General features: G+C 41.5%; 1 protein-coding gene across 10 annotated transcripts; it reads right to left on the bottom strand.

Moving 5' to 3' along the window:
- Positions 1-15,873: 15,873 nt before the first annotated feature.
- LOC309444520 (uncharacterized protein) lies at positions 15,874-123,870 on the bottom strand. 10 transcript variants are annotated; one of them, XR_014185063.1, is made up of 8 exons: positions 123,785-123,823; positions 89,723-89,806; positions 63,630-63,858; positions 35,527-35,552; positions 22,628-22,823; positions 20,425-20,494; positions 19,075-19,334; positions 15,874-16,001 (listed from the first exon to the last, which is right to left on the bottom strand). XR_014185063.1 is itself a non-coding variant. In XM_082062398.1 (6 exons), the coding sequence occupies exons 1-5, from the start codon at positions 123,816-123,818 to the stop codon at positions 22,648-22,650; spliced, it is 549 nt and encodes a 182-aa protein (XP_081918524.1). In that variant the 5' UTR covers positions 123,819-123,823; the 3' UTR covers positions 18,880-19,334; positions 22,628-22,647. The 10 variants fall into 10 exon arrangements, 5 of the variants coding, with proteins under 5 accessions (XP_081918524.1, XP_081918525.1, XP_081918526.1 ...); XR_014185064.1 differs by lacking the exon at positions 20,425-20,494; XR_014185065.1 differs by lacking the exons at positions 15,874-16,001; positions 20,425-20,494 and adding an exon at positions 17,377-17,860.
- Positions 123,871-132,976: the final 9,106 nt, after the last annotated feature.

Genomic DNA, 132,976 nt, shown 5'->3' with positions numbered 1-132,976 from the left:
TCCAGGGATGGTGACTACACCACTGACCTGGGCAGCCTGTTCCAATGCCTGACAACCCTTTCTGTCAATAGTTTTTTCCTAATCTCCAATCTAAACCTCCCCTGGTGCAACTTGAGGCCATTTCCTCTTGTCCTACCACTTGCTACTTGGGAGAAGAGACCAACACCCTCCATGCTACAACCTCCTTTCAGGTAGTTGTAGACAGCAAGGAGGTCTCAGCCTCCTTTTCTCCAGGCTGAACAGCCCCAGCTCCCTCAACCGCTCCTCTGCTACAACAAAACAAACAAAAAAGCTATACCAACCAAACAAAAAACCCACTCCCCCCCTCAACTTTTCTGAACAGTCAGTTGTGTGGGGTGAGAGAGATCAGGTGTGTGAGCAGGAGATAAATCTCAGTATGAAATGGTAGATTAGTAAGGGAACCTGAGATTTCTTATCAACACTTGTACGTTCTGCAGTGATGCCGGATTATGGTTGCATCCATAATTTTCTGATATTTCAAAGAGAGGAGGAAAGAGAGTATAAAATCTATCTCTCATTGGCATTTGGAGACTGCTTCACTTGTTCAGCTTTCATTTTTTAAAATCAGCACTGGCTTTTACTTGCAAAAAAACCCACAGAGTGGTCAAATGTGATTAAAACTAGAAAGCACATAAATTCAAATATATTACAGAAAGCTTCAAAGCTTTGTTAGTCCTGAATTGTGATATTTGAATTCAATCTTGGCAGTGCTTCCTTTGGGCTGCCAGGCTGGGCCTGTGTAGTTGAGCAGGAAATCCTGATAAGAAATTTCCATCTGACTCCCAGTCACAAGCAGGTACCACAATTTCTGTATATATCCTCATAAATCAGATTTCTGACACCCATTTTGACGTTGAGCACATAAACCAGGTGATAAAGCAATAAGAGTGAGGGTTTAGTGTTCAAAACTTTAATGAACTGGTTTGCTCCAAAAGACAATCTACGGAGAAAAGTTCCCGTATATGCAAGATGTAGGTCAAAGCTTGAAGAACTCTAAAGATTTATGCTCTAATAGACTCCACAAAAACATATAATGAAGGGCAAAACCTGATAGCAGTGGGAAAGGAGGAGGAAGAATTATCCACATCCAGGCGTCCTTATTACACAGGAAAGCTCGGTGGGTTAAAATGGCCACGACCGCTTCAAGGCAAAGTCATAATGCTGCATGGAAGTGTTTAATTTTCCTATAGGCAAGGCACCTTCATTTTCAGGCTACATAAATGAGTTGAAGCTGGTCTGAAAGTCAAGGCCCCAGCGAGAAAGTCTCTTTGTGACTATGGGAGCTACCCAGCTTTGTTTGGCCCCATCATGTTTAGGTCGTTCTCTGTTCATTTTCTCATTAACAGCCATCAACCCTTCCCAACAAAAGAAGACTGGGAAGAAATTTGCAGTTCTATGAATACAAATGTGCATCAAAGAATGAATATGTTTGAATCTTAGTGACCAAACCAATAGGGGAAAGCTGTTAATTAATATAATGGCACAGTACAGCCATAATCTCACCATTGTTGGTGTTATTTTCTATTTGCCATGTATTCTAATAACGTATTTGCTTTTTTGTTGGAAATTGGAGCCCTGTGTTTAATTGCATGGCCTTCTGTGTCACTCAGGGCTTTTTTTCTGAGCAGTTTCAGTTGATTTACAGTCCAGTAATGTACTTGAGTGATTACTTCTAAACACGTTACAGTGCACAGAGCTGTGGCAGTGCCGGGCTTTGCTTGCTGCCCTTTATGAGAGCTTTTCCTGTCCCGTCATCCGGCCCGCAGAGTGACCCAGCTCAGCAATTCCTGAGCCCCTTCTCCAGCAGCCACTGCTTTTTACAGCCTGTTTGGATGCAGCCACTGCACGCACCAGCCGCCCGATACCTTTGATGTGAAGGAGCGTGATGCCACCAACTCTTTCATCTTTGGGAGCTGAGTCTGATAATTTACAATGCCATGTGGTGTCTAACTGGCAGGGGGGCAGTGCAAGGGTTTTTCTTCTAACCACGAGGATTATTCCCAGTGAGCAGGAGCTCAGGATTCACAGCCTGAGCCCCATTGCACCCCATGTCTTCGTGCCACACCAGGGGCTTGCACGGAGATGGTGCCACTGTTTGTCTCGTGTGTCGGCACACCGACTAACAACCTGCCCCCACAGAAGCAGGGAGAATCGTTTTGCAGTAAAGGCAGTACAGGCTGTGGGATGTTTATTTAGAAAAGTGGAGATTGTAAAAAGGCTGCCACAGAATTTGATGTATTTTGGCAGTAAAAAATCCAAGGGAAATTTTTGGATTACATCTCCCATCGCTTGAATGGGATGGGGAGGTTATAGATAACAATCAGCTGTCTCATGGACCAGATTATACTGTCTGGTAAATCTGAAGACACTCCATTGATTATAGGAGAATTTTTTTTGTGATTTACTGGTTGTGGTGGAAGTAGAATCCAGCCCTGTAAATACACCTGCTTGTGAGGTGGAGCGATGGTGAAGAGACGAGGTAGGAGAAGAATCAAGGGTCATTGTAAATGACAATTAGACACCTCTCCCACAGCTCTGACAGCTGCACAGCAGCTCCGCTTTCAACCTGGAAACCCATTCATTTTTCAAAACAAAAATGCTCAGGCAAATAACTCAGGGGAAAGGAGCTCCATCTCATCAAAGATTGTACATTAAACGAGCAGATAAAAGGTTTTTCTTCCTAAAAAATGTGGTCCCTTCTCCCTCTAGTAATTACAGAAGTCAAATCAAAGTTGTCATTAACATTATTTAAGAAGTAATCTCTCTTGGAGCCACACAAGAGACAGCTGTGAACTAATTTCATGCCAATGGGATCTAATTTGAAGGAACTTGTGGGTTACTTTTTCTGTAACCTTTTTATTTATTCATATTCTTGCAGTGTTGTGATTTTAGCACAACATGGGTGTCTCAAACCTAACACCAGCCTAGCGCTGGCATGATTTTTTACGAGCCATCTTTGAATTCTGAAGCAGCTTTTTGCAGCTCTAAAAATACTTGAAGCCTTTTTTTTTTTTCTTTCTCCTGCAAATATCAAAATTCTTATAGTATGACAGGTGAGTCATTAATTTGCGTCTAACACCTCCACTATGTTTTAAGTAAGGATATTATGTATTTTTCTCTATGAATGAGGAGAAGAAAATGAGAAGCAGCGGTGCCGCAGGTCTGTTTGCAAACCTGAAAGGGAAGGCGTGAAGTGTGTGTACGACGGGGTGGGATCAGAAAGGCAGTTTTGTACCCTGTGCTCTGTACAGAAGTAGTGTGAAATTCTCCAAGGTTTTGAAGCGGAGGACTTGGGTTTTATCTCTCCAGCTCCCACCAGGCTCTGAGCCTTTAGTACACGCAGCATATTGACATCGGCTGAGGTGCTGGCACCGGTTTAGGCGGCAGATGATACACGCTGAGTGTTTTAAATCCCTGCCTGGTGTTCCTTGGTTGACCCCAAGTTTTCCTGCAGATGGGGAATGATATAGAAAGAATGAAGCAGAAGCTCAGCTCCTCTAATTTGGGTAACACAGATCCGTAAGCACGGTTCACATCGCTGATGCTTTCCTTTTAATAGCCTCACGCGGTTCACGATTTATGCAGCGCGAAAAGGTGCGCCTTAAAAATGGGCTTGTAGCAAAACAGAGTTACAAAATCTCCAGAACAATGCAGAGATGTCTTGGTCTGGAGAAAGTGCCCGTTGTGGGTTTGGGAGAAGACCATTTGTTCTGAGTGCTTCTGGCTGTCCTGGTGGCAGGGTGACCTTTATGTGAATAAATACAGTAATTCCTTTTTGATTACAGAAAGAAGCAGCTTCGTGATGGAAGCTCCCTATCTTCTGCCGTCACCTAAAGTGGCAGGGGGAACACACACCAGTCTGTCATTCTGCTGGCACACGGATAAGCCTAAAAATTTGATCCTGTGTTGCAGTGATTTGATATATCCCAGTGCCAGAAGTCAGAGCAGAGACAACGACTGAAGAACGGCGTGGAGCCTCCTTCTCTTTGCTTCCCTTTAAAAACTGAGGGGCTTTTAACTTTTTGGATTTGGTGGAGTCACAATTAAAAGAGAAAAGGAAAACATAGCCTTCCGTTTGTTAAGTATAAAAATGCAATCCAGCAGTGCTGCTGGTGCTTTGCCGTTTCCCAGGTCAATAAATGGCTCCCCTGACTTTAATAAACATTGATGCTGCAGGCTTGTTCTACAGTGATTGAACCTTTTTATGGTTTCAACCACTCACATCGCATGAAAGCTTGAAGGTTTTTTTTTTTCCTTTTCTTTTTCAGGAGGGCTGGTTCTGATTGATTAAATTGTCATTTTCTGAGTTAGTTGCTGAATTATAACTTGGCATTTTTAACTGTGTGATTTGTTTAAAGAGACAGCTTTTTGATATAGCAAACCAGCTGAGAATTTTTAAGCAGTAAAAGGAAATTTTATTCACTTTGTTCTCAGCCTTTCATCACTGCCTGACAAAAATGCTCCTGAAAACAATGTAGAGTCTATGATATGAGGAGAAGGTACTTAGATTCACACTCACTTCTTTTTTATTCCATCATGGAGCTGATCTGTGCAGTATTATATTGCTCTTGATTAGTAGTCAGACACCTTCTTGTTGTTAACATGTTTATCTTTCCAAGGAGAAGGGAAGGGAGAGGGAATTAGAGACATAAATGTGAGTCCTACCCAAGGTGATATTAAGAGCAAGTGGCAGAACTGTGCTCTGACCAACTGATTTACCCCTTAATACGCACAATGGATTATTTTGCACCATAATGACAGGCTCTGAACACCACTAAGTCAAATATCTGCAAGGTTTTTACCTAAATCCAGACTGGGCCTGTTTCAAGGGGGCAAAGACCTTGTAATTCTTTAGAAATTGAGAAAATCACATGCATGTGATGATGCATTCATTTTTTTATTTAGCCAGCCGCCACATTCCTACTCTGTGGATGGCTGCTTGATTTCAAGGTCTGATTTTTTTTTCTTTCCCTCTGTCCCCCCAATTTAAATTTATATTCAAGACAGTAAAGCTGAAGTGAATGAGACTCACATAAAAAAACATGTGTGTTCGAAATGTGTTTGGAAAGAAAGGCCAACAAAACTGTCTTGTAGCACATAATGGAGTGTCTTTTGCTTTTGATTTACAGCACCTGCAAGGGGAATGGAATAATCTAATGGCCTGAATATGGGAGATCTTACGTTGGTTCACTGCAGTGTTACCCCGGTCAGACTCTGAAACAGCGCTTAGCAGTGGAAGTCTCAGGGTATCAATATGAAATACTGAAGTCCAATTATACTTCTGCTTGTACACTTTTCCCTCTCTGCCCATTTCAGCTTCTGCTCTGAAATAATAACTTATTACAGAGCAAAGCTGAATTTCAGCAGTGAATTATATCCCTGGCCTCAAAATTTAATTGCATGATACTGCGACTAACCCACTATCCATCTTGGTCCCTTGAATTCTTTTTGCCTCGTTTCATCTGTTTCTATCCCATTCATTCAAGACCTTTAAAAAGTACAAAATCGGTGCCCAGGAAGAAGGCAAATGGTGAAATGATCTTTAAACTTCTTGCCCGCAGCCAGTTCATGAAGGTCTTTCACTAAAAAATGGGGTAGAGTTCGCCACATGGGGGTCAAGATGAATTGCTGCAGGATCTGGCTGGTTTCTTGTGGTGCTGGTTACTGAAAGAGGGATCAGGAGGACCCTTTGCAAGCACCAGTTTGGATATGATCCAGGCGGCCAGGTGCTTTCCAGGGTGTCCATTCCACCCCTTCCATAGCACCAAATGAGAGGTGATGGCTGGAAATGGAGCCAGGGTAGATGACAGATTAATACTCTTATTCAGCATGGCAAATCTGGTGTTCCTAGCACCTCTGTTTTAATCAGATGAAGATTTCACAGCAAGATGTTGATGCATGAGCAAACTTTTAATGACAAAAGCAAAAATGTAAGGTATTCTTCTGCAATTATCATAAATACAGTATGATAACATTTTTAGGAGAGTTGCTCATGTTCATTTCAAAATCATCTTGGGGCCATTTTATAGGGTGGGAAATAAGCTGTAACAGGAAAAAGAGTAAAATATTCATTAGAGCTGTAATGATTTATATCATAACATTATGAGGTAGCACACTTTACCTCAGTACAGTTCCTCAATGAATGTTTTTCTAATTTCCATAAGTAATTGACCTCTCATTAGCAACTCATTAGAAAAATTGAGGCGATGTGACAAACGCAAACCCACTGCGACAGAAACTCCGCATGTGAATAAATTATTGAAAACTCTAATGGATTAAAAACGAAGGACCACGAGAACCTTATTTTCTCTAACTGAAAAAGTGTTTCCTTCACATCTGTTCAGTGGAACACTTTTCTCTGAATATATAGAGCTGCACACTCAGCAGTCCTTAAATCTGTACTTTGACTCATGGCTGATTTTCAAACACATTGAACATTCACTATTTCTTCATGCAAATAACTGCACAGGAAAAAGAACTAGCCAAATAATTCAGACATATCTAAGACCCTGGTATGACAATAGACACCGAAGTTGGAGAAACAGTACAAATTTTGGAGTGTGGACTAAGTTTGTGGCTTCATTTTTGAAGGAACATCAACTGATGTTTCTTGTTGACTCCAGCCTAGATGTGGACACCTACCAGAAAAGGCAGAGTGCTGAATTCTTGTCCATGAGCAGGTGTTTCAGAAGGGAGGTGTCTGCTTTGTCCTTTTTGTAGCCACTGTTAACCAACACGTGAATGTTAACAAGCTCAAATAATAGATTTTGCACATATTGAAGTGCTAGATTTAATAACCCTATATATATCTATCTTTTTAAGGATCAATAAATCAATTTTTAGCTAGCTCTTCATCACTGCAATATTGTGAAAAGGGAGGCTCATATTTAACGTAAAGTTTAATGAGTCCTGGACAAATCCAGAACAAAAAAACTGTTGGTTTTTTTTTTTTTAATATGTTCCTTGGAGTCCCGATGCCTATTTGAAGCTTATTTGAAAGTAACTGGATTTATGGGTTCCAAGTTAGCGTTTCATTACAAAGTTACACGAGGATGAGAAACAAAAAAAAATCCCTGTCTGAAAATCTTGAACAGCATTGAATAGGTGAACTGATGAACCTCCCTGACCTTTTTCAACACTGACTTGGAAATCAAAGGCTATAAAAGGAGGATAAAAGTAGCAAGGTATTAACATAATAAGAACAGTGGGAAAAGCTACTGCCTTAGGGCTGCCCTGGGGAAAAGACCAGTGAGAATCTCACTCTTCCTTATTTGGGAAGTCTATCTGTTAGCTGGTTACCCTTCTCACAAATATATTTTTCTTTTTAATTTTCTTCCTGAATTCTCCTGTGACGGGCCATTGCATAGCACTGTTTTAATACAGGTAAATATCTGGGATTTATTTGCCGATTAAACTGTAGGAGAAAGGAAGCACATGAAGAATTTCCTATTATGGAAGAAAATTGTATTTTTAAAAGGTCGGTCATAAAAATCAGACTGCTTAGCTTTCTGTGACGTTTATAAAGAAAAGATTGAAAAGAAATGGTAGATAAATAGTGACGTTTCATGGTATATTGATTGCATCATGGCATGGGACTATACCAAGTGATTCGTTTTGTGACATCGTTCCTGTGTCTTCTGCATGGCTTCAGAAAACATGGTTACGTGGTTAAGCCCAGATAGTTTCAGTCCAAACTTAGAGTAGAATCTGTTCTCTAATGGCTTTGAGCACCAGAGAGCACCTCTTCCTGGAGCCATGACCGGACTGCGTTGCAGGGCTAGTTAGGAAACCAAACATGTTACAAAACCAGAAAGCTGAGACTAAATTACTCACACATCTGTCTTATGTTCGACATTTTTAGTGCCAGAATTAGGTTATGATTGGACTCACTGATCTTAGGGGTCTCTTCCAACCAAAATGATTCCATGATCTGCTCTAAGACTTTCAAGACTGCCGTAGAAATGAAGCTTTTGAAGCCCTGGACAGATGTTAGATTGGTATAAAGCATCGTATTCAAGTTTATTACCAAGTCTCTCTGTGTAGCTCTATAAGTTCTTTGTCAGAGCCCCCCCTTTCCCACACAGTTACACGTTCCTACTGCGCTGCCAGGATGACTCATGGGCAGAATTTCTTTAGGATTTAGGAATACATTTGGATTTTGGCCAGTTGTGGAAAATGTATGTACTTCCTCTTACACCCACACACGTACTCAATATATTTCTTTACATATGGGATCTGAATGCATTTATAACCCCTTGATAAGTGTTTTGTTTGTGTGGTTTTAAATCATTTATTCAGTTATTTTATGAGAGTGAAATACCTGATATATTGCAAGGTAGAGATAACACACCCCAAAAGAGGTAATTCTCCTCATATAGCTTGACTTCAAAGAAGTCATAGTGCTAGGCATAAAATTAATAATTTCACTGAATTAAAACCACCTCTCCTCCTTGCCCTCAAAATGGAAGGAAAAAAAAATCTCACTTGTGGCAAATTTGTATTTTTGGAAGACTTTAAGGGTACACACATAATGCCTGTGAGGGGGACCTAAGGTTACCCTAAAACCAGCCACGTCTTGCTTCTTTATACTGAAAGGTGCCAATGGGAAAAACAGAGCATTATGATTATGGGTCCAAACAGAATTTCCAAACCTGCAATATCAGATCAGTATCCTGTGGGGCCAGCAAAACTGGAGATATTCAGGAACCCGCCAAAATAGCCAGGAAGGGCATCCTTAATGACACCAGCAAAATAAAAGAGTTTTTTGTTGCAGCAGGCTTTAGGTGGTTGTATGCAAAATGGTCTAATATTACCCTAATCCCAGCTTGCCATGTGAAAAATGACCTTGTCAATTTGATACAGAAGTAAAATATTGAGAAGTGGAACATTTTGTCTAATAGGAGAGAGCTGACAAAGACAGACTGAATAATGCTTAATTGGATAAAACTGACTTGTTTGTGAATTCCAAACAAAATTAAAAATATTGCACTAAGATTTATAGGGTTTGTTTTCTGTCTGTGTTTGCCAGGCTTTGCTTGTGTCATCAATATTTCAGTTTAGCAGCAGCATTATTTTCTTTATTGATAAAAGCCAAAGGCTAAATATTGCAAGACATTTGGCAAGGCCAATATAAATGGGAGCTCTCAGTTGTGTGCGGTCCAGTTATTGATGTTTTTATTTGCAATCCTTATAAGGGCACATTCTGTTTTCCTTCTCGCTGCCGGAATGTGGAAATGAGGAAAGTGGGGAAATACACTTTGCTAACTGTAGGACACTTTTGACTGAACACACCTCTGTCCTGTGACCAGCCAAATATATTTGAGCGCAGTGGCAGGTGGGCTCAGCAACGTGGCTTTTTTGGTCTTTGCCCATCAATGACCCTTCTCCTATCCTGGTTGTGGGAATGGAGTGGAATAATCTTTGTTGAAGCAGCCTCAATGAACAAAATCTGATGTTGGAATAATCATCCTTTATTTCTCCAGCTGCTTAAAATAGCTCTCCGGTTCAAGTATATGAACCACAACCCCACCGAGTTCCTGCAATATGTATTATCATATCTATGCAGGGCAAGGCTTGTGCTTGAGGACACTATAGGGAAATTCTTTGAGAAAATTATTTTCTTAGAATTTTCAGCAGGCACGATAAGAAGTCTGAACTTTTATCTGTGTTATTTTTTTCTCCCGCTCTGCTTTATAAACAAACATGACACTTTATTCTACAAAGTGATTTCTTTCTGAGTTATAGAACCACAGAAAAAGCATATAAAACCCACAAACCTTATTATTTTTGGATTCTTGAAGCTCAAAATTGATTTAAGCCAAGTTCAGCCAGCAATATTTCCTCCCCGTCAGAGAAACTATATCCTGGGTTTCAGACTAAAGTAAATTTTTATAGGCATGTTGTAATTATAAACCCTTGAGAAACTGATTTTCTAACGGGGACATTGGCACAAAGCTTCGCTGTAGTTACTCAGCCGAGCGCTGATGCAAAAAGGCTGAAAATCCATTCTCCCGAGAAGGAGCTTATTAAAAGACTGCAGTAGTTTTAATGACATTTCTTGTGACATCAAAATTATTTCATTTGGAATCGTGGAGCATCTCTGCTTCTACATTTTTGAAGGTCCAAGGAGAAAATACTGCAGCAGCCCCACAGCTCTGAGCAGTGACTGAGGGAAGCAATCCAGAGAGATAAATCTGCACTGGTACTCGTACCCTCTCATGATGGGAGATGTAAATTAATCTCTATAATTAGAGCAGCATATAATAGTGATCACCAGGAAGGCAGGAGAAGTGTTTGGAAATTCCATGCAGGTTTTGCAAATGATCTGGGTTCAGCTTTTCCTCCTAAATTGATGAATAATAGCTGAGATGTCAGTGATAGCTGAACTCAAGATGAGGAGGTTTGGCTCACATCAGATGTGTTTGGTGACTTATGTTCTTAGTCAGTTCTGTAGAAATCCTGGATTGATTTTCTTGCAATATTTCAAGCCAAACTGATATTTATCAAGCAATGTCCATTTCTGATCAGACTGATCTTTGTACTATTTATCTCATGTCATTTGTACACATGAATTCAAATTAAATGATGCCAAGATGCTTGGCCTAGATATATCGCAACAGAAAAGATTAAGTTGTGCTCACTTGGTGGACCTTAAATTATACTCCTCAGCTCTACAGGTATGAAGATACTTTACAAAGGTGGATAAATAGCTTTATCATGAGTTTAGAGATGTTTAAAGACAACAGGTAGCCCCAAAGCACGTACTGGCTCACAGGCAGAGGTCTGAAGCACAGCCTTCCTCCCCTGTAATGTGTAGACTCATCCTACATCCACTGAAGCCAGCAGCAAAATTATCACCTACATCAAAGCAGAACATCCAGCCTCTGGCAGCCAGTTTACTTGGCTTTCTTTTGATTCCCCTGGGTTTATTCACAGGAGGAAGGGACCAAAAATCTTACATGATCTCAAATGAGATGTGGAAGACAAGTGGTGGCACCAGTATGAAGGCAAGGGAGGAGAATTTGGTAAAGCAGACAGACTGATGCATGTGAAATGGCACAGTGTGTATTACAGCCCCTGATTTTTTTAGGCATTTTTGGCATTGGTTATGAAATCAGTCAGACAGTGAAGTAGGAAATGGAGAACCACAGACAACTCAACCTCTCCTGCAGGGCACGTGGGTAGCCAAAAATAGCTGCACAATTGAAGAGTGGGGCCGGGGAAGTTTTCCAGAACCTCCAAGGAATTTTTGGCCCATTTTCTGAGAGAAAAATCATAATAGTCCCCCTTTCTCTGAGCCAGTTCACTCATACGTGCACAGCTAACACCTGGGACAGAACCCAGCTCCTCCTGAAATCAATGGCAAAGCTCCCACTGCCATCAGCACACGCAGGATTTGTCCCTTTGTGAGACGATCATATTTATATTCAATGCCCTGCAACTTAAAGTGAGGATTAGCAGAATTAAACTCTCCTAATTTGTATATCGCAGACTGCCAAACCGCAATTAACTTTTGTGTTTTTTGAATTAACAGGCAAAATTATTAACCACCCGTTCCTCATGCAATTATCATTTTACACTTCTGGAAAATTTCTCCTAAATATGAAAAGTAGCCCACACCCCTGTGAAACTCTTAATATCCTTTAGTTATTAGAGCAGGAAACAATTTTTCACCCCATTGCTTCCATACGCAAGCGATGCTTGCCCAACGCCGCAGCCGTGCTGCGCTCTCAGCCCATTCCCTTTGCTTTGCGTTGGCCTAAGGCTGCTGCTTTGCACAGAGGGACGGGACTCAAAGCTTTAAATTCACCCAAGCGTAACACCTGCGTGCGTAGCCCTTGGCAAATATTACAACCAGCTGCTATTTTGTGCTGTTTTTAACCATGCAATATGCAGGCTCAAAATTCCCCCCTTCTCCCATGCAAGTCTAAGGAGGATGCTCTGGTTTTCCCTGGGCACAGAGCTACAGGTTGGCACAGCAGGATAAAGGCAGCGTAAAGCAACCTGAGTTTTCTGGCTTATTTTCTGCTTTTCTTCTCTTGCCCGTGCTGACCGGACTCTGCCCTTAACCAGCACTGGCGAGGGTCCAGTCAGTGCCAAAATCTTACAGAGCATCTGTGTTCCCATGGCAGTTTTCCTTGTGCTCTAACACACCCTCTCCATTGTATGGAGTGCTGGTCACTTATTCTTAAAACTTTAGTTTCCTCAGAAAAGCAAAATCTTAAGCTTGTTTTTTTAAATTTTTAATTGGGTGTGGGTGGAGATATGGAAGAACAGATAGCTTTTGCTGCATGTATCATCTTTTTATAACAAATACATTTGTAATGACATAATGAAATTGTTGAACAAAAGTTCTTTTCCAGAAGAATAATCTTTAACTGGTACAAAATGCCTCCCTGGGATTTTGTCAGGTTTTAATTTCAGTTTGAATAAATAGTGTGAGACACCAGGCTGGGGAAGATAAAGGTGAAATTCTTCTGCTTCCAGCTCATCATAATGGAAATAATAACTACTTTAGCCAAAAACAAGCTTCCAATTAGTTTCTCCAAAATAATAATATCCCCTTTTCATATAGATACTGCAGCTCATTTTGGAACTAGATTTTAATAATATATAAACATTTCTATTCCAACTGAAAGAATGACGAGTACAGACTTTGGCAGCACATGTTGGGAGCCTGACTGTAACGAAAAGAAGTCTTTGCTTTTCTGGAACTGAATCTTAAACAATGAAAAACAGAAAAAATCAATTTTAAATCTTCTTTAGGATGAAGACATCTTTCCTGAAAGACTCGATTTTAAATGGCTGGATAATGATCATTAAACAAGACATTCTGAAATAATAAAATAGACTTCTTCTGGAAAACAAGCAATTCTTTTTTAATTTTAAGAAAAATCAGTGTCCTTTATGGGGGGCTTCAAGACACAGGAAAAGTGAAATAGTGGCTCTTAAATGTGGCTGGCTGATTGATATGTCACATTAAATTCAGAAACCAACACTAATGTGGTTGAGGAAAAAAATAATTTCAAGAATAAGTTAATGTGTTTGTAAGGATTCTTTCAAGGGATGTAACGGGACTATATTTTTATGGGTCCCACCCATTAATCCCTTCTATGGCAACTGTCATCTAATATCCCTGTACAGTGTGAAAATAATGGAAGATCCTTTTTTACACAAGAGGGAAAAAACAAGCTATGGTATCCTATGCAATATATTATACTCACCAAAATAACGTTCATGCAATGGTGCAATTTGTTTAAGGCCTGTTCCAGCACTCACTCCAAGCGCCTCCAGAGCCTCCAGCTGATGAGTTCCCAGGTCAGACACATCCCTGCAGAGCCCAAGTCAGTGCTGAGCAAAGCTCCAGGGTTTGTCCTGGATCTTCCTTGGCTGCACATTTTCCCCCAAAACCCCTCACACATCTGACCTGCTGCTTCTGCACTGCAACTGCTCTTTGTTGGAGCAGAGCTCAACATTAAGACAAGTTTGTAATGGCCCTGGAAAGAAGAGCAGTTTGGTCAAAAGCAGAGCAGCTGTGGGGCTCACCAGGCGCTTTCAGCTGCTCGAAGCCACGTTAGCTATGTAAATGAGCATAGCATCATAGCACAGCATCACTTCATTAGCTGTTCTCAGTAATGCAAAGTCAGTGTGGTTGTTTCGGCCGCCACAGTGGTTAATAATTGCTCTGACCTTATGCTAAGGAAGTCAGAATCATAGAATCATTTCAGTTGGAAGAGACCCTCAGGTTCATCGAATCCAAACATAACCAAACTCTAGCACTAAACCACATCCCTAAGAGCCTTATCTATACACCTTTTAAACCCCTCCAGGGATGGTGACTCCACCACTGCCCTGGGCAGCCTGTTCCAATGCCTGACAACCTTTCTGGGAAGAATTTTTTCTTAATGTCCAATTTAAACCTCCCTTGGCACAACTTGAGGCCAATGTGTGGCCCTGTTTCTTTACTCATCCCTGCCTAAGCAAAGAAAAAAGGGATAGTATTACACAGAATTTCAAAGACTCAGTGCAGCAAGACAACATGAAGTAAAACACATATGTTAAAAACCCCATATTTAAATTAAAAAATATACTTCTTAATGTATAAACCTCTCATTATCACACATATATGCATGTGCAAAAGTATGGAGGAACAGAGCTTCTGGGAAACTGATAGTTCTGGTGATGATTTTCTATATTTTGTCATTTTACAGTGTAGTCTAGCTGTAATTATGGAGCTACATGTAGAAAGTAATGGAAAATTATCTCACAATGAAGGACTGGACAAATAGCCACTATCCAATTTTTTGAACGTGGATCACGTTAGCTGTCATACCAGCTTGGATGTGGAGTCCTCCTAATCCAGCATGTTGTCTCTGCCAGCAGCCAACATAAATTACTGTGGATGAAACTGTAAAGACCGTGCAGGAAGAAATTGTAAAATAATTCACCTTTCACAGTAGGCCTCAGCCTTCCTTTTTTTTTGTAAATTCTTGCTACCAAAGTTTTATGAGTAAATGATTACAGCAAGTAAACCTCAGGCTGGTGCTGTGACATGGTGTTAACAAGAGAGTCTTTCAACTTTTGTGATGATACAAAAAAGTCTGTCATAAACTGCCACAAAAGAGATACTTGTCAACAACCAGGCTGGTGTTTGCCCGTAAGCCGTTCAAACGGTTCTGAAATAAAACATTTGCAAACATCATGTGCTGTTTGCAGATGCAGATCTCTGGAAAAAACCTCACCACACAAATTACAATAGATAATTAGACCAGCGCAGGTAGTTTTTCATGAAAAGAAGGTAAGAAAACCATCTCAAAGCAGGGCAGAAGTTGGAAGCAGCAGTTGCTCTTTGTTTTAACATGCAAACTCTACCACTTAATCTAGAGCAAAAAAAACACATTTACATTTGCTTCATGCTTTGTTGTAAAAGGAAAAGATATTTTATATGTGATTTACAGAAGTATAGTTTTACACAAGTGAAAATACTAATTTGGCAAACTTAAGCGTTTTGCATACTTTTGGCATAGAGAAGGCTACACTTAGAGTGCATAAGATTTTGTGAAACCTCCTCTGCAATGCCCAATCATTCATGGTTAACCCAGATGTTGACCTTATTGTAGCTATTTTGATTTTCAGTACCCGAGTAAAATGACGTTATAGGGAAATTCTATAATGCAATTAGCAGAAGTTGATGTGGTGTTGCAAGGGACATGCAGGAGGACAGAATGGAGGCTTTTGACACCTAAATCAGCGCTTTAATCACAGACCTGGACTTCTTCCCTGGCAATACAATGGGACCCAAGTGAGCAAGAGCAGCAGCATTTCTCAAACAGGATCAGCTTATAGGTGTGGAGTGTTGAAACCTCACCTTGCCCAGTAGAAAAAGAAGGTATTTTTTTTACAGCCCTGTGTATTATTCAGTGGAAAGTGAAAGGAATCCTTTACCCAAGAGCTGGAATATGAAGTTTATATTCCATGAAAACTGTCTTATGAAACTGTGCATTAAATGAGTTCTTAGAAATGTGCAGCCCAATAAATAAAGCTGGTAATTCTACCCATACAATAAGGAAACGAGTCAGTGATGGTGTGAAAAAAATAAAGGAATGACAGGGAAGCTTCATCACTGAGGGTCTTCCCCACTTTGGGCAGGGTACCTGTCATTTTGTCGAGCTTGCAAGTAGAAATCATTGGCTGGAGAAACAGGAAAATTTATTCTTGATGAAATGGAAACTTAAAACCAGCATAAACAGAACCACTCAAACATAATGAAATGAAGTTTTAAAAGGCTTTATTGCGTGCCAGGTTCAGCACCAGCAGCTGAATTTACATACTGCAGAAAAGCAGCTGCAGAGGTGGAAACTGAGAAAATGCTGTTAGAGATGGGCGTGCAGAGCCAAAGGGGTCCCAGGAGAGTGACAGCCAATTCAGAGTTGCTGAATGTTTCAGGATAATCCTTGAGAACTTCGAATTTCTCTCAGTTCCTTCCATGCAGAAAGAAAAGAGTTAATAAATATTGTTAGTGCCTGGGGAATTGTTCACAAGGGATCTTTTGGAAGAGTAATCTTCATATTTAGAAGTATTTTCTCATTATGGGTAATAGGATGATGAACTGAGAAATGATCTCAGCCACTTATGATTCTAAAAGCCCCTAGCCTGAATAATCTATGCTGATTTAGAGATAATAGCATCAAGGCATAACTCATTTAGTACAATGTCCATTTACTTACTCTGAAGACTTTTACTATCCTGCACCTATTTTATAGACACTTATAAAAAGTTGATAATGATATAAAAAGAATAATGCAATCAAAGAAGAAAAAAAAGAATAAAAATAAAGGACAAGTGTGCAGTGAGAACTACTCTGTCCAGGACTGTACTACAGACATTCCAAATCTGCTCCTAATGAAGTGCGATACAAATGCTAAGAGAGAGGAAAAATAGAGAGCGCTGCAGTTCTACACTCATTAAAGTAAAACAAACTGGCAGAGAGGATGGGTTTGTGTGTAAGATGCTGCAGCAGCACTTAGAAGATGAGAGTTGCACATTCCCTGTGCCAGCGAGAGCACTTGCTGCTTCACTGCTGGGTTTCTCTTTGGTAAGGGGGTGATGCTGAGCCTTGAGTTCACTGCTGCACCTGCTTAGACTCTACATTTTTGGAGGCAAAAGTCATCTTTATCCCATGTCTGTGCAGGATCCAGAAGAACTGCATCTCTGCTGTGGGCTCTGTGTTTTCCTACGACACACGTGCTAGCGCAGTAGCAGAGGCAGCTGTCCCTAATTGCTCAGAATCACGGCCAACAGTTTCCCCATTTTGCTTCCAAATCCTCATGACTGTAACATCTTATTTTCAGTGAAAGCATTTTCCCACGCATGGGACAACAAATGTCAGGCTGACCTGAGGAACACTCTTCTACACTTCTCTTGTGTTCTCTCCTCTTCCAAAGGTGGTGATGAGCTCTTTCAAATGCCAGTTAGATCATCATAAATAATCTTTTTTCTTCTTTTTTTCTTTTTCTGTCCCCCATGTCATGGAGGTTATGCTTCCACGTGTTCTCTTGGTTTTAGGCAGTTTTTGTTTCTCCTGAGAGGATCACTGCAGGGGTTACTCATAAACTCTGTTATCGTGAGTGACTTAGGTTCAGGCATTCAGTGTTTTATTCTAAAGTATAATTCCTCTGAGCAAGCTTCAGAAGAGACAATTCACTGTAGGCATTTAAAGTCAGGAATGGTGAATCCCATCCTGGGAGTGCGGTGTTGGAGTGGAGCTAATATAAATGTTGGGTATGAGAAGCAGCAGGCTCTGCCAGAGGAGTATCTGCCTCTCAACTGATCCAGTTCTGCTCATCCATCAGTCAACGCTTGTGGCAGTGCAGTAACCAGGGGACAAGTGTTAGAAAAGTGTTTGACTTATCAAAGAAGGGTCATAAAGAAAGGAGACTGTGATTTAACCTTGCCTCTCTGCATTTTTAGGACAGAGCTGATGATACAGCTGAGCCAATACAATGCTGGTTGTGTCTCAAAGGGGTCAGTGCTCATCCCTTCTCCACTCCCAAATACATGCTCCCAGTGGAAATACTACATTTCTACATAATGCTTGAAAAATGTCAGTCTCCCTTCTAAGTGATTCTTTCAATGTGGATTTTTGGCATATTTTTTTCCTCTAACCAACATTTCTGTGTTAGGAACACAGGCTCACCCTCACAGATGAGAGGTGAGGCACAGGCTGGTGGTGTGATGTTTGTACGGGCAGCTGTCAGTCTCCCTCTCACTTAATACCTTGAGGTTTTGCATTCTTCCACTTCATTTTTTCCTGTGCTGTTTTCTCCTCTGCTGAGGCCTTCTGCAGTTAGATTCCTGTTTGATTATGTAATGAATTATTAACCGTATATAAAATATTGACAAACTGTTCTCTGAGGTAGAACAGCTTTTAAGTATTGATTATGAATCCAGAGAATTATAATTAGTTTCTGTGTAAGAGATAATTATGTTATTATTGTTCCTCTTTTTTTCTAATATGGTGATGGATAGAAGGTATTTATACCGAACTCTATGAAATCTTATTAAAATTAAGCTAATAGGCTTATGAGCATGCAAGTTAATGGCAAAATAAAGCATGGCAGGCAAGTGTTTGCATTTTCAAAGAGCCCAGCTGGCAATGCCCCCCCGTTGTGGAAATAAACAATTTCAGTTTTGCTCTGAGGAAACTCCTGGGCACAGAGACGTGATTGACTTCAGCAGAGTCAGAATCTTGTTTCAGTTTGGTTTTACCAGAAATCAAACCAACACCACTGTGCTCTGTACAGTTGTGCACATTTTGAAACTAGGGCTGACTTCAGTCAAATTTGGCTGGGGGACACGTTTTAGAGATATTTAGTTTCTGCAGGTTTTATACAAGCTTGCTGGCAAAACCACTGCAGTGTTAGTTTAGCTCTTATCAGACATCAGAAAATTCACGCCAAGGCTCAGTTTCAAGACAGCATGACACCGGTAACTAGTTTTTATGGGTGCTGCTGCTCCAAAGTGATTTGTGCATCCTTGAAGTTAGATGTTTTTGCCACAAGTCTGTGCCTTATGAAAACGTAATTTTATTTTGTGGAACTTACAGTACGGGCAGAGTGTTCCCAGGCAGAACTGGGCAGCAGGGACTCATCCTGCCTGACTTAACGTGTCTTCCAGTGCTCTGCCATGGAGCCCTTGGCTGTTCTCCCTCCACAGTAAACAGGGGGAAGTGTTTTATTCTAAGGTATAATTCCTCTGAGCAAGTTTCAGAAGAGACAATTCACTGTAGGCATTTAAAGTCAGGAGCTAATATAAATGTTGGGTGTGAGAAGGAGCAGGCTCTGCCGGAGGAGTATCTGCCTCTCAACTGATCCAGTTCTGCTCACCCACCAGCTTCTGCTCTCTCTGCCTTTTCCTCTGCTATTTGTAAGGAAAGCACAAGCTGCAGTGATACGCAGTAGGTCAAATCCAAGAACTGGATGAGAACAAATATAACAGTTCCTGGCACATACTCTCTTTATGGTGATCTCCTGGTGCTCTTTAAATACATATTACCTGTGCCTGGGAAGTCCTCTCTCGGGCTGGTCCATGGTTGGCCACCGACAGAAAGCAGGGTGGAAAGAGAATTCAGGAAGAGGAATCCACCAGCCCTGTGCACCAGGACAGGATCAGCAATGCCAAAAACCTTCCTCATTAGACTGCTTGTTCCTGAGCCACTCAGAGATGGATGTTTGCCAGCCTCTTCTAAATCATGGATTTCATGAGTTATCCTTATGATTACATTTCCTAATGTATAGTCTTTTACAGCCAGGAACCTGAAGTGAAGAGAAATTAAGTACAAGTTAAATTCACACATTGAATTAGTGCTACGATTTATCTTGTGAGGAAACACGGAGGATTGTGTAACATATTGGGATACCGGCCACTTCACTTTGGACAGCACTTGCAAATTCTGGAACTTTTGTACATTTTCAGTTGCTTTTCATCAGTTGAGGTTATGAGCTACTTGGCATTTCTGTGTTCTTACATAACGCAGTTGGACATTCCCATCACTCAAGAAGGCCTGAAGGCAGAGCTGAAGCGACTTCCTTCAAGACAGAGCTTTTTCTCCAGAAAAATAAGAAATCTTAGACAACAACAGGCAGACATTGCTGCCCTGGCCCTGGCAGGGTGCTGGGTGCAGAGACTGGAACAGGAACTTGGTTTTGCGGAACCTCTCACCCCACCAGCCTGTCCAGCTTTCTCCAACCTGACCTTCTCCACTGCTGGGCTGGAGCTCTGAGCTGTGCCCAGATAGCTGCTTTTAACAGCTGCTCATCTCCAAGCCTTTCCTCATGGCATGTTGGTGGCAATAAATTGCCTTTAGAAGGTTTCTGTGCTTCAGAAGGAGATGCACTACCAAAGCAATGCGAGTGACAAAGCCCATAGTATATCCCAACAAACCATTCAACCGCAGTGTCCATGCCCATCCCATGGTGGGAATTCAATCCAAAGAAATACTGTATTAAAGAAACTGTGAATAAAGGCACATAAGAAATACATTTTCAGGTCTCAAGAGCTGTCTTCAACAACTCAGAAAATACACAGAGACTATGAGGGAGCATGCTATTAGGATCTCCACCAAGCTTGTAAGAACAGACTCTTAAATCCCATCCTCTAGGCCAAATCCTCTCTACATCTCTGAAAACTACGTGCTAATAGCAAACAAGCCTCAGATCCAGGTCTTGCTAATGTAAGAGGAGTCCAGGAGAACGGCTGAGCCATGCACGCGATGAATATCTCATGTATTGTGAAATGAAGTTGAAAGTGCATCTATCTGTCAGGAAAGTGGATGCGATGGTGCTCCATCAGCCGTTAATAGGCATGTGTGGCTGCTTTCATCATTTAACATTTGTTTGAAAGTACCTCTTTTGCTTTCGTGTGGAGATATGAGCATCCTTGCAGAGGGCACTGGTCCTGTGCAATCACTGTCTGCCTGCAGAACAGTTTAGATTAAAAAAATGTCTCCCCACCCCAGTGAACAAAATAGGGCACCTAATTGAAAGCCGAGCTATGAGTCCTGCTCCATCCCCCTCCCTCCCCAGCACTACCTCTTCATTGCATCTTTTGTCAGCTCTACATCAGATGCGCCTGCCTTTCTTGCTCTGAATAAAAACAATCCCCGCTTCCCCGCAGCGAGCATGAAAACCTCTTCACAGAGCATGAGCACTAAATGAGAGCCATGCTCGCTCTGTGTGCTTTGGAAGGCAGGAATATTTCGAGGGACTAAATTAATCCCTCGCATTTTCAAAGCGCGTGGCACAGATTTGAACTGCAGCTGCCGCAGTGGTTGAAGCAAGGGAGAAGAGATGGGGTCCTCTGGGTTTAATTCCCACCGACGCTGGTGTGGCGTGCGGCACAGCTCAGCTCTGCCGTGTTTGGTGCCGTGGGCAGGGGTGGCAGATGTCCATCCTGGGGGATCTGTCCTCCCACTATCTCTTTGGGGAAAGCATTTTTCCAATCCCTCAACTGCAGATGTCCAAGCTGTTGTGAAAAAGGATTACAGGGGAAAAAGGAAAAAGTATCTGCTCAATGTGATGTTCTGGGAGCACACACCGCATCTTGCTCCTGCAAAATGTATCGCGTGGGCAAAGAGTGCAGCTGTGCTGGGCTGACATTTGCCTCTTGGTGCTCGTGTGTTTGAGCCAGCGGCATTTATGGGCTCAAAGGACCGAGGAAGCAGGGTCTGCTGTGCCTCTGGGAGAGCGGCAGCCAAGAGATAGGGACATGGCTGCAAAAAGCAGCTGTGTCCTGGCTTTGCCAGGCGGTAGGTGCCCTTGAGGAGGACAGGAATGAGCTGGAAAGCCACTGACGCAGCAGCGTGGGGGTTTGCCAGGCTGCCTCTCATGCAGCGCCGATCGCAGGTGTGCCAGCCTGGCTCCCACCCCCTGGCACGAGCAGAGCCAGCAGCCCTGGCCCACGGTTCTGTGCCATCTGGGTCTGTGTGGTGGCCAATCCCAGTGCCCAGCTCCAACACGCAGCCCTGAGAAAACCTGTATTCAGAGTTCCTCCCTGGCTTTGCTTTCTCCAGGAACTTCGTCATACGTGATATTGCCTGCCCCTTCTTTCAGCAGAGAGAAGTCAAACCTCTGGCCATGTAATTAGATCGAGAAATTCCAGCTCCCCACTCCTAAATAGGTTGAGGGTAATGAATCCATTGAAAATCAATGCCCCCTATCAGCAGCAAAATTGTTGTTGCAGGAAGAAAGTCACTCAGCGCTGCTGGGTTTGATGAGTCCCTCTTCCCTGGCTGCTCACCTGCGGGGCTCAGCCTCTCGCTGAGAGCAAATAGTTTTATCCTAAATGGAGGTGAGAGCACAAAGTGAGAGTTCAGAGAAGGTTACCTTGAAAAAGAGGGAGAACCTTCTCCAAAGACAAAGAGGGAGTTTTTGATCTGATCCAGGCTTCTCCCTGGGGTGTCACAACAAACTGCTTCTAATCGAGGTTGCCTTTGCAGAGTGCAGCGTCTCTCGATGGCAAAAAGAGAGAGAGATGCACTGCTTCAGAACAGCTGTTATTTGAAGGCAACAAGTAACTTTGCATCTTGCTGCATTTCCCAGTTTGGATACAAATACAGTATCTTCTGCATCTACAGGCAGAGGACACACTTGAACTGAAAACCTTGCATGCCATAGTGCTGCGTGATATGCTTTACATCATTATTAAGCCCCCCAGCTCTCATACTAATTGAAACTGTCTGTCTGGATGTTAATGACGAAGATGGGGTCAGCAAACATATACATCAGTAATATTTTTGGAAGGCTACGATGTGCAAGTGAGGGGTACATGTACTCAGTTTAATTTTAGAAATGAAGTTCCAGTGTGTCCCTCGCCCTTTGGACCAGAAAAAAATTGCTGAGGGGGTGAACTTTGCTACATTGGTATAAAAAAGGTTTTGGCCACGCTTCTTTTGGACACATTATGGAAATTAATTTCTTCCTATCTTCCTCTCACTTCTTGAAGATACACAGATGCGTTTGTCTTGATGCTGTAAAGCCGAAGCTCAGTTAATCATTGTGCCTAACATATCATGCATTTTTGATGGGCTGAGTTTTATCAGATTACTCACCTTGTAGAGCTTCACCATGTCTAAATTCTTAAGAAATCCCTCCTGTACTCTTCCTTAAAGCAGGATTCGACAGCAACAGTCGCCATTTGCTTTTTACCACAAGTTCTTTTTCCTCTCTTATTTTCAAATGCTTGACACAACTGGGCAGAGTCAACTTTCCATTTTCTCCATGTGTGACATTGCTCAGAAGCAGCTGCTAAAAGAAAAGCCCCATCATAATCAGTGTGTTTTGCCTGTAGCATAAGGCATTTCAGAAACATTGAAAAGCTGAAAGGAAATAGAAGACAAGTTGGAAATCATGAGCTGAAATATGCACTTCCATTTTAGAGATTAAATTAGAAAAATATATTATTGTGAATTTAAAACAGTATCATGAGCCAGCTTGACAGCTCATCTGGGCTCATGCAGGGCTGTTATTGAGGGAGCTTGGGCTAGTGTCCAGCTTTAGGATCCTCGTATCTGTATATTCAGCAGCTGGATCCAGCTTTGGGGTGGTGCTGCTTGATGGGGAGCAGAAAAGGTTTCTGCTGGAGCAACCAGCTGACTGCAGCACTTTGTAAACTTGGTGACAGGCCAGCATTACCATGTTAAAGTACCACTGACCCATCAAGAGCGAGGGGGAAAGGAACATAATGGTGAAAAATTTGCTCAGCTGGAATAACTGAGATCAAATAAAACAGTTCCATAGAGAATATAACAGGCAGGTTGGTGTAAATGAACAACCATTTCCTGGTCATCAGGAGCACTTCGGTCCCATTGCACAGGTGACATGGCTGCCGTTTCTTGGTTTAGTTGACACTGAGACAATCCCCAAGTGACAGCATACAGGGGAAAAAGTGGGGTGGTATCTTAGAAATCTCAGCCGATGTACCCTCAGAATTAAACCAGGGATCAAACTCAAGACATCCCTACAGCAGTTTTAGCCCCTCTGATCTGTGACTTCTGGCTTTGTTCCTTTGGTGGCCATGTGGAATACAAAGACTCTCAAAACAGCTTTGCAGACAAGATAATAAAATTTGGGAAACTTTCTATGTTCCCTTCTCCTAATGGTAAAGATGAGTTAATCTGTGTCTTCTTGTCACTGTAGGCTATTCCACTGCCCATGCCAGAACAAGTATTCCTCCATGGATCATCTTTTCTACGTTCCCTTCCTCTTCCCTCCCACTTCCTCCCTATAGGTGACTAGACTGCTGTGTGATACCGAGCTCAATCCTTCTTTTTGGTGAAAGCAGGAAAAAAAACCAAAGCAGAACACTTCTTTTATGGGCCAGATTAGGGAGATGTCTTCATTTCATCATCTCTAAAATGTGGACATGGGCCTGGCCTTGACTGATAGAGCATCTCATCTGTGCATAGCTGCTTCACTGAACCCTTCAAAATGCCCAGTGTTCTTGTGGAGAGCTGAAAGTCCTCAGGAAAAGTTCACTTACACATCGGTGAAACAATCAATCTGTAAGTCTGTACAAAGAAGGAAAACTGCACCTTCGGAAGCAGTTGAATCACCACATTGGGAGTGTAGAAACACAATTAATTTACTATGGCTCAACAGGTCGCTATTGTGAACCAGTAGAAGAGCTGAGCCAACCATACTCTTTGACTACTATACACGTAAGGTAAAATACGTAAGCCTAAACTTCTTAATTTTTCAGTGTCTTTTCCTCCAAGTAGAGAATTAGTGTGTGCAGGATATGAAAATAACTTCTAGAAGCTGAGCCAGACCAAAGAAGTGTTACGCAGGGAAGAGGCTGCTTCACAGCTTTCTTGGAATGACAGAGATGCTGTTCAAGATTGTTTAACAAAGAGAAAAAAAGAGAGGAGGTGTCAGCAGGCTGTGCATATGGAATAGGGTTAGTTGTCTTGAGAAAAATTAAAAATAGGTAGCTTATTGTGCCAAATTTTCCTGGCTCCTATCGTGAATGGCTTCAATATCCAACTAGGAAACCAGTGGGAAGATACACAAACTGGAGGAGCAAAGCAGCACAAAATGTACAAACAGGATTGCTGAGTGAAGGCCATGTTGAAGATCTGAACCTCTAACTACTGGTAGGGACCAGAGCCTGGTCAGAGAACAGCCAGGGCATAGACTCTATTTCTTTCTTCAAACATAGCTGAAGGAAATCCTTTCTCATTCAGTAACATGACTTTCAGCACTGGTTCCACAGAACAAAACCATGAGAGTGATGTTGTTCCTGCCCCAGCAGAACTGCAGGGATGGTGGTACCTGGGTCTGGCATTCTTGGGGATCGTGACATGTCACAGAGGGAGCCTGGTATCTGCAAGTTGCAAATGCTGGAACAGGTACAGATGATGAAGGGAGGTGTTTGCGTGCAGAATGCAGACTCAGACACCAGTTCCTGGATGATAAATTGAGGTTCAGCTCTCACAGAAGAAGCAAGTGAGAAGGTGAGATTCATGTGTTGTGTGAAGAAAAAGATGCTTCTGCCTTAATGGCAATCTGCAGTGTTATAAGGTCATTGCCATAGCCAGAAACAGAAATACGTTCCTACAGATTTACCCTTCAAGAGTTCATTGTATTTTTATTTTATTGAGCCCACCAAAACCAGCATCAGGGCTTTCTATGATTACAGTTTCAAAAGAAGTTGTGATGCTATATTATCACTAACAGCTGAAATTTGCCTTTTTGCAACGAGTAGGAAAAGTCACTGAAGGTCTTTCCTCATCAGGAAAAAACATGGAAAGTCAGAGAACCTTCAATCAGTAGCATGACCCACAGAAAGAAACCCCTAGGAGAAGACTCTGAGCTTGCCAGTGTTTCAGTTGACAGCCTGTGTTGACTGGCTCAATAACTAAATGTGATGACAGACTGCTGGGAATAATGAGTTTACATCTGGAAAATACCACCAATTCTTGCCCATTTGCACTCTATCTGGGACATATGCTTTTGGGCACAGGTAGAATCCAGATGGTGGGGGAGGCGGAGCTTAGATGAACTTTCCTCCTATGTCAGAATAAAGACACAGTTTGCATTAATATGTGCTGATCTCTTCATGCCTCCTTTATATGGTTGTATATATCTGTAATTATTTCCTATATAAATGAATGGACAGTTATTTCAGAATTGTGTATCAGTTGCCATCAAGACAAGCTTGGCTGGAACCACCCACAAAGCCCAGAAATGAAGCAGTGTCTCCTAAGTAAAACCAAAACAATGTCTTTGGACAGATTGATCCAAGTTAGGTGTCTGTCATTCAAAAGAGAAAAGATTAAAGGAAGGGATTGGCTATAGGCTCGATTTCACCAGTTCTGTTCCTCCGAAACAAGGAAGCCGGTCCCTGTGGTCATCTCTGATGGGCAGCACAAGTGAGCAGAGCTGGCACCAGCTCAGTACCATACACGCCAAGCGTCCAGCACGGTCCTTCTTGCAAGGAGCTCGCATGGACTAATTACAGCTTTCATCTGATTGATTTTTTCTTTGTCCATTTCATATTTTTTCCAGCAGTGCTTTTAATATTATAAAGCCCCCTGACTCTTGGACTTTCCCATTTCAGATGCATCCTGGGCTCCATTCAAAATTATGATACAATCCCCAAACCTTGAACGTAAGCCAGGCTCTCTCTTTCCCAAACTGGCAAGCTGCATGGGAAGCAATGAACATATTTTTTCACAGTTATGCATCTTGCATCTGACTCAGGTTATTGTTATTATGCAGTAAGTGTTTCAGTCTGAGCATTAAAGAAAGGAAAAAATGTTCAGGTCCTAAGGGGGGAATAAAATCCACTAATCCAACATAGGCTTTATTTGCTTGTTGACTACCAACTGATGTTGAGAACGGCGGGACTCCCAGAGCTTCAAACAAGATTAGAGAGTAGGAAATAGGACATTTATTTCAACTCAGATTCTTATTTAAGTCTTCATTCTAGCTACACAGCTAGGTATTTGGACATCTGGCAAAAACTCTTGGCTGTACACAGGCGCTGAAAATGTTGTTAATCTTTAAAATCAATATTGCATTTAGGAAATTGCTCACCTACCTGTATGTTTGTGACTGCTAATTCATCCATATGCCATTTCATCAGTTATTAACTACATAGGAAAAGGCATTACTTTATCACTCTTGGACAACTTATACCACCCCTATATTCATTAATGTATAAAATACAATATTACTATTTACTCATTATCAGTTGGAAGATTTTTTTAAAAGTTTTGTAAGTTATTTCCATGACTGGGACACACGTTCTGGTTAAAAACTACTTGAACACACCTAAGTGATTATATGAGAGTGTGCTGGGCATCGACAAGACGCAGCGTAGTCCCCCTGGTCTCTAAAGACCAGTTGTCCCACTCGTGATTGATGGTCCAAATGTCACACTGTTGAAATACTGAATCTTGCTTTGCTTAAGAATTGAAAGGCTTGAAATAGAGACGGTGGAAGTCAAACAGTGGGGCAGTTACTGTAATTTCCTAAAGCTGCTGTGTTTGATTTGCCTTTAACTCAGTTAAGTATCTTGGCAAACCTTTAATTTGAAATCTGTGGAGGCTGAGCATCACACCCTGCTAGGCCTATCAACAGATGGAGGAATTACTGGAGGGAAAATGTATATATTTATGCTAGTGGTTTTTTTTTGTTTTTTTTTTTTTTTTTTTGTAATTATACTAATCGTGCATTGAAATTATTAGTAACCTCAGAGCCTGATAGGTTTACTTGCAGTGGAGGGTGCACCTGGAAAAGTGTGGGACTAACAGGCAGAGGTGGCAGGGCTTTTCCCAGCATGGGCTGACTTTTATTGTGGGAAACTTAAAAGCTGATGGTAAACAAGGAAATCAGGTTTGCATCCCAGAGAGTTTGGAAAACAGGGAGGTGTTTGGATTGCAAATGTGCAGCTGTGCACGAGGTGTGAGATGTGACCCGAGCTCTCCCCCATCTCTTGAGTTCAGCCGAGAGCCGTCAGCCCCACATGGAAGTTGCAGGGACGCCGTGCACAGTCCGTGCCCCTGCTGGAGGACACAAAGTCTGTCATTATCCTCGTGATGCTGTGACACCCCAACCTGGACCACTGCAACAGCCCCTTCTCATTCACACTTTGCACTTAGTTCTTAAAGGAGGTTCTGAATGCACCAGGTTCAACTCACAGTCTGGCAAAGCCAAAGGAAAAAAAAAATAACCAACCTTAAATTCAGTCTGCTTGCCTCCAGTGTGCATAAACTGCCCAAGCAAACTGGAACGAAATTAAATAAAGAAGACCATGCATTTTCTCTTTACTTAGCTTGCTAACATTTTCTTCATTAATCAAGCTCAGAACTAAGTTACTGTGGGAGTGAGCTTGTATTATTTTTCCCCTTAAATAACACTTTTTGTGCAGGTGCCCACACATTGCTGGAGTAGCCAGTGATGGCACGAGCTGAGGTTCACTCCTACACCCTCAGGTGAGGTGTCAGGATCACAGATCTCTCACATCCCACAGCAAACTTCTCTGGCTTCCCTCTCGCACCATGCATCTCATCCATCCTCCCCAAAAGGACAATTCCCTTTACAAGCAAAGCTCTTTAACAGGAGGCACATCCCAGAGAACTACTTGCTCCAGTTGCCCTTTGTGCTGATAACATTTTATTAAAAAAAAAAGTTTCCGAAATAGCCTCTGGACTAAAAAAATAAAAAAGAAAACAAGTGCAGGTGAACCTTAATATACAACATAGATGCGAAATGAAATTCAATCATGCAGAAAGCACCGACGACCTATTATAGATGAATGGGATGGGAAGTACATTTTGTCTAATCCCAAGGCATTTTAAAATAACTATTCAGCATCTTCTCACCTGAAATGTATCATCTTATTGATTTTGAGGTGATTTTGCAGATCGACTCCATCAGCCTATTTGGCTGTCATGCTCTGGAGTTCTCAACTGCCCAGAAAATGGTGCCGCAGCCATTCTCAAAGATGTTTTTAGTGTAACTGGTTTAAGGTGAACTAGAACAATGGACCAGAATGAGAACAGCCAAATAATAACACCAGCCAGCTGGGAATAATGGGTGCACAGCTACAGCTGAGCTCTTCTGCTATGGGATGGAAAATCTGGGTCTTTTTGAGGATTAACCAGCTACACGACCAGGCAAAAATACTTCCAACTGGAACAGGATTTTGTCAGTTTTCACTGTGCAGCATGATCAAACACAAAAGAAATGTCAGGTCACTTATTACAACAATTTATCTGCCAGCTAAATTGTTCCTCCTCAGGCCTTCTGGCAACATTCAAGACTCCCTAAGATATCTTTCAGACTGCTCCCAGATTTTCTTTTATCAAGTATATAATTCTTTGCAATGAAGAACAAGCTCCATCAGGGCAAAACACCACGACAGGGGAAAAGGGGGGAGGAAAAAAAAAAAAGAAAAAAGAGTAAAACTCTGCAGATATGGGAGTAAAATGAGAGCATATCTCACTTTTCAGGGCTGGAATTGCATTTCAGGGCTGGTTCACTGAATCCTGAACTTGGGCTGAAAGGGTTCCTTGTGTGTGCACTTAGCAGCTCTGTTCGAGTGTGTGTAGGGGAGGGAAGGCTGGCTGCGTGATTTCCCTGGGAGAGTTTATGTTTAATATCATCGTCAGTCCTGACAAATTTATGCAGAGTGAGAACATTTCAAACATAGCAAACTTGAATGCTATCCAAATACCTTACTGTTCAATAAACACCGTGGACAGGGTTCAAATATTTCTTGCAGAAACACATCACAGACACGTGGGGTCCCTGGTGCACCCCTGCACCGGTGTGGGAAGCTTCAGGATGGGGCTTATTCTGTGACTGCTTGGAGTGCGAAGTATTATAGCATGAAAATGTGTTTGAAGAACAGGATGTAGAAGCTCAAGCCCCTTCCAACTCTCCTGTCTGCTGAGGCACTTGCTGAGGTGCCTGTGTGCCCAAGGGAAAGTGCTCTCAGCAACAGGCCAGGTTTCACTTTCTGTCCAAAAGGTGCAAATTGACCCCAAATGTGTGCTGATCTGGAAATATCCAGAGCAGGATTTACCACTCATAAAGCAAGGTTAGAGCAAGGGCTCTGCAAAATTTGGTGTATCTGGGATTAGAATTGATACTCCAGCCTTATTGGCCAAATATGCAAGGAGTTCAGATTTGTGATTCCAATATGCTGCACGTGTTTGGGCATAAAAACACAAGAAATGGCAGTTCAGATTTGCAAAAAGATGCTGATAACTCCCTGACTTTTTAAAAGAGCTTTTTCTAATTAGGAAGAGAAATATCCAGAGATCTTTACAATGTTTCCACCACTCAGTAAATGATTTCTGAATTTCCAGGGAGCCATTACGAACTGCAGGTGCAGGGACTGCAAGTACACTTCTCTGCATAGTTGATTGCAGGGGTTTCAAAGCTGAATGAAGGGCTCAATACCCAGCTATTATGTTTTAATTTAGTTATTTTAATATATTTATTAATTTATTTTTATTTTTTTGGTTGGTTGGTTTTTTTTATTTTAGTTTGGTTTGTGCTTCTCTGTTTCTGTGGCATGTGCCCATGACCCACACAAGGGTGCAGATGGAGCCCCAGTCTCCAAGCACAGACCCGTGCCAGCCCCCAGCCACCTCCTGCTCAGCAGCCTGACGAGCAGAGGGAAAATGCGAGTTCAGCAGCTGGTGAGGACAGATCAGGGCTTGGGGTGACCGTGTGGGATTTTGGCCGACCTGGCCATCCCCTCTCATCTGTGAGCTCTCAGCAAATAGCTTCACAACAGAGGATGAGGCAGAAATGATCCTGGCACTTGGCAGAATGAAGCAGGCGATTCTGAGAGCTTCAGTGGCGAAATCTCAAGCACAGGCTCCCCAATTCTCACTCACCCGATGCTTCCTTTCATCTTTATTGGAGACGAGCCAGCGCTGCCCAGCAGCTCCTGTAGCTCAGCAAAATGAGCAGAGCAGCACACCAGTAATTCTGACATAACAAGAATGACACATTAATCTCACAGCTGGGCATAACTAGCGATAGCCAAAATGCTGCACAGACAGAAATCAAAGGAGTGTTGCACCGTTTATAGGTCGTGCCATTCAAGGGAACCTAGGGTACCAGTCCCCAAAGGGTTTTGTGGTTTTGAACACAACATGGTCCATGTGATGTGGTGATAAAAAACTGAGCATTTCTTTAGCCTAAATTGTAGCTTTGGTTTTTGAAAATTAATCACAGCAGGTTAGAGGGACCAACACATTTTTAGAAAGACACAGAAGCATGGTAATGTTTCTAAAAAAATAAAAAAATAGCATGTGGTAACAGTAACATTGCCAGCATTACATCTAATGTGGAAAAACAGGAGCTCTGCTAAGCAGGCATCACTTCACCTTAAGTATTAAGCTAATTCCCCCGTACCATCAGGAGACAGCTTTCCTGCCAATCACTTCTGAGTGCATGACAGCTTATGGCTTAACTGCTCCGATCTTGTATCACTTAACCAGATAGTATCTGTTTTGACATTCATGACTTGAGATACTTGGCTTGTAATTGGAAATGAGTACAACAGAGCAGAACAGAGTGATTTCCTTTCCCAAGGATGGTTGTTAGGGTGACTCCATTGTCTAACTCACCGTAAGATAAAAACCATCCCAGTAATGCTGCAGAACAGGGCAAGCGAAGACTCATGAGCGATTGTAAACTCTCTGGAAGGTACACAAGCAAGGTGATGCTGAGTGGATGCCTGTGGTCTCATCCATACTCATGTGTGGGGCTCTACATCAGCAGAAACCCCAAATTTCCACAGCCCTTGCTCAAAGCTGGGGAGCACGTGGCTGCTGTGGGGCGGGCAGGGTGTCCCGCTGCAGAGATAAAACCCTGGGCATCAGCACACCATGGGCTTGAGAGCATCCTCGGCTTGCACCGTTTGGTTTTGCATTGTTTGGTTTTGTTTTATTATACTGTAGGACAATTTCTGGATTATGAAAGTATGTTATCTCCTATCTTGGTTATTCGACCTCCTCTGTTTACTTAATGGAGGGTGGGTAACATGCAGAGACCATGAGGAAATCTGCTGTGGTGGTTTCTGCTTTCATCTGAAGGGGAGAAGGGGTTGGTGTCCAAACAAGGTGAGCCAACACTGCCCTATTTCACACCAACCAGACCTCTGGATTCTTCTGTGATGCAAATAAACTAACACAAAACTGATGCTGAAAATTTGATTATCAGATCAGAACCAAGATGGAGAAAGGCTTTTACACTCGCATATCAGAACAACAGTCTTCCTGAATTTGTATGATATATAGAAACCGACAAAGCTATTGACAGCACAAAGCAAGAAGAGTTATGAGACCAGAGGAGGAGATTCAGTTCCTTGAGCTGTTTGATGTAACCATTACTGTCAGGTGAGCATCCTAATTAATGCAGATATCTCATTCTAATTGCATGGATCAGGCTGCTTTGTCTTTTCAATAATCTATAGAGCTGTACCTGGCATTAATCTTATTAATAGAACTATTACACTGCCTACAAATTAATTTCCAGCATGAGATTATCTCCTGGATGTACTTGTGTGCAGAGGGATTTCTTCTCTCTGAACTGTAAGCATGGGAAACCCCACAAAGTTCTCCAGGTTTGAAGATTTACACTTTCATAGTTGACCCCTGATGTTGACACTTTGAATGTAGATTTTTGAATGTCCAGATACAGGAATCGTAGTCTTTCATTTCTGCTCTTTAAAACAGTACTGCTGCTTGTATCACACAGTGTGTTGTATTGGGAACGATCCTATTGATTACAGTGTGGTTATTTCAGATTAAATGAAATAGTGCTGCTTGGTGGAAAGGTTTTGTAGCTTGCATTTCTGAGAAGGGGAAAACTGCCAGTGGGACCAGAAAAAAACCCAGCAGCTGTCATGTACATTCATGTATTTTTGCAAACATATGTTTATATAGGCCATATATTTTTTTCAGGATTTATTAAAGTTTTGCCATATGAATGTCATATGGAAGAAAAAGATTGTTCTGGATGTGATTACACTTCAGATGGTGATTTTTCCTGTAGATACATGTGTGTCTTCCACACTTGGTGGCACCCTGTTCCCTCAGGAGGGAAGCAGCCCAAGCAGCTGTGAAGTTCTCACTTCCATTTCCCCATGTAACTTGGGGAGGTTAAGTTTAAGAAGCCCCTTTTGTTATAAGTTCTTTACTCATGAGCCGGCAAGATGAATAACAAAGCAGGCATTAGGTTGTAAGCCTGCTCAGAGGCATTCCCTGCTGCTTAGTCTCAGCAATGGTCTTGGCTGGGATGCACAAGGGCACAGAACTACAGTGCTGCTACAAGCTGACTGTTCACCCCTAAACAAAATAATAATCCATCCTTCCCTCTCTGGAGATAATCTGCCCAGTGAATGCGAGGCCCCTGTCACCCAGGGAGAGACAAATAAAATCATACAACCCAACAGCTGAAAAAAAAATCCTCTCCTGAAAAACACCATTTCCAGAGTTCTATACCTTAATATAGGCAGTTGTATTTTTTCTGCCTCACATTGATGGAGCATAAAAGTTAAACACCTAATAATTTCAATTTCTATTAGAAACAAAAGCAAAAATTGAATTGACAATAAGATAATAGCACCATGTTTCAGCCACCATTGCCACCGATGTCTGAAGCTTGGAGCTGTCAGGAAATCTAATAAAATGAAATTGAAGTGACAAAAAGAAACAATTCCTTGTTAAAGCTTTAATTTCTGTACACGTCCTTGGCTGTTGCTGCTGTATGTCAAGATGTGTGGAGATGGCAAATACACTGTCCTAGCTGTGCTGAGACCCTTGCGCTTGGGGCAGCTCGTGCCTTTATTTGACCAAAAGCTGTTGAGCTTGGCTGCATCATAACCCTCGGAGCAAACCCCTATGTCTCCATCCCGTGGAGGTGGACACAACCCGAGTAAGTGAAGGCACTTAATTCCAGCTTGAAAGTCATGGTGCGTTTAAGACATGTATTGATTTCTGTACTACGCTAGTACTTTATGAGTGATTTCTTATGTAAGTGTCAGGTAAGAGACATGAATGGAGACCTAATTAAAGTGTATACAAAGTACACGCAGTAAATCTCTTTGGCAATGTCAGCCTGCTTTAGAGCAGCCCAGGAGAGCAAACAAGATGACATAAATGAAAGATAAAGAAATACTAATAGCCTGCGATGTTCCCAGAACAACAGCTTAGCTTGTGAGACACTAACATGAAGTGGCTGGGGACACTGAAGAAGAAAAAATGCTATTCCTGGGACACGTTCCACAGCCCTAAAACACAAAAAAATTGGGAATTTTGCTCTTAACTTAAATAACAGCCCTGTGGTTTTCCCATGTTGTAGCCATTATTCCATCAATGCTTTAAATTAATGCTGTCTCTCCATCTGCAGTCCATTCCAGTAGATTTTTATACCCACAAGAACAACACAGAGATGAAGAGAATGCAGAAAATACTAGGGAAGTGAAAAAATAATTATTATTTTAGTATTAGAGATCCATCAGTATTAGGACAATGAGCTATTATTTGTTTTACAACGGTCCCTAGCAAAGCTGGCGCTACTGTCCATCGAGGAGGAGCAGATCCTGCTCACAGTGAGATCCTCACATTCGGATTCTGGATGGGGTGAAAGGTTCACGGCTACAGTGAATTAAACAGCTTTATGGCAACATTTTCAAAAGCAAAATTATTTTTGATGTGTCTATCAGGATGGATGAAAACAGATGCAAGTTTTCTCTGCCTTCAGTCCCGGCTAGCTGGAAATTCTGGTCTGGAAGTTGCACACAGCTGCTTTCTGCTTTTGGGAAATACCATGACCAAAGTAATAAATACTGCTGGAAAAAAAATAGCATGGTATATTGGTGTGGGCACAGCACTGAACTAACTTATCCCTACTGCTTTTTGGACTGGAGCCAACCTGTGTTTCTACACAAGGGATTTAAGGTTCAGGTCAAGGTATTAAACATGTAACACCCTGAAGTCACTATCCAGAGCTGAATTACAGTGGGTTTTGGGTTGCTATTTTCCTTAGCTTCTCCTAAAGATGGGACTCGGGAGTCTTTTCAAATTATTACCAATTTTCTCTTATTAAAGACCGGTCCAGAATCTGCACTGTAGTCCCTCTAAACTCCTGCAGTGGTCCTTGGACAAGGAGAAAGCTATTCCCAGCCTTTTATGCTGGCTGTGTGGCTTGGGACCTATTTAAATTTTACTCATCTATTCTCTTCATTATGTCTGCATTGGGGTGAAAGTCTTCTCTTTAAACCTCTGGGTTCCCTTACATTGTGCTTGTACCCTCCTGGATGATGTGATGGAGCGATGCGTGCTAAGGAAATCTGCTCATTTGTAAAGCCAGTCACTAATGAGAAGCAAGATGGCTTTACCACAGGGATGCCAGCACTACTTGGCCGACAATGTCCCTTACAATTCTGGAGAGATTTTAATGGACTGAGCAGGTTGATGTTGTCATTTTCAATTTGCTGAACCATCTGATAGTGTTCCCAACAATTAGCACGTACAAAATATGGAAATATGTTACCTTTTACATTTAAAAAAAAGATTATGGGAAGCCGCCTGGTCTCTGGAGTTGTATAACAACTTGTTATTCTGAAGTGCTTGCTTTGACTTTAAATAGATTTCAGTACAGCAGAGTCACCCTAACCTTGGGATAAATTTAGCTGTCTCCTGAGTCAGTAGAGGGGTTTGGGATCATTAAAAGCCGATCAGGAATGAGCACGTGCCTCCTGGGGCTGGGGATGCGGCGGTTGCACTTGTGCAGCTCAGTGATGGGCAGGGGACGGGGCTGCGGGGAGGATCGCTGCTGAGATGCCCATGCACAGTGCCCATCTCCTCACCTCCTCCACCTCTGCCGATCCCACCCAACTATCACACAGCAAAGCATGGGAGGGAGCAAGTTGACTTACCCAAGGTCACGCAGAGGGATAGACCCAAACTCCACTCACCTTGTCCCCAGGCTCCTGCAGCATAGCTGAGAGAGAAAAGGAAAACCAGGACAAATTAATACTCATGAATCAGGAGCTGCTGTGAGAGAGGTCACTCATCTTGGCTTGCTGGTGTTAAAAAGTTGCTTTTGTTTCTGGAGTGGACATAAGACCGTGAAATGCAGCTGTCAGCCAAGGAGAGACTGAAAGGAATGTCTAATGTCAAAAACCTGTAGGCAGCAGACATATATTTTTAAATGCAATGGCAGCTGCAGTCATTTTAGACCCTCCACATCTTATATTAAAAAGAAATACATCTTCTGGCTCCTGACAGTGGGGCTGTTGCGTGCACTGCCTGTGACATGGGGTGACCTTCTCTGAGAGCCGAGTGGGCTGAGGAGGCATCTGAGCACTCTGAGAAGCTGAGGGTTTCACAGTGAATTTTTAGTGCAATGGGGCAAGAGGATCCACTTACGAGAGGCAGAGTTCAGCCCCAGCCTTTTCCTTCCTAATTTTCAATGAGCATCTTGCGCAGCTGTCTCTTGAAGGGTGCACCTGCGATTTCGGGCATGTCTTCTCCTTCCACCCTGCTTTTTTCTTTGCCGCACCAGATGAGGAAGAGAAATTATTTGGGGAGCAAGAGGAGACTCATTCAGAGTGCATGTGGCTTTTGTGGGAACAGCAGACTGAAATCTTCCTTTAAATAAAGCAGCCAGGCTGGGCTCGGTGACATGTCCCCATCTAGGATGAGGGCAGGAGTAAGACCTTCTCTCACCAACCCCTGTCAGCACAGAATTGACCCCTATTTTTCCCTGTGTAGCAACAGATGATGACTAATGGCTCAGGTTTTGCTACCTGTGGTAAAGCAGGTCCTGTAACCCAGGAGGCTGAAGCTGTGCTTGTCAGGCTGCATCCATCTCTGTGCTGAGAACAATACTCAGAAACCACCAGCCAAACACCTCTTGTCCTGGATGTGCACAGCCAGCCTGGCTTGCACCCCGGAGATGGGGACAGAGAGGGCAGTGGGGAGCCCATGAACTGGTACCTGACCTCCATGGGTGGATTCAGCAATGCTCTGGTGGTTGCATCTTTCCATACTTCAGATATCTGTATTTTTAACCTCTGGAGACTCCTCCAGGACTTTGGTGCAACCACCCATTGCTTCTTGGAAAAGACAAGCACAGCCAGGAGGGCTGTGTGGCGGCAGCCAAATATGTGAGCTTTCGAGCATCACCTCATGTACACATAGGAAATAAAAGTCTCCTCCTCAAGCATCCAGACCCCAAGCCAGAAGTGTAGGAAGCTTTTTGTTTCTTTACAGGTTTTCATGCTGCTTTTCCTAGAGACAGTTTTGAGAAAGACTCTCAGAATATCTTCAACAAAATACTAAGGAAACACACCGGGAACTGTGAAAGCTAAGATTTGAATATAAATATGAACTGACAAGCTGCTTCATGTGGTATCATTAAACTTCACAGTTAGACTTTTGTTTTTGAAAACTAAATTATCATCTAAAAATATGCCTGCAATGTTAAACTTGAGTCGAAAACTGCTTATTTTTGTGTTTAGCGTAATAACTCGTAGAAAGAAAAGTTTCTGTGATTTAATGTTTTATAGGGTTTTGATTTATTTTTACACTTACAGCAGCTTAATTGTGAATAATAGTCGTGATGCCGCAAACACACGTGGGCTATAAAATTGAGGAGAACTGTGATGATTTGAAGATTATTTTATACTCTGAGGTTTAAACCAGAAGTTGAAGACAGACTAATGTAAACTCAGCCAGGAGGCAGCCGAGCTTGCGTTGGGGCATCCTGAGCGAGAGGGAACAGCCCGCAGCCAGCTCAGCTGCTGCTGGTGCACAAATATCCCTATAATTTAAATAAGAAAAGGGACTTGGGGGGCTTTTTCCGGGCAGGTCGATGTCAGAGGGACCTCGGTGACCGCTGGATGTCACTGTTAAGTCACACAAAGGCCCGAGCAGTGTCCTCGTACCCGGGCTTTGTGCCGGGGGCTCAGCCTGCGCAGGGGCAGCAGCAGCCAGGACCCCTCCTGCTCTGGGGACAAGAAAACCGCTGGGGTTTTTTGTTGTTTTCTCATTCTTTTTAACAGTTATGCAATGTTCACAGTGCTGAGGCAAAGCTATTCAAAGGCATGGTGAAATTTAGGACAGCGGGAAAACAAAGCGAGATTTGAGCTTTATCCTTTCTTTCAAACAAATCTCCATACCCGAATCACCGTAGCAGAGCAATGCCTGGGACGCGGGGTTTGTTTGGATATACAAGGTGTGGGGATTTGTAGGTGACCTGATTTTGCTGCTACTAATGTCGAAGGAGTGAAAAAGAAAAGCGTCGTACTTCCTTGGCACAAACAAACAGGCATAGTACTAAATCGGAGCAGTGAATCCTCCTGCGACCTGGGTGAGTTCTCAGGACTTTCCTTCCCCAGTGCATGGATATGTGCATAAATCCCTTCCATATCGTAAACACGCACTCAATATTAAGCAGATGTTCAGGTAGTGTTCTCCTAAAGGAAGATATAAATGCCTTTTTCCAGCTGTCCCCTGTTTCTCTTCATTCACAGCTTTGAGAACATCTGTTTTCTGGACAAACTTTGGACAGTGTGCACTTCTCTGTATTTTTAATGCCAAAGCCATGGAAAATGTGCTCATATTATCAAAGCCTCACTCAGGAGCAGGCCTGCTTGCTGGCCATTTTTACTAGAAAGTGGCCTGTTTTTTCTTAACATGCCATCACAGAAATCTCCTTTGAAAGAAGGCCTGTTCCTGAATTCACAACGGGCTGTGACAGACTGTGAATTTCAAACAGTTCCACATTTCATTCCAAAAATTTCTCGCTTCTCTTCACATGAACAAGTCAGCGTAGATGTTTTCTCCAGCCCAATTATAACTCCTTGTCTGCTCTGTGGCACCTGTTCCTGTGCCGTTCCCACCAATGTTGACCCAGGGGAGCTCCCCTGGTCGCAGGGGCTTTGCTGCTGCATAACTGAGTTCAGCTTCCAACACATCAGCTCTTGCTTTAAAATTCCCCTGCCTGGTGACACCTTGATGGCTGAGGGCTGGTGCGTCATGACCCTGCTCTGACTATCCATCCAGGTCAATCACTGATCCCTTGGAATGTTTTCTTCTTGCTTAATGCCCCATGAGGATATTCAGAGGTAATTTAGAGCAGTAGGGGGTAGGATTGGAGCTGCTGAAACGACAGGGGTTTGTCTTGCCTTTGGGTAGCACCTCTGTGACAGCTCACTGTCATTGTAGACTAGTTAGTACAAGGTAATGAGAGGCTTTGGACCATAGGTACCACCTCAGAACAAACATACAATAATTTAATCCTTTTGGGACCAGACTTGTGCCTATTTTTTGCTCTTGGACAGGGTCGCTGTTTCTTTCCCCGCTCCCAACACCAGTTTCCCATGACCTTGGCTACATCACGAAATCCCAGGAGCAGAGATGGTACCAAGCACTCATCCTGCCACAACAGCTTTGCAGAGATTGCAGAATCCCTTGTAAACCAGCCCATTCCTCCCAAAGCGCAAGGTGTGGACAAGATAAACCCTTTCCTGGGACTTACTTACCCCTTCCTTTGAACTGTGAGTCCAAATTTGCTTCACTTATTCCCTTTGCTTTGTGGATCCCAAATGAAAATTCTCACTTTTGTCTATTTGCCTTGACTGGTGTCAGCTGTAATAAAACATCTCTGTGCTTCAACCTAAGGAGAACCTAGCAAGGTGTTTGAGGCTAACCAAAGTGTTTCATTCTCCCCAATGGCTGTCAGCTAAAGTAATGACAAAATAGATCTCCAGACAGGAGAAAACACTCTCAAGCCCTGAAATATGTTTTGAGTGTATGTATAAAAACACAAGGTAGGAGGACGGCTTAGATCGCGGCTCATCTCGCTGTCATCTCACCAGTTTCTTTTATCACCAAGATTCCTTCCCACTGCTCTGGTTCTGCTCCCTGGGTTGTTTCAGCCTTCTCCTTCTGCCTCTGATCTCTGACATTGCCATGAATAGTTCAGTTCATCACACTGAGGGAAAAAAATAAAATCATCTCATGCTATTCAGGCACTGAAAGCAGCAGAGTTACTAACGTACGGAGAAATAGCTCATTTTAAGTGTAGGGTATGAGTATCTGATACGGTACGTTTTTCAGATTTGTGTGGGAACCTGGGGAGACATCAGCTGCAGTAATTGTTTCTGACTTCACCTGAATTTCACTCCATTAAACCAAACTGAATGTGAGATGAACTAGGGAATAAGCTGAGCTAATTGCACTGGCTGGGCTGCCTTGAAAAACAGGATGAGGTGGGAAAGCAGGATGGTTTGCTTGGGAGACACCAGGCAAAGCCCTGTGCTCCGTGGGGTCAGAGGAGTGGGTGGTCACACCAGGAGAGCCGAATGGGAGTGGTGGTTTCCTGGTGAAAGTGCAGGTGTACATGGTAAGGAAGGATGTCAAAGCTTCCCAACAAGTGGAGATGGAGAACAGAAAGAACACTGTGTTTATAAAGGACTGGAAGCTGCATCACGATGAGAAAGGAGAAGACATAGGTAGTCATGGTCACTAGAAGGAGATACTCCAGGGGAAGACCAGGTCCCCCCATATAGAGAAAATAATAGAAGAACCGAAAAACACCATCAATGGGAACCAGGCCCAGAACAAAAGATACTCAGAGTAGCTCAGTAATGGTGACACACAAACAAATCATCAAACTGAGAAATGGTAAAAACACAAAAGTAGGAGAGATCAGAGCAATCATCCAGTCCATGTTGCCACCACTGCAGGTGATCGTGAGCTTGATGTTTGATTCAGAGGAGTCCCCACAATGTATACCCTGCACCTCCAGCTGTGAGTTCCCCCTTACCATGTAACACATGCAGCCCTGCAGTGACAGCTGAAAAGACGTAACTGTTAAGTACCACAGAAAGGGAGGAAAGATCACTTGTGTGGATGCTAAGCCTATGGAATGTCAGAAAGATATTGTACTGTTTTCTTAAGGAGTAGGCAAGAAAATAAACCAGAACAAAATCCTGTCACCTTGGTCTGGGGAACAACTCTCCTCTTGGCTCCAAATCTTGCACTCAGTTTGCTCCTGGGTGCTCAAAGACACAGCAGCCAGGGACCAGCTCGCCCATCATCTGTACTGACTGCAAACACTAAGAAAGTTAAAGATACCCTTCAAGCAAGGATTTCGTAGACGAGTATAACTCAAAGTAAAGGGGCACAGAGCTGACTCTGGGGTGCCAAGATAAAAGCTGCTGAGAGTGTTATAAGCATTTAGCATGATAATAACATAGTGAAAGACAACCTAACAGTAGTAATTTTTATGAAGATCGCAGATTTAGAGTGAAGAGGAAATAAGACATGGGAGTCTGAATAGATAGAGACTATTCAGAGGTCATGCTGCTGCGGAGGTTTGGGGAGGAACCTGCTGCCAGGTAGTGTGTGCATATTACCCCGGGGGAGCAGGGAAAAAGCTGTGGATCCTTTAAGCACTCAAATGCTTTCAGCCATATAATGTTTGGATTAGGATCCACTTGAAGGTGCAGAGTGCACACTTGCTGAGTTCAAACCTGGCAAAGATTTGCTGATGCTTATTATAAGGTAAGAAGGAAAGAGGGAATGTCCTTATCATTCAATCAGTTACGTGTAGGTAGAAGATGAGATTCTGAATGGGGAAATGAAAATTATTATTATCTGGACAAAGCCGTTCCTCCCAAAGTGATAATAATGGGGATAAGATCTGTAGGGCCACCAGCAGGAGGAAAGCAGACCTTGATTTTGCATTAGGAGGTGGCAGGGGGGCAGCAAATGGAAAACAAGACACCTGGGGGTCGGATGTTAAGGATCCCTCCTGGCACGATGCTGTGTCACCCGCGAGGCTCCCGGCACTTGGTCCAGCTCGTTAGCGGCACACGGAGCGGAGGGAGCTCCCAGCAGAGCTGCTGCTCTGCACTGATTAGGGGGCAGGAGAGATTGATTTGTGATGAATGAATAAATAGGTAAGATTAAAGCGTGGGTAAATGGCAAGGAAGGGGGAAGAGTCTGGAAGTATTTGAAGGGTGTTAACAAGAGAGAAGGGATAAATTAAGGTGGAACAAGGGGTTTCAGCTATCAGCAATAGGATGAAGTTAAAAGGGAATACTCGGATTTTATATACGTGGGCTTACCTAAATAAGCGGGCAGCCCAGAATAGCTGCTCCTCACTTACTCCCCTGAGGATACCTTGTGCTGCACAAAGGCTGCTTTGAGCACTCTGGATGCAATGTTAGCCCTGTGAAATAGGAGGCATTTCTACAGAACTGACAGTGCCCTTCACACTCACTTTAGATTATTCCTCAGTAGCTTCCCCATGTAGACAACAAGTATTTTTCAGTGTAACTTCCTTTTTTTTTTAGTAGTGAGATTTAAGCCTGAGAAATAATCCCCTCATTGGACATGCAGAAGGAGCCACAACACTTGGCAGATGTGAAAACAAGTTGGATGGCAGAGAAAGGGATTAAGCAAGAGATCCTACAGAATGTCAGCTCCTGGGCTGGCAGCCCCAGATTTACCACCCTCGGGTGGACCATTCCCCAAACCAGCTTCCTGCCCTTACATGTGTGGGCACTGCCTATGCATCTGCCCACCCGGCTGGGACGCTGCCCCAGGACAATTTCACAGTATTTCCCCCAGCATTTTTCCACCCCGGTGAGGTTTTCCCTTGAGAGAACAATACACTTCTGCAGGAGTTGCAGAGAACAATCTTGTTATGAATACATGGACTTAACTCCAACTCATCCATCTTAATAGGGCTTACATAATTTTCCTTGATGGTTCTGATTTTCTATCCCATTAATAATAAAAAAGCTTCTCTGCTTATATATGATGCAATTCAACAGTAAGTCTCAAAGGAGGATCAAGATCACTTTGGCTTTCCATCAATTTGATACTGATGCCTCTCCAGTTAAATAACTCGAGTGCAAGAACACTGAAAGGGACTGGAAGTTTATCGTGGTGCACACATCTTCGAGCCTGAATTTCTCTGACAACAGAAATCTTCTAACTGATGTTGGTAGACTTTGTATCACCTCCCGAAGGGTGTACCAGGGAGACTAAAGCCTCTGTTTTCACCTGATGTAAATAAGTTTACTACGCTGATTTTGGTGCAGTGAGTCTGATCTCAACTACCTGAGAATCTGGCCAAGAAAATAACAAGTGAAGCGTCTGCAATCATTTTTTTGACACACATGTTTCCAGTTGGTGTCTGGAGAAGGGCTTGTTAGTCAGTGTTTGCGAATAGAATACTTCATGACAGCGCTAATTAAAATAAATGAAACTTGACTTTTCAAGATGACACTTTTTTTTTTTATAGCAAAGTACAGTAGTTTGGAAACATCTTTAATTTAATTGCAAAATACTTTCTCTGGTTATTTGCTTAAAATTGTCTCCCATTGCAGAGCTGCACCAGTATTTCCGGATGCACACTCTTGATTTCGACATTTCACATTACATTTTAAAGTTAATCTACCCAAATAATTAACCCCAGCAGGAAAAGACTTTTAATTATGTAGATTCACCAAGTGTTTTTCAAGAACTGTTTTATTTCCCTGAGTTCAACCAGAATGTACCGTGGGGAAAGGGAGGGCACTGTCCTACGCTTGATTTCGTGAACCAGCATCTTAACAGAGGCCTCCAAACACGCAGCAAGTTTCAGCAAATATATCTTATCCACAACAGAACACAGTTAATGCCCTGAAGAATCCCTGCCCTGCTGGAAAGAAGTACTGATGGGCGCTTCAGCAAGCAGGAGGGTAATTTAGACCGAACTGAGCCTGGCTTTTGCCTCCAACATAAGCCAGTTTTATTCCAGTGTATCTCTGTTCTGATTTACATCTCAGGATGTGGTATCTGAATCAGGCTGAAGCTAAAAAAAAAGTGGTTGTGAGCTTATAGTCACCATTAATCCTGTTTCTATTTAGGTTAGAAACCACATCTAAACATCATCGGGAAACGAAAGCTTTGGGAAGGGGAGGCAGAGAGGAGCCTGAATTAGCTTTTAATAATTAGCACTATTAATGAGTGTTGGTTTTAACCCTTGCCCCATGCCTTATCTCCCTCATAGGGACCGCATGGTGGGCACATTAGGGTGGAGACCCAGCTGCTCTCCCTGGTGTTGCAGTGTTGCTGGGAAAGGCTTCCTGCTGGGGAGAAAAAACACCAATATCCTAAGTGCTGGAAAAAGCAGTGAGTCACAACTGGCTGAACTCCATAAAATTGTGCTGATTTACTCACCCGAATCACTATCAAAAGCTGAGCAGCGTTTGAGAGGAAACAATTGCACCGAAGTGTGATAATCCTCCCTATTAATGCCATTGGTGTGGTCAGGAGCAAGGATTCATACCATCAAATGTACTGCATGGACAGGATGATAAATGATGACAATAATCCTACAGGAAGGGAAATATTTGAAGTGCCAGGGTTTGTCCTCCAAAAAAAGATGATACCAAATTCTTCTGACCTGTGCAGCCAAGCCCCAAATGCAGAATAGAAACGAAGTGCTTCAGAAAGCTTAGTGCATTTTAACTGAATCTAGGAGACATCTCCTGTTCCTGGAGGCTCAAAATTATGAAGACAACAAAGCACAACCATGAGGAGCAAAGTGTTTTGTGACAACTGACTTCACAGCTTTGAGCGTGCCTGAGTACTGAAGTGATTCCCTCTATGGGAGGTCATTATGTGGAAATCCCAAAAATGTGTTGGCAAGTGTCTTAGTATTTTATACAGTGTAATATGTCACAGAAGCTTGTGCAAACACTCCTATGGTTTTGTGGTACCTGCCTCACCATGTCTCTCCCCGTTCTGTCCTTGCAGAGAGGTGCCCCTTGGGAAGGGAGATAGGAAAGGACTAAACAACTGATAGTTCAGAACTGAATTAACAAGTCTGACTTTTTGCAGATACTTATGACTGGTATGGTACAATAAAGATCACAAGTTATGTCTCTGAAGGCAGTGAGTCAATGCAAACCCAACAATTAGGCACTTGTCCTCTGAAAACGTTTGCATGCTTTATGTTCCAGATCCATAAAACCCCAAGTTTATCAAAAGCTTATCAAAGAACCACAGCTCAGTTGCTACAGTTCATATTTCTACATTGAAGTACTGGGTACAGTCATCACTGGGAACCACATAGTGGTTTTACAGGTATCTGGAAACCTCTTCCATGGCTACTTTTATCAAAATAGTTCATTTCAACTTTTATTTTCTTTATTCTTGTGCCTAAAGCCTATGAAATCTCTAGTCTGTCAGCCTGTGTGATGTTTCACCCAGTGTTTCACATTTCTCTATCAAAGTCAGTAACAGCAGCTCTATCTGCTGCTACAGACATCATTATTTATTTGCCCTGTGCTGCACTCAGAAGTCCCAAGTGCAATCAGAGTTATCACTGAATCTGTATCTAATTTAAACGTCAGTCTAATATCAGACAGGCCACTGCACTGCCAGGGTAAATATGTGCTCTCTGATCATGGGAATGGACTTGCAGCCAGCAGCCCTTCAACACATTTATTTCTTGGTTCACATCTTTCTTGCATCTCACATTGGCCATGATCTTACCCAAGACAGTTTCAACACCTCCAAGAAGAAACATGCTGTCTCTGTCCTCTTCACTTTCATTACCTGCCTGTTGCTCTCCCCAGAACTGCGGATGCTGGCTACTGCCAGCAGATGGATGACTGTTAGACGGAAGGAAGGAAGGAAGGAAGGAAGGAAGGAAGGAAGGAAGGAAGGAAGGAAGGAAGGAAGGAAGGAAGGAAGGAAGGAAGGAAGGAAGGAAGGAAGGAAGGAAGGAAGGAAGGAAGGAAGGAAGGAAGGAAGGAAGGAAGGAAGGAAGGAAGGAAGGAAGGAAGGAAGGAAGGAAGGAAGGAAGGAAGGAAGGAAGGGAAAGAGAAGAAAAAACACAACTACTTCATAGCAGGACACACTGTGATGGCTGAGAACATGTTGTCTTCATTGGGTTATGGCAGAGACGTGCTGAAGCATCCATAAGCTTTCCTCATGGAAGATCTCTGGAGACAGCATAATCCAGCCATGGCAATGTGTCATCCTACGTCTGCATATAGGAAGATGTCATCTAATGTAGACAATGGAAACAAACGCAATGCATGGACTGGTACATGGCAACATCCTCTGATAGTCTGGCCTGATCCTCCTGAGGGTCTTTCAGGAGGTCAGTGGATGTTTTCAGGAGCAGCGTTGTGTCTGAGCTTTATAACATGGTCAGCAGGAAGGGAAAGGTGTCAAGACCTCAGGAAAAAAAGCAGTTTCTTGGCTGTACTTTGTATATTGTTTGATGTAAATGAGGTAAAGAGTGTGGAATTATTTTAGTGGATCTAACAGGAAAAAAAAAAAAATAAAAGCTTAAACCCATTATACGTTTGAACTGGCATAAATCAGGAATGACTCAGAAATCAGCAGTCCAAATCTTCAGCTATTACCAGTTTTCCTGGGGTTCAAATGAAGTCGAAAGAGCTCTGCCAGTTTACAGGAGCTGAGGCTGTGGCCTGATGGAATTGCACAGGCATGAGTATACTGTAAGCCAAAAGAGAATTAGACCCATTATTTTTAAAAAAGCAAAGCCTGATTAAGGATGTTTAGTATAGGTTTAGAAAAAAGAGCACTGTCATGCCTCACTAACTTCCCTGTTCTGTTGAAACATGACTACCAGGGAGATATTATACCGCACTGGGATTTTCTGAAAAAACAATCAAGGAAGTGAGGTTCTGGGGAGTGAGGCGAACAGCATTTTTGTCAGTGCTAATTGCAGGCATTAATAGGAGCCCTAGCACAGCTAACTGTCTGGTACTCTTCAGAAGTTAGAAGCACAAGTGCACTTCGCTTTATGGGTATAGACATCTAGAGAGAATTTCACTTGCAGAATGGAGAGGCAGGATCTGAGCTCAAAAGGAGACTGGCTGATCACTTCGGTCAGAGGTCCAAGAGCTGTGATGAATGGTGGGGGGAGTTCAGAAGGTGTTTCTTAAGATTTAAACATAATTAGTGCAGATGCCTTCGAGGCTTTGTTCTAATATTTGTGACATACAGAGCAAGAGCTTTATTATTTTTAAATGTATTGGATAAAACACAAAAACTAAGTTTTGGCAGAGGTGCATCAGCACATATTTAACAGTAAAATACAGTGTTGGCAATGCAAATGGGGCATGTGTTGAGAAAAAAGTTGGGTCTGGCCCCATTAAAACAAACAAACAAACAAACAAACAAACAAACAAACAAACCCCCTTCACATTAAAAACTGTGGAAGATGGCAGCCTGCTGAGACTTGGCTCCAGACCTGAGAAGAGCCACCACCACCGCTTACATGCAGGACCAGGTACATACAGGAGAATCACTGGGATGGGCTGGATGAGAGAAATTTGGTGAGGCTTTGCTGTTAGCACTACTCTCGGCATCAGAAAGGAGGTACCAAACATGACCTAGACCAGCCCTGTACTTCCAAAGACTTTGAGTTATTTCCTTGGTCATAGAGTCATATCCTGCATCAGAGAGCTTCACAGATCAACTTCACACAATCCAAAGTACTGTTGTGTTATCAGAGATATTTAACCAGTTGAAGACGAATAAGTTGATTTTTGTTGTTGTGGTGGTTTTTTGTTTGTGTGGCGTTTTTTGTTTGTTTTGTTTTGTTTCAGTGGCAGCTCCCACATTAAATATTGGACAAATGAGACCAATGTAGAATTTGACCAGTGACATCACCAAGACCTCTGTTTCAATCCTTTTTTTTTTTTTTCTAGCAGTGTAATGCAAACAGATCAAACAGTCTTTTAGAGATGGTATTTTACATTACCTACCATGTCTCCTCTTGTTCTTGTTCCTGTCAAATCATCTTGAGTATTGAAAGATTCTCCTACTATGGAAAAGTTTATCAGAGGCCAATGCCTCATTGCACCCTTTCATCTACCTCCCCCTCTGCTGACGCAGCTCCTCCGGGTACTACGTGCTCTGTCTCTCTTCATCATTTCTAGATAGAGAAAGCACAGAATATCACAGGTCCCCGACTCGGGGAAGTCAAGCACTGCAGCTGCCAGGGATTTCAGCTAACACCACGGAGCTCCTGAAAAGTCAAGTGTCTTCAGGAGGGGCAGACATCTTCTGCCATCGCTGCTACAATGCGCCCATATATTTTATCTCTATTCAGATTAACTGTCTCCATCCCTCTGCACGACTTGTTTGCTAGAGAGAAACCCAGCATTTAAAGATGTTTATACTTTCCCACTCTTTAAAAGGGTGGGGAGAGGAAAAAAAAGGCAGGCTCAATATAGCCTGAGAAGAAAAGACAACAGCATGGGTAAGTAAGAAAGCACAGGTGTAATTTCTGGGCACAGTAAGGAGTCTTTTAAAAGCTCTTAAATGAGTAGTGTGTACATGTTTACCACCACCGCAGCTGACATATAACCACAGGAGCACCGCACTACAGGCATAAAATGAGGACTTGTGGAGGGCTATTGAGCACCGGGAATTTTCACAGTGAGGTAGAACAAAATTATTTAGCGCTAGGGTGTTCTCTTATTTTGGTACACTGGGAAAATAAAGCAGTGCCTTTGTCCAGGACTAGTATTTGCTCACCAATGGCCAAATGTGCTGCTTTTCTCAGATGTGACCTGGTATACAAAGGCTAGCGTTTGTCATTTGGGCTGTTCAAGAAAATACGCAGAGATATTCACCCAAGACTTACTAAAGGCCTCTTTTGATTCTATTTTTGTTACTTTGCCTACCTAATGTCTCTTAATTGTCCCAGGGCTTACACTTTAGCATATACTTAAAAATGTAAACAGATTTTCAAGGCCAGCTTTGAACCTCAGGGAATTTCCAGTATTATAAACATCTGAGCTGGTGAAACACTTGAAACATTTGCTGTGAGAGCAGATGAAAACCCTCCTGAGACACAAGCAGCTTCATCCATGATAGCGAGGCCATCCTGCACTGCAGCCGGGTTCCACCACACTGGCTTATAAAAGGTGGTCATGCAAAGACTTTGCAGGCAAGCACAGATTTTGTGGATGATAAAGCCCATCCAAGAGGTCCATCTGGCTAAAAGTTAGGGACCCACCATGTGCATTTTGCAGCAGGTTCAGACGTTTGCCCAACGCCTTGTAGGGCTTCACCCAACAATCACTAAGGCTGCTGCCAGCGGTCCCATTGATTTGAAAGGCCGCAGCACAGTGCCTCACAAGATGATCCCATTTTTATGGCTGAAATTACACTATCCACAGCCATTAAATACCTTTTTCTCCTCATTAAATTTTGATAGTTTTCTCTGATAAAATATGGCTTTGGAAGATTGCTCTTCCAGGTTCCAGCTTTTGCCATGCTCCTGAGGCTAAGGCTTTAAAGGTGTGATCCTGCAAATTACTCCCAGAGTAAGGATTTTTATGCAAATAGTCCTGCTAAGGTTACACAAGAAAGAGTTTGCTGGATCACACCATTATCCCTAGGCTTACAACGGAAACACAACTGACCTTTAGCTGTAATGAGCACCAGTAAAAAAATAAGTGTGACAAAATTGGCAGGATCTTTGCAAGCTGATACAAGCTGTGTGGTGTGCTGGTAGGGGACAGATCTCTGAACAGGCTGAGGGAGTTAAGTCATTTCATGGTGTTAGATAACAGCTAATTGACAACAGATACAATGCATGTTGATAACCAAATGTAATTCGGCAGCTAAGAATGAAAGAGCCCAAATATCTGCTAAACCAAGCTGTATGGGAGTTATTATAGGAATGTTCCCAAAGCTTTTGCAGCTGCAGGAAAGAAAAAAAGAAAAAGTAAGATGCTGCGATGTAATACAAAAGAAAGAGGAATCAAAACAGATGGTGCAGTTGGTATGTAGAGGCGCCAATGTGGTTGCACCTAATGTGTGACACGTTGAGTGCTGCGATCCCTGTGCAATGTAAATATTGCGGCAGGCTGCGAGAAATGCAGCTGAGCACAAGCGTTATGACACTGTGCTTATGAGGCTATAGGCAGGATGAACTACCTGGGTGAACTTGTGTATGAAAACAGGGCAGAAAGATCTCTGATATTATCTCAAATTAAATTCAACTATCCGGAGGTGAAGGGTGGTGAGCCAAATGTCCTCTGGCAGGTGGGCAGGTTACCAGCACTAAAAGAAGTACAATCTGTAGGTGGGCTGTCAGACTAACGGGTCTCAGCCCAAACCTTGGCATCATTTACCTCTTAGTGCTTTCCCTCCCATTTTAGTCCAAAGAGGCTGTGACAAAGGCTCAGCACAGCTCAATGGACCAAACGGGGTCCCTGACCCCAGCTCCCCAGGCCTCCCTCTCCCTTCAAGTAACCAGACATTAACATTATTAACACAAACACTTGCCATCATTTTGCAGCTAAAAAAAAAAAGCAGGTCAGCAGCATCACCACCACTCCACACTTCCCTTTGCTTAATTTCCACTCCATTTCTCCTCCCTGCTTCTGCCTGCCCATGACCCTCCTCCGTCATTCACCAAGTGCCTCTTTTTCATTTTTCTTGCACTGCTCTCGCTCTGCCTTCCCTTCATCTCCTCTTTGTCCTTTGACACCCCATTATACAAGTGGCATTTTTTTTTCTCAGTTTCCTTGCTTTTACCTTTTCTCCCCATCTTCTTTCTTTTCTTCCACTCTCTGATGCCTTCCCCTTGCCTGTTTTTATTGCCCAGCTGCATTGTCTATTGTATTACTAGCCATTATCTCCAAATATATTTTGATATATTTTTTCCCTTTTGCCAGTCCAGCATTTTGTTCCCTTTAAGGCACCAGAAAGCACTAAAGGTTAGAGAAGGAAACTGAAGAGCATTCCAGTAGTTTTCCATCAGCCTGTGTAGAAAGCACTTATTTTTCCACTTGATGAGAAAGCAGTAATCAGTTTCCCCCTGCATCAAGCTTTTTTACACAAAGAGGTTGCTGCAAAAAGAAACCAAATAGATTTGTAACTGGCCTCCCCCTTATCTCTGCCTCGAAGCCTGGTGAACCTGCAGGCTTTTCGTTTGCTGCGGTTGCTGCTGCCACGTGAAGCAGACACAAGGTCAAGGGGGATGAGCAGCACCATGACTTGTAGGTGCAGGTGCCTGAATGATGTTGGCAGAGCCTGTGGCTTGGGTACTGAGATTCATTTCCCACCTGGAAACTTAAAGCCTTGGTGCCATAGCAGGGAAAGGCAATCTGCAGCTTTGCAACACCTGAAATGGTGGCAAAATGGAAAGTAAAGGGGGAAATGCTTTGGTACTAAAATTAAGCATCAATCTTCACACTAAACGTCACCCCGTCCCTTAGGTACCCACCTGCTGACCTGTAACTACAGAGGTCCAAACCCAACAATGTGTGTGCAGAGAATGGTTCCACTTTAAGGCAGTATGGACTGAAATGCAGTTTTCTATGTGTTAATGACAATGTCTTCCCCTCCTCAGCGTTGCATCTACCAGCAGAAATCAGAGCACCATCTGGAGACCACTTGCTGCTCATAACACACGTGCTATCAGCTCACTTACCTTTCTGCATGAGTAGCCATGGACCTGGCTGGGCCAAATTTCCCCAAGCAGATGTTCTCCCTGCACCACAGAGCCTCAGATTTGGGGGACTGGGTCTGTCAGAACCCAACAGATTTGCCCCAGACCAGAGTGTCCCGTAAGTGAGGTGCCAGGCCCAGAGACTGCCCTCATACAGGTCTTCCCAGCCCCATAATAAATGGGTCAGAGCCCCAGGGCTGGCCAGTCGCATGTTTCCCCTTCACCAAAAACCATCCCCATGTGGAGGTGTGAGGTGGGCACTGCATCACTGCCACGAGCATTTCTGCAAGTTCAGGAGGAGATGAAAGAAAACACAATCCTGAAATTATGCCTAATAAGGCAAAGGAAAAATGAGAACATACAGCCGGAAGGTGAAAGCCCCATTATGAAAAATTTGGTTTCCTCTTTTTCTTTAAAATATAATTTCAGTCAAATGGATCTTATTTGCACAGTTGCATTTGTCATTCTGTCTCTTTTTTTGCAACCACACAGTACTTTTATCTCTGATGAGGAAATACTGTAACTGCCTTTGTCTCATTCTCTACCTTTGCTACGGTTCTCTGCTTCCTTCTCTATCACAAAAAAAAAAATTAAAAAATAATATGAGTCCCTCATCTAAGGCACAGTACCAGAGGTTTAACGTTAACAGTGTGCTTTGTCACTTAGGCTCTGGAAAAGGCTTACAAAAGCTTTATTAACAGGCTCATTAGCACGGCCTGATTTACTTCTGCAGACTTTACTCTTTTACTAGTTTCCAGGAGCATCAGCATCAGTTGCAGGGCTAATGAATTCACTCAGATTTGCATGCTAATGAAGCTCCCATGACTCTCTGTGTTCTCTGCTTCAAATCGATCTTTGCTGTTGCTTGAGGAATATTAATAGAAATAAAAGTAAAGGGGAGCACTACGCATTTCAGTTGGACTTGCTGTAATCCAAGGCTGCTGTGCAATTCATATTTCATACATTACATTGTTTCAGATCTTATTTCTTTCATGCCTTATTGACTCTAACTGTACAGGAGACATCACCTTTAGGAGATTCCTAGTATAACAGTTGGCCAGAGACTCGAGGGACTACTTACCTCAAATTGTACTTGAGCTCTCAATAAATAGGTCAGTCACCTAAAAGTGCTTCCATGCACCAGTGCAGTTCAGGTATTTTCCCCAAAACATATGAAGCTCATTTCCCTTTGACAGAAACAGAAAAACTTTCGACTTCAGCTGCCAATGCTGCCTGGCTGTGCAGTGCATCACACAGGAATGGAGCGAGGAAGCTCCCCTTAACTAGATCTTAAACTCAGCCGGGGTGAGAGACCCAGCCCGGGGTATTTCTGCCTCGGGATGAGGCCACGTAGGGAGCAGGGACACCTCTGGGGACGTGACAACAGACTTCCCAACATGAGTGTCAGTACCAGACTTATTCCTCAGCTTCTGGAAGACATTGGGAACCATTTTTCCTGAGCAATCAATTCATTGCACTGCAGCTGCCAATATATAAATTAATATATTTATGTCATCCTAGAGCATAACGATTGCCATTTCATAGGCTGAAAAGTCAGTTTGTGCCTGAATGCCTTTTTAACAGGGACACCTTTGTTTTGGGCTGTTGTAAGAAAAGCAAGAGGAATATTGGAAGTGCAAGGAAGGAGTCAGAGCCCCAAATCCTCTGCTCCGGTAGGTCTGTAGGATATGTACCCCAGAGGATCAAGCTAACAAATCCAACCAAAACAAACAGATAAGTGATGCACCTCCGTTAATAGGAAACATTACTCTTTCACCCCTGCTTTAATTTTAGCAGTGATGAGCGCTGGTAGATAACTGAAGCCCTAGAAAAAAATCCCATTGTGCAATCTTGTTTTTACAAGAATATTTTTGGCTTCTGGAAGTGCACTTAACACATCCAAATTAATAGAAAAGAGGATTCTTCACTGAGCAGCCTCCCGTGCCTGCTCTTCTTAATTTGATACAACAGCAGAGCATACATTGAGATTAAAATGCTCTTTTGGATGCTCAATTGCAAGAAATCATTCAGCGAAAAACAGGGCACCATTTTCACGATATCTCTTGTGAGTGAGAACAAATCAAACAGCTCCATTTCTCCATTTTGCTTGCTGCAAAAATAACACAATCCCTGCATAGTTTGTTTTTTCCTTTTTTTTTTTTTTTTTTTTTTTTCCCAAACAGAAGTAAAGAAAATTAAATAAAATGAAAAGCAAGCTGTGGACTAATTATCCTTTCCTAAATGACTTCATATTGTAAAATAGCCTATTGAATGCATAATGAACATCATTACCACCAACGGCTTGTGAGTGGAGGAAAGCAGAGCGGTCATCCCATGATTATCAGCAGTTGTTCCGTGGGCAATTCAGAGTGCCAAGGTGAAATGGATGCTTCGAGCCCTGGCCACTGAGAAAACAAACCAAGTTGACAACCTCAAACTTTTACTGACACTCAGTAGCTCCTCATCCTGCTTCCAACTCCAGTCCCTCACTGTCCTCTCATCATCTTTGAGGGCATCAGACGCTGGTTGCAGCATGGACATGTGTTTTGGGCACTGGCAGCTCTCCCAGCAGCAAGAAGGAGACAAAGGGCTGGGCAGTATCTTCTGCTGTGGGAAGTTTGAAGGGGAAATGTGCATTAGGGCACTCGCAGGGCAGAGGTGAGGATTCCCACCCATGACCCGGTGAGCATTTTTTAATGTTTATAGCAGCTGTTCCCTGCATAGTGGAATGATTTCCCAGGAGAAGCTGGAGGAGCCCAGCCTAAAGTCCGTTTCTCCTCCCGAGCCCCAAACAGGGTGGCTGTGGATGACCATCCCTTTTTCAGCAAGACCCCTCAACACACACACATGCTTCCCCAACCTTGCTGCGAGGGTCCTGCAGACAAAACTCCCATTTCCCGTCCCTTCTCGTCTTTCCAGTCAAACAGGAACAAATGCCAAGCATGAAGCATGTGAATTACACTTTCACAGAGATGAAAATACTCGGAGAGATGAAAATACTCCTCCTAAGATAGGAATGTTCCTAAACGGTATGTGCTGGACAGTTTATCTGCTTTCAAGGGTTTGCAAGTCCCGGTTGTGCTGCCCTCACAGGTTTTGTAAAACCTGGGTGCATGGCTGCCACATACGGCTGTTCCCGTTGTCTTCCTTCCAGTCTCATCCTCAATTTAGCAAATCTGTTTTATGCTCTGAGGCTAAAAGGTCATTTGTAACAGTTTGGCCTGGATCACCCTGAATGAAAACATCCAATCAAGCCCTAATTGTGACAAATTATATTAGGCTGTATTTGTGCAACTTGCATTGCAGCAACTTAATTCAGGCTGTGCTTAGGCTGTGGAAACCAGGCAAGGCTAAAGAGATCCCTTCCACATGTAGGGAGATGTGTCGGGGAGACCTGATCTTCCCCACCGGCTCCATCCCCCTCCATACCCCTGTCTCGACCACAAGCATCCTCTCATCCCAAAGCTGTCATCCAGTACTGCCTAACATTTTCGATAAATTAAGCAGGTTAGTCCCACTCTACCTTCAGTGCTTGCTGAAAGTCCGGAGGAGAAAGAACATCTGGCCTGTGATACAGAAAAATGTTAAAATGAGGTGTAAGAAAGAAGAACATGATGGGATTGGCCATTGTTGCCCCACTATTCCCCATCTTTATATGGAAGGTTCACTGGATCTTCAAATGCTTCTCTCTATCCCAAGATGTGACAGTGAAGGTAAAAAAAAAAAGGAGAGAAATACTAAAATTAATTTTCCTACATGACATATTTTAAAGGGCACTGACAATTGGCTTTATAATTACATTTCTAAATCACTGGAAGATTACATTACACTGAAGGGTGAACTTTACAAAACCTGAATATTTTTATTTTTTTAAAGTTGAAAACCTTTTTGAGGATTTAAATACAATCCTTTGGTGCTGTAACCCCATGTAACAGCAGCAGCAAGGAAATGGCTAGAATATGCTACCCTTGTTCCTGCTCATTTGTATCTCTGATTTCCCACTGAGGCCACTAAACCTTGTGGGATTCAGCGCCTCCTTCTCTAGGGATGAGTAGCATGGTTGATCACAAGTACTCAGGTCTTGCCAAAATTATGACAATGCCCTCATTCCTCAGGATCGTGAGAAAAGGCTTGAAGTGTTAATATTTGAGGCAAGAGGTTTATTTTGCTATCCGGCTTTTGAGCCTCCCAGATATCCCCGCTTCATGCCTCCAGGCTTTTCTTTGCAATGAGGAAAGCTCCAAGTATCTTAACTGAGAGCTGAGCTTCTCACCTTATCAAATTGCTCCAGGTCTGAGAGAGAAACTCGGTGTCAAGAGACTGAGCAGGGATATCTCTGGGTCTGCCTTTGGGGAAAAAATTTGTTCTGGAAACATTGAAATGAGCCAGAGGGATGAGATCCTGCACGGGTGGGCACCCTCCCAACCTAAATTCCACCTCATTTCCCACGGTCTGTCAAAATACAGTAAATCTTGGCTAAATTTGTGGCCTAGCTGTTCAGGGGACACTCAGGAAATATATCCGGGTTAAACAGAGATGCAATTTAAAAGCACGCTGGCTAAACCACATTAAATTTTAACATTGTTGCTCTACATTAAAATCAGGCTGCTTTCACCTGAGCTCCAGTTGCTGCAACATGAAATCCAGTTTAACTGGTGAACTTTTACATGTGGGAAAACTCACTGCCTGGCCTTAACAAGGCAGAAAAAATAAAAGCACAAATCAGCTTGACTTTGTAGTGGTTGGACTTGCCAAATACACGTAGGAAATGATGGAGCTCCCCGGGCTCATCCACTACAGGAATCTATATTAGGTTTTTCAAAGTCTTACAAGCACAATAAGCTAATGCAGTCTCTCAGCACAGGTAAGATTTATTTCTCTCTTTCTCTAATATAGAAGGACCCAGATTCTCTGCTTGTATAATCCATTGGCTTACATGGATTTACACCAGATATTGGCATTTGATCTATGACTGGTCTTGGTCTTTTGGCTCTAGTTCAAGTGCGAGAATGAAATTCAGAGGACAATTAACAGAGACAAACTAGTCTTACATGTATTGGAGACAACAAGATTGCTATCTGAGATTAAACAATCATCTGAATAAATAACCTTGGCCAAACCAGTTACTTAGATATGAGGAAGGTATTGGCAGAGGTGTGAGTACGCTCCAAAAGGCCAATATTTATGTATAAGTTGGATATCTGGTTACTGAACCAGTATTGCAACTCACTGATTGTAATTAAAAAAAATAACCATCAAAACTCTGGATAATCCTTCACATAATCCAAAGCTGCATCAGTAGCAAGTGCTAGTAACAAGCCATGGCTTTGCTGGGCAGCTACTGAAGGTAACGCAAAGCTCTGACTGCTGAAGATGGGAGGTGATGGTGTGATGCCCAGCGGGGCAGTTTAGCCTAAAGGAGCATGAAGTAATAACCTGGAGAACCATAAACTATCCTCATATGTACATATATACAGCATATTTAATTTGTAGGCTACACTGAAAATTTAGGTTTCATGGCTCTAGTCAGACAAAGAACATAAAATGATTTTGCTTCTAATGTGAACACGTTGGTCATTTTAACAGCATTTGATCTACAGAAACAAGAGATGGACTGGAATAATAAGCAGCAGTTCAAAGATTTATCTAAATATGTTTGGCAGTTCCCTCACCCTTTGCTTCACAATATGTACATACAACAATTGAGAACATGCCCTGTAAATTACCAACCTCCACAGGGTTCTCATGTTAAATTATTTCAAATAAGCAAGGCCAAATGCTCTCAACTTAGCCAGAGATAATCAACTAATATAAAGCAATTTCCAAGAGTTATATTTTTCTGCTTCAGGCTCTTAAAAAACAAACAAATAGAGAAAATTGGGGTGAAAAGAAATAAGAAATGTCTTCTATTGTTTGCCAGTGCTGGACCGGCTATTGTGTGTGTTCCTAAATATTAAAGTTAGTGGTGCTGGATTTAGAGCCCAAACCATTCTCTGTGATTCAACAGCAGCAAAATGGGGCTCAAAGCTCCCCTGTACATGACATGGCTACAGAGACTACAGGGATACGATCTTTCTCATTAATCAGGCGATCCATCTCCTTGTATAAAGCTGCAGGAATTAGTTTCCTTTTCCAGGCTTTTTAATTCTGCCCAATACAAGTGCACTAGTCAGACAAAGAAGTTGCATTACCTCTGAAATTTCAGCTCATGACACTCTCTCCTGAAGGCATTATGTTTGCTGTTTGCATTGACTTTCAATTTACAGTGGCCATTTCTCATTGTAGCACAACACAGCAAATTTCCCTATACATTCAGAAACTCAATGTAATAGGGATGAAATTCCATAATTTACATAATCAAGTTCTGAGCTGAAAGTTCTGATTTTAGACATATCCCTAAAATAGAATGGGGTCATTTGGGTTTTTTTTTGGCTTGTGTTTTGTAAGATATGACCCATCATTTTTAAAGTAATTGTGTAATTCTGCCTTGCTATTGCCAGTAAGCCCCATTATCAGTCAAACTAATAGGCCTGGAGAATGAAACCCCCAAAAGAAATCTTTCAAATTAGTGAAATAAATACAGTTAATGATGATAATTAAGTCACTGGGGATAATGGAGAGATTATCCAATTACTATCTATAATTCTTTGGCTTGCAAATATGATAAGATTGTGTAGAGCTAATCCATAATAATAATAATAATAATAATAATAATAATAATAATAATAATAATAAGGGGGAAAAAGCACAAAAAGCCCCCAACCCAGGAATTACTAGATTTCTTCATGACTAGAGGTATTTTGCCAGTTTAATTGCCTAATTGAGGTTTTTCTAGTCTGGAATAATTTTTTAGGTAGCTGTTGCAACACTGGGTTCTCAAAGAGGGGAGATATTCTGGGTCAAGACTGACTTCTCTGTTGCAGGTCCTGAGAAAAACCTGCTGTCCCCTGGATCCAGACTAAGATGGGTGCACGTACTGCTAGCAAAGGTCTTAGAACAACTACAGGTGAACTACTTAAAAATAAGAAGAGATGGGTTCAATCTATTGATCCTGAATTTTGCTAATAAATTTAGGGCAACATTTTAGCAGGCATATCAGACAGATGGATTATGCCAGCAGGCTCTGCTGTACAGAAAGATCCTCAAATCCCTCCGAATCCCCTAGTGACACTTTTTTTTTTGGTGGTTATTTTTCAGACATTCACAGCCATGCAGCCACATAGTCACCGTGCTAAGGAGAGATGGCTGACCTTCCATGACCAGGTCAGGTGCTAAGGGGAGGTTTTGGTCCCAAACATTTCCCAGTTTGAGACGGACTATGTCATGGTAGCTAGAGTTTTCTGATTTAGCAAGAGAATCAGGAACATGAGCTAAACCCCAGGAAGATACAACAATGCATTGGATAAGTTTGTATGTTCGTGGATAGGCACCATTTTGGGGGAGGTAACTAGATTTTTTTATTCTCACTTTTTAATAAGTATTTGTAGGGCCCTGTTTGGCGCAGGTGACTTATAAGGAGATCTAAATATGGCCCCCAGCAAGTCAATTAAGGATGTGTTTAATTTTAACATGTGCATAGTTCCTTTGGACCTCATCCATGGAAATCAATGGCAAGGCTGCTGATGGTTTGATTGGCTTCGGATCAGAGCCAGCAATTTTGATTGTAGAGATCAAATGCTTAAAATTAAGCATATGACTAGTGCTTCACTGGATTAGGGAATCAATTAATGGAAGTGGGGTGCTTGTTATAAGATTTCCATTAAATTTCATGCAGGTTTGTTTTTTTTTTTTTCTAAACAGAAGCTGCATATTCATTGCCCTTGAATGCACTCAGGTAACTTGGAAAGAAAATAGAAGAGGGTTGATATAACCAGAGTCTTCTAATGAATCTGCTGCAAGGACTATGTTGTTCTGTACAGGAAATTAAATCCTTGCATTGAAAGACCTCATGCCAAGACGTCATACCAAAAAGGTAAGTACCAGAAAGCTCTTCCAATCCTTTTTATGCAAGAAGCTCTTCACAACAATCTGTGATTGACAGAGCTGGAAGGTGATCATCTTCACAAACGAATCAAAAGGATCAGAAATGATGCAGCAGAGTGCAACCCCTTCTCCGCACATCTTTTTTCATCTTGGAGCAGCTGCTGGAAGTAAAGCATCCCTCAGCAGTTCTGCTCCCCCTTCACACAGGCCTTGACAAGAGCATTCTTGTTCCCACTCCTATTCAGTCCTACCAACCCAGTAAAACTTCATTTCAGGCTCAAGACTCCCTAAGCACTCACAAAAAAAATCCCTGAAATCAGGTGCTGACAGGATTAAACACGTTCTGCCGAGGCCCAGAAGCTGCTGTAGGAAGGGAAGGGTCCTGGGGAAGGTCTTAGCCTACTCAGCTAGCACAGGTTTGGCTGGTTTGCACGTCATAGCAGTCTGGTTTTATTCCTTGGCCACAAAGGGCCAGCTCAGCTCTGGAGAAATTCCACTCCTAATGGCCCCCAGACACCAACCTGGAGCTGTGGACGCGGAGCTGCCTTTGGCCAGAGCCAGCACGTGTGTCCATCCACGTGCAGACATCTGTAACGTCAGAGCAGCACATTAAGCCACAAAATGTTTCTGTAAATATTGTTTCACACTTGGGTGAACAAAGCATGCTTTTATCTGTGAGACAGCACAGGGTGTAAATTACATTTTAATTGAGAAATTGCAAATGCTAGCTTTTGCCTTATTTTGCTTTTTATTTTGTTACTAAAAAGGCCTGATTGTTAGTAGGATAGTTCTGCATGAAACTCCCTGCAATGAGCCCAGTCTTGACTTTTTTTCTTTTTTTCCAGACTTTCTCTCTTTCCTTCTAGCTTTGCTGGCCTGGATTCTCCTCCTTCCTAATAAAGATGTCTCCAGGCCCGTGAGCATTCCCAAGCCTTGCTCACACGCAGCTTGGCAATCTTCCCCTGCAACATTTGCCAGCGGAGAGCGCGTGGTCTGGCTCTCCCTTTGCCCTGCTGCCTCTTCCCTCCTCGCTGTTAGGCAGGTGCAAGTGATGCTGACAGTCTGCTGAGACCCAGCCTTGTCACCTAAGGGTGGAAATGAGAAAAAAAAGCCTCTTTTGAGAGTCTCGACACGAAGATTTTTTTGCTGTGCAATCTGTGAGTGTGATTTCCCCCTCCTTAGAGCAGCTGACAGCATTGTGTCCATTGAGGGGCTTCACAGGAGCATCTCTCAGGTCCCGATACCCAACTGCTGCCATCCATTTGGACCATGGCATGGTGCGGATGTTCTTTCTCCCTCACCCTAAAATACCATTCCTGGAAAGCTGCAGTTGCAGCTGCAAGCACAAGGAACATCTTAGGAATTTGTACATCTTTGCGGGTTTTTGCATTATCCTAATTTCTTACATGTCACCGTTCGTACCCTAAAGGGCCACCATTCATCTAAGATGTGGCAGGAGTGTGAGATCCTGTAGGATCTCTCTTTTTCCGGCTGATGGAAAAAACCCAATAGTTTGTGGCCCACACAGAAAGCATCCTTATTCTATGATTCTGGAGTCTCTGACATCCCTGCTTGCTGGGAAGCCTCCCTTTAGGAAGGGGAGCGGAGCACAGCCTCATTCCTCAGGGCAGTCAACGAGCTGTCAAAGTGCAGAAGTTAGACATGGCCAGACAGGAGGCGAGGGCAGCAAAGGCAACGGAGGACAGAGCCAGCTGTACTAAATCACTGCTTCTCCTGGGCAGCTTTTGCTGGCAGGGCTCCGAGAGAGCCCAGGCTAGAGGCACAGAGCTTTGTCCCCCCCGCTGGGAGATGCTATGGGAGCATGAAGCACTTCCAGCTGGGAACTCGGAACCGCAATTGCAAATTGCACCCTCAGTGCTCGCGGGGGTGAGTCAAGCCCATTAGCCAGCTAATCCTCACAACAGGCTTTTGTGAGGCTACTATTTTGTTCTGGGGAAATGTATGATCTACTGATTACACAGTATCCCAACATGCCAAATGTATGCTTGAAACCAGTAAACAATAAATATTTAATTAGCTGGTCATTGTGACAATAACAACAGGCAACAATTAAACTGGCTTTTCATTTCCCGTTCATTTAGTTGTCAGTCTTGTATAGTTACAGTTAAAAGCCAGCTCCTGCCTTGACCGCCACCTTTAATAAGGTTGTGAAGAGAATATTTGGGTTTGATCTGAGCTTTTGATCTATGTCTCTGATTTCTCCTGCCATTGCACAGATTGTGGGCATGACTCAAATAACCTTTAATATACTGTGGATTGAATTTGAAATTTAGAAGCTTATTCTTTTTATTCTAAGAGTGTCAACTAAGATTTCGGAGAGCAGTCACACTGGGCAATACAGTTATGACCCAACCTGAAACTGCTGATCTGCTCCATTCCCATCAGGTCTTTGCTCACCTCACCTGTCCGTGTATGCTCTACTTTTCCATGTTGAGACTTTTCATCCTCACTCCTCTGCATATTCTTCTTTACTCCTCCACTCATGTTTATCTGCAATCCTTCTGCTGAATCCCAAAGAGGGATTGCCAAGAAGTGTCCAATTTCTAAATGGAGAAGGGAAGAAGAAAGCAGTTTTCAAGCACCAAATTGAATTTCCATGCCACGTATGTTTCCATCTACAGCCCCTATGTCCCAATTAATCTCTCTATTCTTTGTCTTTACGTAGATCACCAAACATTGCAGGTGGAATGCCTTCATGGCAGGTTTACTGGAGAAGCCTAGGGCTGGAAACCAGTGTTTTCTTACATAAACCTGCCTCCTTCCATGTTTAACACTGAGCTCCAGAGCAGATGCTTAACAGTGTGGGAGCAGGATTAGGTGGGACCTTATCCCACTGCAGATGAAGCCTCTCCTGCCACCAACAATGACATATCTACTCTTACATATTAATCAGGGTTTCTCTTACATGGTTGTCAGCAAGGGCTCTCAGCTATGATAAAGAGAAGAACTGGGATTTCAGCTGGTTGCTTTCAGATCACCAGACTGTAAATGAAGGGACTTGGTTACAATCACAGTTCTCCTGCTGAATGGCTGTCTGACTGCAGACAAGTTGTTTAACATCTGTTTCCCTTTCCATCCTTTTCTGTGTTGTGAATATGATAGTGAGATCTTTACAGCACATTAATGTCCCCCTGATGTACCCAAATGGCATTTAACATTGTGCAGACATGACAATAAGTCACGTAAGCACCGGTGGCATGTTCACTTGATATGCATTCACTTACAAATATTGTCACTTTTTACAACCACAATTCCGCATCCTGCCCAGAGTCTTCATATAATGTAAAGCTTTTCATTCAATAGTTTTACCAAGTCCTGTTAGATTTCAGTGAATGTCAATTTGGTTCCAATTTAATTTTGCCTTCGACGAGAAATGAAAATGGTGCCCTGAGTCCCCCCATACAATAGAGGTAACGTCTTTCAAAATAAATGGATTTAATTGTAAAAGTCAGCTTTGAATCAAGTCTTCTGTGCTTAGACCTACTAATCAGAAAGCATTTATGGAGTCACAAGGAGCTGATAAAACGTGTACACAGTTTTAAATGTCCCATTGTAATGCATTGTAAACCTTAATTTAAAACAAGACAGCTTAAAAGCTTTATGGATTTGATTGATGATATACCCTGTATATCGATGGCTGAACCCAGAATACTGTTATTTCTGCTTTGTCTTGCTAACAACAAAGTTCAGAATGATAATATATTTTATAAAAAGCTTACTATTATGCTGCTGCAAAAGTAACATTAAATAATGATAATAGGCCTGAGCCACAACTTCATGTAGAAACAATTCTGGTGACAACAAATTTACATACCACAGGCACAGAGGCTGCTGGCAGCACAGGGATAATGCTGCAGCTTTCCAAAATATTGACATGAGAACATCCCACAAAGCAAAGGATGAAAGAAAGGTGAATTTTGGAAGCTGAGCAGTTCAAACCTTCTTGGTCTGGCAGCACTGTGGGGCTGGTGGGGGGTTTGAAGGTCCAAGGGTGACAAAAGTCACATCCCAAGAGACCAAACAGATTGTGAGCACCTCCAAAAACCTGCTGAGCATTCTCCCCATAAAGAATTTCAGTTCTGTGGGGTGAAGGGCAAAATCAGCAGTTTGCTTTAATAACACAGCATTAGTACTTTTCCTCCACTGATCCCAGCTTTGTACCACAGATAGAACAGCCAACACCCAGCAGAGCAGAGCAGCAGCTTCTCCACAGGAGACACAAGAGGTGCTGCATTGCCCATCCTTGCAGAGGGAGCAGGGGCTGACAAAGCCCCTCCAGAGCCTTTGTTCCTTCCCTCAGGCTCATATTCGTAGCATTAGACAAATGTGATTTGGCTGAACTTAGAGCTGACAATGGCAATGTCTGTGCGGGGAGGTGATCTGCACTATGACACCAAGGTGCATAAATTCCTGCATACTTGAGGGCACCTAAACAGCTTTGGGATCATCTGAAGAAAGGCTATGTAAAATAGGAAGTCTTTCATTTGTGGCAACAAACTGTGGCCAGCTCACACAAATATATCAAATATGGACAGAGAAGGACAGGGAACTCACAGCTTCAAAAGGCAGAAACTTTCTGAGCTCCAAGGGATTCGACTCCGATGATGGTGAAGACCACATGGGACAGTCATCTTCACACATCTGAGCGGGATCACATTGATGTCACCGCATGATTCAGGGGGGCACAAATCCTCACACCTCTGTTGCGCTGAGAAGTCAAATGCAGGCTCCTTGTACAGATCACCAATGAAAAATTTAAAGTCATATTGATGGGCAGCTGCTCCTGTGCAAAACAGAGCGGCAGCAAATCACATTCAATTAGAAACAGTTATTGCAGGAGAAAAAATCCACCCTGAGAAATAACCACATTAAACAAGAAGTTGCAGTGGAGCACTGTCAGCAAAGAGCATTTTCACATTTAAAAACTGTAAGATTTATTCAGGCAGAGCTGAATGGTGAATTGCAAATTTGGAAATTACACAGGTTTACAGTTTGTATAAATTAATATTATGATTCCACGAGGCAATATAGTTCAAAAATTAACAATGATTCTTGAAATACTGTTCAAACACTTAAACAAAAAAGCATCTACAGTCAAAAAGACTTGTTCTAAGTTTTATGTCAAATATCGTGCAACAATAAAATACCACGTGCAGCCTCCTGAGCAGCCAACAACTTTAAATTCTATCTTCAGTCTTACATTTACAGTGGATCAAATTTATGCCTACTATGTTATCACCAGAAAATACAATACATAGCAAAAATACATTATGCCAACAGCAGCTTAAATTGTTAGGCAGCCTCAAAAGCAGGACTTTCAAATCTATGCCTTGAGTCTGTAAATTAAGAAATTAACTATCTTTAAATACCATGCAATTAATATTTGCATGTCTTTACATTTAAAATGTAAGCAAGCATTTATGGTCAAATTTATCTTGCAAACCCCATAATTATAATACTTGCATACGTGAAAGGAGTAGTTGGTAGTTTCATTGTCTGGCACAATTTTAGAAGGCAGATTTTATGATCTCATGAACTTGCACATCATCGTGCAGATTCTCCACCTGAAATTAAGTCAAAAGTATTCAGTACTGTAAAATTGTGCAGTTTTACATATGCTATTAGGGCTGCATTTTGAGGAACCAATAACAAGATTGAGAGTTCAAAGGAATCTACAATTCTTTTTTTTGTATTCACATAGATATAAAGAAATGTAGATTTTTTTAAACATATATATATATATATATAGGCATGCATAAACAGCTAGAAAACTACCAATATCAAAAATGTGTTTGTGTGCAAAGAGGTAGAAGGCTTCCACTGCATGGAAACAAGGCTGATGGAGACCTCGCTCTTCCCTGGAAAACAGAAGATTTGCGGTTCAGACAGTGGGGAGCTAAAAATCTTATGTTTTTCATACAGGAAAGGTATTGCATTATAGAAAAGCATATAGAAATGCAGTGAAGAGAAGGAATAACAGATGCTGGGGTGCATTTGGACACAAAAAGGGAGGTTCTGAGGACATTTATGGGATTGAGTCTCAGCAGAGAAAAGCCAAGTTTCTGCTTCCAGATGTGGGTTTGGTGTTGGATAAGTATTGAGTGTTTCCAGCACCTTTAAGCTTTAAAACTACCCCCAGGTTTCTTGTAGGGTCTTCAAGGTCTAAAGGGTGGACTGAAGCACCTCAGACCTACTTCAGGCACCAAAGCAATTTTATGCCTGGAGAACATGTTTCAGAAACGTGATTATTATCATTATTCCACTAAAAATGTGCTAGGCAGTTCGTGGAACAGGAGACATGGCTCCTGTCCCAACAAGCTTGTAATTAAAGGTGACAGTCTTGCAATTTGGTGTATGCAGGCAAACCGCAATGGGAATAACAGCAGTGCCATCAAACAGTGCAGCGGGCTGTGAGACCCCAGAAAAATGTAAAATCCAAGTGTGGGGAGTAAACCATAGGGATGGGAAAGGTACAGCAGGACCCTTGTATGGAAATAAGCTCCCTTCAGATACTGCTCCAAATCAGAAAAAATGATCTTAATAGTCTCTTCTTATATTAAAATCTATGAATTTGGGAGAAAGATGAGGGAGATAAGAATTTATGATTCAGGCTTTTGATTTTACACATGCGTGCAGACTCCAGGAAAGCTGCACTGCTGCTTTTTAGCGCTTCTTCAAAAGGACACTAAATATTTCAGTCCCAGTAGATTGTCATTATTTTCTATCTTAAGAGAAATGCCATTACCACCTTCTGCATAAATGTTCCTTTCTGAGCCATGCAATCTGGGGAAGATTTTCCTTTTTTTCTTCCTCCCTTCTGTTTCTTTCATTTATAAATCCAGACAGTTTGGGGTTTTGCTCCATTCCCCCAAGTGTCCCTTCAGTCTCTGTGCATCTGTTGTCCCAGGACGCACCACATTTAGAAAACCGATAGTTACCAAGTGTTTTCTTCCTTGTAGGGAGTAGAAATAGGGAATAGAAAGTCATTTTTCAGGTAGCAGCTGACAGATCTGTAGGCACCTCTGGATTGCTCCATTTTACTAAATTCAATGAACCACTTGACAAAAGTTAATTAGGGTATTGCTGTCTGGGATGGGAAGGTCCACTGAGAGATGTTGGAACCATCCCGTTTCTCACAGCAGTTGAGCCAGAAATCTACTCACCATAACTTTTATTATTAATAAACACACCATACAATAATTCTACCTTTTACAAGCAGCGTAGATTTGAATCCCGTGTTGTTAAGCTTCTTGCATCACCCTGAAAAGACATTGCACTGTGCCCCAGATGCTCAGCCAGGAGGTGGTGTGCACATAAAATTACTACTGGTGTCAATAATAATAATGTCAGCAACAAAAAGAGATGTGAGGCCACTGCAAAAACTCCCTCATGCTGGGGCAACCTGGTGTGCTCTGACATGCACAGCTTCATAACACATCAGTTGCTTGATTCGGTAAGCAAATAAGAGTCTAAGAAGAAGCAGGACTAGTTCCCTATCTCACACATTTTGTGGATTTTCTGATATTTACTCCTTTCCTACCCACTGTTCAGGCTGGCCTATGAGTCAAATGATCAGAAGAACAGGGAAATAACCTTCAGCCTAAAAACCTTAACAAAACCAGTATATGAGCATCTCAGCACTGCCCAAATAAATAAAGCCCTAACTCTGGTGTATGTTGGGTGCTCATTTTCCCTGGGGAGCTGCTTTCAGGTAATGGAAGTCAGCTCCATCCCCCAGGCTGGCCTGACGTGTCATTAAACAAAGCAAAAGCAATCCTGACACCAAGTTCCTGATAAATAACTTATGTTTGTTGTTAAATAGATGCATCTTATTACAAATGCTTAGTTATTCATTTAGATGAGAAATCACACGTTGGATTACACTATGTCCTGATGACAGGTTAGTTTTTATTAATATCACTACTCTGACTTTGCTAAAGCTCCAGACCCCATTTGCAGCTCCCAAAGGCTCGATTGGGATTTGCAGCCTTGGGGTTTGCCATGCACAGGGGAAGGATTTGCACTGTCCTGGTGCAAATGATCTTGACCCTTACTCTATCCTGGTTCCAGCTCTCTGCTTCTTGACCATACAAGAGGTCTCAATGCTTCCAAATGTACTTTTAGATGACGCTGAGGATGCCCGTCTTATTATCATAAACCACAGTTAAAATCTGGGCCCCTCACTGGTCCCTTTCTTTGAGAGGAACAGTATTTAGACCACAAGCCAGCAGTCTGCTTAGCTGTAGAGTTCAACAGGAACAGAAATAGGGCCTCAGTCCAGAGGAGAATATTTTACAGAAGCAGCTAAAATTAGGATCTGGCCCTGGGAGTGCGTTTGCAGACATCTGGATATGATGCACGACAGCAATGCTTCTGCGGATCAGCAGCATAATTGCAATAAATAATTCAAGAAACAGCAAATGATGCTAAAAGTGAAGCCTCCGGCTCTGTGAAACAGCTGATCGCACTCTTGCCTGCAGAGGGGATCCTGCCAGGGGCTGGGGAGCACAGCAGGTCCCTATGGGACTGACAGCCACAAAATGGGGCTGCAGATGGACTGGCAGAACCTCTGACAGCCTGGACTTAGCCCATAAATTTGTGACTGTAGTCTTTCGGTCCCAGGTGGGATCTCCAGCTCCCTTAAACCCCACAATTTTCCCCAGACTAAGGAACATCTGGAAGTCTAGAACTGATCCTGCACCACCTCTGCCTCCAGAATGGTGCATGACCGGTGTCTGTGGTACGGAGCCTGCGACCTCAGGAGGGGCTGTTAGGTCTGATAGTGAAGCGAGGTGGCTTCACGGCTTTGCAGAATTGCAGCACGTGACATTAAGAGGTGAATTTATGTAGTGAATTAAGCCCTATGTTCAGTTCTCCTGTACACAGCCTGGGTGGATGTTTCAAAACAGCCACATTCCAGGTTGAAGCCAGGTGGGAATTTTCCCTTATGCCTATTACACTTTTCTCAGGCAATCAAGACCTTGGTTAGGAAAATACACAATAACTCGCAAGTACAAGGTATAAATAAGTGAAGTGAAGAGGAGAATTTCTCTCTGTACAGGTGACATTCCGCTATACATCACACTTCAGCACTGTCAGACTCTGGTCTATTAGAGGAACTCAGTCTGACTTCTGTTTATAAAATAAGTCTGAACTCAGGGCTGTGAGGAAAGGACTCCTTCCTCTAGGAAAGCAAGACCTTCAGTCACGTAAGTGAAGCAGCTCTTGCTTGCTTAGAATTCAAACAGGCAGAAAGTTATTCAATTTATTTAATAAACTAAGAAAGAAGATAAGCTAGTCAGATGGCACTACCTTCAACCGTAGTAGGTGGAAATGGCACTACCAAAACCAAAAAAACATCAAACAAAGCTCATTTGACCTCCCCCAGCCAACACAGCCACCTTGAATCTCAGAGGGCTTAGAAAAAATGGGGTCTTGGAGACCTCCACCCCCCTTTCCATCTCCTTGTCTATGAGAAAGCAGAACACCTTTGTAATGAAGTGTGAGATGAATCTACCACCCCAAACTCTGGCCTTTTTATATGGCTAACAGATTAACATAGTAATTTGTCCCACTGATACATTACAATCTGAGTTTCATAAAAGTCTGTAATTGTCATTCATTCCTTGGAGCACTCTAAATTCTGACTCATATTTGAATCACAGTTTTGCAAAGACTCCTGATACGTACAATGGGTAAAACCAACCCTGTCTCCTTCCTCCCTCACCTCACAACCTAGCTGATTAAAAATCTATATACAAAATGTGGCAAGTGAAGCACATTCGCAGTGAAGTGTAATTATATCCAGAATAACTAACATACGCAAAAGATTTCTTCTTGACCTAGTGCCTACCACCTTTGTGAATCTCTGAGTCATGCTGGCCTCACTTTCTTCACAGTGTACTTTTTTTAATTATTACTATTGTTGTTAGGCAACATAACTGCAGAAAGAAGGGTAGTTTTTACTTTGCATCCCCTGTTACCATCAGTGACACCATCAGCTAATCTAGTCTTGGCAACAACCTACTTCAAGAAGTGGAAGCAACACTAGGTGTTCTCAGACCTTGAGTTGAATTTGTCACAATTGGCTCTTAGTAATATCATATTTACCTTCCATCCACAAACCTTTGAGAGATGCTAGAAGTGGCAACTCAGAGTTTATAGAATTCCTTCCTCATGCCTTAAAGAGAAAGGCGGCAGAGACAGCTCAAAAGACCAGGAACAGGGATTAAATGTAAATATTTTTCCCTACGTAGAAAAAAATACTACAGTACAAATACGTAAACCATCCGATAAACGTGCTGTTCCTGATCCTAACCTTCCTCCTCAAACTTTTTACTCATTCCAAGAAGTGTGATCTTAAGTACTACCCATTTCATGACACTTCCTCCATGAAAACATAGAGGGGATGTAGTGGCAATTTCAGCAAAGGAATCACAGAGGAGCAGCGGACAGGAATATTACTGATCAATGGCAAAAAAAGATTAAAGGTAGTGACATCTTTATGGCACTGTGCCGAGCAATGAGTGAAGAAGATCAAAGGGATCATCAAGCGCAAGGAGAGAGCTCGTGGCTATTAAGCTGACAAAAAAACCAAAACAAGCCTCAGACACCATCCTATGGGAAATAGGAACAAAACTCTTAGCAAGAGATAAGAATCAGATTTTCTTGTTTCACAGAAGTGAAGATGTTGGAGGGACAAGTATCAGGAACTGCAGTCTTCTAAAAGTGCTTTAAGTGCAGGGAGCTGGTCCTTAAAGAGCAAAGAAATGTAAATCATGGAGGAGACATCACAGGGAATGTGCAAAAAACTTCTGCAGGCACTGGAACACAAAGGCCTCCATAAGATACGTAACTCAGGTCTGGCAAAGGAGGACGAGAGCAACCAAGACCCAGACAGATTTTAATGCTGAAATTACCTTTTATACATTTAGACCTGACCTGACTCAGAATGGGCATAACAGCATCTACCTAAGCTTAAGGCCTTTTTGTTGAAGAGGATTTAGCAGTTTAAAGTTCAACATATTTTCAATGTTTTGGTGGATAACTTGAAGCAGGAAGAAAGGGTGAGCTGGATTATGAATCTTCTTATACCCTTTTAAAGCATTTATAATTAAGTCTATTTTTTTTTTTTTTCCGCTACTGGGAAGCAGTCTTGCTATAATCTTCTAATTAATAAATGGCTTGATAAATCACAAGATCTTTTGTCCACGGCGAAACTTACACATACTGTCAGAAATATTACACTGTAAAACTGGTATCAGACAAGCAACCATTTTTTTTTCTCCTTCACCTTTTATTTTTCTAAATTTATACTTAATTTGAAAATGTTAAATAACCAAATTAGTCAAAGAAGTTATCCACTGGATATAGTGCCAGTTAAAATTTGTGTGAAAAACTCTCCTTGGCACTAAAGGGCTCTGGTGATCCAAAAGAAAAAAATCTTTAGATAAAAATCCAAGCTGTGCAGTAGGGTTTTGCTACACCCTGTTGCAGATAGTTGTCCATTTTATGCATCACCTTTGATGCATTGACAAGGGTTGTCCTACATCATATCTCCAGCCATTGCTTCATTCTCACAATGTGTTTGTGGGGAAGATCCCAGTCCAATGCAGAGCAGTGGGGAAAAGCAGAGGAGATGTCAATTACTACACTGGAACACAAGAGGTTCCACTTAAATTTGAGAAGAAACTTCTTCTCAGTAAGGGTGACAGAGCACTGGAACAGGCTGCCCAGGGGGGTTGTGGAGTCTCCTTCTCTGGAGACATTCAAAACCCGCCTGGACATGTTCCTGTGTGACCTCACCTGGGCGTTCCTGCTCCAGCAGGGGAATTGGACTAGATGATCTTTTGAGGTCCCTTCCAATCCCAAACATACTGTGATACTGTGAGATGTGGCCTTTGCCCCTCACCTTGTGCTGGGGACATCCTGCTCCACCTGTGCCTGCCTCTGCCTCCTTTTGGTCCTTGGCTCTTTTACCTCTTGCTCAGGTAAATTGAAAGCTTTCTGAGACATGGGCCATCTCTTACTCTCTGCTTGCAATGCTCAGATCACTGAAACATGAAATAAAAGAGCACTAAAACTTGCCATGGAGCAGCAGTGACTGACAGGGACCTGGACTTTGTCATTCATTAGCCAGACTTCCCTCTTGTCACCACCTCAAGTTTGCTTCCTTCCTCCAGAGCAACATTAAAATAAACATTTCCCATTCTGTGTTTCCCAGTACTTGACACACATAAATAAACACCTTTCACTGTTCTCTCAGGAGGGAATTGAGGATCCTTATCTTCATTTTCTGAGTGTGGAAGTGAAGGAAAAGACAGACAGGTCAAGACTTCTCTGCTAAAAACATGCATCCCGTATTTATCTAGGCAATGGCTGGGATTTGACAGCCCAGGGGTGCACCAGTGCATGTAAAGCAGTCCAGCATTTAGTAGCCAACGCAGAGGCCAAACTGCTTGCAGCCCTTCCTCCTGTGTTTCTGCTCTCACGACACAAGACACAGGGAACAACAGTATGAAGCAAAGCTCAGTGGTTTGAACCAGATCAAAAGGATGATAACCGTGGTAAGATCCTGAGAACGACAGAAAAGAGCAGCTTCTTGGTGGAGATGTGCTACAGGACCTCACATCTGGAGGGCTCTCAGCTTCATCTGCTGATGGCCACTGCCAGAGCAGATCTGATGGACCCCTGAGCTGTCCTCATGGGTTGTTTCCTTATATTTTACCACCCACAAAAAGAGAAGTTTTTATTAATAACTGTGTAGCCTGAGTGCCCTACTGCAGCTGTGTCTGAGCGCGGCAGCTGTGACTGCTGGGGGAAGGGGGTTACAGAGCCTGGGGAGATGCCAGGGTGTGGAAGGCAATGCAAAACCCCCGTTTTTGTTGTGTAAAATAGAAAGCCTCTTTGAAAAGTTGCTATATGGAGGAAATGATACCACTGCATTTAAGACAGCCCCTAAATGTCAAGTGAGCATTAATCATTCTCTTTGTTTACACTAGTAAAAGACATAGCATCCTATATACATGTTGGTAAAAAAAAACCTGGGATGTGCAACTGTTTTCGTTTGAAATCTTAATTATTCCAGAAATCTTTCAAATACAGCTCATCAGCTAGCTGTAAGCACAGGTGTGAAAAGGGAAGAATTCCCATTATCAAAGTAATCTGCAGCTCTGAAGAGTGCTGTTTCCTGCACCAGCAAATTTCTAACTGTTCCTCATAAGTGGTACTGGCAATAGTTTAGGAAAGTGAATGAGTTTCTAATGCAGGATGTAAGGTATTCATTAAAGACCAGGTAGAAGAACATTAATTTAACTTTTAAAATATATTGGGAGACAAATAAGGCAATTCATTAGTATGCATGCATTGCCTTTGCTAGATCAAGTCAGACAAGCTCAGCTGTGCCTCCTAATGCTTGCACTGCAAAACACTGCTCGATAGTCTTAACATTTTAATAATAATAATGTTTACTGATAGACAATGACAGGATGTGATTTACTATAAGTGGGATCCTTGGGTTTTCTATCTAGCTTGCATGCAGGTTCACACCGCCTCTAAGAATAAGGCACTTAACTCCTTTTGCCTACTATGGCCAGGAGCAAAACAGGTAAACTAACAACAACCTGCCTAAAACCAGCCCAGGTAGTCTTAACAAGTCAATATTGCCAATAACCTGCACTAACCAGGAAATCAAGAAAACAGAGATTAAAAAAAAAAAAAAAAAAAAAAAGGAAAAAAACTCTTTTGTTTGGTATGTACAAGAAGTAAATAAACTCTATTCTGCCTCGAATAAAAATGAGCACACTTACTATCATTTCTATTTTACTGCAATCCTCGCTTCTAAGCTTCATCCCATTCAGCTGAGATTCTTGTAGGGACACCCTCCCCTTGGCCACAGAGTCACCCATGAGCAGTGATAAATCACTGCTTCAAATGCTGAATTATGCTGTTTTGAGGTCTCCAAACACAGGGCAAAGTCTTCCTTCATGTGTTGGCCCAATGCAGCCTTAGTGCAAAAGATAAAACAATACTTGAGGGCTCTTTGATCTGGGTATTGTCATGCTAGAAGCTGTGTCCTGTGTCAGAAAAGCTGCTGTGGGAAGGGCTGGGTAGCAATTACCTGAAGATACTTTCAAGTGAAGTTGCCTGCTGAGACTAAGCAAGGAAATGCAACAATATCTGCATATATTTATTCTGAAAAGAATAATCAGGAGATGCAGGGAATTTAAGAAGCGTGATCCTAGTCCACTGAGCCTAAGCACACAGAATATGAGTTTTCAAAGAAGCTACTTCAAAGTTAAAATTTTGGGGAACAGAAGGTAGAGCTATCGGTGTGAACCAGACAATATAGGGGAACCAGGCTTCACTAGCTAATTAACTAAGTGCATTTCACAATATTTCCAATATAGCAGCTCACAACCAAACAGGGCAGTCTGCTGCGAGGCAGAGGATGGAGTCATGTCTGAGACCGGCTGCTCTCAAGCCTCTTCCCAGTCCAGCAGCCACTCTTACACATCATTAGGAGCCAAGCTCCCCACAGGGAACACCACCAGTCTCATCAACATGGGTAGCAGCCCTCTTGCTTTGCATCACTGAAGTCTTGATTATTCCCACATAGCCTCTATCTGAAACACTGCAGCTATTTAAGGCAGCTCTGGGATTTTTCATGTCCAAAACAATACATCCAGAGAGGATCGAATCAAGTAGGTTCCTGATGCTCAGGGCAGCATGGAAACCAGGTGAGAGCACAGTCTGGCCCATTCAGTGCTGGTTACTCCAGGATTTGTCAAAAATGGTTGTGGGGTACTCAGAGGGAGCCCTATAGATGAGAGTTTTAGTTGAAAAGGGATTATAGGCGATACAGACCAACAGAAATGTCAGGGCACCTAAAGGTCAGAACAAGCATACTGAAACTGTGCCTGAAAATGATACCTCTGACAGTGCTGTTCCAGCCATTAGTGATTACGTAGCGATACTTATCCATCCCAGCCTGGAAACTGGCAGGGAAGGATGGGAAAACAGCATCACAGAGGGCTGGGGACCGCAGAGACCTTTTTGGATACGGCTGCAATAAAAGAGTATTCTGATACCTTCCAAAGGCACAGCCTGAGTTATTACAAAAGCATTAATTTGCCATTAGGGCTTGCTGGAATCAGAGGGGAAGGTTTTGATTTTTAAAAACAGAGTCAAAGGAAAGCATAAGTGAGAAAAATATATTCAGTCCTTTTAAAGTCTGACCTAAAAAACCTTGCAGTGTAAAATATGCACTAAAATATTTATGGCAGGTTTCTATGGTTATATGTGTATATATATGTGATATAGAACAAACTCAGTATTTCTCCTACTGGCCTTACATGCCATGAAGCTGAATGAGGTCTTCCCAGTGGAAGGGTAAATCCTGACTGTGGTCAGCAGAGATGGCTATGTTAGCTGTGCGGATGAGCCAAATGGGACAGAACAGCTACCAGCTCATGGCCCCCTGCCTTGGCAAGATTTTGCTAGCATGGAGAAGTCGTCTCAGGGCATCTCTTCTGCTCTCCAGCACACTTTGGGGATGTTGGGGAGCTCTACAACAGGCTGCCTGATCATCTGATCTGCAGAGAGTTGGGTGGTTCAGTGCATTCCCTTCCCCTACAACAGCTCTTGTTTCTAGGAGCCTGTGCTAAACTTATGAACCTGGTGATATGGGCTTAACTCCAAAACAGATGTACAGGTTACTGGTTCTGAGTTGACTCACCTCCCACAGCTCCTGATGAAGACAGTCCCATGGACCTCCATGAGCAGCCCCTAATTCCTGTGTGCGAAGACCCCTGTGCACAGCACAAACCAAAACAGAGTCAGTGTGAAAAGGATGGATCTATCAGGTGAAATGTTAAGAGACACAAGAAGGTTTCTTAGTTTAATACCAGGAGAAAATACCAGCCTCCCTGACCCAAACCATGGATTCAAGTCTCCAGAAAAAACCAAAAACAAACAAACAAACAAACCCCACAACAACAACAAATGCTTAGTTCTACATGGAGACAAAGGGCCAGATTCAGACCTCAGTCATGCAGAAAAAAAGCCAGAGTAAAGCCTCAGTGTTCATGAGTTGATTCACATTTCAAACAGCCTAACGGAGCTGAGCCTCTATAGGAGTGTGCCTTGGTTTCTAAGGAGCTGGCTGTTATTTATACAGTCTATTTACACGTTCTCTTGGTTCTTTGTGCAGAGGAAACACTTTATAGTGTAAGCTTGCCCTCTTTTTCCCCGCTTACATATACACACATGCACGCACTACAAACAGAGAACGTAGGACAAAGCTGTTTAAAGGAACCACATGTAGGTATGTTTTAAAGAAAGAAGATATTTCAGGTTGTCAGTATGAAATTGTCACAGAATGTAAATTATTATTGTCTGTGCATTTCTCCCTCCTAAGAGGATTGTGCTAATTAAATAAGAAGAGATTATCAAACTTTGTCTACAGCTGATAAAATCCAACTACAAATTAAAATGCATGTTAAAGCTAATCCATCACAAACTGAAAAATTAAGCTAGTGCATTTGTAATGTTTTTAGCATCCTTTGTCCTTCAGATAGTGCCCAAATACTAGTATTTCATTGAGTTTAATGTTTTGCACTTCGGTAGAGATTAAGAGTTGTATATTCCATACAGTTTCTAAAAGCTTGTCTTCTTTGCATGTTTAAGATTATGCCAGTAATTTGCATTCCCATTTACAAATGGAATTGTAAAAGAGGGGAAAATGTAAGCAAGCTGGATTAAAATAAACATTTGCCTCATTCCAGGGCCAGTAAGCTTTGAAAAGTTTCCTCTCGTTGTTACATACCTCTCTATGATTCACAGCAGCAGAAATGCCACCAAAGAAAGGCTCTTCCTTTGTTATTATTGGAACAAGCAAGAACAAGAAGTTCTAGAAATTCAGAGGGAGACACATACTGGTTGGGTCCCACTCCTATTTGCACGTATGTGCCTGAGTCATTTTAGCCATGATTAACCAAACCAAAATGATGAGGGATTCGGTCCAAAGTGGCACACCCAAACCCTAGCACTGCTGAAAAAAAAAGAATTTAAAGCTAAACCAAAGCATCCAGTCTTCAGATATCCATCTGACACTTGATAGCTAAAGGGCACTTTCCTCCTGGCTCAAGTCCACTGCAGTCTAAAACAGTGCTGGCTTTGAGTGTGACAATAGCTAAAGGGTGAAGAAACAGATCTGAGTAGAAAAGATAACCAAGAGGCGGTGTAATCTGGAAGAAAAATCACAGCTCTCAGCCACAGGACCCAAGGTCTGTTCCTCGGTCTGCTGCCTGCTCACTGCATAACCCTGGGACAAGTCACATCACCTTTTTCCTTCTAATTCCTTTTCTTGTTCTCATCACTTGACATTTCGGACCCCTTTTGAGCAGGGTCTTTGTTGCACTAGAGTTTGGTGATATTGAATGCTAATCTTGCTAGTGACCTTTAAGATTTACGATGATTCAAATAATAATAGCACAGTGAAGAAAAAATAAAATGTATGTGGTGTCTTTCTACATAAGATTCTTGTACCTTTTAAAGTAACTGTTAAATGGCTTACTCATTGCTAAAATGTTTATTATGTTAGTTTTTGTTCTGGCTTTGAAGGGTATCATGACTCTGATGGAGGCAAAATTACAAAAATCACAGGTTCCTCCTCCTAAAAAGAGTACACACGAAGCAAACTCCTTGCAAAATCAAAGTTTGAGAGAAAAAGGAAGATACGAGTGAAATAGTTTTGCCCACAAATCACCCTCTTCATTGTCAGATGATATTTGAGCACTGCATTTATATTTGCCCCCCTCTCACCTCCTTGGCTCGACAAATGTGTGGTGGTCACATCCCCCCCAGCAGGTGAGGAACCAGCCTGAGAGGTGCCTTCAATCTACACCTCACCTCCTGGAGTCCCCTCATCTCCACCTCTAAGACCTTGGACACTCCTATGGCTTCCTAAAACATCAGCAAATCCATACCTCTAACAAACCCGCCCATGGCTTGAGAGCTCGGGGTGGGTTTAAACTACTCTTAGAAACTTCTGTACACCACCAACATCCATCCAGTGTCATGGGAGATTATCCAGCTAGCTGTGCAAAGGGAGCCAACCTCTCCGCACTGGTTGTGTGCTTACCCAGACCCCATGGTGACCCAGCATGGCCAAGATGTGGGTTAGCACCAGCTGCTAGATATCTTCTCTCCAAAACTCACATCTTCAGGTCAGTTAATTTGTTAAGATGCGCTCCAGATTCTTGTGTCGCATCCCTCCCAGCAGAAATTAAGATCCTGCTCTACGTGGAAAATAATAGCTGCAGGTCTCTGGATTTTCTCCGGTTTAAAACGGAGTTGATTCTTCATAGTTCTAGGAATCAGAATAACAAATTCCATGTGTCCCTGCGATTACTTTGACCTTGCACGATGATTTGTGCTCAAGTAAGGTCCATTTAGACTACAAAACACAAGGGCAGTATTTATTTAACTGATTATGCTGCATTCTTGTCCTATGAATCACTCTCCACAGATGGTACTTATGCCATGTCCTACTTTCTTATTTGACAAACGACTGCTCTAAGGCTCTCTTATATTGGCTCTAGCATGCATGTGACTGCATTGAATGCAACAGATTATTTTTTATTTATATTGGTGTCAAAGTTGGACACAGAGCCTGTAAAAGTAAAAAAGGGCCCCAAATACCTGTAGAATTCAATACAGCACATTCATTATTTATAAAATGATTGTTTCTGTTGCAGAACATTATTGATATTGTTATTTTGTGAGCTTTCCACATATACAACTGGTACATACAACTGTACATAGTCGATACTGCTTAGATATTAATAAGACCGGTAGAAGGTTTTTCAATCAATATATTCTTTCTAAAGAATATGCAACAGTGTGTATGAGGGAATTGATTCTGTTTTCACAGAGGTGTAAATGAAAAACAATTCTTAGAAGTGAAAGGAATTGCAAAAGCAGGAAACACGAAGGCCATATGTGATGTAAAGATTAACATACATTTTAAATACAACTTTGTGGCACTTTGGAGACCATTTCAGGATTACAGTAATTTTATATTCAGTAAAAAGCAGCTTTCAAATATAGAGCCACAAATTACTTCTAGCAAGGAAAAAAAAAAAGGTTGTGTTTTTTTTCTCTTTTTCCCCTGGGAAAGGACTTGTCAATTTACTCTTACAAATCCTTACTCTCTTAAAAGAGAGTCTGCTTACATGAATAATACCACCAGAAGTAGAAATCAGTGAGAACAAGGTGTCAAAAGACCATATGAAAACCAGCCTACAAAGTTCAGGGAATGATTTCTTATTGCAGAAACCCTTTCATTCTCTAAGGGAGGAAAGAAGGAACAACTGCCTGTGACCCAGGGAGAGATGAGAAGGGCTTTGGACCTACCATTAGTTATCCCTGCAAGTTTGGTATGATGAAAGGAATGTGAAGTGTCTGTCAAAACCTGAAATTTACTATTTACTACCTTCCTTTTTTTTTTTTTTTTTTTTTTTTTATAATTTTTATTTTTTTAACTTTCCTTGGTGATTTCCTTCATTCATCCTGCTCCGATTACAGTTCGTGGCTTCAGGACTGGTCCTCTGACTGAAGCAAGATCTCCTAGCTAACCTTCAAACAGAGGAGTTCTGCAGGAGTTCCACAGCTAGGGAAGGGGAGAAGACCTTGGACACCTCCCAGGAGGCACTTCTTAAATCCTAAAACCAATGCATGCACATCACTACCACTCACCTCTTCTTGGCTAGTCCATCCAAGAAACATGTTTCCATCCCATGGAAAAAGTGAGGATTTAAAACCCCTATGTCTTATTGGTACCTGAATGTAAGGATGTCTTGCGTCCATGCATCCACATTGTTTTGGGCAGCTTTTGCAAGCTAATAGGCCTGGGTTTAGACAGCTTTGGAAGAGGATGCTGTTAAGCAAAACTGAAAGTATTGCACAAAATTAGCTGAGTTGATTATACCTGTGCTTTGATGGAGAGTTAGCTGTGCTGGGGGAGGTGCCATCTCTGGAGGAGCTGTTAGATACATGTCCTGGACATTGAAAGGAATCAACAACGTGGTGGCATTTTATACTAGATATTTTTGGTGTCCTGGCCAAACTACAATTTGAGTAATTACATCTTGCTCACCTCTGCTGCTATTATACTTTCAATCAGATGTAATATTCTTCATATCCTGTCCAAACATCTGCATGTTGTAAAAACAGCTATTTCATATTTTTACAGAAGTGGCCGTTTTTCAGCTATGGCTTAGGCTCCTTGTAGATATTAAAAAAATAAATAAATAGGACTTCTGGATAGAAATTTTCAGTGCAGGCTGTACTCTCTTTTCACATCACCTGTAATAGCTGATCTTCATGCATTAACCCCAGACCTTATTAGTTATTTTCTATCAAGTACTCAGAAATGTAGAATCACTTAGGACCTTTCCTGCTTGGCACTATATGAATCCATAGTGACAGTCCCAGCTGGGAAGAGTTTGCAGCCTGAATACCTAAGACCATCCAGGTAAAACAGAAGCCCAGCAAAAAAGCAAAAAGCCTTGGCCAAGGTCACCACATCTCTGCAGCAGCCTGGGGACCTCACCTGCTGTTCAGATTCCTGCAACTTCTGAACAAAGTCTCTGTTCAAGGTCTCTGTTCATTTACCTTTCCCTCTTCGATCAGTTTATATCTCTATAAGATGAACTTGTTTTTGCCTTTTAATGATTTTTAATTCCCTCTTGCCTTCCTCAAACAACAGCATGAAGTCACTGAAGTTTATTTTTTACCTATTTGATGCATTTTTAAAGTGCACATTATTTGAGTTGATGCACAGAGCAGCTGCTTTAATAGCATTGCCGTTTGAAGTTGGATCGCTCCGAGTCTTCTCCTGGCGCCTGCCTGGAATGAGCCCCTTTGCTAGGAGTTAGGGCTGCAGTTTGTTAGCAACAAACCAAAAAGTCTTGGAAGTCCCTCCAGGGGCAGGGTGCCATGTGGAATTTGTGTTGCTCTTTGCTGCAAGCCTGCCTGGTGGGATGGACCAGGGAGGGAGACCGAGTCCCTGCTCAAAGCACCCTCAGCACAAGGAGACAAACATCACAAACCAGAGGAAAAAAGCTCCAGGGCTTCTACAGATGATTTGACATATAGCTCTGCCTTATTTCCTTTCCTTTTTCTCTCTTTTTTTCCCCTCAATCTAAAGCGGTGGGTTGGAGCTGATGAGCTTCCCAGTGAGCTGAGGAGGGATTGTGAAGATGGGTGGCTGGTGGGTGCACTGGGACAGCACAGCACAGGGAGGGAAGGAAAAGGAAACTCCTTATAAGCAAGGTCCTGAAGTTTTGACAAAGCTCCAGCAGAGCTCAGGGAGAGCTTTGCCTGACTCAAGACTAAACAAGAAACAAAGATCTGACTCATTGAGCATGCTAAACAGTTAAGATTAAGTTTATGGCTCCATTAAAGCCTTTTGCTATATGCCTCAGACACCAGCATTCAGGTTGGGATCAAGTATAGCAATAAAACAAGATTCGCTTTTTGACCTGAAAGTAGATTTTAAAATTTTATTATTATTCTTATTGTTATTTTATTTCAGTGGAAATAGTGACACAGTTGAATTCAAATATATGCTTAATCAGGATCTGTAAAACAAAGGAGAGAAACCTGATTGACGGTCAGGATTAACAATTTAACGCTGGACTGGTTCCAGTTAGCAAATGGGAGAGTACAGCTTGTGTGACCCACAGCTCCACATGGAGCTGCTGGGTTGAAGAGAAGGTGCTACAGACTTGAGGACCTGTCCCATAAGCTGTCCAGAGATAATTTTTTGACACAGTTGCATTTCACAAACACACAGACAATCTACAGGCAAAATTGCCACTGTAAAACCCGCTGGCTGCAGCACAGGCACAAGCTGGTCCTAACTCTGCAATAACCACGCTGCAATGACTGGAGTTCAAAATAAATTGTCATCTCCTTTCTCCAGCTGCTATTATCATTTCTGTGCATGAAAAGTAAATGGATGTTTCATTTCATCTGCTACTTGTGGAAGTGAAGTGCTCTTGTACGTGCCGTACTTCTAGCCTGAGAAGTAATGGTAAAATACAACTTGCATTCTTAAGCTTGGTCTATATTTGAATTTTTGCTAGCCCAGCTCTGACACATAGGCGTGTGAAGGAAAAAAAAAATAAAATAAAATCACACCCTCTATCTGATGTAACAGCAATGTACAAAAATCCTCACGTGTCTTCTGCCAAAAATCAGTTGGAAATCTGGTTTAATTAATCAGTAATTTTTTTTGTAAAAACTATTTCTTCCTAGGGAAGGTTGCTAGTTTGACACTGGTTCTGTCAACAGGGCTATGAAGACAAATTTCAATTCTGAAGTAGTCAGCAGCTCTTAGAGTTTCTGGATCCAACATCTGCTAAATGCCACATTGGTCTTCCCCTGAGTTCAACCTGTGAAGTCCAATGTCACACAACAGTGGCTGACACCGAAACGAGACGAGGACCCAGCATTTCAGTACAGTTAACACTCACACCCACGTTTTCTGGCTAGAGAAACACAGGTGGAAGCAGAGGTATCAGCTTCTATTAGACCAGCTGCCACAGTGAGAAGAAATGGATCCTGTACAGACACACACGCTTTGATAGTTCTTGTTTTTCTCCCAAGCTACTTATCAATTTGCTGACTTGTGCTAATGGGCATTACAGAAATCCAGGAACCATGTTCCTAGCTTTGCTGCCTCCTGCTTGCTATCCTTTCCCCAAAAATATCAACTTGCCTTCTCTAGCTGCAGAACCCAAAATGATGGATTTTACTATTTATATGTGGACTTCTGAATACAACCTGAGCCAAGCACACACAGAGGTGCTGTGGCCTGGGTTCCCCCTGCACTGCTGCTGTGGCTTGTTGGGCTGTCCGTGCCTTGGGAAAAATTCAAGTTACTCCATCTGGACTGTGTTGAGAGAAGCATCATGTCACTGTCCGTGTCACTGTCCCCAGGGCAGCTCTGTGCCAGTGCCTGGCACCGCTGCTTGGGGAATGCTGGTGAGCATTGAGCCAGAAACAAAGCAAATGGAAAGTCAGCACGATCATCAGGCAGGATAACATCCCCATATGTTTTCTTCAGAAAGTCCATGGTTTCTCTATCACTCTATGATTTGCAAGCAGAACAGAGCTGCTCATTGCTGCCTGACCCCAGCTGCAGAGGCTTTGGCAGATCACAGAGGTTCAGCAAGGACACGTTTATCTGCACTTGTCACAAAAAGCGCTTTCCAAAATACACAGTCAATTCGCTAGTGCACCATGGCGCTGCTAAAGTTTGCACTTTCTAGGTAAAACTTCTAAAAATAACCTCCTCTTTAATATTAAGCTCAGAGCATGGATATTGCTTTTGGCAATTTATTTGCTGTGTTACAGCTGGAAGAACACTACCAAGAAAATGTTTCCCACAGTCTGTTCTTCTGATTTGCTTTACACACACCACAATGGTCACAATATGAAACTCTAAAACGGGTGACAGGACAACATTTAAGTTCTGCAGCTCTTTTTTTAACTGATTCTATTGTGCTTAGATATTACACTTCACATGCAAGACATGCTCTTCCTAGAGAGCATCACAACAGCCACAGTAGCTACTAGAAAGGAGAGGGGGAAGGTTGAAATAAAAGGCTCTTCTAGCTGTATGTTGTAGATAGAAGCTAATCATTAAAGCTATTAATAGAAATAGGGTTTGCCTTCAGTTCTTGTTTCAGGCTGGGCTGTATTATGTGGACATCGATGCCAGAGCCTCAGATGCAGAAATAGTGACTCTAAGTGGGGCAACATAGGAAAAACTGGAAGAATCTGCCTTATTTTAAAAAACTGCAGCTCTCCAAGGCCATACAATTTGAATCTTGGGCACAATTGGTCATATCCAGTAGAAGTCATCAATGATGGATGAATCTCTGTAGGTGAAGGTGGATGGGCTACAGTTATCCTTCTTTATCAGAAGTGAAACGAACACTTCTAGTCATTCCTTTATTGCCTCTATGATCAAATGAAGCAGTGTGGACCACCGATCTGGTCTACCCTTGTAGTTTAACCATCCCCACTGTCCATCCACCTCCACCCATTGCAGACACTCACTTCTTCCCAGAGGTGGACCCTGCAGGGTATCAGATGGGTTGCATGAGGAAGGGTGACACGAGCAGAAGCAAGGCTGGAGGAGGCAAGAATTGATGCCCACCTTCAGCTTGCACAGAAAAAGAAACAAATAAATGAAATTATGGAAAGGAACAGGCTTAACTGAAGTTCGGTTGTCTAGAAGGGAAGTTTCTTGCTCTTCTTCTGGACCAATTACCGTAATAAATAAATAAATTCTCTAGCACAGGTTCATAAAAATAGATAAAACAATTTGTTTGTTGAGTAGATAAAATCACAGGCAAAGTAAGGAAACAACAACAAGAGAACTACACAAGATAAACACAAGCATTATCAGGAAGAAAATTATCAAATAAGGTTCCCAAGGGATTTTAAATGCCGTGCTCTGCTTGGAATGCACGTTTCACCAATAAAATGCTAACATGTTGCTTTTTTACAGAATGAAGAAGCCAAAGGTCTAGTTAAATCTCTACTCAAATAGGAATTTTAAAGATAAAGACTTGCCTTTATTAAATACCTACCTAAATACACACATGCATGTGCACACTGAATACTCTCCGGCCTTCCTAGAGTTTTCCATTATTTTTAGAATAACAAAACTCAAATTGAAGACTTGACTTATAACTAGACTCTGATGAATTTTGGTCCCCTTACCACCAGAAATGTGACTTCATTCAGACAAATCTGTCTCTGCAAATATTTTCTAGCTTTTTATATGTAAAAAAGTTGAGCTCATTTGAACTGCAGACTTTACAATGCATTTTATTTGAAGATGCTTTTAAGATCTTGAGAAATTTTCCTTGTAGAGATGGGAAGAATTCTGCTGCGTGTTGCTTGGCTGGTTGGTTTGGTTTGGGTTTTTTGACCTGAAATGAATTTTTTTGTTAACCTTCCTGTTCGCAAAACAAATATTATAATTATTGCTTGACCTATTTAAGACTACACAACTGCCAGAAAATTGATAAGAAATGAGATTTTATTTTATTAATGATGTATGCCATCTTTAAGGTGACTTCTGAGCAAGATATTAGGTATTCCTCCCTGGCAAGTTTCCTTTCTACTCTTTCCCTCCAGCACATAAATGAAGAAACTAGCTTTTCCTACTGCTCTGATGAATTATTCCTCTGTCCTACCCAATGTGTGATGACATACAGGATGGTACCAGTGAGGACATGGATTGCAAGTGTCAGATTTGTTACAATTAGTGGTGTTTGCTGGTGGACTGCAATGCACAATGTAAAATTGCCTTGAAGAGGAAGAACACAAAGGCAAAACTCAAACTATGCAATATCCAGGTTTCATTGTAATCAACAGTAAAACTAAATTTTCTATTTTAGCAAACCGTCCTAGTCCTGCCTCACTTACTGGAAATGTTCTCCGTGGTGATGGCACAAGCCTCAGAAGTGTCACCTCACCAAGGGAGGTATTTTGGGATATTGCCCATGAAGCAGGAAGGATGAGGGTTCGGAGAAGAGGACAGAAAGACATTATAAACTCCAGCTGGCTAGGATTTATTTTCTGCACTAAATACTTCCAGACCCAAGGCACTGTGCAGGGAATTTGCCCAGGACCAGCTTTCCGTACCTTGCCCAACACAGCAAAGGGGAAAGACACAGCCTTCTCTGGAGCATCTTCTGCTACCCTGGCTTTGGCCAGCCATTAAAACCAGCAATGCTGTTCCTTCCTTCTGCTCAGTTTTGCATCAGGCCATTTATTTCAGCCTCAAAGAAAATCAATGCAATCTTAACTTGCTTTGGTTCCAGATCTGCCAGGCTGTAGGAGTGAGCCAAGGATGCTCATGAAGACTTTCTTGGTGAGAAAGACATCCCCACCCTGCCACCTGGCATTTCCTCGCAGAGAGAACCGGAGAGTTGAAGGCAGAGGGAGCCTTTGCTACAACAATTAATTAAGGTTGAGATATTCCCTTGTTTTTGGTGCTGTCAAAAGCGAAATGGCCACTGGTCTGTCCCGGTCTTGCAGACTGGTGTGCGTTGCACCAAGCAGCGGGGTAAACCCTGGCATTTGCACACTTGGCTTGGTAGAGCTTGGTCATTGTAAAACATTGCAAGTGCAAGGGATACAAAATCTCATTACTGCAAGGTACCAGCTGGATAGCAAGAGAAATATGATCATTGAGAAACTGTCAGTCCTGATGAAGTTACAATATATGTGCAAGTTGGAGAGGGTCTATTTAACTTCATGGATGTGAGAAAGGACTGGACCTACAGTTCTAACCTTGGCTGTTTATCAGGAACAGGCCCAGTGTGAGCAGTGAGGGTGGCCTGCTTTGAGTATTCAAACATTCAACAAGAGCGGCTATTTGGTCCAAAAAACCAAAAAAATTTAAACGGTTTATGTTAATGGTATAACCGATCCAGCACAAACCTATTCTAGATTCCATCAAATTTCCAATGCACTTGTCCTGTCTTTAAGTATACACACATTTTATGAACATTGATGGCAAACTGCTATGTGCATTTTAAAGCCAGACTAAATGCTCAGAACAACTTTCTCCCATAGTAAAAGTCTCAGTCAACTGATAATCCATAAGTGTGCAAACACAGCAACTGTTTAAAAGTAATAAAATCAAAACCCAACACTACCTAAAAAAACCCAAATAAACCCAAACTATAAAGAACCCTTTCCAATGATACTTATTAAAAATTAAATGGTGTTTCTAATTATGTCTGCCTTTGTACTGTTTTGAAGCTCAAAAATAACAGAAACAGCCAAAGGCTAAGCAAATAGAAAAAACTGTCTTCAGATGAGTGAAAAAAACTGTGTTCTCCAAAATAATTTTTCATCAATCTTTTTGATGGAAAATGTATATTCTTTGCCCATGGAGCAAGACCCTCCCTCTATTTAGTCTCCTTCCCATTTTCCAGATGAACCTGCAAATCAAATTTAGGAAAAAATAAAATAAATAAATCAATTGTCCAATGTTTCACACTTCTCTAACAAGGACAAGTCTTACCTGACGAAATACCTACAAAGCGTAACTGTAAATTTTATCATGTACCACACACACTCGGTCGATTGAGTAACAGCTACAAGCTCTTAAAAATCAATCTGTATTTATCACATAACCTAACTGTTCTGAACAAAAAGCAGGACACGTTTTGTAAACGTGTTACGATTTGGGATTATATGTGTGTGTGTGTCAGTGTGTGTATGCTGGAGAACACTTTGACCACAAACGGAGCTGATTATCGATATAATTATGCTGCAATCACACTAGAGGAGAGTATCCAGTAAATCAAATCCAACTGTCCGCCCACTTGCAGAAAAGAGACTAAAACCTGTCAAATCAGAGAAAGAGGAACAGGTGGTCTCATTTGCAAAAAAAAAAAAAAAAGCTGCTCCTCACACCACCAAGTGCCATATATCAATACTCACACACACACATTTATTAGACACAGAATATCACCGCTTTGTGTGCAGCACATTAAATATGCTTCTGGTGCACGCACCAATATAAAATCTGACACGCAGGTCTCTTAATACACCAAGCAAATAACTTGGGACTTACTAAGCACTGCCATAAGTTTTTGCCTTTTAAATGTTGTTTTAATCGCTGCTGACAGCAGCGGTCAGCCTTCTGCAGCAGCTCTGTGCAGGCTGCATCCCTTTGACTGCAGCAGGTCCTTCAGTGGCTTTAGAGGAAGCTCCTGTTATGCTGACATGGGACCTTCTCTCTTCCCACCATGGGAAATAACTCCCATTTTTGCACACTGGCACTTAAACAGGGCTCATACATGCTGGATTTCAAGAAATCCCTGGTGTCCCACCTGAGTGGTAACTGCTGCATGTCTGGATTTTGGAAATTTGAATACTGGCAGCAGAAGTTTCCATAATCTTCTCTGATCTTCTGACATGGTGAGCATCAGCAGCCGGGGGTTCAGCAGGAAGAAATACCAGACTTCTTTGGGCAGGGTGTTAAGGAGAAAAAATAGATGTATTTTTATACAGTGCTGTGGCTTTCTCTATAAACAGATCTGGAAGATCATTGTGTGGTCCAGCCATGTTTCACTGTTTACTCATGACCATCATACAGCTAACATCCAAGGAAAGACTGAAAGACTAACCAGTGTCACAAAACAAGTGGCACTAAGAAAACCCAAATCTCATGAAAGTTACCCCCAACTTAGTCCTTACATTGGAAGGTAAAGGCACACAGGGCACATGTCAATCAACCTATTTTGTCAGCCAGAGGCAACAGTTACAGGAAAACACTGTCATGATTGGAATGCAAACAGCTGCGTTCACCCTCCCACATAAGACTGATCTCTAAGCTGTGGGTATTGTAATGACCAGACTATGAATCTTCAAACTCAAGGTTAATTCCCATTTTCAGTAACGGATGGGAAAAGCTGAAAATCCATCAAAACTACAAATAGGAGGAAAACGCCTCTGAAAGCAAATGTCTCAAGAAAGTACTAGGTATTAAATGAAATGCGGGTATGATAAATGCTGTGGGCTTTCAAGATTCAAGTACATTCTCTTTCCAGAGTTACCCAAAGGAAAAGAGAAAAATAGCTGAGATGTGTTAGAAGTGAGGTTATGGCAGCTGCCCTCTAACAGGAGTTTATAAAATGCTTCAGTCTCAAGGACCAGTCTTTTGCATATCTAAAAGGTGAAAACTCATAGGATTTAGAAGTACAGAACATACAAGACCGTGTGGGATAGCCAGGAATTGCAGTTATGAGCCCAAGTACTAAATAATAAGACAGAATGGTGATCTGTGGAGCCATTAAGTCCTTATTTTCCTAGTTGCAGATGACCTTGTCTTACAATTCCTAGCACAAGCATAAGACAGGTGTGTTCAAGTCTTGGTACTGAGATTGTAACCCCAGAGATCTATAGAAACATGACAAATCTGGTATGTATGTATATCCCTTATGCTCAGGGCTACAGGAATACTTTTCCGCTGAAGGTGGGAAAACTCCAGGAGGCTTAAAGAGGCTTAAAGATCCATCTGAAGGGGAAAGAAGGCATTTGTCTTGATAATGATTAGTTTTTAGTTGGTTTGTATGACTTTAGTGGATATAAACCGATTTAGGAGAGAGACAATTTGCAAAGCGTTCTTGGTTAGTAGCAGTGTATGCTTTATAATTTAATACGTAAACTGCTTCTCATAATACGCTGTAATAGTTTTCTGCTCTCAGTAGCATAGTGGGCAGCTGCCCACGTAAATCCCACACGAGACAGGTAACCCCTTTATGACCCAGCACATACGGCAGATGAGAGAGATCCTGCGTTGCTCATAAAAGCAATCATTCTCCCCTAATAGTCTACAATTTGTGGCTATCATAAAAACACCCTAACCAGATTTAGCAGGCAGGGGCACAGTTCTGAGCTTGAAGGTTAAAGACCTGCACATGTCCATCCCCATGGCTGGACTGCTAACAAAAGTTGGTAATTCACAGCAAACTACCGCCAAATGGCATTGAAAAATAAGAGGCCCTAAAACAAGAGCAAAGGAACCTCCTGTTAGCTGCAGAATTATGATCTGCTGGCCTGTGCAGCATTGGGGAATGTTGATAAACTTTGCAGCCAGTACACCCAGGAGTACCAGTGGGAACATTTTCTTTCCACTGAAGTCTTTAACGCAGAATATAATGTTTTCAGCCAACTCAATGTCTTGCCACCTTCCTCTCTAAGGCAAGCCATACTGATGACATCTTCCTTATCATCAATAAAAGTGATGTACAGCAGACTGTGGAGTTATTCAACAAACAATTTCCAAAGATCACCTTTACTACAGCATATAAAACAGATCTAGGACTCACTTTCCAGGATGTCAGAATTTTATGAAGCATCAACTCTACACTAGCAGCTACCTCGTATGGAAAGAACAGCACTTTGGGTAGATATACAGCGTTTTGCTTGCCTCAGCACATTCCCATGACCGCACAAAAAGGTTGCCTGTGATGAGCCTTGTTATTAAAAGCACCATGGAGGTGATTCAAGAGATGGAAAACCATTTACACAATGCACCTAAAAAGGGCTGAGCAGACCTTGCTGTCTACCTGCCCATCTTGCCTAACAAACACCTTCTATGCAAATTGCCCCAACAAGCACCATGACCACAGATAAGCTCTACTAGTGATGCACTTTTTCCTAATTAACTTTGCTAAAACTAAAAATATGGGCCTAGGATTTGATTATGTAAATTCCCCAGACAGCCAGAAGTTTTTTTTTCCAACAAAACTGAGCATCACAGAATTATTATTTCTGCTATCAGCCAAGACACTCGAGGTGACTTGCCATGATCCCAGCAGCAAGAAGGGCAAGCTTGGAACTAAGCACGCGCTTATATCTAAGCACAGACTGTTAAAAGCATTTCTTAATCAAGGACTGAATCTCTTCTTGAGGATGCAGTGTTTAGTTCTAATTGTGGAGATTAATCACGAAGAGTCAAGAGAGAGACCAGAAATACATTTGTTATTCTGCTGGTCTGAAGAACAAATATTTTTCCCACCTCAGTATTTCATACCCACCTTCTCTTTTTCCTATCAGCACCTCCTCTCCCGTATCTATGTTTTGAAATCCAGGGACATCACCATTATTCAGGAATAGGCCCTCTAGCAAAGATGAAATGAAAGTAAAATAACCATCACAGCACTGACCAAGCACATTAAATCCTACTCTACCTGGAACAAACAACCGCCTCCAGGTGATTTCTGTATCCTGCAATTTGCATCTTATTTGGAAACAGTAAATATAAGAAAGTTAATGCAAAAGAGCCAATGTTGGATTAAAAAATAGGCTACCATAACAGTTATCTTCTGCATTTCAGAGTGCAGGTAATAGAATATACTGCATGGAAGAAAGGGTAAATGGATTTGCATTTAAGTTTCATCACTTTTAAGGTCCCCAGTATCCAAGCCTCTCTTTAAAAGAGCCCTAGTGGACAATAAACTCTTTTAGAAAATATACAGCAAAGCAGCAGTGCCTGATAAACAGACATAAAATTAGACTGCTGTAATGTTTCAGCTGTTCACTTCCTTTGGTACAGGCAGCTGGCAGCAAGACATCTGAAAAGACAGAAGAACAAGCAACTTCTAATGGATAAATATATATTTTTCCATACCATATGTATTTTAAACATAGATAAATGCACACAGTCACAACACACATGTACTAATAGGATAAATTTACAGGGCAAACAAAAGTGAACAGTCACCAATATAGACACTGAGCTACCATTAAGTATTTAAAATAATTACAGCTTTTAAACCACAGAAACAAAAATTTTAAAAGGATATTTTTGGTATCTCTTCCTCTGGAGTGAAAATTTCTCAGCCATTTCCATCTGAGTGAAATCAGAATTTCACCAGAGCCATTATTTTATAAAAGATTTCTGCTCAAGATTTGCCAGAAAAGCTTACTCAAATTAACCCCCAGAAATGATCCAAGAAAGTGATTTCTGCTAATATCTCAGTACACACTTAGACTTTTTCTTTAATTAATAAATAGACACTTTTCGTCATAGTGCTTTCACATGACTCTCTGTCAAGGCGTCCTCCTTTGCCGACTGGCAATATTGCCTTGCAGACTCCATTTCTTACTCAGAAATGTGCTCCCTGGTCTAAGTCCCAATAAAAATTCACTTACTTTAAAGGGAAAAAATTGGTTGTACAGCTCTTCACAATGAGTTTGTCAGTCAGATACCTGCACAGGCATCAAAGGATATTCCTTCTGCAGGAAAGCCAATTTCCCATTGTAAGCATTTCATTCAGCAGACTAACCTGATCTGTCTTGATGTGATAGTGTTAACCAGGGAATCGCTAAAGAATTTTAAGAAAACCTACCAAAATATCAACTGAAATGGATAATCTTTCTTAGAAGAATAAAACCCTTCATCTATGTTCGGCTTAGGGGCACAGTCAAGTGGTTTTGTGGTTCTTTTGACATCTGGACATATACAAGAGGAAAAAAAAAAAAAAATCTTACTTCTTATGGATATGGTTTCTTCCCTGCTCTGAAACACTGAATACATGTTTATCAGATGCATGCAATGAAGGTATAAGTCGTTGAGGTCTTTCTTAATTTACGGTATGTATTTAGCTCTCTCATTTTTGTGTTTGTTCAATGAAGAAAAAATATGAACAGAAAATATATATTTTCATGTGAAAAGACGGATGGGAAGGCACGAATCAACATCAGCTGCTGTCCCACTGCTGCTCTGCAGGGCAAGAGGAGTTTATTCTGGTGCTTTGATTAGCGAGCCCTGCCCTGACAATTCCCCTTCCATGGAGCTGCTGGGAGGCTGGAAAGGACCTCAGAGGCTTTGAGCAATGGTGATTACTGATCCTGATGAGCAGAGGTATAATGCAACATCGAAATGCCATACTGAATTTCCTCATTTTAAGTTATTTTGTGACTCAGTAGCCTTTAATGGGAGGACAAGCCTGAGGCATGAATTGAATAAACACAGGCACAGCAAATACCTGTAACTGATGTTGTCACCAAGAATCACAAGTATTGAAAAAGCATATGATAAAAAACAATATAAAAGGAACCAAATTAAACCAACAAACACTTTGCATAGCTTCTTAACCTTTTTCCCATTGATTTCTATTTGAAAAACTATTCCCTTTAGTGCCCAACAACTTATGACTTCATAGTAACACAAACTATGGTTCAGAAGAATGAAACACTATGGGGACCACATTGCTCTGGAGGATATCAACGCCTCTGTTGGTTCTGATGATGACATGAAGGACCAGGCAGCCACACGGGGGTGGGAGAGGACTTCACACATGTGACGACCCACAGTACCATGAAAAAGAAACTTTAGGACATTTCAGGTAGACCTGGGAGTTCGCCAAGACACCAGATGCTCTTTCACATGTTTTGAAAAGGCACAGGGCAGCATTGCGCCTTCGTACAAGGAATCTGCAATATTCTCTATGTTCCTCTGGTGCTGCTGTAATTATTATTGCTCTCTTCATCATGTTATGCAAATAGGCTGAGAGGGAAGGAGGGTGAGGAGGCAGACAGAAAAACTGGGGAGTGAAGGGTAATACTTTTGGATGGTTCCAACTTCACTGCCTGATTGAAATTCCTGGAATTCTCAATTGTTTCTTATCAAAAGGCTTAAAAAGAAAGATTATTCTTTTAGTAAAAATAAATGAAGAAAAATGGATCTCTCATTTCCAAGGGATACAATGGAGATCACCTTGTAGTCTGGCAGCAGAATTGATATGATTTGCATTACCAAGGATGACTAAATGGAGTGTTAAATTATCTCAAAAAAAAAAAAAAAAGTAAATTTATATTCATGACATCAACAAGGTTAGAAAGAAAAAAAAGATAGTGAGTCTTTGCCTGTATTCTTGTCCTATACAGCATTAATCTTACATTCCATGGGTACTACGCTACACCAAAAGGCATCTTCTACTTTTCCGTGACACCTCTAGGAAATTATTTGCAATTATATACAGTGCTGAAATGTGACGTGACAGTAATCAGCACTGGCTATAAGAACATTGATTATTTCAGATAAATTCATCCTCTGGGTGCATTCTGAACACACAAAAAAGTTTAGCAAGCTGTAAATTTTATTTTGGAATAAATGCATTACATTTAAAAAGTTGCTGGCGGGAAAGAGGCAGGGAAGGAGATGGTGTATTGCCTCTCATACATCAGCACTGGAATCACTCAAAAATAAATTTTGACCCATATCTAAACTATGTTATTGTTTTAAAATGTTTCCCTGACTGCTCATGTAGATTCCACCATCATTCATGTGTTTATCTGTGCATATATAGAATATTGCAGGAATATATAATGGAGTTCTGCTTTGACCACACGGTATATAAGGCATCTCCTATACAAGATGTACACAGCTCCATGAGTATAAATCCACATTTGGTCCCTGCGTGGGTATTGTTAGCTTAAGTTGGCCCCAGCCCAATGCTATGTCCTAGCCTGTCATTGGCTCAGAGCACGGAGGATGGAGCCTGTGTGCACCAAGGGATCTTGCCACTGCTCGCAAATTTACTTGGAGTCAAACTTTAAAAAACTTAGGGAGAGTTTAATTGAAAAAAAAATATTATTACCTCTAACTAGTGTTGCCCAACCTCCTCTTTCAGCTTTTAGGACTTTATTTTGAGCCCCATGATCGCTGAAGCTTTTCTATTAAGTCTTTTCTCATGGAATCATAGGATGACAGCTTATACATGAATTATGCACAAAAAATGCATAAATTTTAATAGTTCAGAAAAAGCTGTTTAGAATTATACTAAAAATTATTATTATAAAATCTACTCTATATTAGGTTTAACTAGTCTCCAAATGCTTAGGACTTGCAATAAAAACTAACTTTTGCACACATAAATCAGTGCAAAACATTCCTCAAAGGTTGCAAAGAATTGAAATCTATTGTGGTATTTAGACACCAATTCTTACCAAAAGAGGCAGGTATTACTCTAGTGCTGTGCTGAAAGGCTTGTAAAATCATTGGGCATTTGTGATTTACCTTCTAGACCAATGCACGGTTGTGACACAGTGTTGGCACTGTAGCTCCAGTCCTCTGTGGCCCAAACACAGGCGGGATTTCACCCGCAGCACGTAAATCTCTCCCTTTCCAACCAACACAAACCACTCACTGTGTCAAGCATCTTCATGACCTGTGAGCTGCCCTGCTCTCTCTTTCGTGGTTTGCAAATCATTTTTACCTAGTTGCAATTTTCATATTTTCTGGCCAGTCTTCCATTTTGCCAACTAGCTAGCAATTGCATACATCTGACAGTATCTGAGGGTTGTTTTTTTCCCATTCCTGTGTCCAATATAGAAAAAAAAAAAAAAAGCAAGCACTCACGTAAGAATTAGGAAAGAATATCAACATTTGGTTATTATCACAGAAATATAAGGTGGTGTCGAATGTAACCCTGAAGTGTCAGAACCCATTAGTTAAATAACATCACCTACTTCCTTTTATAATTTTTTAAAAGAGATTTTTAAAAAATTATTTGCAACTTAAGAGTAGAATATAAATCTGAGTGCTCGAGGATGGCAATGCTGAATCTTAGGCAGATGCCCCCTTCCTCATACCCAGGCTCACTGCATGTCCACTGAAATACATCAAGCCCATTAAATCTGTTGCTGAAACTCGCTGCCAAGACATTTATTTAAAAGAGCTGATTGAATTATTTTTTAAAATTCAGACTATCAGTGAAAAGATTTATTTCACCTCTTCATCTTGTGATATTTTTATATAGCTGTTTATTATTAGATTTTATGTAGATACTACCTCTAGATTTTCAGATACACATTTATGAATAAAATATTTTGCGGATGAGATCGTAGATTAAAGCTAACAAATACAGTAGCGATTTTTTCATTTGTACTAACACAGTGACCTTTTCTGCATTGCAAATTTCACTATATTTGGGTTGGAGTGAGGATATGAAATATCAAATAAAGATATATAATAAACCAAAATTAGATATCTGAGGAACAAGACAACTGAAATTCCCCCACTTGGATTTCACGATTTTCAATGTCTCAGTATCACGCTATCCTAGTTTGGTTTTTAATGAAACCCAGGAATTTACCCTCTAATGTCCTCAGGTAACCTCTATGTGATGGATTTGATGGAAGCAATATCTGACATAGTTTTACACTATTAATCTTACGTCAGGAAAAGCATCATTTTTCTGTTGCTTGCTGCAGAGCTCTTTTGTACCAATGGGCATTAATGACAATCAGCCCTGAAAATCTTTAGCAGCATGACGCGGTTTGCCATTAAATGTAAAATGTCATATTTAACAGTGTGTTCATTGGTGGACCCTCAGATGAAAGCTAAATTAAACACCTGCATTCAGATTCTCCTGAACAGTTTCCAGCTGTACTGATAAATCATACCCAGTTATTTTCCACGAGGGCTATTATCTCTTCTGAGGAAATCTGTCAGAGAGAAATAAGTCCCAAATTCTCCACCTGTACTCAGTAACACCGAGCTACCAACTGAGTGCTCTTTACCTCTAATGTCTTCTTAGACCCCTATCCTGGCACTCACTGTGTTTTAAAAATCTAGCACTTCTTTTTCAAGAACAGTTTTCAGCCGACCTTCATCCTAGGAAAGGGCTTTGAATTTCAACCTTTATTTGGCTTAGTTGCTTTCATTCCAGATGTTCCCCCCTTAGACCTTCCTGATCCATGTTTAGCACCACAGATTTTGGTGCTGCCCATAGGTAACCGATGCTTAAGCAGTTATCTAGCCAAACATCCGTGCAGCCAACATGTAGTCAATTATTTTAATATTGTCTTTTAAATGAATCACTCTAATCATTCTGGCTGCCTTCCTCTGAGGCCAAATTAACTTGTCAGTGTCTTTTGTGTTTTATGGGTCAATTTTAGAAAGATCTCAGCAATGGCTCAAATCTACTCCCATTGAAATCAATGGAAAAACTCCCGGGAAGCAGGTTTTGGCAAGTACACAGCGTTTATGAAAATTCCAGCCTTCAGGACAAAATGTCCTCAATATTTTAATGGTGCCCTCCTCCATGGCAATAAAGAGAGATCTATCTGTGACACTTCACAAAGAGCACTAAACCAGGGTGTCTTTTCTGTGCTCCTGCTCTGCATGGCAACATTATACGCATTTTGCTTTCCACAGTTTTGCCTGAAGTCATTACTGCTTCCTAAATCCCTTTTTTCCCTCCCCCAAAATGATCGTCTGCCTCTTAGATTATTTCTTTTGCAGTTGCATTAAGTGCATCTTATGTCAACCTGGATTTCACTACTATAGTGTCTAGGCTTCCCCCTCCTCCTCTTTTTTCCCCCCTCCATTTATTCTTTTTCTCTACAGTGATGCAGCCCTTCACAACTTAGAAAAACTTTGCATTCATCCGCTGTTTAACCCATCTTTCAAGTTCATTAAATAAAATGAGGCTTAACACTAATTCCCAAAGTACCCCTAATGACTGTTTTCCCTCCAAATTTCTACACCACTGTTTGTCCTTCAGCCAGTGTGGACTATACTCGATCATGCTCACAGCCAGACTTCTTTGCATTCCTTTTCCAAGTAGGATTTTGTGAGGCTCTAGAGTCAGCCTGTTATAAAAGGTAGATAGATTGTAAGCACTACCTTTCCTCTAATTACCAGTTTTGTCATTTTAATAAAGAGGTAATCAAGCTAACAATGGTTTGGCAAACCTCCTCTCTGACGGATCCAAATTTCAACCTTGGGTGCACGAGGCTGGAAGAACAGATCAACACACTGAAAGCAAACTGTTCATTTCAGCCACCTATTACCTATTATATATTCCATAGCAGCAGTTTGGATGCCCAAACTGGAATACTGTGCTGTGTGCTAGGCCCAAGAAAGGAGATCTCACCCAATGTTAATTTTAATAAATTACTTAAGAGTCTAAATTAAATGCAGGGATATACAAACTGAAGGCAAAATCAGGATTTATCTACAAAGGAAAAAAAACTTGGAGTACGTATCACACAATATTACTTAATATGGAAACTCTTATTAAGAAGCAGTGCTTGTGATACACATGAGAGTAAATTCAGATTAAGGATGGATGTGAAGTCAAAGTAGAAAAGCTCTTTCTAAGCAAATCCTCAGGTGTGGGTGGGGTTTTTTGTTCAAAATATTATTACCTCATTTGTTCTCGTATTTCCCTATTCTTCATGAACTAAAATAATAGCCAGGGGTGGCAAGTCAGACTTTAGGGAGCTGTTGGAGCAGCTGCCACCTCGAGTTGTACATGCTGCCCTGTGTATGGGACCAGCCGTGTCCAGCAGCATCCTCAAGCTACCTGCCACTGCTTCTGATGGGGCCATCTGAGGTGGCAAACACTGCCCGAGGCAGCCCCGTGCCCTGTGCCACAGTCATCTCTGGTACAGAGGGCAAAAGCAGTGGCTGACTCTTCCCCGGCCTTGGCTCTGGACTGAGTTGCTGCACCTCATGGATCTCCACCACCACTCTGATGTGGTTAAAGCTCTGGAAGATCTGGATATGGTTCTCACCCACTTAGCACCTTCAGGATGGATTCTTGGTTTTCCCAATAAGAAACTACCATTCATAACTTGTGGGCAATGGCACTAATCTCCTGGCAGATATCTGAGCTGGGAAATTCCCCTCCAAGCCCCCAGAGCACAGTATCCCCTGGTTTCCCATTTCTCCATAGTGGCTCCATTAATATTTTGCCCTCACACTGCCGTAAATACCAGGAAAGCTATGGTGCTGTACCGCAAAATGCAGCTGACAACATTTAAATCACTGTGTTGAGCATAACAGAAAGCAGTTTGCCTTCACCAAAGAGCTAGAACAGCCAGGAAGCAAAGAGTAGAAATATCACATTGATTAAAAATAAATAGATAAAATTTCCCATAATTTTTAATTTTCATTATATTTAGTCCAGATACGGTAATCATCCATTTAATTTCTTTTCCTTTACAAAAAAGACCACCCCCTACCACCACACACAGAGAGAAAAGGCAGGCAATTTATTCTTTAACATATTTTTCCTGAACTGACCATGACCTCACTAGGTGTATATTTCTCTCCACTTGACATTATCACAGAGTGAAAGAGTAGTTTTACCTTGCACATAAGACTTAAAAAGAGTAAGTCATTGATCTTGGTTTTCATTTCTGCCACAAAGGAATGCTCAGGCATTTTTTCTTCCACAAATGCGGATTTGGGTAAAAGCCAGCTTTACTTCCCTGGTAACATACACCGCCAGTTCGTGTGTGACTGGCAACTGATGCTCTTGCCTATGAAAGAGGAGAGCAGTGGCATTTGTCATGGCATGCCTTTGACATTTTCCACAGCAAGGGGCAGATAATATCAAACTCTTGCTCATCCATTCAACTTCCTGGGGAGAAACAGACTTTAAAAAAATCAACCCAAGGAAAAATAGACTGTTAGACACTTGTCCTAAATGCTGCAAGAAAAAAAAAAAAAAAAAAAGAAGTGTTTATAAATGTATCAAACTGCAGGAACAGGGTTTATCTTTGATTTGCCCTTGATGGTTCTTATCTGTGCAATTACAGACCACCCTCTGCTAGGGCAAGGCTTGGCCCCAGGGTTCTGGTGGAACAACAGGAGATTTGGGTTTAGTTCTCCAGCAGATACCCCCAATAAATATCCACACTGAGAATAAGATACAGTATTCGAAAGCTTTAATGTGTCACCTATGGCAATGAAAAGAAGCATCAGCAAAAGCAAGGCTGAGCATCCCATGTGGTCCATCTATTACTAACTCCCCATGCACCAGCTGGGCAACTGGAAGAGCCAGAGGCTTCACTATCACTTTTTTAATCATTCCCAAATCCATGGGGCAGCCCAACAACAGCAAGCTGTGCTACAGAGAGCCCCTGCTGGGCAAAGTATCTTGAAATGGTACAGAATTTAAATTCCTAAAAATGCATCAATTCTCCTCAAGACTGACCTTTCAGCCTGTGCAATACCCTGTACCCAGGATGTTCAGCAGCATTTTGCATTCAACATTTGCAATGTTGGGGCTGGACTGCAAATTCATGCTGGAGCTGCAGCTCCTGCTACCGAGGGAACGCAGCCAAAGGCCGGGGGTGCCAGTGGGAGCGCTTGGGTCGAGGCCACCAACACAGCGGGATCTGTCCAGTTCTCTCTTGGCCATTCCAATAGCATTTCTTTCCTTTCCAAAAACATGACACTTTTAAGCAATTAGATAGTACCAACAAGCCTCTTAGAGTTAAGGCACTGTTATTTTTATTCAATCTCTTACAGTTCATTTTTTAACAAAGCACATTTTACTCTGGGTTGTTTCCATGAATTTGTATCCTTACTTGACAATTCACAACAGTTGCAACCTGAAGCCATAATTCAACTGGATAAACTCAATAAATGGTAAATCCAGTCTCTTAATCTTTGCCCTAACCCTCTGTCAGTTCAGGGTATATTTTTTTTATTCTCTCATTATGATCATCTCCTTTCATTTAATGCCTTCAGGCTCTAGGCTGCAGACCCATAAAGGTTTATGCCCATGCTAACTTTCACATACTGGAAGAGGTTTCACTGAAGACTACAGTGTTCAAAGCTAAACATGTGTGTAACCTTAGTCTATAAACTTTTTGCAAAAGAAATTAATTTTCAGTGTATTTGGACACTGTGTTGTATATGTTGCTGTTAACATCTATGAGCATGTAAAATCATTCAACTGTAAAAATATAATTATCAAATAGTAATAATGCCACATAATTTACACGTGTGGTGCATGTTCAAGTATAGAATATGCATGTATAATTTAGTTGCAGTTTCTGATGTAAAGAATCTGATATTTAAAGAGCAATCTTACACAAAAGATAGCTGTCAAGAAAAGGGAGAAGCAGAAAATGACCCAGAGCTGAACCTCAACAACCTCCCATCTATCAATAAAATATTAGAAGACTCAATGCCAGAATTTCTGCATAACAAGCACAACAAAATGCCACAATAACAGGAAAATAATAAAGTTCTAACCTATGGGAAATCAAATTAAGTCTTCACCATTTGAACATTTTTGAATGAATGTGTGTTTTGCAGATAGTTACTTTACTTAGAATTACAAATTTAAGTTAGAGTATGTCACATATAAGCACATCCATATTTCATGAACCTCTGTGGAGCTTCATAGTATTATCATATAAGTGGTATAGATTCTTCTCTTGGCTCTAATGGCAGAGTGTTTTCATTTTAATGATCCTTAAAACTATGCAGACTACAGGAATTTACAAGATCATCACAACTTGTAACTTAGAAACTTCCTGACAGTGATTTTTTTCCTCACTGGGTGTTCTGTGGTTTTGCCTTGGTTTTTCACATGGGGTCACAACCCCCACCTAAACTCTGACTCAGACACCAGCCAACTCTTTAGCACCTTTGTGCCACTGAAGGATCATGAATTATAGGTAGGTGGGATGTCATGGGGAAGAGCTCTGGGTTTTGGTTACTCTATAGCTGGTGGCCTTCAGCTAGTCAATATTGTGTGATTTACCCATCTCATTTTCAGATGCCTGAGTTTTCCAAGAGAGAACAAAAGGATCCTTGATTGAATGTAAATGATATTTTCATATGGTAATATATTACTTGACTTGGACTGAGCATGGAGTGGCACAAGGTACATTTGAGACATAAAAGAAAACAAAAATCCTTGCACTGAAGAATTTATAGCCTAAAAGAATCAGCCCTGGATTTTCTCCAAGGACATAAAACCTCTTGGGAACTTATCCCAAGATATATTTGCAAGAGAGATTTTCAGGATATTATGTCTCATAACACTAACATCTAGGAAACTCTTGAGCTCCCACCACATTGTCTGAGTACAGGGTGACGCTTCTCCTGGTGCTCACCTTGTTACAGCCCCGTGGAAGAGACTGCGCAGGTTGGATTGTGCGGGGGAGAAATGTGTAGTTTGCTTCAAAATACTGTTGAAGCTTAGGAAATTATGGTATGTGAAAGCCAGTGCCAAAGTTTCGGGCTTTCTTCTCTACATCATCCCAGTGAAAATGGGTCAGAGAGGGGGACCATGAAACATGCCACACATTAGGTCACACTCATTACTCAGTACAGTTGCTTAAATTTCTTCTAAAAATGGGGGTGGGTGTGGAAATCCCCAGACAAACAAAAAAACACATTAAAAACACACACACACCCAAAACAAAACAAATAAACAAACAAAACCCCCAAAACAAACAAAAAACCCCAAAACACTCTTCTTTGCTTCCAGGTCCTCTAAATCAATGCAGTATTTGGCATTTCTACTGCAGTCTCCCAGATGCAAGCTTGTTTGCATCCACATTCCTGAAGTTATTTGTTTCATGCTGGTCATTTGTTTTGCTCAAACATGCAAAGCAGTTGTGCTTGGAGCTTTTACCATACGACTATTTTATGTGTGGCATTGCTGGGTCAAACTACCTACAGCAGGGTAGCTACTGCAAGGTTCACACATCTCTTGGATATTACCATGTCTTCATGTCCCACTTTCACATATGAGATCCAGCGGAGTCCATCTCTGTGTTAAGATGGTAGGATCATGGAAGAATTTGGCCACAATATCTGCAGCACTGTATATAACCTGTATAGAAAATGAATCCCGCTCAGCAGAGCACGCATTATCAGCTAATGGGATATTGCATCCCATCTATTTGCTTTTACCATCTTTTAAAACCACATGATTATACCAAATGTATAGTTAGGGTGGGATTTACAGGAAAGCTCAGCCTAATGTCTCCCTGAGAGTAAAATTCCTACCTGCAAGATTTCAGTGGAAACAGCAATACAGAATAATAAGGATTGCTGAAGAAGACAAGCTGTTGAAAGGATGGCCTCTTTATTACCTGCATGTTGAGCATGTGCTGTCAGTGTTTTATATGTGAGTATATTGGTTTAAACAAACAAGAGCCTGGTGTAGAGCAAAAAAGCTGACAGAAAGAATGATTTAAGATGAACCATCCTTCAGCAACCACTTAAGGGCTGTTAGGAGACAAGGCCCGGATAATTGGATCGCAGACTCCACCTCGAGCCCCCGCCGAGCTGCAGAATGAGCTCCGGCCAAGCTCACAGCCAGGGACCTTACAGACAAAAAACCATCAGCACGGCTTAACAGGAGACAAGTGGCCCTGTTGTTAGATGAGCTGATCTGAACACAGTTGACTTATCAGAGACAGAAAGAAGGTTTTTAGGTGAGACATGTGTATAGACTGTGGGTTGGTATAAAAGCACCTTCTTGCTTTGTTCCTGCTGCAAAATACAGAAGGTTCCTCTGTGTTAGTGTTTTATTGCAGATCGGCAGTGCAGTGTTAGACTACACCTCCCGATCATCCCCACTGATCTGGTTCACATCACACAGTCCCCAAGGATGTAAATGTTAGATAGAACTGACCCTGGAAGATGTGGTCCCAGAGGCAGCACTAACAAACCTGCTGTCAACAGGGCCAGATTAGAGCTATCTGAAAGAAAAATGCCTCAGTATTAGTGCTGTGTGTATGCTGGGTCCTCAACAGCAACTGCTTTACTCTAAGTCAGCTCCATTTGGGCTGCAGTGTTTCCTGATGTAACTAAGCCACACTGATGTTACACAAGTCCACCCAATAGCCACAAATGTCCCCAAAATGGGGTTCTGAAGGGAAGCAGCTCACTTGTCTGGTCCCAGTTAGACACAACATAAAACTGGTGCATTCAGAGCAATATAGCCCCCTCTGCAGTCATAGCCAGAAGAGAATAATCAGAGAGAGGATAAAAGTGTCACCTCTTTAATCCTCTTAGGTAGTTTACCCAACAACAGGATTACCCCTGCTCACCTTCTTTGGAAGGAACTCACACCCACAAAACCCAGCTCTATTCAACACCAAGAGCAACAGCAATGCAAACCATGGGGTGGGCTCTACCTCTGCTTTCTAGAAGAGGCTACAGAGCCCTTTGAAGCTCAAGACGTTTTTAGCAACCCTTCTGATGTAAACAAGCATATTGTTGGGTCAACAGTGGAATGGTTTGGTGGAAAGCAACTAACTCCAGTAAATGAATGCTGGGAACTCTGCCTGTGCTTGGCACAGAAGCCAAAAAAGGTTATCTAGTGCAAGGAAGGAACTCTAAAGGTGAAAATAATAAAATATAATTGTGTCTCTTGTTAGCATAAGAATTATAAAAAACTCCTACTTGTTTATAACTTAAATTTGTTCTCATGCACTTTCTGGTAAGTTCTCCCTGATCTCCCACTCTTTAGATTTAATTAATAACAATGCTACATTAACTGATCCTGCTGTCCACCACACATACGCAAGAGTATACCCTCTAAAACAGAAGTAAAAATTCTGTTAAATACATTGCAGGACATTTGTTCTTGAATAAAGCTACCTTAATTAACCAGCTGCCCTTTAATAATAAACCAGAGCCAAACATGTAGCATTACAGATGCAAAAACTACTAAGTAGATCCAAAACTCCACTCTGGATCCAAGGAGAGTTTCAGCAACACCAATAATGTCCTGATTTAAACAAACAAAAGAAGAAGAAAGGAGAGAACTTTCCAATGGCCAAGCCAGTAATTTGTCATCTCTATAAATTTTAATCTTTCCTTTATTCTCTTAAGAGCTGAGTCATACAGCACATGGCATTAAACCAGGAATTGCTGAACCACTGAAGCACCGCGAGCTGCCTCCATCCCTTCTTGACCCAAGGGCAAGAACCCAATGTCCACCTCCAGAGACACCTTTCCCAGCCTGTTACAGCCACCCGTGCCCAAAGCAGCGACGAACGTGCCACCCAATCTGCTGTAAAACTTCTCCAAAGCCACCAGATGTCATAAAGAGGAACAAATACCAAATCATAAAACCCCTCATGACACACACATACTACCACGTTGAAACACAACACCAGGAAGGTAATACTTGAAGTTTACAGAAACCAAATTCGAGTGAGCTCTAAGTCAATCAGAAGTGACTGAAAACTGCTTGGGTCCAAATACGTGTTCCAAAAGGTCACAGCTGGTGTAATTATCTTTGCTAGACTTAGCATGTGTTCAGCTGTATGTTTAAGACTGCCAAGAACTGAAATACACTCAGAATGCCTAAGTAACAGCTTTCTTGTAAAGAAAAAAGAGGGTCATTAAAATAAATAATATTATAATTTAATGGCACTTCAAGTTAGCATACAGGAAATAATTTATTTGGAAAAGTAGTTGGAAGATTTGTCAAAATCAAACTTCTTATTTTGCCCACAGAAATTCCTGTCTGCAGAGACAACCCCAGTTAGAAATATAAATAAGAATTCACATTGAAAGAAATCACATGTGAATGATGATATGATGGAAAAGGAATAAGAAAGCAAAGCTTCCGAAATGTTAATTATATCTCAAATGGAGAGTAAGATCAATAAATGCTACTTATAAAACAATGTCCAGCAGCAGAGATATCCAATGTAAAATAAATAAGCAAAAATACTGCATTATAAAAATGGTAATTTCAGAGTAGTTTTGTTATTGTTATGAGAACGGGTTCCTTTTATTTATTGCCATCACCATGGTAGCCTTTACCTATCTCTTTGGAAATAATAAGCACTACCACAGTCACCCCCAGTTACATCCTGTGCTAAGGACAGGCAGCCCCAGCAAACTGCAGTGACATGACAGTGCACGACTCGAAAGGCAAAATCATAAAGATTTTAACAGTGACCTCCAGTACTTCTGAAACAGGCGGTAATGAACTCAGAATCTATAGGGGTAGAGATTACTTTGGACAGAATAAAAGGCAAGGGGAGAGGTTAGTCTGAAATGTCAGAAATATTAGCTGCAGAGAAATATAGTAAGTGAATCAATGAGAATGGAGCTACTGGGTAAAAGGATTAAATGGCTAATAAAAGGGATACACTACTGACCTCCAACATAGGAAGGAGTTGATAATGAAATAAGTAAAGCTTATGAAGATAATAAGGGTGTAATTATGGTTGAGTTCAAACTACTAAGTGTATATTAGGAAACCCCCAAGATATATATGGATATAAAATTCTGGATAGCCAGCACTAAATGATTACCTTTTAGTCCAAAGTGTTAGAGGCTCAAATGATACAAAAAAATATGACTGGACTTGAGTTTAACCTATAACCCAACAGTGAGACTGCATAAAACATTTCACATTTCTTTTTTAAGAAACACACAAGGCGGCACAGAGATTATCCAGTAACTTATCCACTGTAATTTCTGTCACCACCTGGCCGCACTGAGATGGGGACCGTAAATGCACAGAGATGTAATGGGGGACAGCCTTTGCCCAAGGAACATGTACTCTGGAGACCCAAGCATGCCAAGAAAAGGAAGGGGGAGGGGACAGGGTGAGTTTCTTGCCCAGTTCTTCTCCCTGGACCTGTGAACTGACTCTTACAGCTTGTATTAATATTTACCATATGGCAACAGCACACACAGGGTGGAATGCTACAAAATCACACCTTAGCTTCCTATAAGCTTCTTCTGCATCCCCACAGCCTTACATTTTGTCTCCCCATTTATTTCTTTATTTAAATATCATATGAAGCAAGGGATACCACCCACTGCTGAAGATGCCAAACCAGACAGATTAGCCAATGGTGTGTGACAAATCTTGTGTTTGTTAGAAAAGCACAAGTAAGATTCAAGGGTCACACTTTTAGAGGGACTTCATCTCAGGCTCCCACATCAATCCTGTAATCAACTGACACGGCGAATAGTAGGACTGGATTTCTTATAGTCTAATTTGTGGGTGCAAACAACAGCCCTACACTGAGAAGCTCTGAGCACTTACGGTTCCCATCGACTTCATTTATACTTGCTATTCGTCCTTACAAATCAGGGAGATGCTTTATCTTGAAGTTCTGTAATTTCCTCCTGCAATTGGCTGTACTCACAAAATTGCACCTGCAGTTGATTGCTGGAGCAGATTTAAGGGCTGATTCTGAACATGCAGTCTATGATTTTGGAAAAGCTAACCTTCAAGGGAAGAAAGAGAAAAAACAGTCCACATAAAAATGGAAGTCGTGTTTTCGCAAAAACGACAGGTACATGATTGAATAAAATGGAAGTGACAGACAACACAAGGTCTTAATAGATACAGTATACACTTCTACCCAGAAAATACAAACAAACGGAGCCCAGAGGAAGACTTCTCGGAATAGCTGTCAGTCAGAAAGTGACAATGGAAAAATGAAAAAGTAAAAGAAATAAATGCAGTTCTCAAATATTAACATCTGAACTCTTTTTGCCCTAGTTGAAGCATAAGCAACCGTGGATTTTTATCATATCACACATGTGCTACTGTGCTTGCAAGTGAGGAACACGTATGGACAAATTACTACTTAATCGCATAAGCGGTAATCGTGTCATGTGTGTACAGTCTCCAAAATACCACAATCAAATCAAGTATATCACTAAGTGCATGATCCTACATTTACACTGCCAAAACCCATCCATCCTTCCATTGTTTGCTGTGGCTATAAAACATTGGGACATGTGTAACTAAAAGCAAGATTTCTTTACAGAGGACTACTTAAGTCACAGAAAAAATACAGAAAAAATAGAAGAGGCTGTTAGTGGTAAAATGACTTAACAAATGTAACGTCATTTATTAATACAGTGCAAGTGCATGCTGTGAAAGGGACAGGTGGGAGTGAATTATTTAAGTGAAGTATATTTTAGGACCATGAAAACCGCAGCCTAGAAAAGCCATTAGGCCATTTCATCCATACTTTGCCTCTAACCCAACAAAAATCCTTAGTGCTGAGCCAGATAATTAATTTTTAATGCTTTCTTCACTGTTTAGATATGTTCCAAATGATGAAGCTTTTCCCACTTTGGGAGACAATTCTGATCGCCAGAAAAAAAGATATAAAAATTGCCAACAGAAGGAACTTCAACAAACCAAATCTCTTCTCCTGCCAGCATCCCCTGGCTGCTCTTCGGTTCCTTTTGAAATGTCACACTGCAGAAATGCCTTCAAAGGGCTACAGTGAGGAACTACAACAAACTGTAAGAACAATCCTACAGCTTATCTTCCATGTAACTCATTTTTCCAGGTAGTGGCAAGACAAGAAATGAAAGCTTCAAGGGGAAAAAAAACTTCAGGAAGGGCGAACTCCAACTTAGTACAGAACAAGAAGCTAGAAGAGATGCACGGGAGACCAGTATTAATTCTCTCAAAGCTTGATTTCAGATGTGCCCCATTTCCAACTCAAAAGCATCTTTGCCTGCCAGATCTGCAGACTCCACTTTGGATCTGAAGCACACATTGATTTCTTTATTTCTTTCTTTTCACACTTACAAATAGCAAAGGAATTTTAAGTCAAATTGGGCTCCCAAGTCACCAATTTGCTATTTTTTTAGCCTGCTTCTACAAATTTAACCCGTTTGAGCTTGTATGTGCAATAAAGAAAGAACATGCAGGTTAAAGCTAAGGTCCAACACTTACTCTGTACTCATACCCAGTTTCCATTGCTGACTGAGCAATAAGAAGGGAAAAAAGATTTTGTTGCTGACATGGACGGACAGAGCCCAGAGAGCAAAGGGAGGTTGACCTTTTGCAAGAAGAGTTTGACTTCTTGGAGGAAGACTGTGCCTTAAATAAGAATATCAATGAGAAAAAAGAGAAATTCACCATGCAACCAACTTTTGGGTCAGTAAACAAGAACGGGTTGAACTTCTATAGCCTATGCCATGTGGAATGTCAGAGAAGTTGATCTAGTGGTCCATTTGGTTTTAGAAAGCTAATGAATTGCTTTGGCCCAGATTTTTTTCCTGTGTACAAGGCACTGTCTTGTTTCCCCAGTGAAGTCACCTCTCATGGGGACTTGTTCCCTCCCTATTCAGATGTCTGGGACAAAATATTCAAGTTGGGTCCCAACTAGATTTAGTTGGGAAGCTGAGTATTTGAAAAAATAACAAACAAACAAAAAACCAACAACAAAAACAACCATGAGAAGAGACTAAACAAAGGTATAGCAGAACATTTTTATGTTTGTGATATCAAGAAATGAATAATTACAGGTGCCTGGAAGAACTCAGGTGAAAACTCTTATTTTATTTTTTAAAATCAGCTCCAATGCTGAGGCAGCTCATCAAGTAACACCCTGGAGAGGAGCATGACCAAGGCTTTTCTGGGCCTTCATGCCATTTACACAGCTTAGCCTGCTTATTTCAAGGAGAAGCGAGCCAGCAAGCAAAGCTCTTGACACCTCACCCCAATGCTGAGAGCAAGAAGGGTTCTTAATCACCTGCTTATGAGCAGCTGTGTTCAAAATCTGAACTTGAGTAGTCAGGCTTAGAAGCTTTTTATGTTACCATTTTAACAAAAGCTCAAACAACAAAACAGAACAGATATGTGGGGTTTTCATGCGACTTAAAATGCTGTTCTTAGCATCTCTTTACGGGCACAAAAGGCAAAACAAGCTTCTTAGTCTTTACTTGTCTCCATATTTTGCGTTGCACTTTTCAAACACTGCACAGTAAACCCCCAGGGTTGAATTCTCTTTGCTCTGCATGATGGATCATCAGACATACAATTCCCATTATTGTTAATGGCAGTTGTGTGTCAAATTACTACACATGGCATTTAGATGCTAGTCCTCCAAGCTACCTACTTTCCTCCTGCAGTACAAGCACATAGAAAAATCACCAGGATATTGTTACTTTTCAAAGTTGTTAACTGTGAAAGTTTGTGAAATAAAAAATCTGCTGAAAGTTGTCATTATCTTAATACCAAAAAACTACACGCAATTTTCACTTTTTACTGCAGAGCCACTAGTACTTTACACTGTGAAGAAGTCCAGAAAATGCTGGGAAATAAGATTTAGAGTTGATCCATAGGCCACCATTAACGATAATTCTGGGGAACTTTGCTAGAGGTTAACACCAGTATATGAGACATAAAATGCTATTGAGAAAAACTTTGGAGGTGTTTTTATTTTTTTAATTCTAGTAATATCTTCCAAAGAAACATCCTGGCCTTGAAAGTGCTGAGTAAATGAAACAGCAAGAGTCACAGAAGTTTCAATCAGTGTTAGGGGCACACATGTTACCGTTGCCTTTGACATGATGGAATTAAAGCCACTTGTTCGTGCATCACAAACGGCACACGAGGAAAGCTCCGCTCCTCCAGCATCATGCAGCACCTTAGGGGTGAGACACAGGCAGGTGGGGTTTGTTATCAGTTTTTGATTAAGTGCTTTTCTCTCTTTTGAGTGGAGCACAAGAAAATTGCTGTTAAACCCTCAATGTCTCTTTTCCTCCCTTCTTCCTCTACACTGTACTGTGTTTTCACACTCTGCCCATGTTATTTCAGCCAGCTTATGATGCACAAAGGAAAATTTAAACAAACGTACACCTTCTTATAGCTACACTCTGTATTTTGTTTAAAGCATAAGTAGGCATTTGTAAGGAGAATAGACAGGTTACGGCTCTAAGCTATGAAATATTCATAAAACATCAGTGTGATGTCTCACCTTTGCTCCTTCAAATAGACAATGCTTTGACTGCCTCCCCAGAGCCAACTTCCAGTGTCAGAAATGATAGCTAAGTAGCTTATTGTGTTGTTAATATATGATTATGTCACCTCTCTTAGCTCTCTCCCATTAAAGAGACTGAAGCCCACATGTCTGAATATCCCTAACTTGAAACAAAGCTGGGGGATTTCTTTCCTCGTTTGTAAAACTGCTCAATTGTAAGATGAGCTGGAGATTCACAGGGAAAAGGTTCTGTGACTTTTTTTGCAGGAATCCTATTTAAAAGGCTTCAGAACAGGAATTCTCCAGCACATAATTTATCTTCATGCAGAAGGAGGGAAGAGACCCCAGTGCCACCAGTGCTCTCCTCTTGATCTTCTAGAAAGAGAGTGGTTTAAGCTATATTTGTTTCTAAACTCATCACTTCCTTCACTGGAGCTTCACTGATGATTGTACCTGAATAAACCTGGAAATCTACCCTGCTGTGGACACAATATCACAAACCTTGTGGCCTCTTCCCTCTGAAAATGGAAAAGAACCAGATCATTTTCTTCCACAACACACTAATAGAACCTTTGCAGTATCTGTCTGTCTGCTGGTCCCAAGTCAACTCCTCTTACTATCAAATCAAATTCCTATTTGCAAGGATTATATCGAATGCAAATCCCCTTCCCACCTGGTTTCATGGCTAGAAATGACAGCTACTGAGTATCCAAACCAAACTCCAGTCAGCATTTGAGATCTCTACCTTGTCAAACACACAGAAACATCTTCCTGCAGCAATCATAGTGAGATACTCAGCCTCTGGAGCCTGTAGATGTCTTCAGTCCAACTTCTCAAGAGGATGGTTGAACTCATTGTTCACTGTCCAAAAGTCCTTGGGAGTTTACGGCCCTACGTTAAAATCTAAATTTTACATTTGAAGAGACACTTAATGATGGATAGTGTAAATTAGTATAAAGTAACTTTTTGTCAGCCAGAATTCATGACATAGTTAAATTTAAGCAATGCCTTTTTAAGTGCCTCCATGAATTAACATTTTCATAGTTTCCCCTTGGATTCTGAGGAAATAAAGGTCTACTGGTAATTATTTTCCTACTTTTCATTGTCACAATTGGACTTTTTATTAAGATCCAGGGTAGAAGATATCTGATTTATCTAGCTGACATGTTAATTGCCACTAACCTGAGACCGTATTTCTTTCTTATTTTACAAAGTAGATCTTTTGAAACATGTTGAATCTTGTTTTAGGAACAAATAAAAAGATTTACAAAACCTTCTAGGAGCATTTTGTCATATTTAAGAAACTGTGGATTTGAGGAAGAAAAGAGCAAAGAGACTTCTGTTTCAAAATTGTGGCCTAAAAATGGCTCTCACATGAAATCTTCAAGTCTCTTTGGCTCTCTGGTGCTTCACATGGATTTTATTGGGTCATGTTTCTCATAAGAGCATCCAACATCAAACATTAGCAAAGCAGCACTCAAGTTATTGGCCACGGTTAATCTCCTCTGTTTCAGATGAGTCATTTCTGACTTTTATTAGGAGGTGGGAAAAATCTCTGGGAAAATCTTCATTCATGCATGACAACTTGTCTCCATTCCCGCCTCTGCAGTATGTGTGGAACAAGATGTCTCAAAGTCTAATTCTAGAATTTAAGTATGAAGCTGAAAAAATTGCTGAAGTTTCTCATATAATTTTGTATCACAGGCTAGGATTATTAATAGTCATAAAACACAGGGCCCTTTGCCCACAGCTGCTCTGCAGGTGCACATCCAGTGAACTTCACAAGAAACTGGCTTCCAACTATTCTATTTGAAGTGCTAGAGAAGAATAAGTCTAATCCTTCAAGCACATACATAACTTCAGCCTTTTGCCTGCTAGCAGACTTCAATAGGACAATTTCAGATGACAGAATTAATTGTATATGCCTGGGATGTTAGAGAATCAAGGCCTAGACTCCAGCAGTTGATAGATGATCTGGCTGAACAGCTCTTCCCAAATGCAGCCTGACTTGTGCCTTGTAAGGCGATAATGGCAGTGTCAGTTAGCATTCGCATGGCTGCAAAAGAGAATCGAAAAGGAAAAGGGACACAGGGCTGAGCAAAGAAGAAAATTCACTGTATTGCAAAGAGGCTAAGGACGCATTGCAGTTCCAAAGAACAAAGGACAGAAGTGCTCTGGAGGTTTAAGGATGTAGATCGCTTCCATTAAGTGCTCACTAAAGTTAGCTGAGGATTTCTGATGGAGTATCTTTCTGTTCAGAAAGATTAGTATGCCAGAAAACAGTAAATTCACTAAAATATTTCATGAAGTACCTTCTCACCACGTCCACTGCACTTACATCTATTACTTGTACACGTGCCCTTGAACTTACGTTCGACAACTTTTACAGAGGCCGTTTGTCCTCTGTATTCAAATTATGGTCTTCTCAAAGGAGTTTCCTGTTCCTGCCTGGATGCAGTACAGCCTCATCAGTCACTGCTGAATCTGTTGTGCAATACAACCTTCACACGAGCTCAAGTCATTTGTTTCGTAAGCGATTATTTTGAAGCCTTCCCGTATTACAGAGAAAGTAAACCAGAACATGACGAAAAATATCCCATCCTCATTTTTTATTTCAAATACTTCTATTTGGAGGAAGAGGGATATGCTAAAAGGCCAGTTTAGTTGGGCAACTGTAAAATAATCAAGCCAAAATTCCTTTTTGTGTCCTTAATTGATTTCAGTGAAGACACACCTCAGGAGTGCATCTGGCTTCGTTTTCTCTCACACACATGTGGTCTTAGAAAATTTGCTCAAGTTCTGGAAAACCTCTGCAATTTTGGTAAACCCTCAATTGTTCTCCTGAGGGAAGTTTCTGTTAAACGATGTATCTTTGTTCACCTCAGTCAGAGTTTCCAAGAATAGGATTAATTAGTTTTAGACATCCCACTATCAAAAAGGTTAAGTTCTTCTTCATTAGGAACGACCTCATCTTGTCTCCAATCTCACACTGCTATCATCTGTAACGATGCACCAGAGAGGCATCAGTCGTACCGTGACTGAAAAGGCTGTTGGATGACTTGTTTATAACCAAAGCTTTAATTCATTAAATAATGGAGAAAACAACTTTCTAATGCGAGTTGTGTTTCTGCTTTGCAGACCGAGTGCTTGTCTCATTGCTGCTGTCACATTTGGGGCTAATTTAATGAATAATTAAATAATTTAGCTTTTAACTAAATTAATCATTTAGTTAATTCATTAATAATAATCCATTGCACTTCTATGGTGCCTTCCAGGCTAAGATATCAAAGTGTTTTGTGAGCATTATGGTGAAGTTCACCCTTCTTCCTCCCGCATATAGCCTGAGTAAATGGGTTTTGTATGATAAACTACATTAGCCAGCTTCAAAGAGAGATGGAACCCAGTTCTGATTACATGGGTGGGGACAAGGAATGGCTCAAACAACCAGCTTGCCATTTCCAGCAGCTGCAGACTTTCTTCTCCAAACCCCTTTTCCCTCATTATCATAAAACAGCACACATGACGGGAGGCAGGATGATGCAACAGTGGGACATGTTATGATGCAGTTTGACTCCTTGGTCTGCTAAAGATGTTTTGGATGATCCACAGTCCCCAAATGCCTTAGCTGCCCACCAACACAACAAGGTGGGTGCAAACACCTCATTTCAAGAAACATACACTTAAGGCTGTGAGGTTTTTGCATACTGTGGTAAAGCGACCAAGCTGAAAATCTGTGGATGCCAACTCAAATTGTTTAAGCATCATCCCCATGAACCCAGGGTTCTGTGTCTCATCTTCTTGCACCAGAAAAGACATAGCAAAGATCTGCTGAACTCAGACAGCAGGTTGGTGGCAGAAGTTGGCACAAGCCCAGCACTTCCAGTTCTTTATGTGCCCAGCAGATCCACATTCAACTCACATCTGAGCCAGGGATTGACGCCTCCCTACTTCACACCAAGCTCTACCTGAGGACAGTAAAATTTTCAAGCCATTAGTAATAATTTCCTCATCAATACTACATTGTTCCTCTTACTTTTCTCTCCTTGATACCTGAATAGCCTGTGAGGGTGGTTTCCATACGTTTAAGATCATCTTTCCACTTATAGTAATTTACTGTCTCAATCTGGTTCAGTGAGGTGCTATTTTTAAGACAGAAATAAAATTAATTTTTTCATACATATTGAAAGAAGCTGATTACGTAGAACATTGTGGCCTGTTGTGCAGAACACAATAATTAACCACTTTGCTCCTGTATTTATTTTTTAGGCTTAAACAATGCTGAAATTCTTAATAAAGCTGCATAGCAACTATCTAAAGTGAAAAAAAAAAAATCAGTATTCTGGAAGAGTAAACTGACAAGAAGCCAAATGGATTTAACTGTCTAATTCTGAAGGAGAGAGAAACAGAACAGTTTAAAAGAACTATTCTGTTAGTAAGTGAAGATGTCGTGATGCAGTGTTTAATGAGGGAGGAGTGGGAGCTAAGCTGATATAAAGAGGGGGAGGGAATGTGATGCCCCACAAGGCCTCGTGAGAGATGCACAGGATAAGAAGCCCGTTCCCACCTTCCCAAGCAACGTGATGGTCAAGTACACAATTCAAGATTTCTACGGGGATGGTGCTGCAGAGAAAATGCAATGAAGCACTTTTGACACCTTTTTGGGAGGGCAGTGAAGAGGGATAAGGCCTCCGAGAAGTGCACCATGGCACTGCTTTTTAACAGCCTTGGTGCTTATGAAGATAAGAGTAGTGCAAACACTTCTGACACTGCAAAAGCTGACTTCAAGAGCATTCACAGCACCCCAAGGATTTCAGTGATGGAAATTTTTGTGCGCATACTAAAAATACTCATCTGAGGAAGCTTGAGGGTGGATGGAAGTGTTGTGCAAAGAACTGGAAAAACAAACCAAGAAAAATACCCCCAAGTGTGCTGAACATCAGCCTGATTATGGACGAAACAGCTCAGAGGTAGGTTATGCTGATCCTGTGTGAACCATTACATGCTGCTTCAGGACTGGTAAAACTGAAGTCATATTGGAAGCACAAGCCTTTTGCCTCAAATCTGCACAATCCTCATGTTCAGCTCTAGACCTGCATGGGGAGCCACCTCTAGACCATTTTTTCAAAGAAATCTCACAGGAAGGACAAGAATGGTAAAAATCTTCAAGGATCTTGCAAAAGATTGAAACAATACTGCTCCTGCTTGTATGGGAAGTGCAGGAGAAGTTGGGTGATCTATAGCAGCTATATTGAAAAAGAAGAATATTGGCTTGTCTTTTTAAAGGCAAACAGCTACTTAATGCAAGGCTGCTGTTAGACTGAAATTTATGCATTTGCTCAAGTGCTTTGCAGGACAGGAATATCGTTATCCTTAGGCTTGAAGCTGAGCATATGTTGAAGTGCTTTTGCTGAACAGAAGCAGGGCTTACAGCAAACTTCAACCTTAGCAAGTATCCAGTCTGCCTTCAGCCCAAGTGTTTCCTTAAGCTAAAACTGCCAATCATGAGAGCTCTATATAAATCGCTAGATTTTTAAAAAGGATGATGGTGCAGGAGAAATCATTGCATGCTCGGTCCACATAATCAGTGGACAAATCCACTACTGGTAGAAGTTTCCATAGGCCAAGGAGGCCAGTGGTCCTATGACAACTTATAGACGATGAAGATCTATTACCTTGACATTAACTTAGGATTCTCACCATACCATTGCGTTTCTGCTGGCTGTTGCAAATACAGATATTTACTATTTTGACAGCTAGAGCTGTTCTCCTAGCTGCAGTCAGTGAATTGCTCCTTCCCTGGTAATAATTACAGGAGAATCAAAAACACAGTGAAAAGAAAAGGAAGTTAAAAGAACCTTTTTGAAGACATGCCACTGTACTGTCTTGCCCAAAAAATGAGTCTGTCTTTAATTAGGCCAAGGGAAAGACAAGGCTTCTATGGCATATTAGCATGCTTTTATCACTGCACTCAGAGTAACAATTAACAAAGCAAACCTCATGGAAGTCTGGCTGGTCCTGTGAAACACCCTTGTCAGTTATCTCCAACAACTGCCACAAGAGCCTGTCAAATTTTTGCTAATCTACATATTAATGGATTTTTATTAGCACCATTTGCTACTTCAAAGATCATGTATGTTGTCTATTTAACCTTGAAAAGCCCACTGGCTAAAAGTATTTAGGAATATGAGGTGTTTTTCTGCCTAATTTGTTCTGTAAGTATCAAATGGAAGCTGTGTCATTTGAAAATGCAATTTAGCATGACAGCTAGTGTGACAGTCCAGTGCAGGACTTCTCTAACTGTTGTTTATTTATCAACCATTTTATTTATTGACCATCCAATCCAGACATGAAAAAAAAAAGGCAAATGTAATTCTTTATTTTCAAATACTTTAAGATTTTATATTACTGCAATAACTTTTGAAACTCCAAGTTTAAAAGGCAAGTGAATGCACAAGCTCATTTAGCTGCTCAATTGATTTTACAATGACACTATTCAGAAAAAAAATTCCTTAGTCATGAAGGTCAAATCAAAATATGAAGTGAGGCTTGTATTTGTATTATTTACACTTTGATAATTTAGTAAGTGATATATATATTAGTCAACTAATGGTTGTTAAGCTCCTTGAAGACTAAAAGCACTCAGAGTGTTAAACACTATTCTTCTCACCATCATATATTCTAATTTTCAATGTTTTTAGCACACAAAATATGTTTTGCTCAGATCTAGAGGATGCTTAAAATTAGCTTGTTTATACATTTTGAGGATGCAGTTAATTTACGTAGGTTAATGATTCCTGTGGCATATTGAGGATGCTACATGGTGAATAAATGAGAGTTTGCAACCTGACTCACATCAAATAAATTGAGACTTCAGGATTCTGTCAATTCTCAGTGACAGTAAAAAATGTAGGATGAAATCCCACTCCTGGGGGAGAAACTACAGCAAATATCTCTTGGTTGCACAAGCACCAGAATTACACCCCATTTCAGGTTGGACACCTGTGCCTTTCTCACAGGAACTAGCGTTGCCAAAGCAAAGCTCTCCGACACAGGAGCCCTTTCCCAACAAGAGGGAGCAATGAGACCTCCCAATCTCCACATCTCCTCCAAAAAGTAGTAAAAAGATACTTACAAGGACAATGAATTGCTTCAATTCTCTTTGGTGGAGAAGAATCAATGCCTAAGTAGCTTTACCAGGATCGAGACAGACATTTCCATTTGATTACGCACAAAGGTGAAACAACACAGTCAAACTTAGAACACTTAGATCAACCTCCTTAAATTAAAGCTCGGTAAAAATGTGACTTTTTTGGGTCAGGAAGGACAAGCAGCCACTCAGCTGCCCTTTGCCCAGGCTGGCTCGCAGCCTGCTGTCCCGGGAGCTTTCCTCGGAGATGCAGACTGGAACTTCTCCAGGGCTGTGGAAGACACAAAAGTGAGGTCTTCATTTCCTTCCTAGCACTCAAATATTTAGGCTGCTACTAGCTGGGGTAAATCTCTTATGTTGGTTAAATTTATAAGTTTGTTATTAAATTTGCAACTATGGTTGTGGTAAATAACACATTTTCTGCACCACGTAACCTTTGCTTTTACTGCAGCAGCCCCTCCACTCCTTGTTCAGGTGCCAATGGGTATTAGTGAGGAAAGTGTGGTGGGGAGATGTCTTGTTAATTAGACCATTATTTTGATAACTCAGATTCGCTGTAGGGTGGCTGATCTTTCACACGTACCATGTTCCTCCTCGAGAGCATCCCAGCTGAAATACTGCCTTCCCTAGCCCTATATTTCCACACTTCCATAAAATTTCCTTAAGCTTCAGCCACACATAATACGCTGACAAACTTAATAAAAAATACAATTCATTTCCAGTATTCACTCTACACAACTTAAAATTAAATCTCCTTTCTCCTTCACTTTTTTTCATAGCAACTGAAACCTCTCATTTTCTCACTTTTTTCTACCTTGGCTAACCAAAAGATAAACTTTTGTTAACATAAGTGCACTCTCATCTGTGTTTCCATGTCTTTAAAAGGCATGCTCCTGGCAGGAGGGAAAACATTACCAGGTTGTATGAAGCACGTGTAGCATTTAGAAATTTTAACCAGTTAAAGGAAAAAAAAAAAAAAAAAAAAAAAAAAAAAGAATGGAGAAAATAATCCTTTAAAAGCCATGTTTGGAAAAGACTATGAATACAATTAACCTCTGAAATTCTATGCTTGTTGGACAGCCTAATGCAGAACTTCCCAGGGACCATTTACCTCAACGGAAGAGCATAAATACTTTGTAGCACCAACTTTATCAGTGCAACTTTGACTGAACAGTGTCCCTAGAGTCACTTAAGGGTTAATCCTTTGCATCTCATGACAGGTAATGGATTTTGATTAAAGAGAACACATTAGCAGCTTGCAAGCCTAAAGCAGATGCACACATCCCAGCTCTATATTTAATTTAAAACCAGCACCCTCAAAGAGGAACGTAAGCCATTTATACCACCAGCAACTAATCCTAAAAATGTAGCGCAACTGACCTCAGTGAAATGGAAATTACGACCACAGCTTAGCTGTAACAATTATTTGCATAAGGTTTTACTAGCAAGAACATTTAGAGAACAGTGCATGGATTCTTAATGAAAACAAGCCCAGCTGTTGGGAGAAGACCTCAGTGTGCTTTTTCCAGGTGTGTTTTGAGATGACAGACCTTCCCCCACAGCCAGAAGTTCACCTGCTTGCCTGGACCCAGCAAGCAGCCAACCCATCTTCCCGTGGGCAAAGCAGATAGTAGAGCTACAACCATTTTGCTATCAGCTTTGTCCACTGCCTTGCACCAGCCTTGGATCTAAGATCAGTTCAAACTGTATCTAAATTAGTCCTTCCTCACTAGCTGGATGGTGGGAATGGGATTCTTCAGCTTCTCTGCCCAGTCACTGTCCACACCACAGGAAAGAAATTCAGGTTATTCCCATGTGATAGCAAACTCTCTGGACAACGCACAGAGACGTTCTGCGCAACTGGAGAAGAGCTACAGGAGATCAGCCAAAGAGGGATCACATCAATGTATCAGGATGACCTTGTTGGAACATGTCTGGTTTTAGACAGAACCACAAGAAAGTTCACACAGCTTTTCATACCATACTCCTGGGGGAATTCCTGCATACAAAAAGCTCAGCTGCATGCAATATCAACTGGTATTGCACTGGCCTTAAAAACAAGAGTGAATTGTCTCCGTGTAGACAGAGAGGATTTTCATCCACAGCTCATTTGGCCCTTTCATTGAAATTCTTCCAAAATTCAGAGAAATTATTGACCGTTATCCATTGATAATAGCTTGGAGGAGAAACAAAATACCCCCAAACCCAACTGCAGACTAAGTCCAGAACAAAAGGCAACCACAAAAGAAGAAAATAAAGCATATGTGAAATATGTGGTCGGCAAGCAAAAGGCCACCCGTGTTTTAGATTTTAATTATGAAAATTTTTCTCTTCTGACAAGTGAAATGAATTTAGTCATTCATGCATGGTGTGAAAGTTGAATCGTCTGAAAATTAAATCAAAATAAAAAATGAAAACTACAAATGGGGCTTTCATTGTTTCCAACAAGGGAGTCATCCTTTAGAGGTGACATTTCACAGCAGTCCCTGAGAAATGCGATTGTTCATAGCATTAAGTAAATTATGGTCCCTGAACAGTGTGGAAATAATTGGAAATGTTTGCTGTTTTTAAGTAAATGCTATAAATCCCTGAAGGCTGTTTGAGTCTTGAAGTAGAAGAGAATAAAATGTTTCAAGCAGGAAAGCATATGGGTAAAACGCCTGATGGTTTGGCTGACAATCTTAAAACTTCACCCTAAATATCAGTTGGTAGTAGCTTTCCTTTTTCTGCTAATGGGCTCCCTTTTAGAAAGTTCTCCTTTTCTCCCTCCTCTCCAGCCAACACTCACATATTAAATGGCAATACTTAACTAGATGTGCCTTTTGCAGAAACAAAAATGTCAGTGCATAAGCCTCAAATGGAATGTAAATAAAGGCCATGCACCATGTATTGCCACTTGCGTCAAAGAGTCTAAAAATGTGATTCCCTGATGCTGCCCAGTGGCCACCAGTGCTTCTCTCTGTCACTCCCGGGGCGAGGGCCGCATTAGGTTTCCTGTCGCTTTGTTCATAAAGAGCTCACACCTTTGTCAACAGGATTCTGCTGCAATCCTGAGGCAGCTTTTTCTATTTGTATATAACCTGCCACATTTCATGGCTAATCAGTATCTTCCAACATTCTTCTTGAAATGCTTTTTCACCCTCATTATACTATCTCTGCCATTTCTTCTTCTAGCTCCCTGATTATTGTGAACAAAAAAAAAAAAAAAGCTTTTACATTTGTTGAAAATATGTAAAATCGTTGCTTAGAGTACACTTGTCATTTTGTCTTATCACAACAGTGTAAGACTCCAGCCCCAACACAGATATATTTAATGCATCCAGACTGTGACACATTCTTTCAGTAAGAAGCCTTTAACACATCCACCCAGCACTTTTCCTGACACAGCCCCACGTTAACCAAGCTGGCTCATACACATCTACCATGCTCTACAATCCTGTATTTAATGAACCGCTCTTAGAAACCCCGGCTACTATTCCCCGGTGCCAAACACAGGTGTGCTCCAGCACACATGCTTGTTCCCTCTGTACATGCAATGCACTTTTGGACTTTTTCCAAGCAGCAGCAACAGAAGAAGGAGAATTAGCTCACTTGGCTCGACACCAGCCATGACCCCACCTGCACGGAGCAGCTGCAAGACGCTGCATTAACTCCTGACAAGTGGATTACTCACAGCAAGAAGACAATTCTATTACTTAGAAGAAGGAACAAAATATGTCACTGAAAGGTTTAAGGGCCATGAGGCAAATATATAAACATTGTTTAGGCACCTGTTTATGCATATATGAGCCTAGTGGGATTCACAAAGGCACCTGCATAAGTTAGTCACCTAATTTGTTCCAGTTGTAAAGGTATTCAGAGCCTAATTGCTTAAGTGTTTTTGAAATTCCCGGTAGACATCAAAAGACCTTTGTAAATCTGCTTCCCTGTGCAACCAGATTTTATGGACATAGCCTATAAACAACAATGCCTGTTGATGCAGTCACACGGTTTTGATCAGTGTTTTAAGGACTATTTGCAAAGTTAAGAGGTTTATGTGGTCCTTGGCATATGTGGGTTCAAACCAGTCCAGTCACAAATTTGTTACTAATCTGTGGGTAAAACTTGGATGTGTGTTGTACTGTTGCACACACAGTTATGGTTTAAACAGAAATCTGCCAGCACAGAAATATTACTCCATCTTTCAGCTGCAAAAAGAGGCTTTCATTAAGAGAGCCTGACTCTTCCTTGTGTATTTATACTTGAGTTTTGATTTAAAAAGCAGGCTTTCGTCTTCATGATTTTTATCCCTTACGTGAACTAAATTCCTTTACAAACAACATATATCTTGTACACAACTTGCAGGGAAAAAAACAAATAAACACCAAAAAAACCTACACTCTCCTTTTTCATTGCAAAGATTTGTGTGGATAGCCTGACTCCATTAATTTCTACTGGATTGACTCTGTACCATCTGTTTTCTGTGCAGCTGCTTTATTGTGGGGAAGAGAGGAAGACAAAAAAGCACCCTTCTAAGCTCTACCGATGACATCCAGAAATAAGACTGTAATTGGTGGAAAACCTTCTGAAGTCTGTGTAATCATAACAGTCAAAGGGATTAGAGTGTGATGTAAAAGAAGAGATGCAGATCAGGGTTTTTTCAAAAGGGTTTGAAACCTGCCTACCAGACCCTTTGCAGACCATCATCTCTTCAAAATATATAAAAAAAAATAAGGCCACCAGTATAAGAAGCAATTAAACTGGAACTTATACAAACTGGTGTTTCTCACTGTTTTGCAGCATATAGTAGACAAGTAGTAATCCATCAAACAGTGATTACAGTGCATGTAACAGGAAGGTGATATTCTAACATATGCCCACTGCATACAGTCATTAGAAGGGCAGTACATTAATTTTAGAAGAACACAATCCTGATTTTGAGTAATCTTAATCTCTGCTCTTATACCAATGATCTTAACATTATGCCTGAACAGAAGCAAAGCAGACTTAGTTCAGTGCAGATGGGAACACAAACTTCCAATTTCAAGAGGGTGAATCATTTCCAACCAGGAGCTTGGAAAACAATCCTTCAAAGCAGGCAAGCAGCTGCACAGCTGCAGTGCAAACAATGTGCTCGACTCATTACATGTAATACATCACTACCAAGCAGAATACACTTCATTCTGGTTTTCATTTGTGCCATTGTGTTAGACCCGTGCCACACTGCTTCTGTTAAGCATAGTAGCACTAATAATAATTCCTGTTTCAGGATTATCCTCAATATCACTCATTCCATGATCTAAACCCCACTGCATCTTCATCTTAATACTGCCAGTAGCTTCAGTCATATTTGTAAACGTGCTCTGAGTCCTAGAAACAATTTATTTGTGCTTGAACTTTCTGTGATAAGAGCACTGCCTTTGCAGGATTAACTGATGTTACCCATGTATTTATGACTCGGGTAACTTGTTTTTCCCAGCTTTAATAAATAATGAAGTCCGGATGGTTTTTGCAATGGGGTTCTCGCCCTCCTGGAGCCACAACGTGAGCCGGAACAGAGCACTGATGCCAGTCGGAGGCAGAAGCTCATTCCTCCGCCAAAGTAATTCTCAGCAGAATGCAGCAACCACATAATACAGACGACTGCTATAAATACAGCAGCAGCCTGGTAAGGAGCGGTGTGGGAAACACGGGCTGTGTTTCAGCATCTCCCACCACACCGAGTGCCTCTTTGGAGGCTGCTGCTTCCTCCGAGATGCCAAGCATCCTCTGTTGCCGCCTGCGTCAAATTCTACCTAAAAGGCAAACTGGGGCCCTTTAGTGAAATAAAGCTTGACATACAGGTGATACCTTAATAAGCCAGACAGCAACAATTAACTAACAACATATCTCTCCTATACCAGACTTTTGGACGTGCTGCGTGTGGTGAAGTTGAGGATGGTTTTTGCTGTTGTTAGGAAGCAATGATTACAACCTTTATCTAATGCATGTTCCAAGGGAAACAATCCTTTTCTTCTGAACAGGACCGTCATTGTGACTTACATCAACAGATCGATAGAGAGGTGGGAAACATCCTCCAGGAACCTACATGTTCACAAAGACACTTTCCAAAGGTTTTTCAGCTTCACACTTACATTTTCTGTGCTTATTGTCTACGCAACTTTGTGGTCAATAAACTTACACTGGTGACGGCCTAACAACCCTCCTGCTCCCCCAAGACAGTAATCTGTATGGCACTGTTGGAGCTCTTTAAACAATTTTGCTTGAATTTCAGCTGCAGAGACTGTTGATAAAAAACTGAAACTCTTTCCTGAAACTTTGTCCCCAAGGTGTATGAATTCCTGCGTGACCACATCTGTCACGCTCGTTCAGCCTAAAGCCTCCGTCCACTTCACAGGCTTCAGCAGCAACCGATTAGCAGAACAGAATACAACTCTGCCGACACAGCCCTGCTACCTCCTGTTTCAGACTTTCACAGTTTTCAGTGCATTTATCTCAACTTTCATCAGCAATGGTGATGTTCTTTCGGCTGAACGGAGGCACACAGAGAATTAAAGCAGATTGTAGCAGAGCGAAGAATTCAATCTGAGTCTCCTGAGCCTCTTTGCTCACACCATAGCCAGCAAACACCCACCACAGCGAAACAACGTGACACCTGAACGCAGCTCACCTGGGAGTTTTACACAATCTGGACAGATTTAGGCTTCTGCCTTGGGAGAAGGGAATTTTTGCTTCCACATGTTCATTTACACTACCATTTTATATTTAATCCTAATCTACCTGCATTAAAAATAGCACGTGTTTGGGGGAATAGGACTTCAACTGAGTACTTTAAAATGCTTATGCTGTAGATGTTTACTCATTGTGCACGGCAGAGTAATACTATATTTACCTCAAACATTAAAAACCAAAAGTGTTTCAGATAGTTAAATATGTGCCTTAAAGCAAACAGTGTAAACACCTTGTAAAAGCAAAATTCCCTGGTGTTGGCAAATAAACAAGCTGCAGGGGGTAAACAAAGAAAACACAAAAAAGAATCATTGCAAGATAACAGCAAATGAATAAAACACAGCTGAAATTGCACAGTAGAAATTCAGTGGCCTTTTTCAATGGGTCACATCTTCCCAGCCAGCTGACCACAGCAGACCATGTACCATTCTTAATTACATCAGTATAAATCCAGAGAAACTCTATCGAAAGCCTGAGCTCACGAAACCATGTCTGAGAATTACCATAACTGCTCTTCCCATCCATCTCCTCCTTTTTCTAGTTACATATAACAGAGATATTGATGGTTCAGACTCAAGCTTTCAAAACTTCTGAGACTACATTACTCCAGAAGAAATACAAAATTAAAGCAGCAGGAAGGGGAATGCAAGGGCTATTTACTTATTGCAGAAAATGAACCAAAGCGCAGTCATGGCCATCAAGGAGAAAAGCCAGACCCCTGTGCCACCCCTATCTCAGCCCCCTGTATGATCATCATTACCTCTGAACTGCTTTGCCAGCATCAGACTGGGCATTGTGAATTTTGCTCTGGTCTAATTGCAGAGACAAACGTTGTGTGTCTTCCCTTGGTCAGAGGAAAGAAAACCACTTCCTTGTGAGAGCAACAACGTGTGCTGGTGCAGGGGAAGCTGTGGGTGTGGGAGGTGGTCAGAGCAAACGAGGGGCTGAGGCACAGCTGGGGACACTGCTGAGAGCAGCTGCACAGGCTGCAGCAATCACACACCTGCGGAGCCTTTTCCTAAGTGTAAGATCTGATCCAGCCCCAATGGCACCAAAAGTGAGAGAAACCTGGAGGATAGACCCCACCTGTGGAAGGTGCAGTGGACAGAGAGGAGATGGGTTTACAAACTTCTCCCATTTCCATGCTGGTTCCTCCTGAAATTTTTGCTCCAACAGTTGATGTTTTTTTTGCTGTCTGCAGCATGCTTGTGAGCAGGCAGATACCCTCAAACTTGTGACCAGAGTAGGGAGCCCTCCACAACCTATAAATGTGAATTATTGGCATTGAATACTAACCAATATATGTGTTTGTGTGTACATGTATGTATTTATATATGTAAACATATACACACATGCATCATATGCCTGTCTTGATCCAAACACAGCAGCCAAGCAGAGGGAAATAATCATGTAGGCCTGTGCTGTGGATATACACATCCTGACAGTTTGCAAACCACTGTTTTAAGCTAGAGGAAAATACTTGTTGTGACATGGGTAGGAACAACACCACAGAAGTGTTTTCTTGGGGTTACAAGGCTCCTCTGTGTTATGAAATATGGCAGCGTTTATGTCTAATTTCCTAATTCCTGGGAGCTCCTGCAGGAGAGAAGTTTCCATTTGGAATTGTCAGTGTCTGTTTGATGCAGAACTGACTTGATCCAAAATGTTTGCTTAATATGTATAACTTTGGAGGTTCTACTCAGCATATTAAAAAGCTGGCTTTATTATTACAGTGGCAATAAAAGCAATGAAGAGACTTTACAAGCAAGAAGAAATACATAAAGACTGGGTGCATCTGGACTTTGAATAATGTATGAAAACCAAATTTTAAGGCTGGCTTGTCAGATAAATGCAGTCCCCAAAAGCAACTGGAATTGTCTGATCACTCTGGCTCATTGATCTTCAAGGGTTTTACTGTAAACACTCTGGTCCAAGATACTGCCTTTCTCCACGAAACCTCCTCTGAAAGAGTCAACATTTAGATGAATTTCAAACTACAATGAGATTATCACAGGTTGCTCAGGTAGCTGTAAATCCTTCTACACAGTTTTCAGGGAGTGAAACATAAACAAAAAGTGAGAAGTCACTTTTTGGTCATGCAGCTAAGGACCAAACCTATGATGCTCTCCCCCTCCTCCAGGCTGCCAGACTCCTGTTCCTCCCTCAGAGGTAGCTCCTTATTTCAGCTGATTTAATGAAAAATGCAGAAATATTCTTGCACTGAGACATCTCACCCTTTTACCTACCTTGAATCCTGAATGCTGGTGGGGGAGATAGATGGGTCGCTAGTTCCAGCAGCATGTTTCAGTGGGAAGTTATTGCACAGAAAGGGGCTAAGCTGCCTTTCATCCCCTGGTTACTTTTTGGGATAGAGCAGAGGCTCCCACTTTTACCATTTGGCTGTGAGTGGCTCTGGCAATCCTGGAGCAGACCAAGGCAGAGCTGCAGTTTGGAGTCAGGCTTCCACAAATGACAGTAGCTTTCCCCTGCTTGCCAGCTATGCTGCTGTGACCAATATGTTGGGGTTTAAAACCAAGTCCTCTCACAACATTGACAAAACAAGGCATCTCTACATCAGTGGTGAAAGACTGGAAGAAAAAGTGGGTATAGCAAGATGCAAACAGCTGAAATTCAGTGCTTGGGGTCTTCTCTGCAGCTCCCATTACACCTTACATGAAAGGTATGGTCTGTGCTGTGAGCTTACCCTGTTCACAAGGCATTGGCAAACCTTTAAAATCCTGAGCCTTTCCATACACCTGAAGCCTCTGTGTCACCTTTTGGGTCTGTGACTCTACAATTCACTTGCCACCATGCCTGGAGGGTACAATGGCAGCATTTTTCTGGCACAGGCACTAAGAGGCTGCATAACTTGCATTTGCTGATACAAGTCCTATGCTGTGAATTGCATGTTTACAAGGATTAGTCATCTATTCATATTCATTCCTTGGGCTTTCATAAGCAATGTTCTAAATGTTTAGATCCACATCTAAAAATGAAAAATAGTAATTAGTGGAAAAAGTCTGTAGAAGTCATATTTGCAGTGGCAAAAGAATGAAGATTGTAAATTTACTTTAGAATCAAGTATTTAATGTGGAGAAACTTCACAACTGGTAAATAGCCAAAGCAATCTCTCCATCCTCTAACCTGTACTGCTCAGTGAACACAAAGAACTAAGTGATTGCCTCAGTAATGGACAATCAAGCTGTGGCCAGGCACTAAAAACAAAACAGTGATGGACTTAACAGTTGGTCATAAATATAAAAACCAGAGCCCCATGGATCAGCAGGGGTGTAAACAGAGTTGGTGTACTGGAGGGTTTTAACTCCTACAAGTTTTAACTGCTAATAAGAGAGTAAAGGGAGTGTAGTAAAGCAGGGCACATGATGGACAATCCTGCTTCACTCACTTTTTCCAGATTGCCTGGATGAAAACAGTCATCAATTATCTTTCCTTCCTTGTTTCCTGCCTGTCACCAGCTGGAAGTTGCACATCTTGGGCTGCACCTGAAGCCTTTCTGGCAGATACATGGGTTAATCTTTGTCCTCCGTGGACCTGCTATTTGGCTCCTCCCAGACATCAGGAGAAGCATCTGTGAAAAGGTTTGTTTGAAATTCCAGCTTCCCAGAGCACTTTCACCATCCTGCGAGGCCAGGCTGTTATTGTGCTCCAGCTGACACTGGGAGGTGACTGGTGAGAGATGAAAGATAGTGGGAGGCTGGCCCACGTCCATACAGGGCTGGTGGAATAAATAAAGGAGACATTAGTGGGGTGTACAGAGGACCTACTCAGCAGGGTCTAATTTCTGGAGGCTTCCTGGGTGCTCTATGTGCTTACATGGTACCCTCATAGTACATCTAATCATCCACATGGTTCTCCAAATGGGCACGGGACAGCCTAAGGGGCACTGAGTTCTACACCAAGGAGCTGCTCGCTGTGATACCAGCGCCTGGGCTCTTGGGGCAAGGGGGTGGAGAGGTACAGAAACTGAGAGATTGCTTTATAAGTTATTGTCTGTGTTCAGCTGAAACATTTCAAGCTTCAAAAGAGGCATAAACACTACTCATGGGTTTAAACTGTAAATCCTTAAAAAAATCATTGAAAAACAAAGAAAGACAATGCCAAAAACAAAACTTCCCTCACTTCATTTATATTTTACAATAGTTCAGCTTGTCAGTAGGATGTAATTTGTCATCCCTGCTCAGGAGATGCTCAGAACTGCCACAAAACTGCTGAAAGACACCAACTTTTGTTTTATTTGGTCCTTGTTGCTCTATATCTTTAGAATGAGCCAACAATAAATGATATTTAATGTAAAGTGTTAAAAATAAAGTTCTCCCCAGGCAGAAACCCAGTGCGTGGACTTTCAGGTCTTCATGATCATGTTATAAATCAACTGTGAGTTAAAAGTCTGTCAAAACATAAGATAAAATGGCTCCTCTGGTTGCTCCTACTGTTATATATTGTATAATATACCATGACGGGTTTCAGAATCGAATTTCCTGCATTGCTAACAAGTGTGTTCCCCATTTAAGAATGAAGCCCATTAACAGAGATACTTTTATATAACAGCTCATCCAAACAGCTGCCCAGTGCTGAGTTTACTATTGTTTGCAGTTTAATAGATTTGCAGATTTTAGGTTCATTAGATCATTGAAGCTGATTTCCTCTGTACTACACATCTTAGAGTCACTTTACATAATAGCTTCCTTGTGGTAGTATAGTTGTGAATGCTCCCTACATTCTATGTAAAAAAAAAAAAAAAAAGAAAAGAGAAAATACAATTGGCTAGGGATTCAAAAGAAAATGTCAGGAGAACATCACAGTTTATCTGTTGCCAAGTGTTAAGTCCCCAGTACTGAAAAAACAGTAGATGTGTGACGAGTTTCCATGTGTCTGCACATACACATTTCAGAGGTGTGTTTGCCACTGGTTGCTTATGCTTCTGCTGAAAATATCTTGGGCCAAATTTCCATTAAAAAAAATTCAAAAATCTAAGGGAAAACATTGAGGAAAACTGCATTTTTATATGGAAATCATGTTTAATAACTGCTGATATCTCCTCTATACATCAAAGTTATATTTTGCAAGATGGATGCTTAACTTCTACCTGAAAAATATGCATATGCAGATAAGTACAAATAGATTTAATTACCCAGCTGCAAATATTCTCTATTCACAAGCCAAAATGCTGAGCAAAATGCAGGTGGCCAAATTTGGCTTGGGAACTGCCTATGAAGACAGCAGTCCAGCATATCGCTGCCTACCTGGGTTCTGCACTTCTCCCTCTGCTGTTTCTCGACATGCTGTGATGTGCTTCAGAAGGCAGAACATCAAAATTAAACCCTTGGGAAGGAAAACAGTATTTTGATATGTTTGCTGTCAATGGGGCTGAGTCCGTAACCTCAACTCATATTTGGTGAGTACTCAGCCAGTGAGTAGTTCTCCCAATATCAATAGAGAAATCATCAAACCCCCCCATAGCATGGACATGATAAACCGCATAACAGCTGTAAATTTTTAGTATTTTTGAGATTTTTATTCAGATGTCTTGCATGTGGATAGTTACTACTTGCATATGGGTATGAAAGACCATGCACAGATATTTGCTCTTGCAGATGGAGAGGCTAATTAAGCTCCCATCTTTGACAACTGCCCATTTAGTTTAATAAAAGTCTTCCAAATCACAGGTGCACACAGCTCACTGAAGTTTGATAGGGCAGACTGAGATGTCTGGGTCTTGGTTTTTCAATAAACTTTGCAATGAACATCTCTAGTATTTGATGTTTTGAGCTAAAAAAAATAATGAAATTTAGCCCATTATGTTTTCATGGCATGAGAAGGTGCAAATCAATAATTGTCATGGTCTGGAGACAGTAAATAGCAACATCTCATATCACCACATCATTTCTCACATTTCTGTTTTCTGCTGCACTGATCAGAAGAAAATACAATAGGACAAGTTAAAACTTTGGCTGGAAATTAATTGGACCTTTTTTGTTTGTTTGTTTTTCATCAGAAAACATCCATTTGCCAAAACAAACCAGTTTTCATATAGCTGCATGAGGGTTTGGCTCCTTTCTGCCAGAGTTTGGCTGACTGGTGAGGTGCCAAAGTGCCGGGTTTGGCAAAGTGGGAGCAGCTCCCTCTCTGCAAAAAGCCCTGTCCAGGCATCCTGGTTCATTCAGCAGCCTGGAGGCCTCGTCCCCAGTATGATAGCTCAACACAGGTCCTGCAGGAGTCCAAAGTCTGGGGCCTTCAAATCTTGGGTGCTGTGACTCAGTCCAGGGTTGCCAGACGTCGGGGTCCGTCCAGCCCAGATGGCTCCCTGCAGCCGGGCAGCTGCCTGCTCCCTTTGCACTGCATCGTCAAGCTAATACAGTTTGATTTTTCCAAATTAATTTCTCTAGGACTTTCCTCCCAGTACGAATTCTCATATGCTCATTGGGTTTGTTCTGATTTTGAACTTCTTGGAATTGCCAGAATAGCCAGGGGAAGGGCTTTTCCAAGCTCACCCCATCTCTGCCTTTGATTTTTAAAAGAACTTGTTCATGTCTCTTCACATTTAGCCTGCTCAGTCTTTTGTTTTGTTGCATTCTCATTGTCTATTTTTGCCCATTGCTTCTTGATTCTGATTGTCATTTAAATTAAGCTGAAAACTCTGTCCCAAACACAAAGAATTTTCTTGGCCTCTACACTGCTCTCCTTTCCCTCCGCAGCTTCCTTCCACCCTCAGCTTTTCTTGTGTTTTTTTAGCTGCAAAATAACTCTCAGAAATTGGTCTGCAGCTGAAATTCAATTCTTTTGGATGTGTGTCCTTTTCTAATCTGGGGACTCTTGGATTCTCTACTTCCTTCTTGCTCCCAGGGTCAAATCTCCAAACTTTCTTGCAAGCATTTATTTCTTACGGTGGGAAAGAAAAGAAAGTCAAGCAGAAGAACATGTTCTCAAATAAGTCGTTCTGTTAGCAGAAACTGATGGCAAGAATAAAAATAAATCACGTAGCTCTGACACTTACTCATTTTAAAAGGCCTGATGGGAGACAGGCATAAAAAACAAAAGCCCCAAAGCAGATTTGAACAAGAGGGTGAACAGCATAGATCTAAAAACCTAATAAAGCCTCAGCCGAAACAATTTTAGAGGGAAGAGAGTTCCAGCAGAAAGGAGCATATGCTTGACTCAGCCTGATTAGGAGAAATAAATAGAGGTGCAGCCACCCTGTGAAAGGAAAACGTCCTGAGTCAGCACATCCAGAGCAACCCAGGGGTGAGACTATGAAAGAGAAGTACGAGACTCTCAGTAACCTTGGATATGTCGTGTGTCTAATTTGGGCACTCTCGTTTCAAAAAAAGAAACCATAAAAATAGACAGAATCCATGGAAAGGCCAAAAAAAGGAAGAAGATGGAAATTGGTGGACTTTCAGTAAAATGAGTTCAAGGTTTTACACATTTTTCTAACAGGAAAAGAAAAACAAAAGGAGATTATCTTATTGAATAAATGATGCTACAGTGAAGGCAAGTCAGATGATCCTATTCACCATTTCCCATAACAAGATGATACTGAAAAGAATTAAAAATAATAGGATTCTTTGTATAATGTGTAATTAATTTATGTAGCATATACTAACTGAATTTAAGAGGAAATGAGCATTGATATGAACCAGCACCATCACCAGTGGTTAGATGCACACATCAGTTTCAGACATGCAAAATGAGCATTCTTGTAGGCTTTCAGGGCTTTTTTTTTTTTTAATTGTTTGCACACAAGACAGAGATGACCGTTAGGATGTTTATGAATTGCAAAGTAAACCAATGAATTAGTCCCAAGGGAATTACTAAAACACAACCCCTTCCAGTGCATGCTCAATACACTATCAAAACCAGAATTTAGAAAAGGCATATCTCCAAGAACTGAGCCAATGTTCATTGAGGTTGGAAGAGAGATTTCCATTGACTTGATGGGTCTTGGATCAAGCCTTCAGGAGAAAACATAATGATCACATTTAATGCCAAGTACCAACCGTCAAGCAAGTACCAAGCACGGGAGACCCTCCACACAGCTCGGCCTGCGCCCACTTCTCTGGGACCCTGAAGTGCTCACCAGAGCTGCCCTTTTTCACTGCATTTAAGTTCTTGGAAGCCATCAAGCCCTTGGACAAGCTGATATTATTTCACTGTAAAAACAAATAAAAGATGAATGAGTGGATTTGCGGGGGGCTTTTTTGTGCACCTGAACTGTGGCTTGAGGACATCCAGTAATGGCTCTGTATAGAGTAAAACTACTTTTCTACCCTTGTGAATGTTTTGGGTTTCCCAGCTGCATAGCAGAATACCCCTAATTTCTGACTTAAATGCATGTAAAACAGAATCGATTGATGTGAGCATCAATTTACACTGATGTAAAATTAATATAAGCAGAAGGGCACATTACTCCTAACAAATTGGATGGGAGCAGCAGAGAATTATGAGTTCCACGCCACTTCTGTCTCAAGTCTTATAGAGCTGACCTGCACAGATTAGATGGGTCTCCTGAAATTATAAATCATATAGAAGAACAATTATAAATCACACACATCTCTCTGTCTTTCAAGAGTATCACGTTGGGATTTTTTCTCAGTTTTTGCTGTTGCTTAGTTAAAAAGTAATTTTTTCATGGCATATCACTTTTTGCAGTTATGAAAATGAAAAGAATGAAAAGTCATTCAAAACAAAAATCACCCCAAAAGAAATCTATAAAGAGTGTATCCCAAGTATACAATTGGATAAACACAGTATCTAAACACTATAGGAGACTGAACTGCAGCTAAAGCACCACCTAAAGATGTAATTCTTTATTCTTTTTAAAGTCATCTTCAGCTAGCCCTTAAAATTTCTATAAAGCACAATTCACAATTCAGGGTTTTGCTGAGATGTTAAATTATACTTTCAAAATATTTAAGATTCATTTCCTACTAAGTGCCAAACTACATTTCAGGGAAAAAAGATGTAAATTCATAGTGAGAATTTAAGTAATGTATTCTATGAGAGAACAGCAGAGTGCCACATTTCTTTTATAGTGACACATTAACCTCCTCATATCAGTATGTTGAAAGGGAAAAAATCCGTTCAGTCAAGAAGACCAAAAAGCTTTTTTTTCCCCATTACTGTTTGTTTGCATTTTTAAGATCGCTTTAAAGAAAAGAGCTTAATGCATCCGTGGGAGGGTGACTAGATAATTTCCATCCCAGACTTCTGAGGGAACTGGCAAAACAAACTGCAGGTCCAGCAGTGAACTGCTCAGATCAGTATGAGACCTGTGTGACTGAAGAATAGCAAATAAAATATCACAGAGGCAACAGTAGGTGGTTTTATTTAACCCAGGATGGCAAACCATTGGTTGTTCGGGCAAGCTTGGCATGCAGAGTGATTTGGGGTGCCACCAGGGTGAAAGAAATACTGTGCTTTAAAAATATATGTATTTGTCACGGCATACCAAAAAGGTTCCCCATTTGATGAGTGGAAAACAGCAAGTGCAACTAAGATTTACTACAAATACTTCATGCCAAACTATTCTGACATTTTGTTTGAAAACAAAGCCCCAAAAGCTATAGATTAAGCCAGCAGAGGAGATGCAGCTGATCTTATCTATCTTGGTGTCTATAAAGCCTCTGGTATAAGGTGTTCTGGATGCTGGAGAAAGTCTGGAGCTTTGAAGTGGCACTGATTTATCTGACTAAAGGCAGCCATGAGAGGAGGCGGGAGACTAAAAATCATGCCTGCTTCAGGTCCTGCTGAATTTTCCCGTTAATGATACAGACACAAGAAGTATGTGAATTCTGTTCCCTAAAGACACTTGTTGGAAAGTGCTGCCAACACAGAATATAGGGAGAAGGCTGGAGGACACTGGGGCTGAAGGAAATAGAAAGAAAGAAATACAACCTTCTGCAAGGGCACATACATTGAAATTAATAAAATC

This window comes from Streptopelia decaocto, assembly GCF_964273445.1.
Source record: "Streptopelia decaocto genome assembly, chromosome: 11".
Classification (NCBI taxonomy): domain Eukaryota; kingdom Metazoa; phylum Chordata; class Aves; order Columbiformes; family Columbidae; genus Streptopelia; species Streptopelia decaocto.
The sequence above is the reverse complement of the archived record's forward strand: the minus strand, read 5'-3'. Positions and strand labels throughout refer to the sequence as shown.

What these genes read in the sequence shown, in the direction of transcription:
- LOC309444520 (XM_082062398.1), bottom strand. Translation starts at nt 123,818, where the DNA reads ATGCCCAGTCTGATGCTGGCAAAGCAGTTCAGAG. An exon ending in AGTTTCTGCCTTTTGAAGCT is followed by an intron (nt 35,553 to 63,629) that starts GTGAGTTCCCTG and finishes TTTCTCTCTCAG; the next exon opens with CTATGCTGCAGGAGCCTGGG. An exon ending in TGCAGGAGCCTGGGGACAAG is followed by an intron (nt 22,824 to 35,526) that starts GTGAGTGGAGTT and finishes CTTTTCTTTTAG; the next exon opens with CAGCTGCTTCTGAGCAATGT.